Genomic DNA, 110,039 nt, shown 5'->3' with positions numbered 1-110,039 from the left:
AAAATGTTTATATGGTCATGACATATTCAATAAATTAAATTTATAGTTGGTCCTTTTCTCTTTTCATGCCGAATGCACATTTGGCTAGCTCCATTTGCCCTTTGCATATATGGCAATTGACTTGGTCTCCCTTTAACTCTATTCACTATTGATGAACAAGTCTACCAACTAGGGGCTGTAAGCTTCATTGTTCACTAAAATATTGTACCAAAACTTGATGAGAAGACTATATAAAGGGACGTTCTCCATCTTTATGCTCATCAAATTCAACTCATTCTCTTCATACCTCTTATAAATATGGCTTCATTTTTGCCACATCTAATATGGTTTATGGCAATACTTTTGATATCCAAGAATGTAGAAGCAAGTCATAAACCATATGACTATACATGGAGAAAATATTATAGTTACAAATCATTTCCAAAGCCAGCACCAGTATCTGCGCCTTCTAACTCTAATAAGTCACCACGACAACCATCTCCATCACCACAAACACCAACCCAAAAGTATTACGCTTCAGAATGGTCCTCTCCTCAGCCTTCCCCTACTTACAATGACAAGAATACTGTAAGTTCACCAACCATATCACCATTATCGCCATCTCCATACAAGTATAGTTCCCCGCCCTCACCTTCAGGATGGGCTCCATCCCCATATCACTATTCATGGGCATCATCGTCTGTACTTGCGCCTTCACAATGGTTCTCTCCTCAGCCTTCCCCAATACCGTCGCCTTCTTACTATGACAAGACTCAAAGTCCACCCACCCCATCACCACTTCCAAATTACTATTATAAATCGCCACCTCCTCCATATGTTTACAACTCTCCACCACCGCCATCACCATCTCCGCCACCTCCTTATTACTATAAATCTCCTCCCCCACCATCACCTTCTCCACCTCCTCCATATGTTTACAACTCTCCACCACCGCCGTCACCTTCTCCACCTCCTCCATATGTTTACAACTCTCCACCACCGCCGTCCCCTTCGCCACCTCCTCCATATTATTACATGTCACCACCCCCACCATCCCCTTCGCCTCCGCCCGTTTACTATTACAACTACCCTCCACCACCTCCATCTTACTAAAATAAATTTTCACATTATTCTCTGTTCCTAAAACATAGCAGTGTACTATTGCCAATCACCTCCTTTTGAATTTTATTCTATCTACTTTTCACGACAGTTTTCTTTTATTTGTGCAACAGATCATGTATCATTTGCATGTGCTTCTTTTGATCCTTATTTATTTCAATATATGTATTGGCCTCCATTTACTTTTGTTAGTATGAGATGAAAAGTTGTTCTGAAATGATGAACTTGTAGTTCTTCTAATTTCTGAGTTTGCTTAATCACAGCAGTAATAAACAAGAAAATGGGCTGGCATAAAATAATATAATAAACTCAAGAAACCTAACTAAATGGAATTTTATTTAGCAATCACATTATATTTGTCTGGCTACGTAGAAAAGTTTGTTATTAAGGATAAAATGAGAAATTAAAATTGAGTGCTTCTAAATCTAGAAAAATATTATTATTTTTGGAATAGATTAAAAAGAAATGGAAACACCTCGAATCGAGGAATGAAGTAGTATTACTCTTTACTTCCCATATGAAAAAAAGAAAATAAAAGGCTAGAATACAAAATTAAAGGTCAACTGTCACTTGGAAAATGACTGTCGATTCACGTTTAGCCGACATGCAAATTTAAGTACAATCACTAAAATATATATGGTGCAAAATTGTGAAACTTTTAAGACTACAACAACAACAACCACCCAATATAATTATAAATCTGGGGATGATAGGATGTACGTAGCCTTACCCCTACCTTGGAAGGGCAGGAAGACTGTTTCTGATAGACTCTCGGCTAAAGACGGTGAAAGAAGCCTTGATAACAAGACAATAATTAGAAAACTAAATAAAAGATTGCATAGAGAATATGAATGGGGTACCGTGAAAATTTCTATCAAACACATTTTTTAAATTTTATATAGGTTAATATAATATGTATAATTGGTTTTGCAATTTTAGGTTTCAAGAATTCTATGTACGCAATCATGGCCTTCTCTAACTTACAAATTTGGCTGAACTATTTTCAAATCTAGACAAATTAATAAGATACTTGCTTAAGGTATGAAATATTAACGAACTGTTCCTTTTTAACTTCTGAAGCCGTCCTTGGAAGTTCTTCAGAGATATACAGTAAACTACAAGAGGTAAAAAATGGTTTTTTGGTAGCTGACATTTTCAATAAACTAATTTTATACTCCGTCCCAATTTATTGATGCAGTTACTATTTGGAGAATTAAAGATTTTTTTTAATCATGATCTTTATGTCTTTTAAATATTTTAGTTGTTACAAGCTATATTGTGACTTATAGTATTTTCTCTGTAGTTGCTAAATATGTAAATTTATGTTTGAATCAAACAAAAAATTAGATAGTTTAACCCTTGTAACGTATTTATTTATTATTTATTTACTATTTTGTGGCGACTTATATAAAGGGACTTAATTTCCCCCTTTTTCCACCAGGGAGAAATTCAAAAATAGCCAGATTTATAACTGGTAGTTCAAAAATAGTGCAGTTTCAAAAGTAATCGAAATTTAGTCATTTTTCATGTAAAGATAAATCTAAGTAAAAATATTGTTCAAAACCCGGAAAATACGTCAGTATATTATACTGGAGTTCCAGCATAAGTATGCTTGAACTCCAACATATTATAGTGGAGTTCCAAGATAAGTATGCTGGAACTCCAGCATAATATGATGGAGTTCCAGCATAAGTACACTAGAACTCCAGCATAATATACTGGAGTTCCAGCAAGTATAATTGTCCAGTATAATATACTGGAGTTTGGAGCACCGGTGCTCCAGTCTCCAGTATATTATACTGGAGTCAGCAAAGTATATCGGTCCAGCATAATATGCTGGAGTTCATACACAGGTGCACCGAACTCCAGTATATTATGTTGGACCGGTCTTTGTTGTAGCAAAATAGTGGCTATTTTTCATTGACTTCGTAAACGCTGGCTATTTTTGAATGACCAATCCGAAAACTGGCTATACCGTGCTATTTTTACAGATTTTCACTAACAAGCCTTAATACTTATTGTTCATTCATTTGACTAACACATGAAATGTCCTGTCTTTTGGACATTTGCGTGAAAAGCCCCTCAAAAGACACATATGACTAGCACATGAGATGTAACGTTCTTTTTGGTATCAAATAAACCATTAAAATTTTCCCACCTTTATAATTTCAAAATCGAAAAATATAAATTAGTGTATTTTATTGTTAATTATGACAGTTATCCGCGGTAGAACAAAATGTCTACATGTATTTTGTGGGGGCGATTTTGTTGTCTATATAAATTGAAGTGCTATTCATAACTACAAATTATTCAGTCAGTGGCGAAGCTAGAAATTTTCTTAAGGGTATTCAAACTTTAAAAAAGTAAAAAACTTTCCTGACAAAAGGGTGTTCAATATATGTTATATACCTGTAAAACTTAACATTTTACCTATATATGTAATGTAATTTTTTGACAAACGGTGGTCAATTGACTAACCTTACGAGAGTGTAGCTTCGCCCCTGCAATCAGTATGGTCTAACCAGCTTCTTAAATACAAGGTAAGGTTGCATACAATAACTCCAATTCGATCTGACATTTTTCAAGCTCTACGAAAAGCGAGAGGTTAGTATATGGGGCTGTCTTTTTTTTGATATGGTCTAAACAATTATGTTAAGTTAGTATCATTTGCCTAACTTCTTGAGAGGATCACTATATAAATATGTACTATAGTAGAGCATTTTATTCTCAGAATCACTTCAAAAATATGGTCAGCTTTTGCCTTCAACTAGTATTTTCAATAGCAGTAAATCTCAAATTTTTTGTAGCAGCTCGCAATCACCCTACTACTAGCTTGTCTCCATCGTTGCTCCTACCACCCAATACACCACCTCCGCCATCACCATTACCATCACCTCTGCCTCACGTTCGTAAGTTGATGTCTCTGACACCACCATTATTATTATCATCTTCCTCGTCACCACCTCTATATCCATCACCACAACTTCCACAAGTGCCCGAAACTCCATCATCGCGACCATTGATTATTCGTCTACCTTCCTCACATCTCTTGAAACTACCTTCATATGATTTTGAAATTTCTTTGTTGCAATACTTGATGGTAAAGTTGTTTCTTGTCAAAATTTTGTTACTTTTTGTAGCTATAATTGATGTATGTGATGGATTTGAGTAGGATGCTACTTTTTTTCTCTTCATTAAGTTAATTGTAGGATTTTTTGGGGGGAAATGACACTGTGTAGCCGCTCTTAAAATCATAGTCGAAAAATGTATATTTTTTGTATTGTATATTATATAAAAAATATCTAAATTATATGCTTTTGCGGTCACTGGATGTAAATAGTTTCAATAGTGAGCTAAAAGTGATCTTTGCCTTTTTCTTTTTGGTGTTCCCTCAAAAGTGAAGTGCAAGGTTTAATTAAAGGCCCAAACCATGAAATTCCCGTGAAAATAGCACGGGCTAGATAGAGGCGGAGCCAAGATTTGAAGCTTATGGGTTCGAGGTTCTAATCCTTTCAAGTTACTGGGTTCTAAATTAATAATTTGTATATATTCAATAGATTTTTTAAGGCAAATACATGGATTGGACCAAAGCGACTGGGTTCGGTCGAACCCGTACTCAACGGGCTAGCTCCGCCCCTGGGGCTAGATATTTTCGGACTAGTAATCGAAAAATAGTCAGTATTTGCAAAGTCATTGAAAAATAGTCATTGTTCTGCTAAAACATGAAAAGTTCCAGTATAATATGCAAGATTATGGAGCTCCTACGTATAAACTTCCAGCATATTATGTTAGAACTCCAGCACACGGAATGTTCCAACATAATATGTGGGATTATGGAGCTCCTGCATATAGACTTACAACATATTATGTTGGAACTTCAGCACATTATGTTAGAATCTAATATGTAAAAAATTCGAACTCTAGCATATTATGCTGGAATATTTTTGAATTTTTTAGGGTATTTTTGTTGAGAGTTTATTTTTACATGAAAAAAGTGGCTAAATTTCGCTTACTTTTGAAACTATGGTTATTTTTCAATTATCAATTGTGAATCTGCTATTTCTGGTTTTTCCCCAAATTCCTCAAAGTCTACAACCTTTCATGGCACCTCATGCATGAACACTTGCACAGTTCCAGCTATATGTGTAGAATTATTAAAACACATTTAAAATAGGATTAATCATAAAGAAAAGAAGAAATTTTTAACAATTTTCTTCGTACGAAAGCAATATTAAGCACTAGCCATTTGGTTACTGAAAATATGTAAAATTTTATAATATAAAAGTGGTATTCCAGCTCCAGCTAATACTTTTCTGTCAAATACATCTTACAACAATTGTATCAACTTTTCACATACAATGGAACACAAATTAAGATACATTTGGATATTTTTGCAAACTACTAAATTGAACCTAAGCATATTGCTGATATTTTCATAAGCCAAATCTTGAATAACAAATCAAAAGAAAAAAAAAAAATGAGAAAGTTAAAGCCACCAAAGAATCAATGAATCTTGATCTTCAAAAAAAATTCTTGTAAAACCAGCCCTTCTTAGTCCTCTCCTCTAATTTGAATGCTCAAATTTACACCTATTTAAACCATCTTAAATTTCATCATATCATCATGCTGGAAGTAAATTCTCCTCCAATGTATTTCGCGGAGGTACTTTAGGAGCAATAGATTTTTCTGACTTGGAAAAGACAATGAGAATCTGCATCAAGACTAGGACGAAGACCAAGAAAACTGCACAGAATACAACTCCTCCCCAAGAGAATGGACACCACTCGAAAAATTTTATAGCGCTGAAGAAAAGGAAGCATGACCAACAGATAACAACCTGCATATCAACAACATAATGTGGTTGTCAAACAGAAGAACAGAATGGAAGTGACAAGCTGTGGTTATGTTACAAATTAGCTCTTTCCTCACCAATAAGGACTTTTTTGGTCTTCCGATATCTTGACATTCTTGATCACCAAATGTACCCGTAACAAGATGTTGTTCCAACAAAGTATCCTATCGCCAGTGAAAAAGAGCATCAATAGGTATATAATAATTAACATGAGTAAGTGAAAGCTAAGAAGGAAAGCCTTGGCGTAACTGGTAAAGTTGCTGCCATCTGACCAGGAGATCACGGGTTCGAGCCGTAGAAACAGCCTCTTGCAGAAATGCAGGGTAATGTTGCGTACAATAGACCCTTGTGGTCTGGTCCTTCCCCGAAAACCGTGCATAGCGGGAGCTTAGTGCAATGAGCTGCCCTCTTTTAAATGAAAGCTAAGTACTTTTTGACTAATTTACATGCTATACAATTTACAAAGATTAGCTTGACATTGTTTTCTGTAGAAAGTTTATCTTATTTGTATCAGATTCTACAATCAATAAACTAGGCGTCATTGAATCGAATTCTACCTTTACAACAAAAACATCTTTGCACCATTGCGCAATGCCACTCTCATCTTCTGGTAATTCCTGCATCAAACGCCGTTCAACACGCACATGGACCTACAAAGAAACAAGACACATAAAATATCCAAATCTTCATGAGCTCCAGGAACTAAGTCACATATCCACAAACTGCAATTTATAGAAAATTTTGTTATTCTCACAAACAACAGCATAACTGCACCCTCAGTTTTATTCAAGCACCACTTGCCTCAAGTGCGAACAAGAAAAATTGAACATGAAAAGAGGGAATGTTAGTGAAGAGAGACACAGCAAGGTAAGTGGACATATAAACTATTCTAATCAATCTAGGCTAAAAAAATTCTGATGAAAGGAACAATTCCAAACTAATTAGAAAATTCAAACACAACTTGGACAGCTGCCAAATGTGCAAATCGATGCACGTCATGTGCATCTTTGCAGTCTCAAGCATATAGTTTAGAATTTTTTTTTCTCAACATATATAGTGTACAGTAATGTGTATACACCAAAAATATCAGTTTCCGAAAGTAAAGAAGTATGTATGTAGGTATTAGCTTACCACAGACGAACATCCTCTAAGCATTCTTAGCAATGTCGGTCGAGGCTTATCTTTAGGAATTGCAAATGTTATATTATAAATTGCTGGAACAAAAGAACGCAAATGGCTTACTGCTGCAACAAAACCCTGAAGAAGAGAATGCGAGCAGATGAATATCTATGGAAATTTTCTCTTGATCATATATATAAAAAAAGTACATGTAAACAATGTTGTCAGTGTTACGAATCATTCCTCTGAAGTTTCAATCTAGGATGAGAAAATGTTAATGTCACCAAATTAAAACCAGAAAGATGTTACAAAAGATTACATCACCTTGGTTCGAGGAATCAAAACATTCCTTGGGATAGGTAATCCTGCAGAAGTAGCATATTCTTGGGCTGCTAAAAGCTTTGTGTGCGTAAAGCGAGTTCCTTCTACAAAAACAGCCAACCAAAAAGGTTGGTGGAAATCATTTAGCTGTTGGAAGCCTGACTGCAGTGGAAGACCGAAAGAAGAAATAAATGTAACAAACAAAAGTAGAAGATTACAATACGAACTGATAAAGGTTCGATAATAGTACCTTCAAGGTGTTTTCATCCTTGGCCCAGCTTCTCTCGAGACTGATATAACCAGAAAACCACATTGACCATCCCAAAACCTGAAAAGTAAATATTTCCCTTACCATTATATTGAGCTTATGAAGATGGATTAACACATTCTTCAGCCAACTAGCAGCATTTTCCCCCTAATGCTATAGCACAACAGTGTATCAACTAGTGAGGTTATTTACTAGAGATCTGTTAAATTTTTGGCCCAACTATGCATAACACTTCCAACTAAAAATTTGACCGCTGCACTTACTGAAATTAAATGTTCGAAATGGCAAAAAATGGTCTAATATTTCTGTGTCTTTGCAAAGCAATATCTGATGTTGCACTCTTTAACCGAACACTATAAACTTTAAATTACACAAAATATAACTTGCATTCAGTTGCAAAATCCAACTTAACAACAACTAGCACCAGAGAACATAACATAGTGAATAATTCTGAAGGTGTCAATTCTGAAGGTGTCAGAGACTTACAGGAAGATATGATAAAGATTTCTTTGCCAAAGCAATTGTGCTACCGAGGCAACCTACTCTCTGTAAATAACCATAAAGGAAAATATGAAAAAGCATATCTTTCTGCAATTCTGCTTCAATAAGGGAATAAGAATAGGTTGTCTTCCCAAAAGAGCGCATAAGAATAAAATCAAGAGATTATAGTGCTACAATGGTACCAATGCTTAGATCGAAAAACCAATCTCCCAATCTATTAAATTATTATTTGCATATACATCCATCAAAATTCTCCATCTTTACAATTTTGTTTTATTAATTTTTCAACTTTTTATTCTATAGGAACACTATTCTAAAAGATCAATGAATTGCTCTTGAGCAATGACAACAGCATGAGCAATCATCCCACCACATTGTCCGAGAAGCAAGCAAACCAGAAGAACGATATGAATATGATACAATGTTTCCTAATAAGCAATCCTTGCCATATTATCATTTATCTCACACATGTTTCTTTTCCTTCCATGAAATTCCAAATAAAAGATAAAAAGAGAGAGAGAGAGAGAGAAAAGAAAAAAGAACCATTTATTCTTCTCAACAGAAAGTGGTTCTAAGTTATGGTTGTTCACGTGCTTACAGTTCTAAGTTGAGTTCTCAGCCAAATAACTATAGGGATGTTTCAAAGTTTTCTAAGGCAAAGAGAGAAATGACATGTCAAGATTTTCTTAAATTAAGAAATGGATGCTTCTCGAAAGAGAGAGAATTTCGATGCTTCAAGAAAGACAAAAATTTAAGTTAAAGTAGACAAGCACCTGAGCTATAACCCATCCGACAAGCCAGTCAATGTCACTTCTATGATTGGAGATTACTAGTGCATGTTCTTTTCCTGAAATCGGTTATTATCAAAGAATCAATAAAACTTACACATGAAAAAAGAAGATACAGAAAACCTTGTATCTCGCAAAAGAATTCAGGTAACTAAACTGACAGAGTTTTCTTACCCATCAACCCAAAAGTTTCTTGATCTGTGTATAACTCAACCTAGCAGGAAGCACAAAATATGCACATAGTTAGTCTTAAAACACAATAGAAATCAGTATGATGGAATCTTTCTAACCCAACCTTTTCCTTGCCTAATCAAGAAATTATTTTTCAAGAAAACTAACTTAATTTTGTATTCCACATGCATAAATAAAAAGGCACAACGCCTGCTGCCACATGCATGGTCAAAGTCACGGAATAGTACTTAGAGAAATGGGATGAACTTCTTTTCTTCCTACAACAGACCAACATATAGTCCTTTTTATCTAATCGAAAAGATCGTATCACATTTTTCTTGAGCTCTTAAAGAAAGCAGGAGTTTAAAATGCTCAAAATCGATACCTATGGATATGTTATTTCAGATGTGGAAAATGCGTTATCACATTTATGTAGAAGCACAATTAAGTTATCACCAAGAATATTATGATTCTCAATTCCAGTAACTTATTTGGAAAAAGGAAAAGCAGTAACTCAAGTTATGACATCTAGCACAAAATGTAAATAGTTAGAAATGCATATAAGTAAACAATCATATTTAGTACTAATAGTCTTCAAACACCTTAACATTTGCCCACCAGTCGAAAAGCCATATGAGTTCCAACCATAACAATTCTGTAACTTCTTTATTGATTCCTCTGTATATGTTTTTCGAACAGGGTCGAACTAGAATGAAGAGAAGTGCCTGAAAATAAAAACAAGTTGAAGATTGTAATGGATGAAAGATGTATCGTCACCAAATTACATTAACATGCTATAGCCCGCGATATCAAGGATTCTCTTTATAAGTATACGCCTATATTTTTAGTTAACTACATTTGTTGGTTCGCTGATTTTCTGGAAACTACATAAATAGCATAGCAAGCTGCAAAGCCACTTTGCAAACTTAAACAAATTTAAGTAAAACTCTAAGAAACAGGCTGTCAAATAACCAAAGAAAAAGTTATAATTATATATACAGATAGTAACTACTAATATTTGACAAAAATGAGCAACTAATCATAACATTGAACAATGATAACCATAAGGTCTAAAATTCAAATCTGGAACAAAAATCACTAGGTGATTCTTTCCATCTGCCTAAGCCTTGGTGGGCAGAGTTATCCTGTACCAGTGCTGGTGGGAGGTCGCAGGTACATGGTGGATTAGTCGAGGTACGCGCAAGCTGCCCAGGACACCACGGTCATAAAAAAAAATCCATTGAACAATGTGGACATGAAAGGGACAATTCTTTAATTAAATCAAGAATGTTGAAGCCATAACAAACATGCATAAAACAACCCAAAAATGCAATGTGGGATCTAATCTAAAAACTTATTACATCACAAAAGAATATTTTAAAAAATTGTTAGAATAATAAGGATAAAAAATGGGGGTACCTGAATGAAGTTGATAATGAGGCCAGATAAAAGGAAGAGAAGACCAATAGGAAGAATAATGGCGGCTGCGATTGCCATTTCTGAGATATTAACCACATCAACTAAAGAATATTGGATATAGAGATTGAAGAAATGGGAGAGAAGTTGGGGGTGCAGAAATGTGTACAGTTGGCAATCTGACCGTTTGTACGAATGAATGATTAGTTAAATGGGATTAATTCCCAACTGAATATGATTAAAACTGCGACTGGCGCACGTTGCACTGCTAGCTTTTAAGAATTTAAAACTTTAATATATACACTCCTTAACAGAGGCCCGCCACGTAGCAACAACTTAGTGCACCGTGCTCCCTTTTTAATACTATATAACACTCCTACCTGGACCCGTCACATAGCAACATCTTAGTGCACCGTACTCCCTTTTTAATATTATAGACCCGCCACATAGCAACAGACTTAGTGCACTTGCTCCCTTTTTAATACTATATAATACTCCTTGTACTTTGTTTTAGCAAAAATAATATCATGAACTTGGCTCCATTTATTCAATACGCATTTAAATTTTAATTACACTCTAGACTTTGACAATTTAATACTTAAACTCCTCTGGACGTGTCACTTTTTTAACAAAAACTTATTAGTACTTTTTAAATCAATCATTTTTTTTTTTGGGACCAAATGTGTAAGAAATTTGGTCAAAACTATATTATTTTAGTTAAGGTTTATTTTGTTTGACTAAAAATAATGAAGTTTCGTCTAAGGTTCTTACAAGCTTCGCTCGAAAAAAAGAAAAAATATAAAGTTAAAATAAATATATTATTGCATTTAAAGAAGAAATAAAAAGAAACAGATCACTGGAATTCTATAATTTTGGTTAGAACCTTTTTATTTGGCTAAAGAATGAAGTTTCGAGCCAACTTTTTTATAAACTAGTATCTATGAACAAGGGCACATGATGGTTTAAACATTTATTTATACGAAAGAACAATAAAATTTAATTAATGAGAAAAATTTTATGTATAATATTAATACAACAATCATCTAAATGCCGAAAAATATTATTATATTAGCATAATATATGAACTTAAAATAAAAGAACATCATCAAAATTTACACAAAAGACATGTTAGTTAGATAATTATGTATTATAATTTAAAAATACTTAATGTGATGGTATCTTAACAAACACTTCTTTGCGCACAATATTTTTTTATGTATGTTTCCTCATAATTCTTTGGTTGTTCTGCCTTAAGCAAAATTCTTGTTGTCGATCTTGATATACCGCTTGAAAGTGCAACATATAGTTGTTCGTGAAAGAAAATATATTGTGGTAAATATAATCCAATATTTAGGATGTTTGTACTTTTGCTTTATTTATTATATTTACAAAATATAAACATACTAAAATTTATTTTTACTCAAATTTAAAAGGATATTCCTTAGTTTTGGAAGACAATAGTTGAATTCATGGATAAGAATATACTTAAAAGCACATTGACAAGTATTATATTTTTTGCATGTATGACGTTATTGTCAAAACTTCTATATACCATATGTGTGCTATTACATAAGCTATTCGGTATATTTAACTTTTTCAGTAGTATGACGGGTATATATTCCTTAAAAATCAATCTATATATAATGGAAGATCAATTTAACTTAGTCTATTATATATACGGTGAGACTAACATATATAATAAATAATAAACTTGACAACAAATAGATGTGGTAGAAGGCTATTTGGTATTAAAGTATTTAAGTATTTTTCTTGGTAGTAATTATTGGTATAATTTTTTTGCTGAGTCAAAAATCGAAAAATACTTTGTTTTTATTATAAAATTTTGTAATCAACATTTTATTTAGTTTATCTACATATTCATTTATGCTAGCTAAGATATCTTTTTAATTCTATCATGCGATTTTCATAAATTGTGTTTAATCTAACGATAGAAATATTTTTCTTATTAAATGCACTACTATTACCGTTGGAATTGATAACCAAGTGTTCAGGAAGAACCAAATCATTTTTTATTAGATGTTCTTCTTCATTTCTGACACTAAGCAAGAAGACACTGAATACTAGATTTATTCTTACTTTATATTTGTTGTCAGTTGAATCTTTTTCATTTTAAGTCAGAGATAGCTTTGATAAGCTAGCTTTTACAGTCTCTGCTTTAGCCAATTTTGGAACTATTGGTAGTATTTGACATAAATCACCTTCCAAACTATTAATTTTTCACCACGGTTCATTAATATCCAATATATCTCTAGAACTCCGGACAATTATTTCGATCGTTTGACACTTAGCCATAAGTGATTCATCACATATTATCAATTTTGTTTTCCTTATAAATTTAGCACATTTGCTCTGCTTTGATATATTTATGATGGATATTTAAGTTGTTTGAAGAGGTATATCAAATCTAAAGTGAGTAGCCTCACAATAAAATCGTTGTTGGTACACCATTTGCTATTATTACTAACAGTGCCATGCAACTTGATATGATATTTGCAAGTAATGCATGACATAGAAATATTATTTCGATTCTGCCGGAGGCATCTACAAAGAATAATCCAATAGCACAATTTTATAATATAAAGTGTCTTTGGCTAAGCTTATAAGCTGGTCAAACTGGCTTATAAGCACTTTTTGGCTCATCTACGCGTTTGATAAAATTAAAAGTGATTATAAGCTAAAAATAAGCCAAAAGCATAAGTTGGTCTCCCCAACTTATCAAATTTCAGCTTATAAGCACTTTAAGTTTCTCCAAAATATAAAGTATTATTATTATTATTAATAATAATAATAATAATAATAATAATAATAATAATAATAATAATAATAATAATAATAATAAGAAGAAGAAGAAGAAGAAGAAGAAGAAGAAGAAAATAACTATAAAAAAAAGACAAAACAAAACAAATCCAAAAAAAGGAAAAGAAATAGGGGTTTACAACAAAGGGCCAAACCCATATGTAACCAAAAGCACATAAAGAGAAACGAAAGAGAGAAAGGGGGAAATAAGTCTGCTTAGAAAAACGAATAAGGGCTGCTTCAGAGAAACGCAGAAAAAGGGTTTCAAAAGGAAGAGAAGAAGAAGAAAAAGGCTGGAACCAAATCTTGAGAAATCTTAAATATGCGTTGTTCTTTATGGGTAATACTCGAATTTCTCATTTGGGTTCTTTTCTTCTAGTAATTTTTTTTATCTCAGTTCATATATTTGAAGGGTTTCACAAGGTATACGAAATTAAATACCAATAAGAATTATTCTAGGAATATTAAGAGTCAAATATGAAACCTCGAGGGTTGGGTATTCTAAAATAGCTATGAATTAGCCTAAATAAGAAAATTAACATGAGATCGATATTATGTAATTATAGATTGATTGGAGGAATTTGTACGAGTTGCTTGAGGTGAAGCAGTTGGTATTTCGGCACGAGTACTGTGAGTAGTAATCTTACCGCAATTTGTGTTTTCATAACTTGAATGATTTACATATAATTGTTAATATGAATATGTTACCGATTATTTTAAGTTGCATGTGGTACAAGTCTTTTACTCGATATGATACCGAAATAGTTATTTGAGATGAATAGCGTGTTATTAAATATTTTCGTTGTCGCTAGATCTGTTTTACTGTTACTTGAATTTACTGTTATCAAAAAGAAATTATATAATTTGATAAGAACCGAAATGCCCTATATTGTTTTAAAGTATTTTCTACGAGTATATACGGATTACAGAGACAAGTATAAATGAAAGTAGACATTGAAGGATCCCGTAGCTAACGGCGGGTTCGTTAGACCTGGTGCACCTTGTAATTACCGATTACTGTTATAGCCCTCGCTAGTAGGAAGGTAGAACTAGCATACCGTTACTGATTTCCCTCGAGTAGGGACTACCATTATATATGACTTCTTGCAAAGAAGTCCACAGTTTTACCGATTACATGATCCGTTCATTGAAACCTCCCAAAAATGTGAATACTGATATTATACAGTGGTTACCGATCTTATTACTGAATTGTTAATTATATTTTACTACAAGAAAAACGTGATGAGACTGAAAATTTATTTATTGTTTCTGAAAGGGCATTTTTATGTTATTTTCTCTTTGAGATACTAGCATATTTCTGACTTGTCCCCAAATAAAAACGGTTGTGGTTAAGTGTTATTACTCACTGAGCTAGCGACTCATTCCCCGCTAATTTTTTTTACAGAGACAGCAGTTGACGCTGCGAGGATTTCGTTAATTAGAGCGCACAGGTTGAGAATTCTTGGTGAGCTTCGCACTTGTTCGCGTGGGTGGAGATTTTTATAAGTTGTTATGGTGTTTTCTTTGAATTTTTAGAGTCGCTCCATAGTCATTCTTTGGTGTCATGAGTATTATTTTGTTATTAGTCTTATGTCGAGTATCGTTCTTTATTATCAAAGTCGGAGATAAATTAGTATTTTTGGTTGTTAGTGGGTTGATTAGTAATGGTGAAGACTATTTTGGTTAATTGATAAGTTGTCGATTATTTGAATTGCTATTAGGATGTTTGGTTGCTGATTTGAGACAGGGAAAATTTTTGGGATAGTCCAAAAATAGGGAAATCTCTGTCCGATTTTTTGTAAAATTATCGATGAGGCTTACTTAGGAGCACTTGCTCCTAAGCGCCGATCACAATCCTAAATTGGGCCGTGACAAAGTTGGTATCAGAGCTTAGGCTTTAAGTCCCGAGTAATGGAGCAATGTTTAGTAGTCTTATTTATGGGTATGTAGGTGTCACGACCCGGCCCACACTGTGCATATATTGTCCGCTTTGGGCTTCACCCTCACGGTTTTGTTCTCCCCCAATCGAACATGGGGAAAAGGCCTATGCACATGTAGGTCCAAGTCCTACTAATATAGCCCAGGACTCCCCCTCTCTTTTCCGATGTGGGATTCCTGCGAGCTACAGGAGTGCTACAGCACCTGTACTGTACTCACCCCACCAACAAGAACACAACGTCCTCGTTGTGGGTACCCACCCATCGTACTTCCTGAGAGTCGGCTCTGATACCAACTGTCACGACCCGGCCCATACTGTGCATATATTGTCCGTTTTGGGCTTCGCCCTCACGATTTTGTTCTCCCCCAATCAAACAAAGGGAAAAGGCCTATGCACATATAGGTCCAAGTCCTACTAATATAGCCCAGGACTCCCCCTCTCTTTTCCGATATGGGATTCCTGCGAGCTATAGGAGTGCTACAGCACATGTACTGTACTCACCCCACCAACATGTGCATAGGTCTATTCCCCATGTTCAATTGGGGGGGGGGGAACAAAACCATGAGGGCGAAGCCCAAAGCGGACAATATATGGACAGTGTGGGTCGAGTCGTGATAGTTGGTATCAGAGCCGGCTCTCAGGAAGTACGATGGGTGAGTACCCACAACGAGGACGTTGTGTTCCTGTTGGTGGGGTGAGTACAGTACAGGTGCTATAGCACTCCTATAGCTCGCAGGAATCCCACATCGGAAAAGAGAGGGGGAGTCTTGGGCTATATTAGTAGGACTTGGACCTACATGTGCATAGGCCTTTTCCCCATGTTCGATTAGGGGAGAATAAAACCGTAAGGGCGAAGCCTAAAGCGGAAAATATATGCACAGTGTGGGCTGGGTCGTGACAGTGAGTACAGTACAGGTGCTGTAACACTCCTGTAGCTCGCAGGAATCCCACATCGAAAAAGAGAGGGGGAGTCCTAGGCTATATTAGTAGGACTTGGACCTACATGTGCATAGGCCTTTTCCCCATGTTCGATTGGCGGAAAACAAAATCGTGAGGGCAAAGCCCAAAGCAGACAATATATGCACAGTGTGGGCCGGGTCGTGATAGTTGGTATCAGAGCCGACTCTCAGGAAGTATGATGGGTGGGTACCCACAACGAGGACGTTGTGTTCTTGTTGTTGGGGTGAGTACAGTACAGGTGCTGTAGCACTCCTGTAGCTCGCAGGAATCCCACATCAGAAAAGAGAGGGGGAGTCTTAGGCTATATTAGTAGGACTTTGACTTACATGTGCATAGGCCTTTTCCCCATGTTCGATTGGGGGAGAACAAAACCGTGAGGGCGAAGCCCAAAGCGGACAATATATGCACAGTGTGGGCCGGGTCATGACAGTTGGTATCAGAGCCGACTATCAGGAAGTACGATGGGTGGGTACCCACAACGAGGACGTTGTGTTCTTGTTGGTGGGGTGAGTACAGGTCAGGTGTTGTAGCACTCCTGTAGCTCGCAGGAATCCCACATCGAAAAAGAGAGGGGGAGTCCTGGGCTATATTAGTAGGACTTGGACCTACATGTGCATAGGCCTTTTCCCCATGTTCGATTGGGGGAGAACAAAACTGTGAGGGCGAAGCCCAAAGCGGACAATATATGCACAGTGTGGGCCGGGTCATGACAGTTGGTATCAGAGCCGACTCTCAGGAAGTACGATGGGTGGGTACCCACAATGAGGACGTTGTGTTCTTGTTGGTGGCGTGGGTATAGTACAGGTGCTGTAGCACTCCTGTAATCCCACATCGGAAAAGAGAAGGGGAGTCCTGGGCTATATTAGTAGGACTTGGACCTACATGTGCATAGGCCTTTTCCCTATGTTCGATTGGGGGAGAACAAAATCGTGAGGGCGAAGCCCAAAGCGGACAATATATGCACAGTGTGGGCCGGGTCGTGACAGTTGGTATCAGAGCCGACTCTCAGGAAGTACGATGGGTGGGTACCCACAACGAGGACGTTGTGTTCTTGTTGGTGGGGTGAGTACAGTACAGGTGCTGTAGCACTCCTGTAGCTCGCAGGAATCCCACATCGGAAAAGAGAGGGGGAGTCCTGGGCTATATTAGTAGAACTTGGACCTACATGTGCATAGGCCTTTTCCCCATGTTCGATTGGGGGAGAACAAAATCGTGAGGGAGAAGCCCAAAGCGGACAATATATGCACAGTGTGGGCCGGGTCGTGACAGTAGGCGCCCATACTTATGATCTCGAGGCTACTGAACATTTAGGAAAGTTTTCCCTTCTATGATCGTGCGTTGAGATAACTTGATATTGACTTTGGAATATTTCTTTCGCAGATGGCTAGGACACGCACACCTTCATCTGCTGGACGTGGTGCTACCCAGGGTGGCGGTCAAATTGGGGTTCATCAAACTAGAAGACAGACTTCTCCTCAACCTCAAGTTGGGAACATGGGTCAAACCCAAGCTGTTATGCCAGATCAAGTGCAAGAGCAGGGAGTTCAAAACGTTCCACCACCAGTACCAACTGTTGTACCTACTGTTGCCTTACCTGTAGATGCAATGGCAAGGTTATTGAATGTGTTAGAGGTACTGGTGCCTACTCAAGGCGGAAGTTCATCTCCTCAGGCTACTTTGCAGACACAAGCACCTACATAGACTCAGCCTTTCGGGAATAAGGATGTATCCCTACACGAGTTCCTGAAATTGAAATCACCAAAATTCACAGGTTTCGATAATTCAACAGATCCTCAAAGTTTCTTGGATGGGACACTCAAGGCATTACGTGCTTTTGGATGTTCTAGTGAGAGAGTCGTGGAGCTCGCAGCATACAAACTAGAGGATATGGCCAACACATGGTATGAAACTTTATTGCTAGGAATGCCAGCAGGAGCAACACCACTGACATGGGACGAGTTCACTATGTTGTTCAAGAATCATTTTCTTCCAGACAGTCTGATGCAATAATATGCTAGAGACTTTGAGAGATTGGTTCAGACTCCAGATATGGATGTGTCAACATATAACACTAAGTTCTGTAAGCTGGCTATATATGTTTCTCACTTAGTGCCTACCGAAAAAGCTCGAGTTCAGAGGTTTGTTGATGGATTGGTTGGTCGTCTATACACTGTAGTAGCCCCACAGATGAAGACTTTATCCTACTCTGACGTAGTCGACCTTGCTAGAAAGATTGAAAACAAGGGACTTGAGGAGCGTGCAACTAGTGATTTACGTAAGAAGGCCAAGACAGGAGGGGCTTTCAGTGGTGGTTTTAGTGAAAATAGAAGAGCGGGAAATCAGGGACAACAACAACAACAACAACAACAAGGTTCTCAGACAGGGACACACATGTCTTCACAGTCCACATACAGACCACATTACAGACAGGGTAATAGGGGACCATCATCTTCTGGACATTGTAATTCTGGGCAGATATATGCCACTACTCCAGTCTGCCAGACTTGTGGTAGATCACATTTGGGCCAATGTCGTGTTCTAACTAGAGAGTGCTTTCGGTGTGGCCAGTTGGGACATCACTTGAGGTATTTCCCTTAGCCTCCGAGAAATTTTAACCAGGCTTCTATTCAGTCAGCTGTACCGACTTAGGCTACTCGTGATACTTCAGGTGCTACAGGTACAGGAAATAGAGGTCGAGGTGCTGGAGACCGTGCTATTATGAATCAAGGACAAGGCAATGCTGGTAGACGTCAGGCGAGAGTTTTTGCATTTACTAGACAGGATGCTCAGGCCTCGAATACAGTGGTTATATGTATTCTTTTTGTCTGTTCATTTGATGCACTTGCATTGATTGATCCGGGATCTACCCACTCCTATGTGTCCTCGTACTTTTCTTTGAGGTTTAGTAGACAACCCGAGCTACTGAATGATCCTTTTCTAGTTGTTACTCCTGTTGGAGAGTCTTTGTTAGCTGAATACGCGTATCGTGCTTGTCAGATTCGGGTTGAGGGTAGAGATACTCTAGCTGACCTTATTGTACTTGATATGATTGACTTTGACATGCTGATGGGAATGGATTGGTTATCTTCTTGCTATGCTATAGTCGATTGTCATGCAAAGATAGTTAAGTTTGAGATACCAAATGAACCTAGTTTTATTCTAAGAGGGAGTCAGGTTCCAGAGACTTGCAAAACTGTATCTTTTATGAAGTCTCAACGACTTCTGAAGAAAGGTTGCTTGGGTGTCTTAGCTATTGTAAATGATACAAGAAAGGAAACAGTTAGTATAAAAATATACCAGTAGTGACAGAATTTTCTGATGTATTTCCTGAGGATTTACCAGGACTGCCTCCAATACGAGAAATAGACTTTGGTATTGATTTGCTACCTGACACACAACCTATATCAATACCCCCATATCGAATGGCACCAGCAGAGTTGAGGGAGCTAAAGAAACAGTTACAAGATTTGTTAGATAAGAGTTTTATTAGACCTAGTGTATCACCATGGGGTGCACCAGTACTATTCGTAAAGAAGAAAGACGGATCCATGAGAATGTGCATTGACTACAGGCAGTTGAACAAGATAACAATATGCAATAAATATCCTTTGCCTCGTATAGATGACCTGTTTGATCAGTTACAAGGAGTTGTCCACTTTTCAAAGATTGACCTCCATTCTGGTTATCAACTTAGAATCAAAAATGAAGATATTTCTAAGACTGCTTTCAGAACTCGATACGGGCACTATGAGTTTCTTGTGATGCCTTTCGGACTGACAAATACTCCAGCTGCATTCATGGATTTAATGAATAGAGTGTTCAAGCCGTTCTTGGATAGCTTTGTAATAATATTTATTGATGATATCCTAATATATTCTCGTAGCCAAGGAGAACACAAGAATCATCTCAGGACTGTATTGCAGACATTGCGAGAATATCAGCTTTATGCTAAGTTCTCGAAGTCTGAATTCTGGCTAGACTCGGTAGCATTTTTGGGGCATGTTGTATCCAAAGATGGAATTATGGTAGATCCTAAGAAGACTGAAGCTGTGCAGAAATGGCCCAGACCTACTTCTCCTACAGAGATTCGTAGCTTTTTAGGCTTAACAGGCTATTACAGGCGTTTTGTGCAGGATTTCTCTAGAATAGCATCGCCGCTGACCAAGCTAACACAAAAAATGCAAAGTTTCAATGGACGGAGGAATGTGAGCAAAGCTTTTAGAAACTCAAAACGTGTCTGACAACTGCACCAATATTAGCCTTACCATCAGGTCCTGGAGGATTTATGGTATTCTACGATGCCTCGAGGGTGGGATTAGGATGCGTTCTCATGCAAAATGGCCGTGTTATAGCTTATGATTCGAGACAATTGAAAAAGCACGAGCAAAACTATCCTACACATGATTTGGAGATGGCTACAATGGTGTTTGCTCAAAAAATTTGGAGACATTATCTATACGGCGAAACTTGTGAGATTTATACCAACCATAAAAGTCTGAAGTATATCTTTCAGCAGAGAGATCTAAATCTTTGGCAGCGTCGTTGGATGGAAATACTCAAAGACTATGATTGTTTTATTTTGTATCATCTTGGAAAAGCCAATATGGTGGCTGATGTATTGAGTAGAAAATCTATGGGGAGTTTGGCACATATAGCCCCTGCAAAGAGACTATTGGCCAGAGATATTCAGAGACTAGAAGATACATGTATCAGATTTAGTATCAGAAATTCAAAGGCATTGTTGGCTTGTGCTCAGGCTAAGTCTTCATTAGTTAAGCGCATTAAGGCCACCCAATATAAGGATGAACGATTATGCAAATACAGAGATGAGGCATTAGCTGGTAAAAGCAAGGATATGATTGTTGAAAGTGATGGTGTTCTTCGAATGGGTGACAGGCTATGTGTAGCAGATGTAGATGGGTTGAGACATGCTATTCTTAAAGAAGCTCACAACACTAAATACACTATACATCCTGGATCCACAAAAATGTACCATGACCTGAAGCAATTTTATCGGTGGGAAAGTATGAAGAAAGATATTGCTAACTTTGTTTCTAGTTGTTTAACTTGTCAGTAGGTCAAGGCTGAGCATCAGCAACCCGCAGGACTACTACAACAAATTGAGATTCCAGAGTGAAAATGGGAAAGAATTACTATGGATTTTGTCACCGGGCTACCACGAACCCTTAGAGGTTATGACTCGGTATGGGTGATTGTAGATCGACTGACGAAATCAGCACACTTTTTGCTGGTAAAGACTACATATGGTGGAGTCAAGTATGCACAAATATTTATGAACGAAATTGTCCGACTTCACGGAGTTCCAATATCCATCATCTCTGATAGAGGATCATAGTTCACTTCACGCTTTTGGAAATCTTTTCAAGAAGCATTGGGTACACGAGTAGATCTTAGTACTGCATTTCATCCACAGACAGACGGGCAGTCTGAACGTACTATTCAGATCTTGGAGGATATGTTGAGAGCTTGCATTCTTGAGTTTGGAGGTAGTTGGGACACTTATCTACCATTAGCTGAATTTGCTTACAACAATAGCTTCCAATTCAGTATTCAAATGGCACCGTACAAAGCATTGTATAGTAGAAGATGTCGTTCTCCTATCGGATGGTTTGAAGCTGGTGAGACTAACTTATTGGGACCCGACGTAGTACAAGAAGCTATGGACAAGGTCCAGTTGATCAGACAGAGATTGCTTGCAGCTCAAAGTAGACAAAAGTCTTATGCTGATAAGAGAAAAAGAGATTTAGTATTCACAATTGGGGACAAAGTGTTCCTACGAGTCTCCCCTATGAAATGTGTGATGCGGTTTGGGAAAAGAGGCAAGTTGAGCCCTAGGTTTATAGGACCGTATGAGATATTAGACCGAGTGGGAACGGTGGCTTATCGTTTGGCACTTCCTCCTGAGTTGTCCTTTATTCATCCAGTGTTTCACGTTTCAATGCTAAGAAAATGTATATCAGACTCATCTCAGGTGATTGAAGCACCGACTATACCACTCGATGAGAAGTTGTCTTACGAGGAGGAGCCAATGGCTATTGTTGATAGACAAATAAGAAAACTGCGGTCAAGAGAAATCGTGTTCGTGAAAGCCTTATGGAGAAATCATACAGTTGAAGAAGCTACTTGGGAAATAGAAGACACTATGCGAGTCAAGTACCCCCATTTGTTTCAGTCTACAGGTACGTACTTGAGTTAAATTCGGGGACCGAATTTCATAAGGTGGAGAGGATGTAATACCCTATATCTTTAAATAAGGGTGTAATAATAATAATAATAATAATAATAATAATAATAATAATAATAATAATAATAATAATAATAGTAATAATAATAATAATAATAATAATAATAATAATAATAATAATAATAATAAGGCAAAACAAAACAAATCCAAAAAAAAAAAGAGGAAAAGAAATAGGGGTTTACAACAAAGGGCCAAACCCATATGTAACCAAAAGCACATAAAGAGCAACGAAAGAGAGAAAGGGGGGAAATAAGTCTACTTCAGAAAAACGAATAAGGTCTGCTTCAAAAAAACGCAGAAAAGGGGTTTCAAAAGGAAGAGAAGAAGAAAAAAAAAAGGCTGGAACCAAATCTTGAGAAATCTTAAATACGCATTGGTCTTTACGGGTAATACTCGAATTTCTCATCTGGGTTCTTTTCTTCTAGTAATTCTTTTTATCTCAGTTCATATATTTGAAGGGTTTCACAAGGTATATGAAATTAAATACCAATAAGAATTATTCTAGGCAAATTAAGAGTCAAACATGAAACCTTGAGGGTTGGGTATTCTAAAATAGCTATGAATTAGCCTAAATAAGAAAATTAACATGAGATCGATATTATGTAATTATAGATTGATTGGAGAAATTTGTACGAGTTGCTTGAGATGAAGCAGTTGGTATTTCGGCACGAGTACTGTGAGTAGTAATCTTACCGCAATTTGTGTTTTCATAACTTGCATGATTTACATATGATTTTTAATATGAATATGTTACCGATTATTTTAAGTTGCATGTGGGACAAGTCTTTTACTCGATATGATACCGAAATAGTTATTTGAGATGAATAGTGTGGTATTAAATATTTTCGTTGTCGCTAGATCTGTTTTACTGTTACTTGAATTTACTGTTATTGAAAAGAAATTATATGATTTGATAAGAACCGAAATGCCCTATATTGCTTTAAAGTATATTCTACGAGTATATACGGATTACAGAGACAAGTATAAATGGGAGTAGACATTGAAGGATCCCGTAGCTAACGACGGGTTCGTTAGACCTGGTGCACCTTGTAATTACCGATTACTGTTATAGCCCTCGCTAGTGGGAAGGTAGAACTAGCATACCGTTACCGATTTTCCTCGAGTAAGGACTACCGTTATATATGACTTCTTGCAAAGAAGTCCACAGTTATACCGATTACATGATTCGTTCATTGAAACCTCCCAAAAATGTGAATACTGATATTATACAGTGGTTACCGAGCTTATAACTGAATTGTTAATTATATTTTACTACAAGAAAAGCGTGATGAGACTGAAAATTTATTTATTGTTTCTGAAAGGGTATTTTTATGTTATTTTCTCTTTGAGATACTAGCATGTTTCTGACTTGTCCCCAAATAAAAATGGTTGTGGTTAAGTGTTATTATTCACTGAGCTAGGGACTCATTTCCCGCTAATGTTTTTTACAGAGACAATAGTTGACGCAGGCGAGGATTTCGTTAATAGAGCGCACAAGTTGAGAATTCTTGGTGAGCCTCGCACTTGTTCGCGTGGGTGGAGATTTTTATCAATTGTTATGGTCTTTTCTTTGAATTTTTAGAGTCGCTCCATAGTCATTCTTTTGGTGTCATGAGTATTATTTTGCTATTAGTCTTATGTCAAGTATCGTTCTTTATTATCAAAGTCGGAGATAAATTAGTATTTTTGGTTGTTAGTGGGTTGATTAGTAATGGTGAAGACTATTTTGGTTAATTGATAAGTTGTCGATTGTTTGAATTGCTATTAGAATGTTTGGTTGCTGATTTGAGACAGGAAATTTTTTTGGGATAGTCCAAAAACAGGGAAAACTTTGTCCAATTTTCTGTAAAATTACCGATGAGGCTTACTTAGGAGCAGTTGGTCTCCCCCAACTTATCAAATTTCAGCTTATAAGCACTTTAAGTTTGACCAAAATATTTACTATTCTATCCCTAAAATACTTCTTTTTAAAACAAAACTCTTCGTATACCCAGTTCTTCAGCTGCATATTATTAATTTCAGCACTTTTATCCAAACACATAACTGCTTATTTTTTAAATCAGTTTCAACACTTAAAAAGTACTTTTCAACACCTAATGATTATCAGCTACACTAAATCAACTAAGCCAAACGGGCTCATAGTCTTGAAAGCTTATTCTTGTTTAGGATTTTTCTTTGATTGTGCTTTTTCATACACTTGTATAGCATTTTGATTCTTAATAATATACTAACATTTTTACTTTGTGTTCTAACGCTCTTCTTATGGAATAAATTTATGTACCCTTAGATTTGTCCTAACTTGAATAAGAACTTTACTCATATGATGAATTTAAAAAATAATTTGGTTGGATTTTCTTGCTAAATAATTAATTAAAAAAATTAATTATTTGATTTTAACATAAAAAATAATTTATTCTATGTTGATTCAGATCTTGGTATTAGTTCATATCTTATTTTGAATATTTAATCTTAATTATAATTTTATCCAACATAGATTTTATTTTCAAAGAATAAAAGATTGATATGATATTTTACTTTTAGATCTTTATGTTTGTAGAATCATTAGTGGTATTGACTCTTATCATTTTTTTTCTTTCTCACACATTTATATTCTTAAATATTTTCTTGATTCTTATTTAATAATTCAGTTATTTTTAACTTTACACAAAAATTTATAAAAAAAAAAATATTACTTGAGTAGGAAAATAGTTCAAATAAAATATAAAAAGATATTATCGTGGGAGTATATTTTCTCAATTTCAACTCTTTATGCAGTCCATTTAATATTACTTTTATTTTTTCTTGGTATTGGACATTATGGAGTGATAATGTATTGCCAATACGAAGGATTCTTATGAAATTAATTTTATTTCTTACGTATTTTTAATAAGAATTTAATAGATAAAATTTATTAATTTAAAAATCTTAAATATTAAAAGTTAGCATAGAAGGTGTTGTAGTCCAAAAAATAGGTTATTACAGTTATGTCCTTTCCCTATGAATTTTTTCTTTTAATATTTTATAGCTATTTTGTTATATTGATGTTGTATTTACGCTTTTATAAAAATATAGGCTCTCCTTTTTCTAAATGGATTTGGACAATATAATACATACTCAAATTAAATTACTAATTAGACATTACAATACGTTTTCAAATTAAATCAGTAATAAGAATTTTTAAGAAGTATAACCCAAAAGTAATAGGATTACATGACTAAAGATATTTACTTGTTCAATTTTAAATGAATTAGACAACTGAAAGTAATTATACTAATAGGATTCCTAAAGGTAATCATGTAGGATTCCTAATGTGTAGTATTATGCTATAACATTAATAGAATTATAAGCCTAATATCTAGAATTCCGATTATACCTTTTTATTACGAGTTATTATGCTTAATATTATAAGGTTATTTTTATAAACTGACATTTTATTCATGCTTTTATAATAACTAGTTTATATGAACGTGCGTTGCACGTGAATAATTATACCTGAAGTTTTAGTCTATTTTTTATATGAAAGGATACCAAATTTAATTAATTAGAGAAATATAAAATCTCTAACAATCATAAATAACGCTACAATTATTAAAATGACGCAATATGTTATTTTATATATTAGCATAATACGTGAATTCAAGCTGACTGGACATCATCATTTGAACCTGCAAAAATAATTAGTTAGTCATATAAAGTTAGATGATACTATTATGTAATAATTTATAGATATGCAATTTGATGATATCTTACCTAAGACTTCTTCATCGGCGATGTTCCTCGTGTATGTTTCCTTCTGATGATTTGGTTGCTCTGCTATGATAAGAACTTATGTTGTGGATATTGTATTTCTCTTAAAAGTGCAACATGTTGTTATTCATGTGAGAAAATATGTTACGACAAATAGTCCTAACACTTGAAATTGTTTGTCGTTGTGCATTACTTATTATCATTGTTACGATGATATCTATATATTATCTACAAGCTAACAATATGTAGCAGTTGTAAAACAATATCTAATTTTGTTGAATAATTGATATAGTATCTACAAAATATCAAGATGCTCAATATAGCAAAATAATTTATTAACAAGGAAGATAACTTATTAGATATTGTAAAAAAGTGGCTTAATACATGTGTTCTTATATTAAGATAATGAGGTCGTTTGGATTGACTTAAAAAAAGTAATTTTTCAGTAGAAATAGTTTTTAAGTTAAAAAGCAATAAGTTTGGGTTGCCCAGCTTATTGCTTTTGACTTATTTTAAGTAGTTTTTAACTTATTTAAAGCACTTTTTAATTTTGTCAAACACTGAAAAAGCTAAAAAGAGCTTAAAAGCCGATTTGACCAGCTTAAAAGCCAATTCAAACAGTAGAAATGGCGTGGGATAGCCACTTTTTAATATGGTATTTAGTTTTTATCCAGTATTTTAATGCCGGGCAAAATAGCCACTACACTATTAAGATTAATACGAAAAGACGTTTTTACCCTTTCTTCATGAGTGCTATGTAAATATTAAGGACATGGTGTCCTTAACATTTACACCGCACACATGAAGTTAAGGACATGATGTCCTAAAGTTTAACAACGGAAGGTGCAAATACATGACCATTTGTCCTTAATATTTTACACAATATTCATGAAGTTACAGACAACATGTCCTTAATATTTACACAACACTCATAAAGTTAAGGATACTATGTCCTTAACATTTACACTGCACATATGAAGTTAATGACATGAAGTCTTAAAGTTTAACAACAGAAGGTGCAAATACAAGTTAAGGACATGAGGTCTTAAAGTTTAACAACAGAAGGTGCAAATACAAGTTAAGGATATTATGTCCTTAACATTTACACTGCACACATGAAGTTAAGGACGCTATGTCCTTAATATTTACATTGCACATATGAAGTTAAAGACATGGTGTCCTGTAGTTTAACAACGGAAGGTGTAAATACAAGACACTTTCTCCTTAATATTTACACAACATTCATGAAGTTAAGGACACCATGTCCTTAATATTTACACAACACCCATGTCTAGCAGTAAAAGAGTACACCTATATATGACCCTAAAACAAAGTAGATGACGTCTAATTCATGTACATGATCCTAAACCAAAGGATTACTATATTTCGGAGAATGGGAGCGATAAAAAATATGTGACTTCTTTTAGAGGAATAAGTGGCTTATTCTTTTTGTACATATAATAAATCAAAATGGCATACAAATAGCTGAACGAAATTTATTACTATTGTCCAAAAAGAAAAAGGGTACTATATGAAGCATCTGTTATCCAAGATGAAGTAGGCTAAACCATGCATAGGGCGTTAAGGATTCATAGTTAATGTATTTTTTGTGATATTTATGTAATATTTCGAACTTCAGTTACCATCCATGTAATTTCACAATAAATATTTACAGAGGTTTTCTCTCCTAATGTATATTATGTCAAAATTCTTAAACCCCAGCAAAACATACAGAGCCGAAGATGAGTACACAGCAGCCATACCACCAGCCCGCTACTCTAGAAGAAGTGCGTACTCTTTGGATTGGCGATTTGCCTTATTGGGCTGATGAATCTTATCTCCATAGCTGGTTTGCTCAAACTGCTGAGGTCTCTCTCTCTCTCTCTCTCTCCTATTTTTTCCCCTCAAGTTTTTACTTTGTTGGTTCTGTTTTTACCTTTTCCATGTATTATGGTTTTTTTTTCTTTGAATTTGTTTATTTTGGTGTCTTGATTTTAGCTCAAATCGTCGAGATTTTTGTTTGAGAAGCTCAAAAAGACAAGTCTTGGGATTGGATAGTGAATAGTTAATGTAGGTTCCTTTGAATTCTTGAAAAAGCTTAAAGGTTTCTGTGCTGTTGTTTTTTATTATTTATTATGGGTTTTTCCTTTGATTTGTTTATTTGGGTATCTTGATTTTAGCTCAAGTAGTCAAGATTTTTGTTTGAGAAGCTCAAAAAGCCATGTTTTGGGATTGGCTAATGAATAGTTTATGTGGGTTCCTTTGATTTCTTGAAAGCGCTTCAATTTTGCTATGTTGTTGTTTTTCCCCCCCATTTAAAATGGTTTTTTCTTTGAATATGTTTATTTGGGTATATCTTGATTTTAGCTCAAATTGTATGGATTTTAATTTGATAAACTTACGCTTATACAGTTTAATGTGATGTTAATGACCAATTTTGGCCTATGCAGGTGCTCTCAATAAAAGTTATTCGAAACAAAATTACTGGCCAACCCGAGGGTTATGGATTTGTGGAGTTTAATTCACATGCAGTTGCTGAGCGGATTTTGCAGTCGTATAATGGAACTCAAATACCGGGGACAGAGGTAACATTTAGGTTAAATTGGGCATCGTTTGGGATTGGAGAGCGTCGTGATGCTGGACCAGAGCATTCTATATTTGTTGGAGATCTAGCACCTGATGTAACGGATTATCTATTGCAAGAGACTTTTCGTACTCACTATCCTTCGGTTAGAGGAGCCAAGGTTGTTACTGATCCCAATACTGGACGCACAAAAGGATATGGATTTGTTAAATTTGCTGATGAAAATGAACGGAACCGTGCCATGACTGAAATGAATGGGATGTACTGCTCAACTAGGCCGATGCGCATCAGTGCAGCAACACCAAAAAAGACAACCCCTATCCAGCAACAATATGCAGCAGTAGTAAAAGGTAATTCATAACTGTATTTTTAGAGGGTAATAGGGTTTTGTTAATATTCAAATCCAACGATAATTTGTCGGGGGAACCATGAGGTCTCAGGTTCAAATTCTAATGGAGGCAAAAAATACTAGTTGATTTTTTCCCGGCTGCCCAAGCCTTGGTGGACAGAATTACCTGGTACTTATGCTGGTGGGAGGTAGTAGCAGGTACTCGAGGGAATTAGTCGAGGTGCGTAAGCTGGCCTGGAGACACCACCATCATTAAAAAAATTGTGCTGAATGATTACTGAAATAATTTACAATTTTTATAAAAGTAATTACTATTTTGGAGGGGAGGGGGGGGGGGGTTAGTACAGAATGGGATTTGATCCCTCACCAACTGGTGAAGCATGAAGTGCTCACTATGTGTGAGCTAACCTCGAATCCCAATGACTATGCAATATGAGAATACAGTTCATAACTTAAACCTGTAATGTTCAATGGAATTCTATTAGAGTATCAACCTCGTCTACAAGTTTCAGATTACACAACCTATAAAATACTTGCAGGAACAGTTCCCATATCTTTTCTTTTTTCTTGCTAATACACCTTTGATAACTGAAGAGAACAATAATTATCTGAGAAAGAACATTAAATTTCTTGGTGGTCAGTCAAGTCATTGCTTGGAAGATTCGCGTAGCTTATAAATGCAGTAATCTTTTGATTTACTTTCTGTTCCAGTACACTAAACAGTGAATTTTTATTTTGATGCAGCTGTTTATCCGCCTGCTGTTTATCCTCCTACAGTGCAGACTATTCCTGTAGATAATGACTTGACTAATACAACAGTAAGTTAAGAACTTGGAGTGTGTTACCGTATATTTCCACTTCTCTTCTGACAGTCTTTGGTTAACTGCAGGTTTATGTTGGTAATCTGGACCCCAACTTAACTGAGGAGGAACTGAGACAAGTTTTTTTGCAGTTTGGGGAAATTGTTTATGTTAAGATCCCTGCTTCCAAGGGCTGTGGTTTTGTGCAGTTTGCTGCCAGGTATGATGTCTTCATGAATTTTCACTTTTATATCAAACCGTGTGGGGTGGGGTGGGGGTGGGGATACTTATTCCTAGCATTTTTCTCTGTTTTCAAGTTGTCCCTTAATATTCACTATACAGGTCATCTGCTGAAGAAGCAATCCAGAGGATGCAGGGTGCTGTGGTCGGTCAACAAGTTGTTCGTGTTTCATGGGGTAGGAGTCCGACAGCTAAGCAGGTGAAGATTATCCTTGTAGACTTTTATTGTTAGCCACGAACTTTATTCTTTAAGATCTTAGGAAGGTGTCACGAAGAAGTTATTCATGTCATAAAATTGTTGCAGGAGTCCGACAGTTAAGCAGGTGAAAATAATCCTGTAGATTTTTATTTTTAGCCACAAAGTGCAGTCTTTAGGATCTTATGCAAGTGTCATGAAGAGGTTATCCATGTCATAAAATTGTTTAATACTGGTAAGATTCTTCATTAATAAGCCATTTAAAGTCATAAGAGTTTGAAGTAATGACCATCGGGTTAACTGTAGCCAGTGATTGGACCAAATTCGTGTCACGCTCTGGAAAAGTTGTCCATTCAAGATAGGTCAATATTTACCACAAACATAATAAAATCTTCTGTGCTATATATGGATCTATTCATTATCGACATTTATGTGATGTGTATATGCAAAATGCAAACTGTTATTCAGCATGCTGGTATCAACTATAGATCTGAATTGCTTATATTCCACGAGTTATTAATTGTTTAGCATTTGATCAATATGGTGCTATCTTGCAGGACGCTGGTGTTTGGAGTCAGCCTGCTGATCCGAGTCAATGGAACGCTTATTATGGCTATGGACAAGGTTATGATGCCTACGGGTATGGAGCCACCCAGGATCCTTCGCTATATGCATATGGTGCATATGCTGGTTATGCGCAATACCCTCAACAGGCAAGATTTTGGTTATTTTGTCATATTCAGGCCAATTCCTTATTGTGCAATTACTGCTTTTGATGAGAAGCTACTTCATGAACTTATCTGCCAACTTTTTTTGCATTCTGGAACAACTGATTAGATGATCGCAGTCAGTAAAATAGTTGCAACTCTCTTGGTCATAACTTTTAAGCATCATATTAAAATTTTCATAGTCTGTCACTCTTCATAGCTGTGTCTGGGAGTACCGAATATTGCTTCCCTTTTGTCTAGGTTTCCTCATTTTGCTGAACAGATTGCTAGTAATGAGTTGGAAGGAAGCTAACTCAGTTTAAGAGCTCCTTGTTATACACAGACGGATCTTTCAAGGCTGCTCAGCATAGAATCATAAAAATGTGATTTTATTGAGAAATCCATGTCTTATGCCATTTACTTGTAATGCTTTATCTAGAATATTCAAGGATCTGTTCAGCACACAATCAGGGAAAATGTGATTTTATTGAGAAATCCACCTTACGCCATTACTTTAAATGCTTTGTTAAAAAAATTCATAGTTTTACACCTTTTCTGCTCTCTCATCAGCTTCTTAACTTCTGCCGTGGCCTGGTTCTTGATTTATTTTTATTTTTATTTTTTAATATTTTTGCTTGGTGAATGTTAAGGGGTAGAAAGTGCCCTCCATGTATTTCTCCTCTGGGACAATTCTCTTACCTGATGATCGATATCTTTCATTACTGAACATTATGTAGTAGTTGATGATAACTCATTAGTATGAGCAGGCTGTACATGTGATGTCTATGTTATTAACTTTCTTTCCTTTCATAATATCCTGTTTCTGACTATAAATTGTATCTCCTCTTTTAACTGTGTCATATTTTAGTGAAGAATGTGTTTATCTTTTGACATATGTTGTCAATCCTTCTGGTGTAGGCTGAAGGTGCTCAAGATTTGGCTACCATGACTGGTGCTCCTCCAGTTATTGAACTAAGAGAAGAGCAGCATGATCCTTTGGCCGTGCCAGACGTTGACCGGTAAAAATTGCATTTGCAGCTTCTTCTTGTATATTGTAATCTCTGCAGTCGCTTTGTTAGACTAAAAGCACCAGTTGCGCATGAAGAAAAACTAACTTTCTAACCTCCCACCTACTTTTCACACATTCTATGGTTTCACCCTAATGATACTTGTTTCTTGCCACAGGTTAAATAATGCTTACCTTTCTGTCCATGCAAGCTCAATCTTGGGCCGGCCTTTGTGGCAGAGGACATCATCGCTTTCACAAGTATAGACTTCACCATTACAGAGAATAGCGTACCTGTTTGGATTGACATTGAGTTCTGTATCTTTTGGTAACAAAGACTTGGCCAGCCTTCAAACTGCACACCGCAACTTAGTCTAGCATGCTTAATGCTGCTTTCTGCATTTTCCTTTCCCAATTTTTCCATTTTGGCTTCTTCTAATGTTTACTGTAATTATAGCCTTAGTTCTCTCATAGAATTAGGTATCACTCCGTTGTTACTACCGATACATTTTGTACGTCTTCGGGCTACCTTGTCTAAGTACTACTTTTCTCAAGAACGAAGAGATAAACTATCTATATTTCTCCTTGGCTGTGAGACTAAGTATCATACAGGAGAACACAGTATTGTGGGTGTGAAGTTTTCAAATTTCGACCTATGCGTCTGAAATTGGACTATACCAAAGCCTAAGTTCAAACCCGAAGGTCTGAATTTGACAGACCCCAACTAAAGCAGCAGCGGCAGGTTGAGTCTTAAATTTTCCAAAATGGACTAGACTTTAAATAATTTTTGAATATTGGATATGTTTTAAATAGGGGTGTTAGAAGTGGCTACTTGGTGTCATTTCGACAGAATTGCAGCAAGATAGTAAAGCCTCCCCATCCGAAGGAAAATTTAAACTTTTCTTCGTATGTTCACAAATGGTCTCTTTCTGGAACATCATAATGTGATTACCATATAAATGTTTTCACATGTAAAATGATTTGACATTATTACAATATGTCGAACGAGTACCACACATTGAAACTGGTGAACCCAAGATCTGCCATACCGCGAATATATACAACAAAGTTTCTCATATTTCTTGTTTCTTTCTATTCCATCTGTAATGTAGTGACAAACTAACAAAAGTTTGGGAGAATCACATGCAAGTCCTTGAATTTACTTCCTCTCGGCCCTGGCATATGTGCTATCACTAGCAATGGTCAGGTCATAAATCAAGCAACCACTCAACGTGAGTGCCACGCGTAAAGAGTCGATAGTAGTGATCAAACTCAAACGGCAGCCTTGACAGCTCTTCCAGAATGAGCCTCCGAAGTAACAGCTTGATGATCTTGCATAGACGTTTAATTTCTTGAAGACATCGAGAAGATAACTGCATTTGCTCAATAGTACCATAAGTTCATGCTGGAACTGCCAACTTCTTCTCTCTGTCTTTGAAGTTCTCTTGCATCTTTGTTGGACCATCCTTGCCTGAAGGCCAACAGAGTAAAACTGTGTTAGTTGTCCAAGTCATATACAGAATATAGCGTGTTACCATGAAAGCACTAGCCCGATGATTTTCTCTAAACCCATAAAAATAGAAACTAAAACTGGGTAAATAAAAATGTGGAACCGAATATGTTTGTGTAACGAGACCCGATAATGGAATTAATCAACTTTTCATGAGCCATCTCCAGAGACATATCTTATGGCTATTTATGAAATGATCAGAGGAATATATACCATTAGGTTCTAAATGAGGTAAATTTAATATGTGTAAGGATGTGCCTCAACCAATATGATTTAGCAGTGTTAAGATTGAGGACATGGAACTAGACGTCCATTGGCTCAAATACCTGCAACGCAACTGTTTGCACACTCATGGCAAGAATTGTACATGAGTATTTGATGCATAACTTAAATGACTGTAAATAGCACACTCATGTTTTGCGATTAAACAACAAAAGGGAAAAGGAAAAAAGAGAAGAAAAATGCAGATATGTGATGAAAGATGAAAATAAAATTCATTTGTTCATGAAAACGAACCATCACTCTTTTCCATTTTTCTCCTGCTGCGCCACAAAAGCCGAATTGGAGTGCCTGCAAACCCTGCACTCGTCCTCAGTTGCTTTTCCATGTAACGACGGTATGTCTCTGAAAAGAGCTTTGCATCGTTAACAAAGAAGACAAATGTAGGTGGTCGAATAGCTGCCTGTAAAATAAAGGCAGGGCGTGAGTTCAGTACGTTTTAATGAATGTCAACTCAAGTCACTGAAGGGTAATCTTGTAAGACACTTGCATCCCATGCCATTTATGCCAATATAATCTGTTAAACCAACTTTCCATTATAATCGTGTCACAGAACGAGGGGTATCCAGCTAGGAAGTAAACCTCTTACAACAGTTAAAATATCACATTGGAAATAGTTTATGTCCTTCCTGCCTCCTAAGTAACGATACAAAGGGATTACTAGTTTTTCTTGTGTGGAAAATTGTAAATGTAAATGCATCTTTTAAAATGAAATTTACCTGAGTGCTATAATAAACACGTCCTCTCTTCCCACCTCTAGTTCTAGGAGGTGCTTTAAATGCAACAGCTTCCCGCACAACTTGATTCAATATCGCAGTAGTCAATCTTCTTGATCTCTCTTTTTCCACCGCAGCAGCAGCGACAATGATTCTAGAATATAACAATAATATATCAAGATTTTTTATTTTAAACAGAAATAGTATTACACAAAAAGTTTCCTTCTCAAAAAAAGTATTACACAAAAGGTCACCAGTGAGACCAAACAAATGCTTCAGTAGGGAAAAATGCTCTCCATTTACTTCCCTCCCTGTCCTATCCAAGCCCCCAAAAGTAAACAAGAAAAACAAATGTGTACTCGGGATCTGCTGGAGACGCTTCACTGAAATACCTACCCTTCGTGCTCAGCAAACCATGAGCGTACGAGCCAAATGATTTATGCGTTGTAACTAAAGCCAAATGCACCACATAGATATGACAGAAATGTCCTATTATTCTTCCTGTCTGGATTATAGGCAGGTTTCATTTTAACCAGTTTTCCTTATATGTTTCTAACCTGTCATAATCCAACAAAACAGACTATGCCGCCAAACATCTGATGACTCTCCACCTTAACTTTGCATAACAAGTCCCATCTCATCAAGCACAATATCAAGCAGTCCATTTGCACTAAGCATGACATCAATCCATTGCATGACGGCCTAACTCATTCAGGAGCAACCCTGATCAAGTTGCGCCTTTATTTGTGTGCCGAAACCTCCAGGTAAACTAGGGGAATCACCTTGGTAACCAACTGTCTCATCAAACCATCTCTTAGTCCGACGGATGTCACGGAACCGAATTTTGCACCAACATTGGATTCAGTGTATCTAGCAAGCCAAAATCTCTTCCAAAAAATTTAAAAATTTTCTCAAAAAATCATTCTAAATTGTAAAAATGAACCACATGGATAAAACAGAAATGTCCTATTTCTCTTCCTGTATGGAGTATAGACAGGTTCCAGCTTGACTGGTTTTACTTCATATGTTTCTATCCTGTCTTAATCCAGCAAAAGCGAATCAAATTGCCACACCATGATTAGTAAATGAAATTATACAGATCTTTTTCAGGATATACCTCAAACAAATTAATAAATGTTTTAAATCGTTATCAAAAATATGAAAAGCGTTCTGGTTTAAAGATACATTTCCTGAAAATCCCTACATCATAAAAGAACAATGTAATTAATCAGAAGGATCAGTATCAGTTCAATTTACACGTGCCTTCTCATCATCCTCTCCTATGATGTTACTGGAACACAGAGTTGAAGGAAGGAGTTCATTATGCCATTTAAACTGTAGATGGTAAGCAGGAGCAAATTCAGTTGGATATCATCAGATAGAAGCTTTATCATAGCTTCAGAGTTACAAGTCATTTTCTCATTGTTTTGGGTCTCTAATAGTCTACTTTTTATTGACAATACTCAAGTGGGATTACAAAAAAAGGGGGCCTAATTTCTTAAGCTTCTTATTACCTACAAGAGGTGCCACTATGTATCTTTCTTAATACACCTTCAGTTATCCCTTACTGTTTTCGAGCATTAAGCTCAGAAATACAAAGTTTGAGCTGTATAAACAGCCGTGAGAATGACATGATATGCTGTTCTTTTATCCCTTTGGTCTAGTAAGCAAATGCAACTACACATCTAATACTCAATATACATGCCAAGTCAATTGCAACTGATTTGTCTGAACTAAGGCAATAAATTTTGTAAAATGAGAGTCGAAAAGTATAAACTACGAAGATGGATGGAATAAGGAGCATACTTTTCAACACTGTGCCCAGCTATTGCTGTTGAATACACAATAGGTGCCCAACTCAAAGAACGAACCTTCCGTCTAACATCTTCCTCATAAAACACAGTAGTTTCTTGGTTCTTGTTAGGGATCGTGTCCCACTTGTTCACAACAATGAGGCAACCCTTCCCTTCTTTCTCTATCCTTTCTGCAATTTTGCAATCCTAAAAAATTGCAAGGAAACAAGTATAAGTTAACATATCAATATTTACGTAGCCATGTTATGAGCGCAGAGGGAACTACTCTTTTGCCTATTACTAAGGAATGACGTGCGCTTATTGCTGTGCAATACGCCATATTTTACAACAATAGTTTCTCCAAGTCAGCTTAATGTACCTGTTCAGTGATGCAAGCCATAGCCTCAATAACAAGAGCCACAACATCTGACCTACGAATCGCGCGTAATGCTTGATTTACAGATAAAGCCTCTGGTATGCTACCTGATGAAGCCACTGCAGCCTTTCTTCTTATTCCAGCAGTATCAATAAGCCGAAACTTCTGCAGAAAAGGATCATTAAAATGTAAGTTTTCCTCAGCCAACTTCAGGTGATAAACCAGGAAACTCCAATATTAACCCAAGCCATTTTATAAATCTTACATCCAGGATGGGAAGGAAAGTTGACGATGTTACGCATCCAAATTGCTTTTATGAACAATGTTCACTTTTATTTCATTCTTTTTTTGGTTAGATAAGGTAGGTAAATTTCTTTCATTTATATTTCTAGTGTTCTCTACCTGCATTAGGTAGGGGTAAGGTTTGCGTACAGACTATCCTCCCCAGACCCCACATGTTGGGATCAAACTGAGTTTGTTGTTGTTGTTGTTGTTGTTTGTATATTTCTAGTGTAAAGAGAATATACAGTCTTATCTAAATATTTAGCTATACTTTTGGTAGGCTTAACAATTGCTTGACCACATTATGCACTTAGTTAAAGTTGACCCAGTCGTTGTGTTATATCAATAAACACATCTACTCTGTCATACATTAACGGTTCAACTAGAGCAAGTAGAGGTCGAAGTGCAGTCGCCCAACAACAAATGAATACTGCAGAATGAGAAGTACATATGATCCACAAGTTGTTGTATATAGTTGCAACAAATTGTATCACTAACAAAAATGAGAAGGCCAGCATCTCAGAATGTGATCAGGTAGGACAACCTAGTCTTTCTCCCTTGCAAAAGATTCACACTCAGAAAATTCTTTCGTTGATTTACTATTTGAGAAATAGGATGCATTTCCCACTTCAACAAATGCAACTCATTGCGCAAAGAATCACTTATAAGCATGATGCAGGCATAATTCTTTGTTCTGTCAGATGACAATTATGTAAGAAAGAACTCATGCTCCCTTACACAGAAAAGTACCCTGATCAATAAAGAGTCATCCTGCTAAAAGCAAAATCCAAGAAGGAAAAGAACAAGTGCAACCCAGTTACTATTTGCCTGAGTAATACAAAGAGGCATATACAGTCCAATATGATCCAGCAATTTCTGTTCCCAAATGCAGCAATATAACTACACCTCAAGTATATTTAGTGGGGTCAGCTATATGAAACTTTTATACCCATTCTGCTCTACAACAAATCCAGTGTAATCCCACAAATGGGATCTGGGGAGGGTAGTGTGTACGCAGACCTTACCCCTACCTTGTGAAGGTAGAGAGGCTGTTTCTGATAGAACCTCGGCTTATATACCCATTCTGCTCTGTTTGAGCCAATTTCATTCCCAAATTTGTCTTTAAAGACCTCAAAAACCTCTGTCAAGTAGTTGGTAACCCGGATATCTATCTTTTAAAAGCCTCTACGAAAAGTAGGTAGATCTAAACGCAAGCACCCATGTAACTTTAGAAAGATTCCCCTTTCTTTTTAAAGAGGGAGATGAAACTATATGGAGAAATGAAGTGTGAACTGGTATGGAACTAGCATCACCATTCCACTTAAAAAGAATTGAAGAATGAAAAACACTACTATCTTTTTTCTGAGAAATCCATCTGAGGCCAACCTTTAGAACTAACAGCAGCCTTTGAAATTCGGGGATAATGGGCGCACCTCTTGTATGGGTCAAAATCAAACTAGAAAAATTCAACACAGAGACGATTGTCATGAGTGACCTGCAAATCAATATGGACAGTTTGGCGAGGTCGATCAGTGATCAACAACAAGCCACTGAGTGGTTCATCAGGGCCGAGGTCGAGCAGCATAGATAGAAGTAACGGCTAGTTTTGCTTTGGAATCTTCAGAGGTAATATTCTATTGATATTCTCTCTATTTGTACTTTTTAGGGTTCTTTGGGAATATCCCATATAAATAGTATGAGAGATAAGGATATTCGAGATGATAAGAACACTTTTGAAAAGCAACCTCTCTAGATAAATATAAAGAACAACTTTCCAGAGAGATTCGATCCTTTTAGATTATATATTGTCATTTCCATCCGATCCGAGAAAGTGCTCAATATTCTCTCACATTCCTGTCATTCATCATTGTCAGAAGGAAGAATCATTCACTCCATTCAAAATTGGGTGAATCTTCCTCTTTATTTACATTTATTGCCATTTATTGTTAGTTAATACTCGATACTCCATGCATACTATCACACTGGGTACATTTATTGTTATCCATTAATTCCGTTTTTTCTATTGCTCATACTTTTCGTACTGTTAACTTTAGATCTGAAGTTATTAGCTTTCGCTAGGATTAACCCTCCTTAATAACTGATTAATTAGTTTAACCAAAGATTGTCTTTTTTGGCCGAACACCTCTACCCTTCTCTACCTAAATACCAGACTTAATTCGCTTGGCGCAAGGCTCAAACCTGTGACCTAAATCACAAGTCTCTCAACCTTTGCCACTTGAACTAAGCCCTGTGGCGGAAAGAAAAACATTATATAAGCAGATAAATAAGTTAAAGCAACTCCAAGAACAGGCTCGAGCTTCTGAAAACACTTAGGGTACCCTCAGATAAATTACCTGCCCAATCCAATATCCTTAAGTTCTATACAATTCTAAAGGGTGAGAAACACACAAGTTATTCCATCATGAGACCATGTACAATTAACAAACTTGACGCATTTTGTGACAAGATTTGAGAAGGCTATTCCCAAAATACTGTATAACCAACTCTCACTAATTTGTCAGATATACTCTCTCTCTCTCTCTCTCAATGCTTTTGCTGAATGACTATTGATTAGAGATATAAATATTAATTAATTAACTGCAGACACTAGACATATATGAACATATGGACTGCTCTTGACTTATTTACTAACTAAAAATAAAAACCTCATAATCTACTAACTAGTAACCCTGAGGTCAAAGTTCAAAACCGAAACTGGAAGAAAATTTAGAGCCTTCAAACTTCAGGATCAATAGTCAGTACCAGCATAGAAAGGGTGGATGGATTTCAGTTAAAGCCCTTAAAATTATCACCATTCCTTAACCACACAAGGAGTAGAACAATATCTTGAGACTAGTAATTCTAACTTTCTGCACACCAGATAGATTCACATGAAGTTGAGCATTCCAAAAAGTTGTGGTTTATGTTTGACTTTCAAAATTATATCTTTTCAGGTTAATAAAGGAAAGGCCAGACACAGACTCACCTGGCCATCTGATCCAGTGAATTCTGTATCAATAGCATCACGAGTCGTTCCACTAACCGGACTAACAATTGTTCTGTCCTCTCCAACTAAAGCATTCAAAATACTACTTTTACCAACATTTGGACGACCAACAATGGCGATTGCAGGAACGTAATTCTCTTCTTCAAGATATTCTGGCTCCTACAAAATATTTCACAAAGTAAAATATTTCCCTTTTCTTTTTGATTGGTAAAACAATTGTATTAAATGAAAAGGGTTCAAGATGAAGAAGGAGGAATACAAAAATTAATGGGAAAAGGAAAATAAAACAACGGAAAAAGCTATAATAAAATCCAGAAATTTCCTATGCGTTAAGTTACTAAGAGGAAGTCCAAGGCATGTGTTCCCCATTATCTTCCTTGAAAATTTCATTTTCTTGTGAAAAAATTAACTCTCTACTGAAGCCTTCACCTGGAGGAGCTGAAGAGAAGAAGATTTCTTTGGCTGCCATGAGGTTTCCATCTTCTATAGCAGTAACTCATGCCCCCTTCTAACATTGCTCTTTCATCTCAACCCCCGGGATTGATCCCACACAAACTTTAGATTTCTTTTCATAACTTCCTTTTCATAGTTTGATATATAGATGAAGAAATTTAATTTGCTTCATATCTCCAATAGCTGTACAGATTTATCCTATGCATAGTTATTTTCAGATTCTGTACATGTAGCTTTGATTTGGCACCAACTTTTGTGTTGTTGCTTTTATGGTTTACTTAAATTAGCGAATATGTGACTTAACCTATTTCTGTGCATAATTTCTGGAAATAAGGCACAGAAATACTCCTCAGAGGCCTTAGCCACTAAGATAGTATACTAATCTAAGCAAAAGGACACCTAATCTCAGCGCAGACGAAGGGGTACCTCAACTTTCTTTATCCCTGAGCAAAGAAGATCTAGAAGCTCTCCAGTTCCAGTTCCCGATAAAGCAGATACTGGAAGGGGATCAAACCTAATAAATTAAACAAAGGAACATGTTTTATAAGATTAAAGAAAAGGAACATTTAAACAGCAGTCATGAAGTTACAATGTTTATTTATAAAGAATGAATCAAGTTCATTGATGCATATCATATTGAATTTCTGAAAAAGATTAGGGAAAAGAATTCTAGTTTTTGAAAATCTCAAGCACAGAACGCAACAGACTTTCCAATAAACAAAAGAAATAAACAGAACTTATGGTACAAAAATAATGATATATCGCCAGAATAATCAGCTCACCCCAAAGACCAAAACTCTGATGCTTGTGAGATTCCCTTGCGTGGAGATTCACACTTATTTACAGCAAGAATAATACATTTGTCCGAGTAGTGCTTGCGTAGCCAATCTGCTATTTCCACATCAGCAGCATTTAGACCTGCCTGTTTAAAATTTGTTATTCTGTCTTACCATATTAATCTATACACTTTAACCACTAATAAGAATAAGGTAATGTCTAGCAATCAGAATTTGACAATAAAGAAAGTTACGACATCCATATATTAAGCATGTCGGTTCTGCTAACTGCATGACACATGAGAAGCTTAAGACCGTGTGGGGGAAGGCTGTGGCGGAGCCACATGTATTTAAGGGGTGTCGATACTCCTTCTTCAGAAAATTACACTATGCAGCTAGGTAACATATTGACACCCCTTGGCTTCTTCATGAGTTTACTTCTTTATATTTTGATCCATCTTAATGAAAATTCTGGCTCCGCCACTGGGGGATGAGGTAGAGAGAGTGAGGGTGGGTTGAGAAAAAGGGGAACAAAACTCTAATCACGGTTCAAGGAAAATGCTTTCTTCTTGGAAATCATTTTTCCTTAATTTCAGGAAATATTTTCCCAGACAAACGAAAAGTAGGAAAACATTTTCCGAAAATGTATCCTTCATACCAAACACACCCTCTATCTTTTTGGAAATCTCATTACCTAAAAATGAAAGTTCATCACCCCTTATTAATTAATTTTTCAAAATAAAATTAGTCTCCAAGTAATTCGGCTAAAGGATATACCTGGCCATCAACAAGGAATATAATGACAGATGACTCTTCAACAGCCACAGTAGCTTGTTTCTCAATCATTGAAGGCATTCTAGCAACAGCGGCCTCCCTGGTAGCAAGTGGAATGCCCTCCATTCCAATTGTTGTTGAGATAGCAAGTTCTTCCATTAAATCAGCTTGTGATTTCGAAATGGTAAGCACACCTCCTGTATCCACCACCACAAATTCATAGTTTCCCCAAAATGCTCTACCATACAAGCGATCCCTTGTTACCCCGGGTTCATCTACCACAATGGCCTTCTTCCCCTGATGAAGATAAAACAAGTGTCATGAAGAGAAATCCAGAGCAAGAAGAAATCATATAAGAAAACTGGATCATTTATAAAGATTGTCAAGGTTCTATTTCCTGGCAATCAAAAATCAAGACAAGTTTAGAGAAAATACCCCAACAAGACGATTAAATAGTGCTGATTTACCAACGTTCGGTCTTCCAACAATCGCCACCTTAGGAAGAAGATGATCAGGAATCTGCAAATAAACTTTTACTGGTCAAGTCAACCGTATAAACTTAGATCTTCATATAGATCACAGTAAATTAGTAGAATACACATAGAGGACATAGAAGGTAGATCTTCACAAAGCACTCAGAATGTTAGTACAACAACAACAACAACAAACCCAGTGTAATCCCACAAGTGGGTCTGGGAGAGCAGGATAGTGTGTACGCAGCCTTACCCCTACCTTGTGAAGGTAGAGAGGTTGTTTCCAATAGACCCTCGGCTCAGGGAAGCATAGTCACATCACTTGTTGAAAAGAAAACAAAGCACTCAGAATGTTAGTTGCTGAACTGCCTTTGTACATATTTTAGCCGTTTGCTTGATGAAAATCTATGTTGCGCAAGTCTCCAAAAATGCTGCCGGGTGTGCGCAAATCCTCCGAAAGTAATGGTTTTTTGGAGGATCCGACATTGGTGCAGCGGCATTTTGGAGGATCCAAGCAACATGTTGGAAATTGTGTTCCAACCTATCCTTCTTTTTCTGGCTAGACGAGTCAATTCGGCAGCTCAACACAGGAGTCTCTTAGATTCAAAACACATAGCTACTCATGATTCCAAGATACTAGTTGAATAATCACAAAATAGAAAGAGTTGAGTCAAGTAAAAGAAAGGTGTAGTATCTTGTGCTTATCATAATGCGAAAAATGAGGACAAGCAATTACTTAAAATGAGTTATGGTTGCAGTCTCACTTCAGGCTCTTTCTTCAGTTTCATGATTAATAATCAATTTCCAGTTTACACATAGCAGGCTTATATAATAACAAACAAAGGGAAGAATCCTTCAGACAAGAATATCATATCATGATTTATGAACAAATCTCTACTACAGTTCAATTTTATTTTCTCAGTAAGACTCTAAAAGTATGGGAGTATAAGTTCCAACATAGTAGCAGATGAGATACTAACATTTTTTGAGGTATTATTACGTCTCTTCTCCTTGACTTGTGCTTCTTTTGGACTAGATCTCTCCTCTTCTGTAATCAACAAAGGAAGAACATCTTGAGAGTTAAAGGGCTAAAAAGATATAGGCTGCAACAACGGAACAGTTTAGCAAGATCTTATAAAATATATTGCATTTTGGTCTCATCTTCCCTGCAATTCAATGATTAACAGCAAAATCAATTTCCAAAGCTTTAGCAGTTAAAGAGCTGTAACAGGATTATCCACAGAACTCCATCCATTGCAGTATCATTGAACCTCTGTGCTAGAGTTACATGTCGGCAATTTTCTAGTATTTAGGAGGAAACCCTTCAGTTGAAATAACATATGCAGGATGGGAAGGGGGAAATGCAAAGGCCCTATGTTTGTGCAGATAGAGGAGGAAAGATAGCACCCAAGGGTATGGCCTAGTGGTCAATGAAGTGGGTCGAGAACTTGAGTTTTCAGGTTCAAATCCCTGCGGAGACAAAAACACCACGTGATTTCTTCCTATTTGTCCATTCCTTGGTAAATAGAGTTACCTAGTACCGGTTGCGGTGGAGGTAGCATGTATACTGTGGAATTAGTCGAGGTGCGTGAGAGCTGGCCCGGACACCACAATTAGAAAAAAACAAGGAAAAGGGAAGATAGTATTTTGGATTTCCCTGTTTAAAAAGGTTAAAACTTCAGCATCAAGGGGAAAAATAAATCTTATACTTGGAATATTTCAAACTTTCAATTAAGATTCCTTCGCTCTACTGCTATCCCCTTTTGCCGCTTTATGTTCAACTAGAAAGTGTCTAATTTTGAAGCTCAAAGGACAGTCCAAGACTCCGTTTGGTTAACCTTCTGTACAAAGACCAACAACAACAACAACAACAACCAACCCAGTGTAATGGGTCTGGGGAGTTAGTGTGTACAGAGAACAAGGATGGTAAAGAAAAATATGATAACAACAATCTCTCTCACATTTGTAACTTGTTTCAGATTAAACTCAATATACCAAACAATAACTGAAGAAAATCTCAGTTAGAGTATGAGTCATGTTTTCGAATTATTCTATTTTAAAGAGGCAGCATTGCAAGTTTTGGACTTTTACACACACACACACAGAGACACACATTTCAGGATAGAGTAACTCTCTCTATAAATATAACTCGTAAAGTGAAAGTATGGAAATAGAGATAAACCTATAGTCAATTGTCGAGACAAAGAATCTGAAAATTCTCGAACGACAAGTTCAGCTTCACGTTCGAGTGACTCAACATCAATGCTATTGCTATCATCATCTTCAATATACTCTTCTTCTAATTCAGAGTCTTCAATTTCCACCAACTCCGCTTCTTCATCTTCATTTTGTGTACTACTACTGGAGAACGGTACGGCCGGTGGAAGGCAAAAGCTCCGGCTAAGAGTGTAGCGGCGATGGCGGAGGTGGCAACGGCGGGAGAGAGAGACAGGTGGAAGAAATGGAATAGAGGAAGAAGTGGGTGCAATTGGGGAGAGGAGAGAGAGAGTTCGTGATAGAGATATTGCTGCACTTACCTCCATTGATGCTGAGAGAGTGAAGGAGCAAAGAGAGGTTATCCTTTGTCTTCCAGTCCAGAGAGGTTATTATAAACGGAAAGTCTGATGTTTAATATAAGTCGTATTTGGGGAATGCGTTTATAAGCGTTTGTAGATATTTATAAGGCACATTTGTAGGATGCGATTTATAAGGTGCTGCGTTTCTCATGTCATATTGTAAGTCCAATTTTAGAATATTATTTATAAGTCGCATTCATAATGCAACTTATAAGTCGCGTTGATCGTTTATGCATTTATAAGTTGCTTATTTTTTTACATTTCCTTTTCATCTTTGTTGAGCTAAGTATCTTCGGAAACAACATGGTTAGGGATTGTTATTGTTATTGTTTGTCGTTTATAGATTTTGAAATGCTGTGTGGAATCGATTTTTATGTGCTATTTGTTATATGCTGGAGTGCGATGTACTAATCGCATTTTTCCAGTGCATTTTGTAAGCACATTTCTGAAGTATATTTTTAAGTCATATTCTTGAAGTACGATTTACCAATCATATTTTTTTTAAGTGCAATTTATAGGTCGCAATCTAAAATATAATTTATAGTCGCATTTCTAAAATTTTGTAGATTACATTTTTAAAATGCTATTTAAATTCATCTCTCAAACGGACTGTTTTACATATTTCAGCCAAAAATCAAATTTTACATATCTGTTTTGCATATTTTTGGAATTCTGACTATAATTACCCCCAATGTTACGGCCAAAAATTCATATTTTGGGGAAAAAACTACTATAAAGACAAAAAGATAGTCCCAAATGTGGGTAAAGATACATATTTATCTCAAGAAGATTACAATACTGTGTCAGTTCAGGTAAAACGGTCTCAAGATATACAAGGTTTGACTGCAACAGTCAGACTAACAACAAATACAACAACATACTCAGAATATTCTCACAAGTAGATTCTGGGGATAATAGTATGTTCGCAATCCTTATACCTTGTGAAGGTAAATAGGCTATTTTCGAAAAACTCTCGGTTCAATACAACAAAATCACAGCTTTTAGTGAACTACGGCAAATGAAATAGTAAAAACATCCAGAAAAAATAAGCAAACGGTCAGACTATTAAAGAAAAAGGGGTACATACATCTCTTTTAATATCATTGTGTTTTTATCATTGGAAACTAAAAGAAAATTAAAGAAAAAGATATTCTATAAAACAGATAGCAACTGGTCTATCTACTGAGATATAAAGCTGCTTCACTTAACCAATGCCTCCCAACTAAATCTTGGGAAATATTGTATCATTAAAGATAAATGATAGTTCCTATACAACTAAAAATCAACCAACCACCCTCCTCCAATGCCCAGGTGCATATTTCACTAGCTCTCTTGACAATAATAACAACTATTGCGCCTCAATCGCAAGCAAGGGTCGACTTCTCCTGTCCATATAAGCTCTATCTCAGTCGAGCAGTCCGATGCACAAAGTATCAGCATTCACACAGGGTCCGGGGAATGACCGCACCCTTGGGTGTGATGTAGACAACTTACCTTAATGCAAGCATCAATGGCTACTTTCACGGCTCGAGCCCGTGACCATATCTCAGTCCAATATTATATATAACAAACTTAACCCTCCTAATAAATCTTTAACTCATTAGAGTTTACATGTATAGAGCCTAAAACACTTTATCACTGATATTCTTCAAGATATTGCAGCCAATGTAATGCATACCAAACCAGGTGAAATCTAGTTAGTGACAGCAATTCCAGAATTAGCAATTCCAGAATTAGCAATTCCATATAAAGATTTGCCTCATATTTTTTATCAGATTGTAGCAAAACTCTGCTCTGGTTTTACCATTATCTTGACTGGTTTCCCAAGCTTGGATTTATCTTCCATTCGAGCAATTTCAAGAGCCCTCTCACAAATTGGATATCCTTGATCATCCCATGACTCCAGTATTACGCCAGAACCAATACAAGTCCTTCCATTGTAAAAGGCTGCAAATTGTCCAGCTGCCAGACCCTGATCATCTTCAGATATCCGGACAACTGCAACTTCCTGCCCATGTTCATCAACTTCCATGGCCAAGCTGCAGTTGTAAAAACCGGGACCATGACGAACCTAGAAAACCAGTAAAAACTAAGAATTTTGCTTGTATATAAACACCATATTACTCTGAATTTCCAGTGCTACCAAGCTCACATTGCAAAAAATTGGAAAAAACAACAGTACCCACCTAAAATAAAAATAATCAAGCAAAAGAAAAATGAAATCCCAAGAAATTCAACTCTTATCTCCACTAGTCTGCTATGTCACGTATATTATAGCCTTTGTTCTTTACAGCCTAAGTTCATGTTGAACATTCTTAGATACGTATAAAGGTGTCAATGAACTCAAACAATAAACAAGAAGTTTAACGGAGGAAACAATAAAAGGAAGATTTACCTTGCATTGAAGCTGACTGATTTGTCTAGGAGGTAACCCACTGAGCCATTTTAAGGATCCAACACGAAATAACCGTCTTTTCTTGTCAACAGAGAAATAATTTCTCGATACATATACGACATTGTTTTTAATATCCTTCTCCACAACATACCTACAAAGTAAGCAAAATATTTAATAAGCACATTTGAAAACTCATGCAAAAGAACAACATATATTTGGATTGATGATTACTATAATTGCTCATAATTCCTAAACACAATGAAGATCAGGGCCATAAGATGACAATACGCAAGCATTTTGTTCTCTTTGGAGGGTGGATTATGGCAACTGTCATCCGCCATATAACTTGTTAATGATCAAGTAGCCATGTGCAGTAGGCGGTTAATAACACAATAAAAAACAAATGGATATAAGATAATCAAACTGCATAACTACTTGAGACCAGAGCTGGTCACATATATATTAAGAAAGAGCTAGTAGACACATACCAGGGTCCTCCAGGAAGACGTAAACCTTGGCGTTGGCCAATAGTATAGAACCAAAAGCCACGGTGGTTTCCGAGATAATCTCCACTCTCTGCTTCCAATATAACACCTTCTGATTCTCCAATGTGTCTAGCGACAAATTCACTGAATTTTATCTGAAACTCCAAATGGAACTGAGACTAAGATCTCTTGGGGTCAATTGAACTATATGCAACTACAAAAAATTAAGAACAAATCTTAAACTTTTTGGAGAAGTTTGCAATCTAACAGAATTAAGAAAGTGTGTAGCTAAAATAATGAATCTACGGCTAAGAGATTTGTCGTGTAGACCCTCTATGCAGAAGATGAAGTTTTCAAATCTAACTAGTCATGGTTATAGAATATACTTATATTACCCGTACTGGTGGATGGAAAAATGTGAACCTCCACATCCCATTATAATGTGTTGGCAGCTTGATATAAAATGGTTCAGATATAGCAAAAAGATTGTAAGGCCCACTTTGCATTGACAATTTTAGACAATTACCTGTTTGCCGCAATAAATCCGGCAAGCTCATCTATTGTTGTTTAGCAAATAATGCTCATGAGTCATGGTTAAGAGAGCTACTTAACTGGTTACAACTTACCAGCAGGAATAGCTAAACTAGTTAGTAACTAACCTATTTAAGTTACTTCACGAGAATGGCATACGACTGTACCGACATCACCTTATACCAAAAAACAAAAAGTTCATGTTAACTGTCGAATGTGCTGGTAAAACAGACCTTGCCAAGAAAGCATATTCCTTGTGAATCCTTCCTGTCTTGGTTTGGTAGATTAAATGATTTAGCAAGCATGCGAACTTCATCCTGTAGATACGTGATGAAAGATTAAGAGCACTTCAGCCTCAATGAAGAATTGAATTTTTCAAATGATCACATCCCAGTATGAAGGAGGGTAAAGACGGATTCTCTCTCAGCAACATAATATTTGATCATTTTATAGCAACGATATTGTAGAGAAGTGATAAGCATAATTAGAAAAGTCTCACCTCACCTTTGGGATACATCCAAGTGGGAAAATCAGCCGTTTAAGCTGAGCCTGTGAGAGATGCGAAAGGAAGTAGGTTTGGTCCTTGACCTGAAACAACACCACTGCGGACATAAGAAATCAGCTGCATTGACCCAAAAAAGAGAACGAAAAACTTGGGACGAGGACGTGTTTAGAATACTAGGAAAAATCAGACGAAACTACAGAAATATCATGCAGAACTTCCAAAATACATAAAAAGATGAACATAGAAATGGAATTTCAAAGAATTTCACTCATGTGTTGTTTAATGTTACTGTTCACTAGACTAAGGAAGACATGGGATTTCTGAAAAGAAATTAATTATGCCAAGAGTAGGCAGGAGATTTTAAAGAGCCCTTCAATGCAAGTTTTCAGAAAAATGGAGGACAATACTAGCACAACTTGGTACACTCACAAACTAGAGGTATCAAATAGGAATGTCGGGCTAAATTTAGGCCAGTCTAAAAGGGTTGAGTCAATAAATGGCTGATGAACCAACCCGTCCAGAATTTTCTCGAATCAATATGGATTTGGGCATTCGACCAATTCGGGTAGAACGGACTATCGCTAAACCAACCAAACTCAAACATTTTTTCATTTATTTGTTTTTTAACCAAATCGAAAAAAAAAACTTTTCCTTTCTTTATAGAAGAGAAACTCAGTGTGCAAATGTATTTTATCAAACAGTCCATCCTCGTCTGCTGAACACGTATGTCTCTTGCAAACAAAACTGCTTTTGATGGGAGCATAATGCTTAATTCCTGACCATATACATCTGCCTAAGTTTATTCAATTTCTCGTATGTTCATCCTTTTACCTAAAATCAAGAAAGATTCTTTCCCACCATGTCATCTTCAAAATCTCCCCTTCTCAAGTAAATACATCAAACTTTACAAAAGAAAACATGGAAACAGGCTCAAAGAAACATGTATAAGTATGGTAAAAACGTACTGCAAATACAAGTTCAAAACATTATATACACACCATATCCTTTGACAATTCTAAGATAGAAGGTTCATCCAGATGATCAGTAGATGCGTGGACAATCTTTGCATAATGTCCAGAAGCAACAAAGTCAAATTCCATTCCGCTAATGGCATCCATAAAAGCACCTGAAAATTTGTTTTGCCATTTTCAAGCCAACGAAATTAAAAGGCAGCAAAAAATAGTGCATTGATAATGTAAGATGACTGACCAAATTTTATTCTAGTATTACAAAGGACATCTGGATTTGGAGTCCTGCCACATTTGTACTCCTCAATGATATATGATACCTGAACATGTTAAACTTACATATCAAAAAACAAAATTACAACCGAGCTTTCATCAATAGCCTCTAGCTTATCTTTATATTACATCACATGAAGAAACCTTTGTAAACAGAACCCAATAAACACGTAACAAAGTTCCACTCAATGAGACAAAGCTGGTAAAATGAGTAATTAAGCAGCTCAAAAGTAAACAGAAACATACCACATTATTCCAATATTCATCAGTCAAATGGACAACTTCCAATGGTACATCAACCTGAAAAGTTTGAAAACAGATGCTGTGGAAACTTAATTTGGAAATAGCAAACTAACTAATGCAAGAGAATGAACACCTCCTCCCTCCCTCCATAACAGGAACCATCAACCTGAAAAGACCTTGTGGAAACATAACATCAACCTCAAAAGCACTCGCAGAAACATGGTTGGGAATATCAGATTACTAATGCACGGCCAGGTAAAAGAAACAATCACCCACAATATGGATTATGTGCAAAGGTAAAGTGCATCATGCCCGAAAACTCTTGATTTAATCTTATTTCAAACTATTTGGTATTCGGTATGGTTATCCTTTTTCCTTTTTTCTTTTTCTAAAGCCAGGCAGGAAGTTGTATAATCCTGTCCATTAACTTCAGATTTAGCATTTAACAGAAAATTAACCTAAATCAGACAGAGCTATCACTACAGAGATGACTGAAAGAAAGCAGCTGTGTCTACAATGTATCAAAATTCTGTTCCAAACCAATACATAAGAAAATGACCGAGGAAAAAAGACTGACCTGGTCACAAACAGCCTTTGCATATTTTAAGTCATCCTCCCATGGGCATTCAGACCAAAAGTTCTCAAAGTCTTCCTACAAAAGAGAAGGCAATACACTTTAGGAATTGTTTGATAAACCAAATTCACTGCTTGAAACTAAAAAGATTAAGGGGTCGTCAATGTTATCAAAGGCGAAAAGTGCAAAAAACTCAAAGGTTTGTTGCACCTTTAAGCGCAAAATGCAAATAAAGTGTGGGCTTAAATGAAGAAAGGCACATATGGTGGAAAAAATACAAATATGTATGTGTAGTCAAAAACTAATAATTATAAGCATGAATGATAAATATATGGATAAAGAAATTAAAAAAGAAAATTATGTGAAATATCAATTGTTTAGTCTCGCCTCTTCAGGATTACGTTCATTAGCAAGGAAAAATATGCCTTAGAGTCTTAATGACCACACTGAAGCACCCGCTAAGAGAGGCGAAGCCATCAATGTTTTGCACCTCGCTTCAAGGCGTAGTATATAGCTTATTTTAGACCATGGGTTTCACAAAGTTTCTTCATTTCTTAAACTTCGTACCCAATTACGTGGTAATGGTGGGAGGTGGCAGGTATACTACAGAATTAGTCGAGGTGCGCGCAAGCTGGTTATAAAAAAACTTCATGCCCAATCAAACTGGGGAGTACCACTTATTTGATTTATCAAAAGCAAAATAGAAAGAGGAAATAGTAGCAAAAGCAGCTCATATTCTTTAACTCTGTATACCAACTCAAAAGAAGACTAAATAATTATGGGCAAAAGTAGTGAAGTTACATACTTGAAACCAAATCTTGAGATAAAAAGCAGTACAGGAATGTCCAGCAGCATGAAGCAGTCTAAGAGCGACGCTGCTATCAACGCCGCCACTAACCAAAACCGCAACTTTGAGAGGATTTTTATGTGACATGGAGCAAGATAAGTATGTGGGGTCGATTTTCTCATCCACATAAGTCCTAATTGGGGATGAAACTGAAATGGGTTTTATAGAAAACAGTCTTCTTGTAAAAGTTGTGAGCTTTTTTGGTTGATTAAAAGAGTGGATAAGGGGTTTTTGGAAATGGGAAAGGGAGAATAAGTGTTTGAGAGATTGTGAAGATTGAAGGGTAAGAGGTATTGTTGACATGGTTGCCCTTAGCATTTCTGTTCGTTTGGGGAATGAGGTTCGTGAAGTCCTGGCTATGGCGGAAGCATTTGCTTCAAAGTTTTTTTGTTTTTGTTTTTTTCCTTTTAACTAGCTTCAAAGCTTTTTTGATATGGCTACTGAGCTTTAAAAGTGTTGTACAATGTGCATTGATGATTGTAAAGCCACTTTGGAATTATTAATTCACTCTTTAACGAGGTGCTCAGATTAAGGCTGGGCATATATGGGTAAAACGGATAACCCGAAACATTACTTGTTTATTGGACTATCGGTATTGGGTTATCGGGTTAACGGTTCGGTAACAGTTTATAATTTGAAATTTTAACATTCCTTTGCCATATATGAAACCTTATTACCCTCAATGTTTAAGGTCCCCCTACGTTTTCCCTTTTCCCTTCACTCCCCCGTGTTTAACGCCTATTTTCTTCTTTACAGAACAAAAGCTACCCACGTTCTTCATTATTCTCCATTTAAATTCACCAAATATTGAAGTTATCATTCTACAAAATTCGTTCTCATCTTTTGTCAAGTTGAAGTTAAACCATGAAGAACATCAAATCTACCCAAAAAAATACCTAAAAAATCTACAGTATGTGATATCCCCTCTTTCGATTTGGGTGTTTTAACACCAAAATCACCACAAAAAAACAAGTAAAATCTACACATGCAATGGAACCTACTACCCACAGTTCATCTCCGAGACAAATCCGTGCTGAGATGAGAACAAAGCAAATGCACGATGTAGATGTTGGAGGAAGTGCTACAACTGGCGGCAAACAACTCAAAAGAAAGAGGAAAGATGTATGTGTAGATGACGACTTTGTTGAAGATGTCCCTAAAATTCCAACAGTTAAAAACCCCAAGTTGTCTCCTGCTTCCTCAAAACAACCAGTCCAAAAAACTCCCAAAACTGGTTCAGAAAAAAAATTGGTGAAGGTAAACATTTATTATTTTCGTTTCCAGTTTTTTAGTTTTGTTTTGGATGTAAAAATCTCTGTTTTAAGTATTTTGGTAAATTGTAGATTAGTTGTCTTAATTTTGTAGATTATTTGTAGTTGTGATTTTTTACAGTTTATAATTATAGTTATTTTGTAGTCGTTTTGTAGTTATATTGTCGTTAGCTTTTAAATTTTGAAACAGAGTTGTAGTTACTTTTTTCTTCCTACATTTTTGTAGATAATGTTTATATCTGTAGATGTCTTGTAGTGTTTTGTAGTTATATGTGTGGTAGGCTGTATTTTGTTGAAACAGATTTGTATGTATTTTTTCTTCCTGATTTGTTTTTAGCTATTTGTGTAGTGATTGTGTAGTTATATGTAGATAATATGTAGATTAATGCTTCATTTTATGCAGTTTAGTAATGTGAAATAATTTATCATTTTGTGCAGAATGGACATTATTTTGCCCCACATAATGTGGATTATGGGGTACTTAGATTCCACACTTTGTGTGATCCTAGCATTCCTAGCCAGATAAAAGAGTTATTGTCTCCAAATGCTTTAAAGCTTTTTAAAAACACTTGTTTTGGTTACTTACTATCTCTCCCCTCCATTTGCATGCAAAACCAAGCTATTTATCTTCTGATGAAGTATGAACTGTCTAAGTCTAATGAATCATTTTTTTCAGTCCATTTGAAGGGGAAAAAATTGAATTTTTCATTGAGAGAGTTTGGTTTAATTACCAGTTTAAATTGTGTGAATCAGTTTACAGATTATGGATATACTTCTACTTATGTTAGCAAGTTAATGAATAGCTATTTTCCTAACAAAAAAAGAGTAGAGAAGTGGTATTTGAAAAATATAGTAACAAATAGATCTTGGGTAAACGATGAGGATGCAGTCAAGTTGTGCATTCTTTAACTTTTGGAATTTTTTGTTCGCTCTTATGACAAAGACCATGTGTCTTTTATAGACCACTTTAGGTTCTATTTGGTAGAGTCTGGTCAGTTTGAGTCATACCCATGGGGTATTAAATCGTTCAATCAGGTTATGGAATCCGTTAGGCATCGTCTAAATCCCCGTGTACATTCTTATCTCATACGGGGATGCTCATTAGCCTTGCAAGTGTGGCTTTATGAGTGTTGCTCGACCGTCAACACGAAGCTTGCTACGAGGTGTTCTGACTCAATACCTCGCATATTAAGATGGTCAGCTACTAAGGGGCAGATTTGGTTAACTGCCTTTGAAGAGAAGATGATCAAGCCTGAGTGGATTAAGGTATTTTTTTCAGTTTTATATGTTGCTACATTTACCTTCATAATATCTACAATTAGCCTACATTTTCTACCTTAGTGGAACTAACTGTTTTTTTCCATCATTCAGTTCACAAGCGTGACTGAATATGGAGAAGAGGTTGAAGTGCTTACTCTTCCAAACAAGATTGAGTATGAAGATGAACAAGGTGCACAATCATTAGAGGTTCCAAATGCTTATTCTCCAACATTGAAACCCAAACATACAGATTGTCAAGAGGACAAGGAATCTGTGGCTAAGAAGCTCAGGAAGCTAGAAAAGGGAATTGAGTAGGTAATATTATAACTACAATATATTTACATATTTGCTACAATTTATCTACATTTCATAACAATTTATGTAGTATACATTGTAGTTAAATTGTAGTATAATTCTATAGTCATCCCTGTTGGGATTGCACACATTGTAGTTAAATTGTAGTATAACTGTAGCAATTTGTAGACAATTGTGAAAATAATATTGCCTCGTACATAATTAAACTGATTTGTAATTTATTTGAATAAAATTACCAACTAACTATATTTTTAACTTTTAGGTTGATGGAAAGTTAGAGGATTTTAGGAAGGCTGTATTTGAGGAACTACATGACCTTCGAGTGTTTATAGATGATTCTATGAAGAGTGTTTTGAATTTTATAAACAGGAGATATGATGCGGATGAGGCAAAGGTAAAAGTTGACATATATTTATATACCAAAACAAATTATGACATATGAAACAATATACTCAAACTAACATAAAATCTTTAGTTTGCTGGTAGTTCAACCAAAAATAATGACCAACAACAATGAGTGAACAACCAGCAATTTCAATTTAATATTGGTGAGCAAGTGCATGCAAGCACAAGCAACACATGTATCTGCAAATACCTACAAATATATATACTTAGTATAAAACTTTATAGAGCATAGTTTTATTATTCATATTTTATCTACAACTTCCTACATATATCTACAAATTTCAAGGCAGCATTATCTAGTATTATTTACCTTTTTTTCATTATAAATTGAAGCTGCAGTTTGTCCAGAACATGTTCCAGAACATGTTCCAGCACATGTTGACTTATATTCAGAATTTCAAGAAGCAGCTGAGGTAGAACAAGCAGGTATAATATCGTACTGTCATTCAGAATAAATAATTGTTGTTTATACAATTTTACATTCATGTTAAGTAAGTTATGTTTTATGTAACAGATATTGAAGATATCAATGCACAGTCCCCAATTCACGGAGTGACTGTAGCAGCTCAGACAGAACAAGTCATTGAGAAACAGCTAAATAAAGGTGAAAATGCACAGCATGTGGATGAAGTTACTTCTGAAGGATCAGGCATTGATAAGAAGGGTGTGACATTGGATGACTTTGAGTTGCCAGACAACTTAACACAATTGGTTAAGTATGGCGAGCCCATACCAGATGAAGCAACCCCTATTCATCTGGGGAGAACCAGGCAACCGGGGAAACATGCACGATCACCTTTCATACCTCTATATAGTTCTAGGAGGCATCAGCTCTATTGGACCTAAATTTTTCTACCTCAAACACCCCTTCACAACTCTTATAGGTGAAAATGTAGATTCTGATGTGTTAGATAAGTTCAACAAGTGGTTATACCACCGTAGTCACAAAGTATCTAAGAGGTATGAATGCTTAATTTGACACTTTCATTTCAGCATTTTAAAGTTTAAATATGTAATTGATTCTGTGATTTTTTTTATTGGACATTTATTTGTTGTTACAGGAGAAGGCTCCCCTTTCCATAAAGGATAACCAAATCAACCCTTGGTTAGACCTTGGAGTTGAAAAGGTGGATAAAAATCACTGGTTTTATTTCCTTGCTCACCCCGGACAAGTCCTCAATGACTCGGTAAGTATCAAAGAATAAATTCACAAGATATATTTTGTGTGAGGACCCGGCCCGTCTCCTTATGAGTTACCACCCCGTTTTCCCTATTTTCTATTTCTTCATGCTTCGTTATCCGTATCTTGTGTGATCGGAAGTGGTTTTGGAGGTCCGGTATAGAATTTGGCTTGAATTGGCGAAGTTAGTATTTTGGCGATTTCCGGTTGATAGGCGAGATTTTGATCCGGAGTCGGAATGGAATTTAGAAAGTTGTTGTAGCTTCTTTAAGTGATTTGGGATATGTGTGCAAAATTTCAGGTCATTCGGACGTGGTTTGATTGGATATTTTATCGAATGCGTGTTTTGGAAGTTTTAGAAGAACTTAGGCTTGAATTCGATGTAATTTGATGGTTTTGGTGTTAATTGAGGTATTTTGATGATTGGAACAAGTTTGGATGATGTTTTAGGATGTGTTGGTGCTTTTGGTTGAGGTCCCAGTGGCCTCGGGTGAGTTTCGGGTGGTTAAACGGACTATTACATCTTTGGAAAAGTTGCAGATTTTTGTTTAGCTTCAGCTGTGCACCAGAAAATTTCCGGTGCGATGAGTCAAGTTTGGAAGCTCATATCTTGAAATATATAAGGAATCAGAAAAAGTGTAAAACATTAAAGTTGTATACCTTACATTCTAGTTTCCAGAAAGTTAAACCATTCATAATTTGGATATTCTATCAGAAAGTTATGATGAATCGAATATGGCTGGTGGATCAGTTTTGACAGAATTTTCTGATGCATTTTAGAAGCTCATATCTCGGAATATATAAAGAGTTATATGGTGTACAACCTATCAAATGAAATATCTTCGAGTCTAGTTTTTAAATATTTAAACCGTTTGTCATTTGGATATTTTCACAAAGAGTTATAGGCGTTTTAATAGAAGGTGTACAACAGGGAAAATGGTAAGAGGATGTACAACCTGCATAGCGCAAGGTACACCTCGATGAAGCCTTGGCAGAATGTTTTTAAGTCCTCTTGTCCGCGATTTGGGTCTATTTTTCAGCCATATTTTGAGAGATTTTTAAAGGAGATTGATGAGGGATTCAAGGAGAAACGTTTGGAGGTAAGAATTTCGGACCTAAAACTCATTTATATTGTGAAATCCACCTAGAAAATCATTGAATTCTTGCTAAAAATGGAGGAAATATGGCTTGAGATTTTGATTGGGGATTTGGAGGACCATTTGGGGTTAGATTTGAGAACTTTTGGTATGTATGAACTCTGGGAAGATAAGGAACCCGTTGATGTAAAAAAATTTGAATTTCGAGAAGTGGGCCCGGGGCTCGGGTTTTGCCAATTTCGAGAATTTTGATATTTTTTGATTGTTTTCGATTGGGTATTGTTTCTTTAGTATAATGTGACATGTTCGTTGTGATTTTGGTCAGATTCGACGCGCGAGGAGGCCAATTTAAGAGGCAAGGGCATAGCGAGCTAGAGCTTTGGCCAGTTTGAGGTGAGTACTGATTTTAAATGATGTCCTGAGGGTTTGAAACCCAGGATTTTGCACAACATAGTGCTATACTGAGATGAGACACACGCTGCGTGATGAGCGTGGGGTTCATTACTACTGGAGATTGTGACTTGGTCCATCCCAATTGATATTTTCACTACATTTTGACTGAGACTTATGCATTGTCATCCTGACTTGGGCTAGTTGCTATGTTTGGGGCCTTGTGCCGACCTGTAGAACCCTTATGTGATTTTTGACTAGTTTTCCTCACTTATTTGCTAAAAATCATATCCTCAGTCATGTTTTTAATTGTTTAAAAATGATATGAACCGGGTTATGAAATGTTAACCATAAATGAGAGAAATATGTGGGCTGAGATCCCTACCTTATATTATTGTGCCCGAGAGGTTGTGATTATAATGACTGAGAGGGGTTGAGGACCCAATAGTGAGGATATTATATATGATATTGGATCGGGCTGCACGCCGCAGCAAATCCATATATTGGATCGGGCTGCACGCCGCAGTAAATACTTATATGGACCGGGTTGGGCTGCACGCCGCAGCAAATACATATATTGGATCGGGCTGCACACCGCAACAAATACTTATATGGACCGGGCTGCGTGCCGCAACAAATATGCAAATACATATATTGGATCGCCGCATTAATACTTATATGGGTCGGGCTGCACGCCGCAACAATATAGCGCTTGGGTTGTAGGAGCCCCTCCGGAGTCTGCACACCCCCAGTGAGCGCAGTTGACTATTATTATTATGGATCGGGTTGTGCGCCACAACGATATACGGATCGGGATGTACGCCGCAACGGTATATATATATGTTTCGATTTCGGTTATTGTGAGAAGTATATGAATTGAGTATTGAGGGTAAGAAATAAGTAAATGAACAGAAATGCTTGAGGAGCGAATATATACTGGATTAATGCCTGTCAAATTACCTGTTTTCACTATCGACACCCCCTTTTTCTACGGGTCAAAATCGGGTCTACGACATTGGGAGGACAACTCTATTCCCTTTCGAAAATTGGGTCTTAGAAGTTGAAGAGTCGCCACCTAATGATTATAGTGCATTAGTACACTTTTTAGAAGAGTTTGAGATAAAGATACCAGAGATTAGGGTAAGGGCTAGAAATTATCCCGAGGGGAAGGTGTTAGGCACCCCTCAGGATCCACAAGTGTGGTTCCTGGCCATGCTATAATTGTGACTTTAAGAAGACAAGTAGAAAAATAAAGCAAAGGGCTTCACATAGTTTTGCAAACAAGTTTAAGAGTTGAAGAAGTAGAGACTTTAGAAAATTAGTTTTAAAAGAAGACTTAAAAGTTAACAAGTAAAGGGGAAATGGGTCATAGGCTTACCGATAATATGGATCACATCAATGCAATATCCAGGAATCACTCCTCAGAAGAGGGGTCTCACGTGATATTAGCGCACCGGTCATGATATCCATATTCTACCCTTCCCACCCCGTTAAGGTATTAAAGCACGAAAAGTTTCGTTACTTATCGCATGCTAGTACCCGTCCCAATCCTATCAGTCCTGGAGGCATTTAGGACTACTAATCCTAAAGGGAAAGGGATTTGGGGCTTTTTGAGAGTTTCAAAGGACAAAATACTAAGGTGTCAATCAAAACACATAATACAAGTAAAAGTGGAGGCAGATAAGCAAGTAAGGCTCAAGTAAACCTCCTTAAATCAGATAAGCCATAGAGTTTAGCATGTCTTGCATAGTTTGGTCTTTAAAAATTAAAGCGATAAGCGGACCGATTCAACACATACTTTTAGACAAGAAGTCCGCATTAGGCTCACTCGAATGCAGTTGTCAAAGACTGAGCCACTCTAATTAGTCAACTTTACCTTAAGTGTGGGACAAAACTACTGATTGTAAAGGAGTTACATAATAAGATAAGTTTCAGAAAAGATTGCAGACTTAATACAAAGAAAATGGTTTAAAATGAGTTTCAGAAAACATACTTGTTTAAGAAAAATAGTTGTTGAGTTTTAGCAAAAGAACTGAATTACAGACTGATTCAAAAGGTTATCAGATAAGTATAAAGAAGTGAATTCAGATTGATTTGAAAAAATGTTTGTCAAATTATCAGGAAAGCAGTAAGTTTTCAGAAAATATGCACTGATTTGAGAATATTTATCAAGAAGGAAAAAGATGCACTGATTTGGTTGCAAGAAAAGTTTTAAGGGTTCAGAAAACGTGCAGAAAGTCGCTTGTTTTAGCAAAAAGGGTTAGTACTATTTTAGACGAGTGAAACAATTCTGATTTGAAGTTCCTTTAGGCATGATCTCTACGAGTTACTGATTTTAATACCTTTCAAACATTAACAACCTTATAAACATGATATCTATATGCTGATTTATCGTTAAACCTAAAGGTTTGCCTAATGTCATTATAAATGCAGAAATGCAAATCCTTATAGGCATGGTATCTATATGCATAGTTGCAGAAATCAGAAAGTTAGATCCTATAGGCATGGTTTCTATTTGTGAGTTTGCATAGATTAACAGTAAAAGTCCTATAGGCATGGTTTCTACCCTTTTTGTGCATAAAAGTAAATCCCCTCCCCTTTTCTTTAGATCCCCGAGTTTATACAATTATTACATACCAGAAAAATAAGACAGAAATAAAAATACATCAGAAATTACAGCTACATCCGAGCAGCCTAATTCAGACTTAGTATCTAACAATATGAGATTGAACCACTTCCGAGATCCAGATTTCCAAAGCCTTCTCTTATCTAGGGTGTTTCAGAGATCCAAGGAGTTTCAAGAACTCTAGGCAGTGCTTACACCCAAGATATTAATTAGAAAGAGTTATAGTGCAGTGTGGAAGGGCCAGCCCTCAGGTGTCCAAGTTCAGAGGGAGCTTAGGGGGTCCCAAGGCAAGGCTCACAAGAGAGGGGCAGAACTTAGTTTCTAAGAATGAGTGTAAGTGCAAGAGGGGGGTTAGGGAGTGCCATGGCAGGCTGGTGGTCATGCCTAGCCATAGGATAGGCTGGCACACCCCTGACCAGGCCTATTCAGCCAACAAAGAAGAGTACAGACCTATTGAAGGTCAGACTATGGTCTGGACAGTGATTAGGACACTGCCAGACCAAAGTCTCAGGCTCAGAATACACATAAAGGGAAAGGGGAATGGGAATTGAAAGAGTTTAGGACTCAGGGAGTCCAGTCCATATACATGAACAACAATATCAAGTGTTGTCATGTTTTCTGAACCATAACTCAACATACAAAGGGTTTAGTAATGGGGATTCATATAGGAGCAGGAATAAACAAACTTGCAAAAAGCAGTAAAATAAACAAAGAGAAGACTAAAGCATAAACACATAAGAGAGAGGCAGAATTTAAACAAGAAGAGACATACCAGTTGCAGAAAAGTAAGCAGGAAGAAAAGCAGAATACTTGCAGCCAAAGCACAATCAAAGAAGAGGACTCTAGCTTATGAGTTCAGAGAAAGCCTCGAATGTTTTTAAGAAAAACTAAGAGTATTTGAGGGAAGAAGTAGTGACTTATGATGTGTGTGTTCGTGTCTCTGAAAGAGAAGAATATATGTATTTATAGTTTTTGAAAACGAGTAAAGAAACAAGTATAGCTTCAACACAAATATGGGCATGATCACAATCAAAATCAATTAACACAAGACTTCCCTTTAATCAAGGGATTATTGTTCAAACGGATACTAACAGGATCAAAAATAAGGAAAGAAAATCAGTTTGTAAGCAGACTGGTTGTTGTCATAAAAGGAGCAGTAAAATCATACAATAGGTATTTAAATCCAAGTACATGATTGTACTTATTTTTGGAAAGGGTTTAGTAAACCAAGAAAGAGAATCAATTAACCCTTGACAGGCGTGTAAGAGGGAAAAGTTTTGAAATCAGTTATGAGTTTGAAAATCAATCACAGAAAGGACTCAGTATATAAAGGAATGAACAAGTAATAGACATGTGAGGCCAAGCTATGGCAAAAGAAACAACATACAGTAGTAGCATAGAGCAAGCATTCGAAGCATGATAGTCACGTTTCAGTGGTTTAGTAATAGAGAAAAGGATCAGAGGCATGCAAAGAGTCGAGTGAAAATCATAGTTGAGTTTGACAGGTAGCAAGAACTCAGAACCAAAAGAGTCACATAAAGAAAAAAGAGAGTTGAAGTAAAGGAATCACATTGAGCAATTTCAACAGACGAAGAACTTCAGGAACTCAAATAGACTCCCAAAGAACTAGGGTTTTCAAAATCAGTCAGGTGTAGAGGCGATAAACAAGTGAAACAAGCACACAAATTCAGAATCTCGAATAAACCCCAAAAATTAGGGTTTTCAACATGCTAACTCAGATATAAAAACAAGGTAAACGAATGTTAACAAACAGACTAAGAAACTCAAACAAAATCTCAAGAATTAGGGTTTTAAACATGCTAACTCAGATAGAAAACAACACAGGCAAAACACAGTAAAACACGTCGATAATCAGAGAAGAGATTCGAAATACCTTAACATAAAACCCTAATTAAAGAATAAAGAGTTTTGAAAGCAAAAAATTAAAGAAACTTTGAGAAAGATGCTTAGAAAGTTCAAACACATATAGATCCGGGGCAGATCTGAAATAAAATCGAAGGAACCTTAGAGATTAGGATTTCGTAAGAAACTCAGGCGATGAGAAAGGCTTTGAAAACCATCGATCTAAGCAGGAAAGTCGAAGATCGAACTCGAATAGCCATGGCTGGCCTGAACAAAGGTTGAAGACGACCAGAGAACAGTCATCAAGGAAGGGTTGGTCGAAACCCCTTCAAGATCTGGTCATAGGACCTCAAAGACGAGCACGTAGAGGCCATGAGAGGCTGGTATAGGTCTCTGATGAGCCTGGGAAGCCATGGATTAGGGTTTCAGTGAGAGGCGACGACTAGGGTTTGAGCTGGGTTGAGAGAGAGTTGAGAGAAAGAAGGGATTCAAAGGCGGCGTCTCTGGAGGAATGGGGTAGGTTTAGGGGTCGTTTGAAATTAAAAAGGAAAGAATCAATGGTGGCCATTGATCTAAGTGATCAACGGCCGAGATTGAACGGGGTTATGGGCTGGGTCGGTTGAGTAAGTGCTGGGTCGGGTTAAAGGTAATTGGGCTGGGTAGTTTGGGCTCGAATTTGGGGCTGAGTTGGGTTAATTAGGGGTGCCAAATTGGCTGAAATTAAAATACAATTGAGGCTAGATTGTAAATAGCCACTTTTCCTATTTTGTTTTATAAAAAATAGTAATAGCGATTTTAAGAACAAATTAAAAGTACCGGGTAAACAAATATCATATAAATATTGATTAAAAAATGTTGGGGTTAATTTTATAATTATAAGATGCTATCAATTACAAAATAGGCTATAATTGCAATTATATGCAATTTAGCTTTTAAAAATGCCAAACGAATTTGGAAAAATGTGCAAAAATCACCTTAATTATATTTTGGTATAAATATGGGAATAAAATAAATTATTCACCAAAATTGATGATTTTGGGAATAATTATGGATTTTGTACTACTAAAATAGACAATAAATTAATTTTAAAAATCTTTAAGAATTAGAAAAAATACCAAAATCTTGGGGCATGCTTATATATACATGTACATGCTATTTTGAAAGTATTTTGTATAGAAATATATAGGAAAAAATTGGGTATCAACAGCTGCCTCTCTTTATCCGAGGAGGATGAAAGAGTTGTCGGGTAAAGATATAATGACCAATTTTGACCGGAAGTGACGATTTGAAAGGAGTTTTAACTGAGCTCTCGTCTCTGAGCTGCCTACATATCCCTGGTCTTACAGGAATCAGGCCATATGTAGTTCAGGAACCATTGACGGAATATGCCGATGGAGATTTGAAACGGACGAACACGATGTTTAGATTGAGAGAGGTTTCTGAAAATCGATAGGCTGCGGGAACCGGAACGAGATCGCTCCTGATGAGACGGCCATTGCTAGCCGGTTTACCTGCAAATGAGCAATACGAACATATATTGTGTACAAATTTAAACGTGATGCAAATTTCCATTGGACCATGAATGTTGTCTTTGGATGGTTAGGATGACGTCCTTGGACCATGATGTCCCGGGTTATGAAGAGCGTAAATAAAAATTCGTAGGCCATGAAATGATGTTCTCAGGCCTTGTAGATGATGCCTTCGAACTATGATGCCTTTGAATAATGATATGCAAAAGATAAAATGGGGTCCTCAGGCCATGGCATGACGTTCTCGGGCTATGCAAATGGTGCCTCCGAACAATGATGCCTTTGGACAATTTGGCGATCTTTCAGCCCATGAAATGCAGAAGGTGGCGATCTTTCAACCCATGAAATGTAGGATTTGGCGATATTTCAGCCGATGCAAGACGTAAATAAAAGGTGACGATATTTCAGCCATGCGAGAGAGATAAGGTGGCGATCTTTCAACCGATGCAAGAAAATAAAGTGGTGATATTTCAGCCATGCAGGATTGAGACAGAGCTTAGTCTCGGAAGGCAGAAAGGTAGCCTTATGCAATGCAGGAAATGCAGATGGAGGTAGAGCTTAACCTTGGAAGGCAGAAAAGTAGCCTTATGCAAAATGTAGATGGAGACGGGGCTTAGTCTCGAAAGGCAGAAAATTAGCCTTATGCAGATGATGATGGAGGTAGAGCTTAACCTCGGAAGGCAGAAAAGTAGTCTTATGCAAAATGCAGATGGAGACATGGCTTAGTCTCGAAAGGCAGAAAGGTAGCCTTATGCAAATGATGATGGAGGTAGAGATTAACCTCGGAAGGCAGAAAAGTAGCCTTATGTAATGCAAAGATATGCAGATGGAGGTAGAGTTTAACCTCGGAAGGCAGAAAAGTAGCCTTATATAGTACAAGAATGTAAAAGGACGATTAGTAGTAAGATCTCTTAGCTGATAGCCGATTATGACAATATGACTGTTGGGGAGATTGTGTACGGATAGAAATTGTGGGCACATGATGGTTCTGAGAAGTTGCATTCTTGGGAAAGTGTGAGTGCATAAATATATCTAATGATATTGCGAATTGAGTGCCTGCATCCAAAGAAAAATCGTGAGTTCTGTAAGGGGAAAAGATTAGTTCGTCTTCCTCGGGCTCTTGACGTTGTGTGTCATTGGGGTAGCATCGCTAAACAACAGCAATCCGGATAATAGTTATGCATGATTTAGTAAATATAACGTAAGTATATAATCGAAAATAGTTTTCTTTAGATGAACCAACGACTGCGACGTGGTTCCAGACATTGCAACCTCTTTCGCTCCGGAATTTTGAGGGTCCTCCTCAAAATTCTGCCCCAGTTCCAATAGCGGGGGGAAATGGAATTTTTATTAAATTGTGACCGAACCCATAGGGCTGCCTACGTATCCCCTCTTAAACGGGAATCAGGTCAGGCGTAGTTCAAATTACATCATAAAGGGAATCATAAGTGGTTACACATAGTATCGTTTCACTGCATCTGAATTGATTGGCTTTGGCCAGACTTCTCTGTCCATTTCTGCAAGAATAAGGGCTCCTCCAGTTAGAACCCGGTGAACCATGTACGGACCATGCCAATTGGGAGAGAACTTCCCCTTGGCTTCATCTTGATGTGGGAATATTTTCTTCAACACCAGCTTCCCCGGTGTAAACTTCCTTAGCTTAACTCTTTTGTTGAAGGCTCTAGACATTCTGTTCTGATACAACTGACCGTGGCAAACTGCATTCATCCTTTTCCCATCAATAAGGGCTAACTACTCGTAGCGACCTTTTACCCATTCTGCATCATCCAACTCTGCTTCTTGTATAATCCTTAAGGAGGGAATTTCTACCTCGGCGGGGATGACTGCCTCTGTACCATAAACCAGCATGTAGGGAGTTGCTCCGGTTGATGTGGAAACTGTGGTACGGTATCCCAATAAGGCGAATGACATTTTCTCATGCCATTGTTTGTGCCTTTCGACCATCTTCCTTAGTATCTTCTTGATATTCTTGTTGGCTGCCTCCACAACTCCATTCATCTGAGGCCTGTAGGCTGTAGAGTTCTTGTGTTTGATCTTGAATTTTTCACACATTACTTTCATCAAGTCGCTGTTGAGATTGGAACCATTATCGGTGATGATTGATTCCGGAATTCCGAACTGACAAACAATGCGGTCGCGGACGAAATCCACCACAACCTTCTTAGTGACCGCCTTGTATGATGCTGCTTCGACCCATTTGGTAAAATAATCGATTACCACTAAGATGAACCTGTGCCCATTTGATGCCGCAGACTCGATAGGTCCGATAATATCCATTCCCCAAATGGCAAATGGCCATGGTGATCTTGTTGCAGTAAGCTCATTTGGAGGCACCTTTATCATATCTGCATGTATCTGACAGCGATGGCATTTGCGAACATACTAGATACAGTCTGTTTCCATAGTCATCCAAAAATACCCTGCTCAGAGTATCTTCTTTGCTAAGACAAAACCATTCATGTGCGGCCCGCAGGTCCCTATATGCACTTCATCCAATAGCCTGGATGCTTCTTTTGCTTTGATACACCTTAGTAAACCCAAATCCGGAGTCCTCCTGTACAGGATTCCTCCACTATGAAAGAAGTTGCTGGAAAACCTACGAAGTGTGTGCTTCTGAGTAGCGTTGGCAAGTTCTGGATATTCCCCTGTTGTCAGGTACTCCTTGATGTCATGGAACCATGGCTTTCCATCCGCTTCTTCCTCAACGTGGACGCAATAAGCTGGCTGATCATGAATCTTTACTGGGATGAGATCAATGAAATTTGTATCTGGATGCTGGATCATGGATGATAAAGTAGCTAATGCATCAACAAACTCGTTCTGGACTCTGGGGACGTACTGAAATTCTGTCTTTGCGAACCTTTTCCTCAACTCCTGTATGTGATGCAAGTAGGGAAGTATCTTAGAGTTCTTGGTTGCCCACTCTTCTCGAACCTGATGTTTGAGCAAGTCTGAGTCCCCGATCACTAGCAACTCTTGAACGTTCATGTTAATGGCCATTTTGAGCCCCAAAATGCAGGCTTCATATTCGGCCATATTATTGGTGCAAGGGAACCTGAGCTTGGCAGATACCGGTAGTGCTGGCCGGTTTCTGATACTAGGACTGCTCCTATGCCAACTCTTTTGAAATTCGCAACTCCGTCAAAAAACAACCTCCAACCATCATAGGATTCTGCAATATCTTCTCCTATGAAAGATACCTCTTCATCGGGAAAATACGTTTTTAGGGGCTCGTATTCTCCATCCACGGGATTCTCGGCGAGATAATCCGCCAAGGCTTGCCCTTTGATTGCTTTCTGGGTCACGTAAATAATGTCGAATTCACTTAGCAGGATTTGCCACTTGGCGAGCTTGCCAGTGGGCATGGGTTTCTGGAAGATATACTTTAGAGGGTCCATTCTGGATATGAGATAAGTAGTGTAGGCACAGAAGTAATGCCTCAACTTCTGCGCGACCCTAGTCAGAGCACAACAAGTGCATTCTAAAAGAGAATACCGGGCCTCGTATGGTGTGAACTTCTTACTGAGATAGTAGATCGCCTTCTCCTTTCTCCTTGTTTCATTATGTTGTCCCAGAACACAACCGAATGCTCTATCCAATACTGCAAGTTAAAGCAATAGGGGTCTTCCTAGCTCAGGCAGAACCAAGACTGGTGGCATTGACAGGTATTCCTTGATTCTGTCGAAGACTTTCTGACAATCATCAGTCCACTTGGTAGCAGCACCTTTTTCAATATTTTGAAGATAGGTTCACAAATGATAGTGGACTGAGCTATGAACCGGCTGATATAGTTGAGTCTCCCCAGGAAACTCATCATGTCCTTCTTGTTCTTTGGCAGCGACAATTCTTGGATAGCTTTGACCTTTGATGGATCCAATTCTATTCCTCGACGACTCACGATGAAACCCAATAATTTACCAGCAGGAACCCTGAATACACACTTGGCGGGATTTAGTTTCAGATTGTACCTCCTCAGTTTGTTGAAGAACTTTCTTAGGTCTTCCATGTGATCCCTTGATTTCTTGGATTTGATGATGACGTCATCCATATATACCTCGATCTCCTTGTGTATTATGTTATGAAAGATGGTAGTCATGGCTCTCATGTAGGTGGCACCAGCATTCTTCTAACCGAATGACATCATTTTGTAACAGTACATTCCTCATGGCGTGATGAAAGCCATTTTCTCTGCATCTTCCTCATCCATCCATATCTGATGATACCCAACAAAACAATCAACAAAAGAATGTAACTCATGCTTGGCGCAGTTGTCGATAAGAATGTGTATGTTAGGCAAGGGAAAGTCGTCTTTGGGACTGGACCGATTAAGACCCCGGTAGTCAACACAAACTCTAACTTTCCCATATTTTTTTGGTACTGGCACGATGTTGGCTAACTATGTCAGATACTCTACTACCCCTGAGAACCTTGGCTTTGACTTGCTTAGTAACCTCTTCTTTGATTTTCAAACTCATGTCAGGTTTGAATTTCTTGAGCTTCTGCTTTACCGGCGGACATGTTGGATCTGTTGGTAGTTTGTGAGCTACAATGGATGTACTGAGACCAGTCATATCATCATACGACCAGGCGAATATGTCTTCATATTCCGTGTACTCTTTCTTTTCTGATGGTGACAGGTGAACATTGATGCACGTTTCTTTGACATTCTCTGTATCTCCCAGATTAACGACCTCAGTTTCGTCCAAGTTAGACTTAGGCCTATTTTCAAAATTCTCAACCCCTCTGATGACCTCTTCTGGTATATCATCCTCTTCTGACTCCGTATCCGTTTGTTGCGTTGTCTCGTTATAAGTCACAATCGTTGGTTCATCGTTAAGGCAAGTAATAGTAATGTTGTGTAAAATAAAGTGAATGCTTCAATTGAATTCATAATTTTTTTGAATATTAGAGCTCTTTTCAAAATTAAAGACAATGCGGAAATAAAATCAGTTAGTAAAAAGTAAAAATGTGATGCATGGTTCTTTTGTTTAGCCTTGCTACCCCGAAGCTTTCCGGGCCCTGGTGGTTCTGATTGACCAATTGCTAAGGCTCTCTCCTCGGTTCACAACTTGTATAGAAGGGTCTTCCTCCCCTTCCTCCTTGAAAATAACACAGTAGTCCATATCATCGTCTTCCAGAAATAGATTCCTTGTTCCGGATAGGACTCGGAGGAGGAGGAGGTGGAGGGCCCTTGGATCTCGTACTGTATGATGATAGTGCCAGAATGCACGAACTAACCTTTGGGGAGGGGAATAATAAAAGAAAAGAAAAATAAAAAGGTAACAAGTTAGTGCGGATTATGAGGAAAAATGTTGCAATATTTAAACATATTGTGCAAGAATGTAAATCGCATCCTAATTTGGGTGCCTCGTTGTGCCCGAGGTAGGCCTAGCGAAAAGTTAATTTGGAGAACTTATAATGCTAAATGCCTCATTTTATTGATAAAAATAAGACGAATCCCAAAACGACACTAAAATAGCGGAAAGTAAAAATGTCACTAATGGCCATTGGTCTTATTACATTAAAAGCGAAAAGAAAGACTCCTAACTACTTGGTCCCAGAAGGACCTTTGTCGGGTTGAATGTTCTCGTTGATCAAGTCCTCCAGCTCGCGCAGATTTTCTATTAAAAATGCTATCGCCAGACGTTCTCCTTTGCCTTCCTCAGCATTTTGACAGTCGATGACTCTTTTCCTCACTTTCCCTTCCAATTCCAACAAGCTGTACTCTAGGTATTCTAGCTTCTTACTAGCCTTGGTGACTCTCTCTTTCCATTCGTTGATTTGGTTGCTTGATGGGAGGTTTCTCCACTAAGTCTGCAAGAGTGAATGTATGTTTACCACACCGAAGTCAGGAACTTTGTCATTCATTTTCTGCAAAACAAAAGGGTTAAGACCTTACCCCCACCGGACTCGACTATTTAATACCAATAATCAGCATAAAAAGCATTTAGTTCTCCAAATAAATGTACAAAATATGGTGGTGTCCATTTAGGTTTCAAGGAAACCCAGTGGACTTCGGACAAGGCTATCTTAATGAGTCATTATGTGGACAACATAACTGACTCGGCTAGGTTTGACCATGATGCATGCACAGTTAAACAGAGTAAGGTTTCTATTGGGGTATTAGACAGGTACCCTTGAGCGAACAACTCAAGAGGGAAAGGCACGGAACCGTCGACTGCATCGCTGATCGACTGGTTACCACAAATACGCCTTTGCCAAATTTAAAAGGTGATAATATTGGAAGAGCGCAACCACTCATTATAAGTGTCGCTATGGTATTTGTTTGGCACGAGTGGAATATGATGTTGAAGATGCAGTTTACAAGAATGAAACAAATTGACATGTATTTCCACGTTCATAAGATAAATGATTACAGTAATTATAGTAATCACAACAGTATTGAAATAAAGCAGTAAAGGAAAGCAGTTAAAGGAAAGAAAAGACATGAAGAGCCAAGTCAGTTTCGTAGTGAAAGAATAAAAGACAGTAAATAAAGCAATTAATGAGATAATAGAGTCACAAGCAACATACAATGGTAAAAGCCTAAAGAATCCCCAGCAGAGTCGCCATGCTGTCGATGCCCCCTTTTTCTACGGGTCAAAATCGGGTATACGACATTAGGAGGACAACTCTATTCCCGTTCGAGAATTGGGTCTTAGAAGTTGAAGAGTCGTCACCTAATGATTATAGTGCATTAGGACACTTTTTAGAAGAGTTTGAGATGAAAAGACCAGAGATTAGGGTAAGGGCTAGAAATTATCCCGAGGGGAAGGTGTTAGGCACCCCTCAGGATCCACAAGTGTGGTTCCCGGCCATGCTACAATTGTGACTTTAAGAAGACAAGTAGAAAAATAAAGCAAAGGGCTTCACATAGTTTTGCAAACAAGTTTAAGAGTTGAAGAAGTAGAGATTTTAGAAAATTAGTTTTAAAAGAAGACTTAAAAATTAACAAGTAAAGGGGAAAGGGGTCCTGGTTTACTGATAATATGGATCACATCAATGCAATATCCAGCAATCACTCCTCAAAAGAGGGGTCGCACGTGATATTAGCGCACCGGTCATCATATCCATATTCTATCCTTCCCACCTCGTTAAGGTATTAAAGCGCGGAAAGTTTCGTTACTTATTGCATGCTAGTACCCGTCCCAATTCTATGAGTCCCGGAGGCATTTAGGACTACTAATCCTAAAGGGAAAGGGATTTGGGGCCTTTTGAGAGTTTCAAAGGACAAAATACTAAGGCGTCAATCAAAACACATAATACAAGTAAAAGTGGAGGCAGATAAGCAAGTAAGGCTCAAGTAAACCTCTTTAAATCAGATAAGCCATAGAGTTTAGCATGTCTTGCATGTATTGGTTTGGTCTTTAAAAATTAAAGCGATAAGCGGACTGATTCAACACATACTTTTAGACTGGAAGTCCTCATTAGGCTCACTCGAATGCAGTTGTCAAATACTGAGCCACTTTAATTAGTCAACTTTACCTTAAGTGTGAGACAAAACTACTGATTGTAAATGAGTTGCAGAATAAGATAAGTTTCAGAAAAGATTGCAGACTTAATACAAAGAAAATGGTTTAAAATGAGTTTCAGAAAACATATTTGTTTAAGAAAAAAAGTTGTCGAGTTTTAACAAAAGAACTGAATTGCAGACTAATTCAAATGGTTTATCAGATAAGTATAAAGAAGTAAATTCAGATTGATTTGAAAAAATGTTTGTCAAATTATCAGGAAAGCAGTAAGTTTTCAGAAAATATGCACTGATTTGAGAATATTTATCAAGAAGGAAAAAGATGCACTGATTTCGTTGCAAGAAAAGTTTTAAGGGTTCAGAAAACGTGTAGAAAGTCGCTTGTTTTAGCAAAAAAGGTCAGTACTATTTTAGACGAGTGAAACAATTCTGATTTGAAGTTCCTTTAGGCATGATCTCTACGAGTTACTGATTTTAATGCCTTTCAAATGTTAACAGCCTTATAAACATGATATTTATATGCTGATTTATTGTTAAACCTAACGGTTTGCCTAATGTCATTATAAATGCAGAAATGCAAATCCCTATAGGCAACAACAACAACAACAACAACAACAACGACCCAGTATAGTCCCACAAGTGGGGTCTGGGGAGGGTAATATGTACGCAGACCTTACCCCTACCCCGAAGGGTAGAGAGGCTGTTTTCAAGAGACCCCCGGCTCAAAAAAAGCAACAGGAGCCAATATATTAGTACCATAAAAATGCATAATAAAAAAATTATTAGGCTTAGCCCTTATAAAAAATTACCCTTCTAGACAATCTTAGGCTTAGGTCTAATGTTTTTTCACATATTGATCAATCTTACAAATGAAGTATTAGATTGTCATCTTATGTTTGCAATAACTTATAAAAAATTCAAATTGTCGGTAATGTTTCTCATAAGATTTTTAATTTGCTCCAAGTGAATCTTTAGAAATTAAAAAATGGTCATCTCTAGACAACTGTCCCAAAAGGGACAATAATTTCTGAAGTTCTTGCATCCACCACTCCACTTTTCTTTCACTACGTGAACCACTTTCTCTTCATTTTCTTCAAAACCCCAAAATTTCAGAGAGGACACTCTCTTATTCGAGAGGTTAGTTATGTGAGACAAGAACTCTTATAAGAGTGTAAGTTTTTTTTTTTGAAACTCAAGAAAAATCACACCAGGGATGTAAACCGCACTAGGCAGGGCCCTGTAAGACAAGCTTGACCCAGAAAGTATTGAGGAAGGATTGATCCCATATCATATGTATTGTTACGCGGTGTCTTCCTGATGTTCTTTGGAAGGGCAACGTAAGGCTAAGCAACCGATGTCAGTGCGGTTGTTGTCCACCAATTAAATGCAGAAATGCAAATCCCTATAGGCATGGTATCTATATGCATAGTTGCAGAAATCAGAAAGTTAGATCCTATAGGCATGGTTTCTACTTGTGAGATTGCATAGATTAACAGTAAAAGTCTTATAGGCATGGTTTCTACCCTTTTGTGCATAAAAGTAAATCCCCTCCCCTTTTCACTAGATCCCCGAGTTTATACAAATTATTACAGACCAGGAAAATAAGACAGAAATAAAAATACATCAGAAATTACAGCTACATCCGAGCAGCCTAATTCAGACTTAGTATCTAACAATATGAGATTGAACCACTTCCAAGATCCAGATTTCCAAAGCCTTCTCTTATCTAGGGTGTTTCAGAGATCCAAGGAGTTTCAAGAACTCCAGGTAGTGCTTACACCCAAGATATCAATTAGAAAGAATTATAGTGCAGTGTGGAAGGGCCAACCCTCAGGTGTCCAAGTTCAGAGGGAGCTTGGGGGGGTCCCAAGGCAAGGCTCACAAGAGAGGGGCATAACTTAGTTTCTAAGAATGAGTGTAAGTGCAAGAGGGGGGTTAGGGAGTGGCATAGAAGGCTGGTGGTCATGCCTAGCCATAGGATAGGCTGGCACACCCCTGACCAGGCCTGTTCAGCCAACAAAGAAGAGCACAGACCTATTGAAGGTCAGACTATGGTCTGGACAGTGATTAGGACACTGCCAGACCAAAGTCTCAGGCTCAGAATACACATAAAGGGAAAAGGGAATGGGAATTGAAAGAGTTTAGGACTCAGGGAGTCCAGTCCATATACATGAACAACAATATCAAGTGTTGTCATGTTTTCTGAACCATAACTCAGCATACAAAGGGTTTAGTAATGGGGATTCATATAGGAGCAGGAATAAACAAACTTGCAAAAAGCAGTAAAATAAATAAAGAGAAGACTGAAGCATAAACACATAAGAGAGAGGCAGAATTTAAACAAGAAGAGACATACCAGTTGCAGAAAAGTAAGCAGGAAGAAAAGCAGAATACTTGCAGCCAAAGCACAATCAGAGAAGAGGACTCTAGCTTATGAGTTCAGAGAAAAACTCGAATGCTTTTAAGAAAAACTAAGAGTATTTGAGAGAAGAAGTAGTGACTTATGATGTGTGTGTTCGTGTCTTTGAAAGAGAAGAGTATATGTATTTATAGTTTTGAAAACGAGTAAAGAATAAGGTAACAAGTATAGCTTCAACATAAAAATGGGCATGATCACAATCAGAATCAATTAACACAAGACTTCCCTTTAATCAAGGGATTATTGTTCAAACGGATACTAACAGGATCAAAAATAAGGAAACAAAATCAGTCTATAAGCAGATTGGTTGTTGCCATAAAAGGAGCAGTAAAATCATACAATAGGTATTTAAGTCCAAGTACAGGATTGTACTTATTTTTGGAAAGGGTTTAGTAAACCAAGAAAGAGAATCAATTAACCCTTGACAGGCGTGTAAGTGGGAAAATTTTTGAAATCAGTTATGAGTTTGAAAATCAATCACAGAAAGGACTCAGTATATAAAGGAATGCACAAGTAATAGACATGTGAGGCCAAGCTATGGCAAAAAAAACAACATACAGTAGTAGCATAGAGCAAGCATTCGAAGCATGATAGTCAGGTTTCAGTGGTTTAGTAATAGAGAAAAGGATCAGAGGCATGCAAAGAGTCGAGTGAAAATCATAGTCGAGTTTGACAGGTTTAGAGGCGATAAACAAGTGAAACAAGCAAACAAATTCAGAATCTCGAATAAACCCCAAAAATTACGGTTTTCAACATGCTAATTCAGATAGAAAAACAAGGTAAACGAATGTTAACAAATAGACTAAGAAACTCAAACAAAATCTCAAGAATTAGGGTTTTAAACATGCTAACTCAGATAGAAAACAACACAAGCAAAACACAGTAAAACATGTCGAGAATCAGAGAAAAGATTCGAAATACCTTAACATAAAACCCTAATTAAACAATAAAGAGTTTTGAAAGCAAAAAATTAAAGAAACTTTGAGAAAGATGCTTAGAAAGTTCAAACACATATAGATCCGGGGCAAATCTGAAATAAAATCGAAGGAACCTTAGAGATTAGGATTTCGTAAGAAACCCAGGCGATGAGAAAAGTTTTGAAAACCATCGATCTAAGCAGGAAAGTCGAAGATCGAACTCGAATAGCCATGGCTGGCCTGGACAAAGGTTGAAGACGACCGGAGAACAGTCATCAAGCAACTTGGTCAAAACCCCTTCAAGATATGGTCATAGGACCTCAAAGACAAGCACGTAGAGGCTATGAGAGGCTAGTACAGGTCTCCGATGAGCTTGGGAAGCCATGGATTAGGGTTTCAGTGAGAGGCGACGGCTAGGGTTTGAGCTGGGTTGAGAGAGAGTTGAGAGAAAGAAGGGATTCAAAGGGGGCGTCTCTAGAGGAATGGGGTAGGTTTAGGTGTCGTTTGAAATTAAAAAGGAAAGAATCAATGGTGGTCGTTGATCTAAGTGATCAACGGCCGAGATTGAACAGGGTTATGGGCTGGGTCGGTTGAGTAGGTGTTGGGTCGGGTTAAAGGTAATTGGGCTGGGTAGTTTGGGCTCGAATTTGGGGCTGAGTTGGGTTAATTAGGGGTGCCAAATTGGCTGAAATTGAAATACAATTGAGGCTAGATTGTAAATAGCCACTTTTCTCATTTTGTTTTATAAAAAATAGAAATAACGATTTTAAGAACAAATTAAAAGTACCTGGTAAACAAATATCATATAAATATTTATTAAAAAATGTTGGGGTTAATTTTATAATTATGAGATGCTATCAATTACAAAATAGGCTATAATTGCAATTATATGCAATTTAGCTTTTAAAAATGCCAAACGAATTTGTAAAAATGTGCAAAAATCACCTTAATTATATTTTGGTATAAATATAGGAATAAAATAAATTATTCACCAAAATTGATGATTTTGGGAATAATTATGGATTTTGTACTGCTAAAATAGACAATAAATCGATTTTAAAAATCTTTAAGAATTAGGAAAAATACCAAAATTCTTGGGGCATGCTTATATATGTATGTACATGCTGTTTTGAAAGTATTTTGTACAGAAATACATAGGAAAAAATTGGGTATCAACATTCACCTGGTTCAAAGAGTTTCATTCAATTTTCTTTACTATTTGCTCTTTAAATGGTTTTACTGCTTTGATATAGAAGTGCTTAGTGCCTTTACGTGATTTCATACCGTCAACCATTATTTATTGTTATTACTTACTGGGTCGGAGTACTCACATTACTCCATGTACCGTGTGTGCAGGTACAGGTGTCCCTGAGGTGTAGAGCGAGTTTTCCTGCCGTTCAGTTTTTCATCGGAGTTATCGAGGTAGCTGCATGGTGTCTGCAGACCCAATTTCTCCCTCTATCTTTTTTTTTACTATTCCGCATTTTAGACATATTTCTGCATTAGGCTGTTGAAACCTTGTATTAGAGGCTCAGACTTGTAACACCAGATCATTGGGCATTTATAGAGATTTCATTATGGCATTCCACATATTTCAATCTTTTATTTCAGACTTCTACTTATATTAAATTGGTATCTATTTCTGAAAATTGGTAATGAATTCTAATACGAAGGGATTCTGCGTGGTAATTGGTCGGGCTTGCCTAGCATCGTGTTGGGCGCCATCACGATTGGGATTGGGGTCGTGATAAGTTGGTATCAGAGCCTAGGTTACATAGGTCTCACAAGTCATGAGCCGGTTTAGTAGAGTCTCGCAGATCGGTACGGAGATGTCTGTATTTATCCTCGAGAGGCTGCAGAACCTTTAGGAAAAACTTCATATTCTTAAAATTCTTGTCGTGCGACTTTGGTTGATCCGAGAACTAAACTTCTGTTATTCTATTCTCTCGCAGATGGCGAGGACTCGTGCTACTGGACGAGGTGGACGACTACCGGTGCCACCCACTGAGGCCACCAGAGGCCGTAGACGCGGTCGTGGCAGAGGCAGGGTAGCGTGGGCAGCACCTATTGATCCACCAGCTGCCCCAGTTCCAGTCCAGGCACCGACAGTGCCTATTGTGATTCCGGGTCTACAGGAGACCTTGGCTCAGATCCTGACAGTTTGCACTGGCCTAGCTCAGGCAGTTTCAGCTACCACAACATCGGCTACTTCACATGCCTGGGGAGGCAACCAGACCCCCACTGCTCGCACACCTGAGCAGGTGGTACAAGGATTGCAAACCCTGGAGGCACCTCCAACTCATCCGGTTGCACCAGCTCAGGAGTTTGTAGTACCAGTTATGCCAGATGATGAGTAGCGCCGTCTTGAGAGGTTTGGCAGGCTTCAGCCTCCGTCATTCAGTGGTGTTGAGGGCGAGAATGCCTAGGGTTTTCTTGACAAGTGTCCGCGGATGCTCCGTACAGTAGGGATACTTGAGACTAGTGGTGTGGCATTTACTACTTTTCAATTTACTGGGGCTGCCTTCACTTGGTGGGAGGCATATGAGAGGCGTAGGCCGGTTGGTGCAGTGCCCCTTACTTGGCAGGAGTTCTCCACTCTCTTCTTGGAGAGGTATGTACCGCAGTCCCGCAGGGAGGAGCTGCGTAGGCAGTTTGAGTGGCTAAAGCAGGGAGATATGACTGTGTCTCAGTATGAGGCAAGGTTTTTTGAGTTGGCTCATCATGCTAGTTGGATGGTTCCGACCGATCGTGAGCGGATCAGGAGATTTGTTGATGGCCTTAATTACCATCTCCGTATCTTGATGACTAGAGAGAGAGTTTGGGTGTTTTATTTGAAGAGGTGGTTGATATTGCTCGGGAGATTGAGACGGCTCGCTAGCAGGATAGAGAGGAGAGGGAGGCCAAGAGGCCTTGAGGTTCTGGGAGTTTCAGTGGTGCTCCGTCTAGGGGCCAGTTCCAGCATGGTAGAGGCTATTCTTTCAGGCCCACTCAGTCGGCTCGTCCAGAGTATCGCGGGGGATCTTCAGGTCGTGGTTATCATGGTTCTCAGTAGGGTCAGCCTTCACTAAGCGCCCTCCCAGCTCAGAGTTCATCTCGTGCTCCATCAGTACAGGATTCTTCCGTAGCAGGTCATTCTACTGGTCCTTCTAGTTCCAGAAGTTCCCTTCAGCCCCTACCTCTAACACCGGGTAGTTGTTATGAGTGAGGAGAGTTTGGGCATATGAGGAGACAGTGTCCTCGACTTCATGATGTTCAATATCAGCAAAGGGGTCAGCCCTTGACTTCCGCTCCAGTTATTTCACCACCCGCCCAACCAGCTAGGGGTGAAGGTCAGGCAGTCAGGGGTCGCCCCAGAGGGAAAGGTCGATCAGGCGGTGGCCAGGCCCGTTTTTATGCTATTTCAGGCCGGACATATGCCATTGCTTTAGATGCTGTCATCACAAGTATTGTCTTAGTCTGCCACAGAGATGCTACTGTATTATTTGATCCCCGTTTCACCTATTCTTATGTGTCCTCATATTTTGCTCATTATTTGGGTACGCCCTAGGAGTTTCTTTCTTTACCTATTCACGCATCTACCCCGGTAGGCGATACTGTTATTGTGGACCATGTGTACCGGTCATGTGTTGTGACTATTGGGGGTCGGTAGACCCGAGTTGATCTATTGCTATTGAGCATAGTGGACTTTGATGTTATTTTGGGCATGGATTGGTTATCTCTGTGTCATGCTATTCTAGACTGTCATACTAAGACAGTTACTTTGGCTATGCCAAGTGTACCGCGGATCGAGTGGCGTGGTGTGACTGATTATGTTCCTAGCAGAGTGATTTCTTTCTTGAAAGCCCAGCGTATGGTTGGGAAGGGTTGTCTGTCATATCTAGCTTTTGTGCGAGATGTTGGAGCTGAAACTCCTAGTATTGATTTTGTCCCAGTTGTGAGGGATTTTCCCGATGTATTTCCTGCAGACCTGTCGGGCATGCCGCCGGATAGGGATATTGATTTTGGTATTGACCTGGTGCCGGGCACTCAGCCCATTTCCATTCTGCCATATCGTATGACACCAGCAGAATTGAAAGAGTTGAAGGAGCAACTTCAGGAACTCCTAGATAAGGGGTTCATTCGGCCTAGTGTGTCACCTTGGGGTGCGCCAGTTTTATTTGTGAAAAAGAAAGATGGCACAATGAGAATGTGCATTGATTACAGGCAATTGAATAAAGTAACAGTGAAAAACAAGTATCCTTTGCCTCGCATTGATAACTTATTTGATCAACTTCAGGGAGCGAGTGTGTTCTCCAAGATTGATCTCTGTTCGGACTATCACCAATTGAAGATCAGGGATTCAGATATTCCTAAGACTGCTTTCAGGACTAGATATGGTCACTATGAGTTTCTTGTCATGTCTTTTGGGCCGACCAATGCCCCGGCAGTGTTCATGCATTTGATGAAAAGTGTATTTCAGCCTTATTTGGATTCATTCGTTATTGTATTCATTGATGATATTCTGGTGTACTCGCGTAGTCAGGAGGAGCAAGCAGAGCATTTGCGTGTAGTGTTGCAAAGATTAAGGGAGGAGAAGCTTTATGCGAAGCTCTCCAAGTGTGAGTTATGGCTCGGTTCAATGGCATTCTTGGGACATATAGTGTCCAGCGAAGGTATCCAGGTTGATCCAAAGAAGATAGAGGCGGTTCAGAGTTGGCCTAGACCATCCTCAGCCACAAAGATTCGTAGCTTTCTTTGGTTAGTAGGATATTATCGACGGCAAGTTCAGGGATTTTCATCCATTACATCGCCCTTGACCAAGTTGACTCAGAAGGGTGCACCATTTGTATGGTCGGACGAGTGTGAGGAGAGCTTTTAGAAGCTCAAGACAGCTTTGGCCACAGCTCCAGTGTTGGTTTTACCATCAGCTTCAGGTTCATACACCGTATATTGTGATGCTTCGAGAGTTGGGATTGGCTGTGTATTGATGCAGGAGGGTAGAGTGATTGCTTATGCTTCTCGTCAGTTGAAACCCTATGAGAAGAACTACCCTGTTCATGATTTGGAGTTGGCTGCCATAGTTCATGCATTGAAAATTTGGAGGCACTATTTGTATGGCGTATCTTGTGAAGTATTCACGGATCATCACAGTCTTCAGCATTTATTCAAGCAGAAGGATTTTAATTTGAGACAGCGGAGATGGCTAGAGTTGCTTAAGGATTATGATATTACTATTCTGTATCATCCGGGAAAGACCAATGTAGTGGCCGATGCTTTGAGCCGAAAGGCAGTAAATATGGGGAGTTTGGCGTACATTCCAGTTGGGGAGAGACCATTTGCAATTGATGTTCAGGCTTTGGCCAATCGGTTTGTAAGACTAGATATTTCGGAGCCCCGTCGGGTGTTGGCTTGCGTGGTTTCTCGGTCTTCCTTATATGATCGCATCAGAGAGCGCCAGTATGATGATCCGCACTTGCTTGTCCTTAAGGATAAGGTTCAGCATGATGATTCCAGAGATGTGACCATCGGTGATGATGGTGTGTTAAGGATGCAGGGCCGGATTTGTGTGCCCAATGTGGATGGGCTTAGAGAATTGATTCTGGAGGAGGCCCACAACTCGTGGTATTCTATTCATCTGGGTGCCACGAAGATGTATCAAGATTTGAGGCAACACTATTGGTTGAGAAGAATAAAGAAAGATATTGTGAGATTTGTAGCTCGGTGTCTCAATTGTCAGCAGGTGAAATATGAGCATTAGAGACCAGGTGACTTACTTCAACAGATGGTTATTCCCGAGTGGAAGTGGGAGATGATCACTATGGACTTTGTTGTTGGACTTCCACGGGCTTCGAAGAAATTTGATGCTATTTGGGTGATTATGGATCGGCTGACCAAGTCCGCGCACTTCATCCCTGTATGTACTACCTATTCTTTAGAGCGGTTGGCAGGGATTTATATCCGGGAGATTGTTCGATTGCATGGTGTTCCAGTTTCCATCATCTCAGATAGAGGTACTCAATTTACTTCACAGTTTTGGAGAGCCGTTCAGAGAGAGTTGGGTACTCAGGTGGAGTTGAGCACAACGTTTCATCCTTAGACGGACGGACAGTTCGAGCGTACTATTCAGATATTGGAGGACATGTTGTATGCTTGTGTCATCGATTTTGGAGGTTCATGGGATAAGTTTTTGCCGCTTGCAGAGTTTGTCTACAACAACAACTACCAGTCGAGTATTCAGATGGCTCGGTATGAGGCTTTGTATGGGAGGCGGTGTAGATCTCCAGTTGGTTGGTTCGAGCCCGGCGAGGCTAGGCTATTGGGGACAGATTTGGTTCAGGATGCCTTAGAGAAGGTGAAGGTGATTCGGGAAAGGCTTCGTACAACACAGTCGCGCCAGAAGAGTTATGCGGACTAAAAGGTTTGAGATGTATCCTACATGGTTGGTGAGAAGGTCTTGCTGAAGGTTTCACCCATGAAGGGTGTTATGAGATTTGGAAAGAAAGGAAAGTTGAGTCAACGATTCATTGGACCTTTTGAGGTACTTAGGAGGATTGGGGAGGTGGCTTATATGCTTGCTTTGCCACCCAGCTTGTCGAGTGTGCATCCGGTATTTCATGTTTCTATGCTCCAGAAGTATGTTAGGGACCCGTCCTATGTTTTGGATTTCAGCACGGTTCAGTTGGATGATGATTTGACCTTTGATGTGGAGCCAGTGGCTATTTTGGGTCGTAAGGTTCGGAAATTGAGGTCAAAGGATATATCTTCGGTAAAAGTGTAGTGGAGAGGTCGGCCCATGGAGGAAGCTACCTGGGAGACCGAGCGGGAGATGCGGAGCAGATATACTCACCTGTTTGAGGCTTCAGGTATGTTTCTTGACTCGCTCGAGGACGAGCGTTTGTTTAAGTTGGGGAGGATGTGATGACCCGACCCGTTGTCTCATGAGTTACCGCCCTGTTTTCCCCATTTTCTGTTTTTTCATGCTTCGTTATCCGTATCTTGTATGATTGGAAGTGGTTTTGGAGGTCCGGTGTAGAATTTGGCTTGAATTGGCAAAGTTAGTATTTTGGCGATTTCCAGTTGATAGGTGAGATTTTGATCCGGGAGTTGGAATGGAATTCCGAGAGTTGTTGTAGTTTTGTTAGGTGATTTGGGATATATGTGCAAAATTTCAGGTCATTCGGACGTGGTTTGGTTGGGTTTTTGATCAAATGCGTGTTTTGGAAGTTTTAGAAGAACTTAGGCTTGAATTCGATGTAATTTGATGGTTTTGGTGTTAATTGAGGTGTTTTGATGATTGGAACAAGTTTGGATAATGTTTTAGGATGTGTTGGTGCTTTTGGTTGAGGTCCCAGTGGTCTCGGGTGAGTTTCGGGTGGTTAAACGGACTATTTCATCTTTGGAAAAGTTGCAGATTTTTGTTTAGCTTCAGCTGTGCACCAGAAAATTTCTGGTCCGATGAGTCCAGTTTGGAAGCTCATATCTTGAAATATATAAGAAATCAGAAAAAGTTCAAAACATGAAAGTTGTAGCCCTTGCATTCTAGTTTTTAGAAAGTTAAACCATTCATGATTTGGATATTCTATCAGAACGTTATGATGAATCGAATATGGCTGGTAGATCAGTTTTGACAGAATTTTCTGATGCATTTTAAAAGCTCATATCTTGGAATATATAAAGAGTTATATGGTGTACAACCTATCAAATGGAAGATCTTCGAGTTTAGTTTTTAAATATTCAAACCGTTTGTCATTTGAATATTTTTACAAGGAGTTATAGGAGTTTTAACAGAAGGTGTACAACAGGGAAAATGGTAAGAGGATGTACAACCTGCACAACGCAAGGTACACCTCGATGAAGCCTGGGCAGAATGTTTTTAAGTCCTCTTGTCCGCGACTTGGGTCCATTTTTCAGCCATAGTTGATCATTTTGAGAGCTTTTTGAAGGAGATTGAAGAGGGATTCAAGGAGAAACGTTTGGAGGTAAGAATTTCGGACCTAAAACTCATTTATATTGTGAAATCCACCTAGAAAATCATTGAATTCTTGCTAAAAATGGAAGAAATAGGGCTTGAGATTTTGAGATTATGATTGGGGATTTGGAGGACCATTTGGGGTCGGATTTGAGAACTTTTGGTATGTATGAACTCGTGAGCAGATAAGGAACCCGTTGATGTAAAAATTTCTTAATTTCGAGAAGTGGGCTCGGGGCTCGGGTTTTGCCAATTTCGAGAATTTTGATATTTTTCGATTGTTTTCGATTGGGTATTGTTTATTTAGCATAATGTGACATGTTCGTTGTGATTTTGGTCAGATTCGACGCGCGAGAAGGCCAATTTGAGAGGCAAATGCATAACGAGCTAGAGCTTTGGCTAGTTTGAGGTGAGTAATGATTTTAAATGATGTCCTGAGGGTTTGAAACCCCGGATTTTGTACAACATAGTGCTATACTGAGATGAGACACACGCTGTGTGATGAGCGTGGGGTTCATTACTACTGGTGATTGTGACTTGGTCCATCCCAATTGATATTTTCACTACATTTTGACTGAGACTTATGCATTGTCATCCTGACTTGGGCTAGTTGCCATGTTTGGGGCCTTGTGCCGACCTGTAGAACCCTTATGTGATTTTTGACTGATTTTCTTCACTTATTTGCTAAAAATCATATCCTCAGTCATGTTTCTAATTGTTTAAAAATGATATGAACCGGGTTATGAAATGTTAACCATAAATGAGAGAAATATGTGGGTTGAGATCCCTACCTTATATTATTGTGCCCGAGAGGCTGTGATTATAATGACTGAGAGGGGTTGAGGACCCAATAGTGAGGATATTATATATGATATTGGATCGGGCTGCACGCCGCAACAAATACTTATATGGACCGGGCTGCGCGCCGCGACAAATATGTAAATATATATATATGGATCGGGCTATATATATATATATAGATCGGGCTGCACGCCGCAGCAATATAGCGCTTGGGCTGTAGGAGCCCCTCCGGAGTCTGCACATCCCCAGTGAGCATAGTCGACTATCTATATGGATCGACTGCACGTTGTAGCAATGTACGGATCGGGCTGCACGCCGCAGCGGTATATATATATATGTTTCGATTTCGGTTATTGTGAGAAGTATATGAATTGAGTATTGAGGGTAAGAAATAAGTAAATGAACAGAAATGCTCGAGGAGCGAATTTATACTGGATTAATGCCTGTCAAATTACCTGTTTTCACCTAGTTCAAAGAGTTTCATTCAATTTTCTTTACTACTTTCTCTTTAAACGGTTTTACTGCTTTGATATAGAACTGCTTAGTGCCTTTACGTGATTTCATACCGTCAACCATTATTTATTATTATTACTCACTGGGTCGTAGTACTCACATTACTCCTTGCACCGTGTATGCAGGTACAGGTGTCCCTGAGGTGTAGAGCGAGCTTTCCTGCCGTTCAGTTTTTCATCGGAGTTATCGAGGTAGCTACATGACGTCCGCAGACTCGATTTCTCCCTCTATCTTTCTTTACTATTCCGCATTTTAGACATACTTCTGCATTAGGCTGTAGAAACATTGTATTAGAGGCTTAGACTTGTGACACCAGATCGTTGGGCATTTATAGAGATTTCATTATGGCCTTCCACATATTTTAATCTTTTATTTCAGACTTCTACTTATATTAAATTGGTATCTATTTCTGAAAACTGGTAATGAATTCTAATAAGAAGGGATTGTGAGTGGTAATTGGTCGGGCTTGCCTAGCATCGTGTTGGGCGCCATCACGACCGGGATTGGGGTCGGGACATTTTGTGTTCTGTTTTGTAGTATAATTGTAGTTATATTGTAGATATGAAATATATGTGACCATGCCTTTTATTATAAATTGTAGATATAATGTAGACATTTCTTATAAATGTTACTCTTATTATTTATAATGTAATTGTATTTAGATTGGACCTTATGTATCATATTTTATGATGAATTGTATGTAAAAATTGTATATTTGGTAATTTGGACAGAATTGGTATATCTGTATTTCATGATTGTAGTTAATTTGTAGAGCAAGTTGAAGACTTATAATATTAACTGTAGTTTGAATATAGATATTATTGAGACCTCATGGTAGTTGCTGTGTTCTATTTGTTGTTGTGTATAGCAGCTAAAGTGTAGCTATTTGTTAGATTATTTGAATTCTGACTTTGTAGTTTAAAGTGTAGCTGCTTTGTTGATAATTGTAGTTACACTGTAGGTTATAGTAGATTTTATTTTATTTTGCAGCACATTGATGTTATTATGTATTACCTGAGAAAAAGAGGCAAATATGTCCCCAACAACAACAACACTAGGTTTACAACAACCGATTGCTTGTTCAAGTCAAAGATTGAACAAATCTATGAGAAGTTCATAAGTTCTCCACCAGAAAAAAAGTATTCGGTTGTTAAACCCGATGATGATGTTGCAGAATATATTCTTGGGTATACACTTCTTGCTAATGTTGCCTGAAATGAAGTTGACTATGTCATCATGCCCGTGAACATTGTAGAGAATTTCCATTGGTTGTTGGTCGTTTTCGACATAGCGGTATGTGTATGATTCCATGGTGTCTTTACACCATCATAATGCTGTTGAATCATGTGTTGATAAGCTTTCAATCATTATCCCTCTGTATTTGTCTTGCACTGGTTTCTACGAGAAGTGTAAAGACATTGACTTCAAGACCACAAAGGCATACATTGAGAAACCAGTTACAGACCCTCTCAACATACAGTGGATGGTTGCGGAGATTCCACAACAAAAGGAAGGATCACTGTAAAAAAACTATTCTCTCTTTCTAGATGTTTAATTATTTTTTTTTTATAATCATTTGTTAAATAATTAAATTTTTTTGTCTTATGCAGCGATTGTGGTGTATTTGTGGCTGCTTTTGCGGAGTATGTTAGCCTTGGAGATTTGTCAATCCCTTCAGAAGACCTTTCGAATATCGACCAACACCGTAGACGCTATGGAGCTCTCCTATGAGACTATGCTACAAAGAAGCAAGAAGATGGGTCAATCAGTGAAAGTGAAGTTACAGGCAGGCTAGCAAGGAGGAAGGGTGCTCCTGCTTTGAATGAAAAGACTAGAGTTTAGAGAAAGAAGAAATAAAGTCCTGTTTTCCTAGTTTAGTTGATGTCAATTTGTAGTTGAAGGAGAATACACTACTTTATGAACAAAATTTTTATTTTTTTATTTCAGCATACCTTTTTGTTTTGTTATTTTATCCTTCATTATTAGTTGTTCACTTGAATATAAATTGGTTGTTTGCAGCACTATATCTTCATTATATTAAATATGAGTATTTTGATGTTAGAATACAATTTGTCTACAAATAATATAGACAATATTTATATTTTGGAAACATTCAATGTAGTTATTGTATATAATTTTGTATTTGTATATGTTCATAATTTTTACGAAATACCTTTAAGTTCTAGGTAATATCTGTATATAACTGTCCGTTGAAGTTAAATTACACAACAAACAGAAGAAATAAATACTCCAATCCTAGAAATATATTATTCACAATTTATCTACAAATCATCTACAAATTATTACCAAGACTACAATTTAACTACATCTAACCTATATTTTACCTACAATCTGGAAACACTTTACATTAAAGTTACTTATTTTATATAAGTTGTATTGTAGATAATAAATATTAAAATTTAATTACACTATATCAAAGACAAATTTAGATGTCTGACACAATACATAAAAGCATATTAAACACATATAAACAAATTGTAGTCTACTTCATAATGATCCTTAAAAACTTAAACGATTACACAAAAAATCTGCTAACTTTAACTCACTAACAGTTAGTTTGAATAACTATTCTAACTACATGATATTCATTTCTTCTTGGGCGCATTCTTGTAAGATCTTTTGTTATGCCCTTCACCTCCAAAATTTTCACATGACACCTTGTACTTCTTTGACTTTATTTCATCATATGTTTTATACCTTTCCTTTTGAGGTCTCCCTGGCTGCCTTTTATCTCCCATCGGTAGATTTACTACCTCATCCAAAATATGTTGTGGCACATTCCATTTGCTTTCATCAGGAAGATGATTTACTGGTATTTCATACGTACGCAGAAGACTCTCCCTTGTGTAATACGAAGAGCAATAGTTTTCATATGTTTCATTCCTGTGCCTTAATGCTGCCAAAGCATGCACACATGGAAGTTCTTCAAGTTGGAATTGGCCACAGCTACATTTCTTGTTTTCTAGACACACAATGTACCGCTTCACACCATCTAACACAGTATGTATATGATCTGTTGAAGCCCTCACCTACAATTGCAGAACAAACAGAAAAAATATTATCTCAATCATAAAAATAGATTATCTACAACCTATCTACAAATCATCTACAAAGATTCTACACCTTATCTACGACCTACAATTATCTACAATTTGACTATAATTTATCTACAATATGGAAACACTGCATATTAAGTAATTTATTTTTTCTGCACCAAATAAACAGATCTTACCCTAAGCTTCTAAGATAATGTTATGTTATTCTTTAATTCTTTGTTGAATTTGGACCCAAGAAATGTGAAAGTACCCCTCGCCTTCAATAACTTCTCGTTGGTCCAACGTTCTAGTAGTGTCCGCATATACTCTAAAAGGTCAAATATCGACAACTCTCTTGCATCTTTTGTTACAGCGTTCAATGACTCTACAATATTTGATGTCATTGTCCACGTTCTATTCACAGTTGCATGTACTCTTGACCATCTATGATAGCCAATATCATATAGGTAAGATTTCACACGCGGGTCTACCTCTTCAATCTTCGACATCCTTTCATTAAATTCATCTAGAGTGTATGACTGTGTTGTAGCAAAGTACAATTCATGTAATTGTAGATGACCCTTCTTGAATTTTGACCTTATATTTGTCCAAATATGTCACATGCAAGAGTAGTGTGTCATGCCCGGATAGACAATTGATGTTGCCTTCAGTATACTCTCATTCCTATCTGAAACAACACACATTGATGGTCTTTCATCATATGCCTGTTTGAATTGCTCAAAGAACCACTTCCAAGATTCGTCATTTTCAGAATCAACCACAGCATATGCCAAGGACAATATTGTACCTACATTATTAATTCATAAAATATTAATTGTCAGCTTTGAAAATGTATATAAAAATATAAATACATAACAACTACAATATATCTTCATAATATAGATAATTTATCTACATTTCATGTAATATCTACAAAATAACTACAACGTATCTACATTTTATAGATTGCCTACAAAATAACTACAAAAGCTTTACACTTTTTACCTGCTGCATCCATGGTGCATAATCCCCTTGTAGGCTAACTTTAAGAATGTCCAATCAACTACTACTACTGGCCTACAATATTTCCAATCACTTATTGATGTACAAAGAGTAACAAATGCATATAAGAAGCATTCATCTGTTGTCTTCTTCAATTTAACAACCGAACCAGGATAAGTCTCCTCAAGAATATAAAAATATTTGGGTAATTTGCTGTAGGAGTCAGCCGGATTCCCTCTCAAAAACTGTAAAGCCTTTTCCTTTGCTCTCCATGATTGCATGTAGCTTAGGTTCACTCCGTGTTCGGATAACATGTCAGTTTGTATGTCCTTTGATGTGTAAACAGTCTTAGGATCACAATACTTTCGAATGACCATGCTACCAACTACAACTGCAATACGTTTGCGCTGTATGAATGTTTCGTCCATTAAGGAGCATGTGTGTTGTCGGTTGAAACTCCTTATCTTGAACATTGCGGAATCATTAATTGACGTTGCCTTGAAGTGCCATTTACAGTTTTCACCAACGCATACAAGCCAGTAGCTACAAAAACATACAATATTTAATACAGATTATAAATGTAGATGCAACAAAAGGACTGTTTTAACATAAAGTAACATAAAACTACAATTTAACTACAATGTAACTACAATTTATCTACAATGTTTAAAAAACATATATCTTCAGTAAAACACTGCTTGTAACGATATTTTCACCACAAATATCTCTATACCTTCTATGACTAGATCTTTTAACTCTGAACTGGAACTTGTGCATCACAGAAAAGTGCTTCATTGCAGCAACTACGGTTTGCTTGTCCTGATACACTTGTCCTTCTTCAATAACAGTTTGCGTAGATTCTGTTATTATTTCACTTTGATAATCCTCTATAGCTGGAGAGGATGGCATATCAAGTAACTTTAGGGATCCAGACGAACCTGCATCAAAATAAAGATAAACAGTATCATTATAATTTTGTAGAATCTTTGTAGATAATTTGTAGATATAGTCAAAATTTTGTAGTCATCCATTTTAGGATGTCAGACATTGTAGTTAAATTGTACTATAACTATTGCAATTTGTAGGAATTTGTGAAAACAATACTGCTTCGTGCATAATTAAACTGATTTGTATTTTATTTGACTAGATTTTGTTCTAAACATAGATTGTAGTTTTATTTGAAGACAATATTTTGAAATCAACAATTTCTAATCATATATTGTAGTTTATTTTGTCGTATAAATGTAGTAACTTTGTAGATAATTTTTAAAACAACATTGCTTTATTCTTTCATTAAATTGATTTGTAGTTTAATTGTAGATAAATGTAGTAATTTTGTAGATAATACCGTAAAACCATAATTCTATGCAATTTCGAACTATACAAACTTGCACTTGTGTTATCGTTGGTGATTGCTAATTCCATATTGAAATCTCGTACACTTATACATAACGAATATGAACCTAAGTTTTTATTCTCCTTTTTGGTCTCCATATACACACGAACCCCCATATCATTCCTAATCTCCATTAGGGGACAATTGTCGTTCACCATGTATTTGATTTCTACAATTTTTTCTGAAGTATCAATAAATAGTTGTTCTGCAATTGTAGAAATCAGAATACTGTAGCTTGCATTCTCATCTACCACAATGACATCAACTTCAAAATCTCTAAATCTGCCATAGTTATCCCAATTCCCATTCAGTTGTAGCATGATTGCAATTTTGGACATGATTGCGTATTGTTGCTGATGTATTATTCTAAATTTTTTCATTTTTTTGGATTTCTAGATTGAGAAAAAAAAAGATGAAGAACAGATATACGATCGCCAATTTGATTTATGAAAACGACGAAGAATAGAATATTCTACAATTTGAATTCAGTTTGTTGAATCTCGAAGATATGTTCTGCAATTGTTGCGAAATCTTCTTTCCGTTTCAAAACTTGAATTTAATGTAGAATCAATCAATCCCAAGATTCTTTGCTGATTTTTCGCGCGTTATTAGGGGAAGATTCTATCCTATTAATTCCTAATAAACGAATGATACAAAAATTGTAGGAAAAATGTGGACTAGGCGGGTAATTTAGATACTATGCACATATTTGGTAATAAAGTTTCATATATGGTATAGAAAGGAAAAAATCTCTTATAATTTTTTTACTATTAGGATATCGATTCGGGCTTCGGTTTGCCAATTTTGCTAAGGGTTAACCGATAACCCAATAAAAATTAATAAAATTACGACTTTATCCTTAAGTATATATATATATATATATATATATATATATATATGTGTGTGTGTGTGTGTGTGTGTGCGCGCGCGCGCACGCTAGGGCTTTAGTTCATTCTCTCCTATTCTTTCTCAACCGCTCTCTTCAGTTGCTTCATCTTCATTCTTCATAGACATTACTAGTTTCTCCTGGTGTAAGTATTTTATCTTATACTTTAGGCTTTTAATTTCTATAACAAAATTTATTTTCATATAGGGATTACTCTATGGTTTCTTTTTGCAGGTTAGGCATTTGACAAACAACATCCAGTTTATTTTGGTCGACTATTTGAGGGCTTCAACGCTTGTGGAAGTGCATGTATTGTGTGAAATAAAAATTCTAAATCAACTATTATTGTTATCATATCGGAGGAGGCGGCTAATGCCTTGGAAATTTTTGTGGGAATTGTTGCAGTTTGATAAGTATTTATCCACTGATGTTTTGGTGAAGCCTATAAGGATTGTGTAGTTGTTGTCTTGTTATCTTGAATTTGAACTGTTAGTACTATATGTTTGGACTTGTTAATTTTAAGATGAAATTGCTACTACTTTGTATTATTATTAATGTATTTGGACAACTGTTGTTGAAGAATTAATACTATTCCAGTTTGGGCCACTGGACAGAATGCAGAAATGGGTAGTATACTATATGTGAATTCTTCTCTTTTTTTCTTAACTCCAATGAATTGTCTTCTCTTTTTTGCTTAACTATATATTGAGTTATCTTATCGGGTAAACCGATATCTTATCGGTTCGGTTATCGGTTTATCAAATTTGTAAACCGATAACCGATACACTAAACTGATAATATTCATAACCGAACCGAACCGAACCGACCGATGCCCATTCTTAGTGCGCTCTTTTTTTGTTGTTGTGGGGGAGGGGGAGGTAGGATAGAGTTTAGGATGTACTCTCTTTTTTTGGTTTTCGCGGCCGCGTAAGAGCTCATTAGGGAGAAAGCGCTCTCTACCAACTATTTTTCCATACTCAGAACTCGAATCCGAAATCTCTAAACTCTAGTTAAGGGCATCCTTTTACGTTGCACCACATCCTTTGGCATTGTTTAGGATGTACTTTGGTAAACTAGAGATCACAATCAAATTGGTTGAATTGTTGAATTGAGGATTAACTTTAGTTTTTATAGTTATCTTTTACTATATTGTAAACTAAAATTTGAGGAAATAATTATCTTACTCCTTAAATGATAGCCAAGCTTATTTTTCTTCTACAAATATGGTATTAGTAGCAGTTTTTACTATATGTGAGAATAATGTCACATAAATTCGAGTCACTAAAAATAACTAGTCCATAATTATTATCGATGGATTTAATAACTCATAAAACTTTGACATGTAACATGCTATAACATGTAGTTTAGTTGATTTTTTGTAATATTATGCGATTCATAAATAATCTAACATCAGTTTATGAAATTATTTTTAGGTAAGTGTTTAAAAGTTACAACCATATTTTAAAAAGAGAAAAATAATTTTTAGTTGTTTCTAAAATAAAAGTTGATATAATATATATTTTATATATGTATATTATATATCTAAAATATAATATAATTAGTTTCAATGGACCATTTATGCATTTTGCCTATTTTAAAATCCCTCATTTTTTCATAATTTGTGTCCTAATTGGTTTAGGAAAAAAGGGCGCCTTTGTTTCCAAAGGCGTTAATATTTTATTAAGGCTATATATATAGATGGAAAACAAACAAATAACCAGCTACTCTCTCTCTCGATCGATCAATCTCCCGCCTCACTCTTCCCCTGAACTGTGAAACCCTCCGAGCTAGGGCTTCAATTTCATTCCTCCATAGAAATCCATCACTTAAGCTCGAACTCTTTTGCTTTTTGGTCTCACCAATTCAATCGATAGGGTATGTGCAACTTGCTATTTTGATAGATAATGCTGAATTATTAATATGAGTTATTTATATTCTTATTTTTATGTTGTATATTACTGATCAATACCTCGATTACCAACTTGTAAGGGTTTTTGATATAGATGCTCTATATATTCTGCTCTATTTGGTGTATTTGTTGATAATATAAGTTTTATTTTTTTGAAACATTTTATGTTTGTTAGCTAACTTGTAAGTTCGATTTTTCGGGTTTTAACTACTGAATGTGAGCAAATATTAAAGGCAAAGACGTCAATTGGCTTCGGTGTATGTGGAAAGCCTATTATTTGCTAATATGCATTTCGCTATTCACCTTCTAAGGTGTGTAACAGTGTTTGGATTTGCTTTACATGGTATGGTAGCAATGGTTATCAGGACAGTGAGAAAGAGGCGATTCCGGGGAGTAATATTAATACGTTTTTCAGTGTGGAAAAGATTTTGCATATATATGCAATGGTATTTTATATTTTTTGGGCTCTTTTTTTAGAATATAAAAAAGTGTATCTGGATTTGCAAATAGTAGGCAATGTGCACTAGGTTCCACTTTGCTGAGTAACATTCTATTTGGCATGGATTGTTCACTCCTTGTTAACTTCTAACTCTTATCTGTATCACGATGCTACTTTGATGCTAATCAAGTTGATCAATTCATAATTAGTTAGTTAAAGCTGATTTACATTCATTATTGAGTTCTGAAGAAATATTCTTTCTACAGATGCAGGCCAAATTTTATCTGCGTGCTTATTTGCATGTTGCATTTTATCAGTTTTTCAGAGTGATAATCTTTATTTTAATTTTGTGGCAAAGCAGGTCTGAAGGAGCAGGTCCAGCAGCAGCTGACTCAAAAGCCCAACATGATGAGAGATATTACGGATGTGCCTCTTGTTCAGAAGTTAACTAATACTCCTGCTACTTGTTCTGAGACAACCTCTGATCCTCCCGCTCCCAATGCTAATCCACTTCCGAATCCCTTGGCATCAGCTGACCGTAAGCTTCTACCCATTTTATGTTTTCTAACTGTCTTAACAGTAATGCAACTTTTGTTTCGCTGGTTTTGTCTAGTAAAAATGTAAAATATTTCAAAGTTAGCATAATCTTCTCAGAATTTATTAAAAACAATTTTATCTTTATGTCTTAATATTGGAAAATCTAAATACATAGTATTATCAAATGCCGTTGGCTAATCAGAAGCTAACGTCTTATTTATGCAGTGCACTTTCTCATAATGTTATGATTGAAACTTTATTATCTTGCTTTATTTGTGTTGCTATTTCTTGTTACTCTATCGTAAGTGATCGTCTTGTAATTCTAATTGGACATGACCATGTAACTAATGTTCCATTAGGTACTGCTGTCGTTTGTATTCCTGGTTCCTTTTGTTATCTTGCTTTATTTTTATTGCTATTTCTTGTTATCATAAATGATCGTCTTGTAATTGTCATTGGACATGACCGTGTAACTAATGTTCCATTAGGTACTGCTGTCGTTAGTATTCCTGGTTTCGCATGGACGCGTGTGTGTGTGTGTATTCTATGCTAGCAAATATTAATCCTAAGTTTCTTTTCTGTTCTATTTTGTTTCTGCCTTTTCTTGTCAATTTACTGGTGCATTTTGCTTTTGCTTAATATGTTTTCTTTCCTGCTATTTTCAGTATGCAATTCTTTCAAAAAACAATCCAAGGCCAAAAATATCAGAAAGCTTACGCTTGAAGAGGAGGAGAATGAAGATGCATAAGGTGAAAGTTCAGTCATATATATGAAGAAAAAGCCAGCAATTGCAGGTTTTTCTACTGGACCTCCAAAGTGTAACAAGGCCCCGCTTTTTTATTTTGAGTCCCCAAAGGAAATTACAGTTCAAAATGACAGTAGAGCAACAGCATCTTTAGAAACTGAGACTGAGTTCTCTAAAGATGCTCGGGCCATTCGAGAGAGGGTTCTGAAGCTGGGAGAGGAGGCTTTAAAAGGAAAATCTAAGAGCAGTGCTGATGATAAACTCTACAAAGGGATGAATCAATACACTGATTACAAAGCTGGTTTAAGAAGAGAACATACAATTTCCAGTGAGAAAGCTTGTGGCGCACACGGTCCTCTTAGGGCTTCTGCCCACATCAGAGTTTCAACGAGGTTTGACTATCATCCAGATATATGTAAAGATTATAAAGAGACGGGATATTGTGGATACGGGGATGCTTGCAAATTTCTGCATGACTGGGGAGATTATAAAGCTGGGTGGCAGCTTGAAAAAGAGTGGGAGGAAGCTGCAAAAGAGAGGAAAAGAAAATTGGCTATGGGGATGCTCAATGAGGATGACGAGGATGCAGAGAAGAGCGATGAAGATGATGACGACTCCTTACCATTTGCTTGTTTTATCTGCAGACAGCCTTTCGTTGATCCCATCGTGACCAAATGCAAGCATTACTTCTGTGCACATTGTGCATTAAAGGTAATTTTATTGACCTTCTTCTCTTGTTTGCTAGTCATGTCATAGAATCATTGAATGACAAAACTTTTATGTTCGTTTTCTATTTCTCTTGTTTTAAACCTTTTCCTCTTGTTTGAAGTGATAATAAAATTTATTCCCTCCCCAGTCCCCCCAACCCCGACCACCCAGAAAAGAATGCCAACGGGTTGAAAGAGTGAGATGGTTGTAATGGACTTCTTGGTGCCTATTGCCCTTGATATGCCCTTCTCCATTTTTCTTATGCAATGCAACTAGGGACACAAGAAATTTTGTATATCTGATGTGGAGGAGATATTGACACTAGGATACAAAAGTACCAACTATTTAGGCCGGAGTTACTTCTGAAGCCAGTGGAATTTACCTTTTTCCTTAAGTAAAAGCTGCACCTTGTTTTAGTTGGGCTTCTGGCAAACAATATAGACTACTGAAATCAATCTGAGCTACTGTTGAAACAGAAGAAGCTGTTGTCCAAGAAGAAGAAGAAGAAGCATCGCAGCAGATGCTGCGGATGAAGCTCTGTTCTCCCAGAAGAAGAAGAAGCATCGAAGCAGATGCTGATGTTGAAACAAAAGAAGCATCCACACAGACTCCTGCAATCTAACCTTGACCGTTAGATTAAAAGAGTCTCTGACTCATCTGGGCCCTTCATTTGTTAAGTGCCAAGCACATGAGTGAGCATATGCTCACATTTGTATTAGTGCAAATACACTAAAGTGAGTATGGGATCACATAGTAAACAATATACCTTGTCTAGGAATATTATACATACACTTTATATATGTATAGGAGGTAGATGTATATACAAGCCATGGTAGTGAATGTAAAGAGACAGTGAAAATTAATCTACATCAGCTCTTTTTTCATTCTTTCATGGTATCAGAGCAGACCTCTGCTCTATCCTTCAACTTCCTTAATACCATGAAAGAATGAAAAAAGAGCTGATGTAGATTAATTTTCACTGTCTCTTTACATTCACTACCATGGCTTGTATATACATCTACCTCCTATACATATATAAAGTGTATGTATAATATTCCTAGACAAGGTATATTGTTTACTATGTGATCCCATACTCACTTTAGTGTATTTGCACTAATACAAATGTGAGCATGTGCTCACTCATGTGCTTGGCACTTAACAAATGAAGGGCCCAGATGAGTCAGAGACTCTTTTAATCTAACGGTCAAGGTTAGATTGCAGGAGTCTGTGTGGATGCTTCTTTTGTTTCAACATCAGCATCTGCTTCGATGCTTCTTCTTCTTCTGGGAGAACAGAGCTTCATCCGCAGCATCTGCTGCGATGCTTCTTCTTCTTCTTCTTGGACAACAACTTCTTCTGTTTCAACATCCCCCCTCAAGGTGGAGGGGAGAGAATGGACCCCCAGCTTGGATAAAATGCTCCGATGAGAACCCCCAGATAAGGGTTTGGTAAATAGATCGGCGAGCTGAGATTCGGACGGAACAAAAGAGAGAGATATCAAACCGGACAGAAATTGTTGACGAACGAAGTGACAATCCAACTCCACATGTTTGGTTCGTTCATGAAAAACTGGGTTACGAGCTATGTGGATGGCGGCTTGGCTATCCGAGTGAACAGGCACTGGCAAAGTGGGTGAAGCTGATAGATCTGCAAGCAATTGGACTAACCAAGTGATTTCTGCGGTCACCCTTTGCATAGATCTGTATTCCGCCTCTGCGGAGGACATAGAGACGGAGATTTGTTTCTTCGATTTCCAAGAGATTGGAGCTCCACCAAGGGTGATGAAGAAGCCACTAACAGATCGGCGAGAATCTCGACAAGCCGCCCAGTCTGCATCACAAAAGGCGAGTAGATCAAAAGATGGATGTGCATTAAGAAAAATCCCTTGAGAAGGGTCGGTGCGCAAATAGCGAAGAACACGCAAAGCTGCAGAATAGTGGGACATGCAAGGACGTTGCATATACTGGCTCAAACAAAGGACAGCGAAAGAGAGGTCCGGCCTAGTATTTGTTAAGTAGTTGAGCTTTCCAACAAGATGGCGATAGATGGTAGGATCAGGCATAGGCTCTCCCATATCAGCTTGCAATTTAGAGTAAGGGTCGAGAGGTGAAGATACAGCAGGACCTGTGCAGTCAAATTCAGCCAAAAGTTCCAAGGTAAATTGCCTTTGCCCTACTATAAAACCATGCTTTTCTCTGAGAATTTCCATACCCAAGAAATGATGAATGTGCCCAAGATGTTTTACTTTGAATTCTGAGTGTAGAAAATCTGCAAGTTGTGCGATTTCTGTGGTGTCATTACCTGTGAGGAGTATATCGTCCACATATACAATTAATATGGAAATTAAATCACCTGATCGCTTAAAGAACAGTGAATAGTCATTTAAAGAGCTGGAGTAACCTTTGTAATTCAGAGCCCCAGCTAACCTAGCATACCATTGCCTCGACGCTTGCTTTAAACCATAGAGTGATTTCCTTAGTCGACAAACAAGATTAGGTTGAGAAGGAGTCAAGCCTGCTGGGAATTTCATATAGACCTCTTCTTGCAACTCCCCATGCAAGAAAGCATTATTAACATCGAGTTGTGACACATTCCACCCCTTCTTGATAGCCACAGCCAAAAGACACCTGATAGTAGTCATCTTTACCACAGGTGAAAAGGTTTCTGAATAATCTATCCCTTCCCTCTGAATGTCCCCCCTCACCACCAACTTAGCCTTTAGCCTTTCAATTGTACCATCTGAGTTATGCTTAACCTTGTACACCCATTTACAAGGTAAAGCTTTCTTCCCTGGTGGTAAGGATACAACATCCCAAGTGTTATTTATCTCAAGTGCTGAAATTTCAGCATCCATAGCCCTTTTCCAACCTGGATGGGTAGAGGCTTGTAAATAACTGCTAGGTTCTGATGTGGTAGAAATAGATTTAAGGAGATGCTGGTTGTCTATAGAAAGAGCATGGAAGGAAAAGACATTTGGCTTGAGAGGTTTGGATAGACAAGAACTAAGGTCGGATAGATAGATGCTATTGCAAATATAATCATTTAAGTAGGCTGGTTTCTGAGTTACCCTGTCAGACTTTCTGACTGATGGAGGTGGAATTGGAATAGGTGTGCTGATTGATGAAGGAGAAAATGTTCTGGACAGAATGGGTGAGTGAGAAGAACATGGAGTAGAAGCAGAATCTGAAGGGGTCAGGTTGATGTTGGTTGAAGTAGAGGGACCAGGACATGTAGCAGAACTGCTAGGTGAGGAGTGGGTAGAGGAGTGGTTAGATGTCCCAGAAGAGTATTCTGTTGAGTTTTGGGGTAAGGTATCTGGTGGGATTGTGTCTTGAGGAAAGAAAGGGAAATCAGATGTGAGAGGTGAGTGTGAAAAAGGGAATTGATCTTCATGAAACCTAACATCTCTAGATACAAACACCTTCTCAGTGACAAGGTCCAGAACCTTGTAACCTTTCTGATGTTGTGCATATCCCAGGAACACACAACCTTTTGCCCTAGGCTCAAACTTCCCTCTGTTGTTAGACAAAGTTGAGACATAGCACAAACAACCAAAGCTCTTGAGAGATTCATAGCTAGGTTGTGTACCAAGCAATACCTCATAGGGTGTTAATCCATTTAGAACCTTAGAGGGGATTCTATTGATCAGATATGTAGCTGTCAACACACATTCTCCCCAGTATTGGAGAGGCACCTTAGAGTGAAATAAAAGTGCCCTTGCTACTTCCAAAAGATGTCTATGCTTCCTCTCAACTACTCCATTCTGTTGAGGGGTAGAAACACAAGAGGTTTCATGTATAATCCCTTCTGATTCAAGAAAACTTGCTTCTAGTGAACCTTTTCCTAGTTCCATGGCATTATCAGACCTGATCTTCTTAATTTTCAAGTTAAACTGTCTCTCTGTCATGCACATAAATGATTTCAAGACTGAAAAAGCATTCCCCTTAGAACTTAAGAGAAAAGTCCAAGTGGCCCTACTATAGTCATCCACAATAGTCAAGAAATACCTATAACCATTATAAGTCACAGTCTTGAATGGCCCCCATGTGTCAATATGAATCAAATCAAAAATAGCAGAACTCTTAATATGACTCAAGGGGAAAGGCAGTCTGGTTTGCCTAGCTTGAGGGCAGATGTGACACACACAATCAAACTTAGAGGGAAATTTAATAAAATGCAGATTTCTCATTACTGAAAAGGGCAAATGCCCTAGCCTAACATGCCATTGCCTTACAGTAGCAGTAGCAATAGCAGGTAAAGGTACTGAAAAGGAAACAGGGGTAGAAATGACACTGGAATTTCTTCCTTTTGGAATGGAAACTACATTTTTTCTAAGAAGAGAGACAAACTCTTTACTAGCTGGCTGAAAAAGGTACAATCCATCTCTAACTTCACCAAAAGCTTGTCTCTTCCCCACTAAAGGGACCTGCAACATACACCCATTAGAAGTTAGATTCAAAGAACAACTGAATTGAAGACATAACTTATGAACAGATAATAAGTTATACTTGAAAGAAGGTACATGAAGCACTCTATGAAGAACCATATCAGGCTGAATAGACACACTTCCTATATGTGTAACACATAACTGGAATGAATTAGGTAAGCTAATGTGCAAAGGTGCAGGAAGAGGAGTAAGAGATAGGAAAGAGCTAGCATCAAAACACATATGTTCAGAGGCCCCTGAGTCAATTATCCATGTTTTAGTGTTGAAAACAGCAAGACAAGTTCCTGTGTGTTGGAGTATGGTACCAGCTACAGCATTAGCATTGATTTCTGATGTTGTTGCTGCTGCACTTTCAATCTGGACTTGCTTGATTATGTTTACTAATTCTGACACTTGCTCCTTACTGAAAAACTGGTTCTGACTGCTGATGTTTCCTTCGCTACTTGTTTCCTGTGTTGTCACCACTGCATTTCCCTTTATAGTAGGCTGATTTGTTGATTTTGTGAATTGAAAATCATCTGGGAATCCTATTAGTCTGTAGCAATCTTCCCTTACATGCCCTGTTCTCATACAATGACCACAACTCACATTAGGATTGTATTTCGTCTTCCTTTTGAACTTTTGTTGCATGTTCTGAAAGTTCCCCTGTTTCTGAGGAGTTCCCCATGATTTCTGAATATTGTTTCTTTGATTAAACTTCCCTTGAGCTCCTACCATAAAAGATGCACCATCTGTTGGATATTGTGGGCTAACAAACATTTCCCTCTGACTTTCATCTTGCAGGAGGATGGAATAGGCATGATCCATACTTGGAAGAGGGCTTATCATGAAAATATTGCCTCTTGCAGGTGCATACACATCATTCAGTCCCATTAGAAATTGGATGACTCTCTGATCCTCCAGGAACTTGGCTACTTTCTTCTTCCCTTCACACACACAGGTACAAGTGCACCTTAAATGTGAGTTCAGGGAATCTAACTCATCCCATAATTTTTTCAGAGTTGTGAAGTATGCTGCAATATTGCTATTTCCCTGAACTGTCTTAGCAACTTCCTTTTGTAGGTGATAGAGTTTGGCTCCATTGGATTGTCCAAACCTATGCTCAAGACTACTCCAAAGTTCTTTTGCAGATTTGGAATAGATTACACTGTCTCCTATCTCTTTAGTTAGAGAATTTAAAAGCCATGAGGTTACCATGTCATTGCACCTACTCCATTGTGCATGATCCTTTGAATCCAAGGCAGGTTCATCACAAATCCCATTGATGAATGCCAGCTTGTTTTTGGCTGATAATGCAATGAGTATTGACCTTCTCCTATCATCTTTTGTTGTTGTGGTTAACAGCACCATGCGAAGAACAAGAAGTGTTTTGTATGCAACCAGCCAACCCTCGGGATATTCAATACAGCACTTGAAATACGCAAGAGGATGGCGACCCAAGGAAAATGATAGATCTTCTGCTTAGGATAAAATTCAGAGTTTCAAGCACTTCTTGTGGCACTCTGCAACAGCGTGCAGCTTTGCTGTTCTTGATCTGCAACGGTCATTGTCTATTTTGACTTGCGACGTCAATATGCAAAAAAATCCCTGTCAACCCAATAGGCTTCTTGATTCCATAAAAATTTCTAGGAGCTGATAGATTTACTTTAGTTAGCAAATTGTTAACTATTTTGACGTGGTTGTGATATTAGTTTCCAGATTTGGCGTATGATTAGAAAGGATAAATGGTGCCGAACTATATATAATCAATTTTATGTAACTGTCAATAAGTTTTGATTTGTATATATATTGCAATGTAATATTCTTCATCAGTGTTTTAAAAGGTGGCGTGAGGCGCAACGTTCTACTCAGTACAGGGCGGGCCATAAGCCCCATGGAACTTTAAATTCGTAATTTATAAATTAATAAAATAGCTTAATAACACAAAAACTATAGAAAGCACATTAAAATTTTTAAAAAATTAAAAAGGATTGAAGAAACTCATAGAAAATATAATATTCAACATGTTATTACAAGTATAAACAATGCAATATTATTTAAGTTATTATGAAATACAAATCTACTATAATGTCTTCATTGTCAAACAATCAAAAAATATAGTTTCGAAAAAATATATATCAAATTACATATTTTACCTTCTTAATAGTAAATAATCAATAAACGATATCAATTATAATTTAAAACATTACTTCTTCATAAATAAATATAAAATTACTTTCAAATAACAAAATAATAAAAGAATGATAATCTAGAGAGACATAGTACTAAGAAATGAAAAGCAATAGCAAGTGAACATATAAACTTCAGCTATCTATTTTTAAAAATAAAAATTCAATGATAGTCACCCTTCTGCTTTTCTGAATTAATAACTTCAGCTCGTTATTTGAGTTACTCAATCTTCATATTTTTTTAGATAAAAATAGAACATTTATCATTTATTAAAGAATTTTGAGGGTCAACAATACTAATTAGATAATTCGACACATGATTTGCACAAGAATGGTTAGGCGAGCACCGAGCGTTACGCGTTAGGCGTGTTTAATGCGCACACTCGGACGCTTGAAATATAAGCCTTACAAAACTAAGCTCCATGCTTTAACCTTATATATTTAATATGATTTTTCGACGTAGGTGGTTCGGACTATCTAACTCTTTAGCTCCGCCCATGATTGTGGCATAGTAGCTTTTAGAAGGCTGAGATTCTTTTTATGCCCCATGATTTCATACCAATTTAGGAGTATGTACAATCATAGTACATGCTATCATTGCATTTTCAATCTTCTTTTGCAGGTTGTAAGTTGAAAGAGGAATGCAATCTTTATATCCTCAAAAATTGAAAATCAAAGACGCCTACAAATTATACATGACACTTGTCTTTACATAAGCCATTATCACTTCACTGTAGTAAATTAATACACATTCTCACCTCAATTTTATCATTGACTATGGCAAAACACCGCATTTTTGTAATTTTTTTCTCGAAGAAAACACTTTTCAGATTTTGCAAACTTGTAAGATATGAATTCTCCTCACACACACATCCAAAAAGAAAACTCTCTCTAATGCTAGTACAGTCAGACCTCTCTATAATAATATCCATATATAACAATTATTTATTATAAAAGTCAAATTTTCCTCGGAACCAATTTTTATATTATGTTATAATATATTGTTCCCTATAACAACACTTCACTATAGTAATAAAAAAATATCAGAACAAATAAAATTATTATAAAAAGATTTGACCGTATTCTTTACCGCATTGTTACATACATAAAAAGAAAGAAAAGGCAGAAAAGAAAAGCATACAACTTGTTCACATTACATTTTTAAATAGCCTCTATCTTCTTTTTTGCTAGCTAGAGTTATGTAGTATCATGAATGATATTTTGTGAAGATCTTTCTCAATTGGGGTCTATTTGATAGGCAACTTTCTATTGATAGCAAATTCATTCTATTACAAGGTTCCAATAAGTACAAATTGAATATTCTTTGGCCCATTCTAGGCAACTTTAAAGGGAAGGGATTGCTTATTTTGGTGGTATAATCAACATGACCAAATGAGAAAGCTTGGAGAAAACAAATAGTAAAGAGGAAGCATACAAAAAGTTGACATCTTTGAAGTAACTTCAATGTTTTCTCCACCTTTTTTATTTTTTATTTTATTCATCCCTTTTGGGGCTCCTTTTGTAAATATTAAACATTAAAGGTGGCTTTGGAGTTGATATGAAACTTCTACGAGGAAAGGACCAGACCAGAAGGGTCTATTGTTTTTTCACGGTTTGAACCCTTAACCTTCTAGTCACATGGCAATAACTTTACCAATTACGCCAAGGCTCCCCTTCTTCTACGAAACAAGAATATTTTTCTATAGTCACTACTACAAAAATGGATCATGGGTATTGGTGGTTTTGATGCTTCCACATAAAACATAGAAGAATTAACCCAAATAACCGTCCAACCAACACACAACTGGCTAGGAAAAGTAAACAGTGAACTTGGCCGGATACCGTCGAAGCTTATCAAAATATTGAAAAGTAATTTCAGAAAATCTATTTGGACCCCATTTGTATATTGGTTTCCAAGTTTTGGGAGGATTTAGAAGTAGTAATTTGACTACTCTCTAAGGTTTCTGTATAAATTTAACATGTAAAAACTAAAAGATAGCATTTGCATTTCTTATAGTTATATGACATAATATATAAATAACGTTGGAAATAATATATATGACACCAAACCAAAGATCCACCGACAATAATCAATAGATAAGTAAATGTTAGCAGCGAATTAAGAGTTGCAATTCAAGTTTATTCATACTTGGAAAATGTTTAAAATTTAAATGACCAGCATATATAAGATGGAAATTAAGATTATTAGTTTTAAGGAATTTCTTAATAAAATTAATAAATTTGGCTATTTTCGTTCTTCTTAACTTGAAAGTTAAATTTCACCCACTAAATTTAATACTCATAAAGGTGACAAAATATTTGATTTTGAGTTGATCACTTTAGATATTTCAACATGAACATTACACTTTTTTTTCTTTTGCAAAAACAATAAATTAATGGCATTTGAAACACAATATGAAAATTATAAGATGTGCTTAGATTTTGCCGCAGTGCCCCTTGTATGTAACTATCCTTGGCGTGCATGGTTCGACCAGAAATGCTGTGCTTACAAACAAGACTATTCTTCTGCTCGAAGTTTTTCGAAAACTATTTTGGGACGATTGACGACTCTTTATAGGGGTTTACTGCTAAAATCTTTTGTAGAGAAAAAACTTTATACCAACGAATAGGAGATACATTTTTTTTTAATTTTATTCAAACTATATTAATAGTATATATCGTGATCATATTAAAATACTGTGTCATAGCTAAGTGATAGTTCTTATATCCTAGTACAATAGAAAGTTACATGTTACTATATATCTTACGTTTCCCTTCCTCAATATTGGCGGATGGAGAACATAAGTAACCAAACATGTTTAATATAGAACATAAAGTTATATGTGAAAATCGATAAAACTTTAATAAATAATAGATTCTGAATTTATAATTTTAAAATATAATAGTTGAACGACCCGTCAAATTAAAATTTTGAATCTGTCCCTGCCCTTGCGGACCAAAAGTAGTTGATGCCTCACTAGCATCGTCTATGATATGCCTTAATTGGTGCCAAACTTTACCATTTTGAATGCCATCGTTGCCTTAATTAGTGCCAAACTATTTCCATTTTGAATGCCAACATCGATCCGCAACGCTGCCTTGGCTCCTGAACTGAAGGCAATTAACTTATAATATGGATGCCCAAGTGTTCATTGTCTCTTATATCATGCATGGTGCTATGGGCAGATTTTAGAGTGAAAATAGCATGTTTTTTGGACTGGTAATCGAAAAAATATTCAGCTTTTGTAAAGTTATTGAAAACTATTTTATGTGGAGATACAAAAATGCTCTAGCTGAAACACGGAAAGTTCCAACATAATACGCTGGATTATAGAGCTCCTACGTATAAACTTCCAGCATATTATGTTGAAACTCCGGCACATTATAAAATTCCAGCATATCATGCTGGAATTTTCCTTGATTTTTAAGTTAAAGGTGTTTTTTTTCTTCAAATTTTATCTTTACATGAAAAAAGTTAAATTTCGATTACTTCTGAAATTATAGCTATTTTTTAATTACCGGTTATAAATCAGGCTCTTCCCCCCTAGATTTAGAGGGTTGGTTATCGATTTACGTGAACCAAATAGCTTTTATTCAAATATTGTATTTAGGCTAAAAGATCCTCTAAAATATCTATAAAATATTTGACTGTAATTATTAATTTGAGATCACTATAATAACCCCTAAATACACAAGGCCAATGTCAAAGAGTGAAGACCTTGCTACTGTCATACCATACCGGGGGGACTTGTATAGGTGCCTAACATTTTTGTCTTGCTTAGATTTGGGATGAGTGCACCTTAATTATACCCTTAAAAATTAGATTTCAATTGCTCTACCGACGATCACCAATTTTAATTAGTTTTTAAATGTCTTTTTTATTTTATTTTATTTTTCACTCGGTATCTGGTACTCATATTGGGATCCGATTAATTCGGATTCGCACCGAAAAATCCCACAATGGGAGATAAAGTGCTTCCTAATAAAGGCGACTCCATATCCATAGGCTCGAACTCGAGACTTCTAGTTAAAGATGAAGGAGTACTTAGCACTCTACCACAAACCCTTGTTGGTTAGTTTTCAAATGTCGTGTTGGTAAGATAACTAAAGTTCATGTCTTTAGTCTAACATTTTTTTAATAGTATTATGGTCATCTGTTACAAAAATAGAAAGGATATAAGATATTAATCTATTTTTATTTTATTTTGTTATTTTTTTGGTTGTTTCTCGTGATAAAGTACCGATTATGCATGCCTTTATAATACATGCTGATATTCGCATTGTAAAGTTTAACTATTGAATCGACAAAAAATCAAGAACTTGAGGCCATTATTACTAGAAATTCGGGAAAAAACGTCCAAAAAATCCGATCAAAGTAGATCGATAATAGCCAATAACCGTCCAAAATGCAATCATTAACGTGTGGTTGGTATTTTGAAGGTCGGAAAGGCATACCGACCAAAGTTGGTCGGAAATTACCGATCAACTTTGGTCGGTCAATTAAATTCAAAAAAAAATTGCCGAAAAAACCTATCAAAGTGGGTCGGTTTTTTCCGACCAAAGTTGGTCAGTATTTTAATTATGTAATTAAAAAATGCACCATCTGATAATCGAACCGGGGTCTGTACTGTAATAGGACACTATTCTACCACTAGACCATTGGTGCATTTTGTTTTAAGCCTGTCTTTTATTTCATTTATACTCTTTAATTGTATTTTCGCAAGAAAATAGTCGATTTTATTAAAAAAATGAAATTATCGACCGAATTCTGTCGATTTTTTAAAAATAACCGGCCGAATTTACCGACCGATCTCGGTCGGGTTTTTTTAAATATTAATTTTAATTTATTTAAATGAAAAATCGACCAAAGTTGGTTGATTTCTTGAAAAATAAATTATGCGGGACTCAAAAATAGTTTCTCACATTTTTGCGCCAAAGAAAACCGACCAAAGTTGATTGGTTTCGTAAAAAAAATTAAAAAATAAAATATTTTGAAAAACTGACCGACTTTGATCGTGTTTTTGGCCGGTTTGGTTGGTCGATCTTGGTTGATTTTTGCCAAATTTCTAGTAGTGATTTTGAGATGCAAAGATTGTACGGGTAGAGGTGTGACAAAATTTAAAGAATGAGGTGAAATGTGATTGAGGTCTAACTTTGAAGTGGAAAATGCTTTTTAAGACTTTTCGAATCCTATTTTCATGCATGTTATTACGTGGCTGACCTTGGGATGGGAACGAAAAGTGAGAAAAGTAAAAATTCTGTTTATAATTACCTTATGAGAAAGTTTAATTGTGAATGAATATGTAAAACAACAACAATATTAGCTTGACTTCTACATCGTGACTAATTTCCGTTTGAGACTGCAACATAAGAAGAAGAAAAATTCTTTCTTTTAATTTGCAACTTTCTACTCTTTAATATTTTATTTTCCATTTTTACTCGTAAAACCAAAACTAGGAAAATAGGTGTTTTCCATTATTTACTTTATAGTTTTTCCATTTTTCTCCTTCCAACCTCCCAATATGTTATGAAATACAAGAGGAAGCAAACAAAAAGTGAATTAGTGGGGTCTAAACAGTTGATAATTAGTTGGAAAATTTCTTTCTTATTTTCCTCATGAGGTTCTCTCTCTTGTCTTACATAATATTATCACGCTTACGTAAACCACAATTTATCTACTTCTCTTTGATTCTTTTTTTTATGCATAAGCAAAGGAGTTTTTAATTATTATTGTTATTAGTACAACTAATAACGTTATTTTTATTTAACATAATAATCATTGCAACGTGTCGGAAAGCAATAGCAAGCTCAAAGGGCCCATAAATAAAAAGTGAAACACATGAATGATTTTTTAATAGATTTAAAAAAATGAATAGTGATTGCTTTTAAGTTCATTTTTGACCAAAAATACAATAATGCTATATATTTGGATTTTCAAAGAAAGACAAATGACGTTGTGTCAAAACTTTTCGTCTACATTCAAGATTTGGCAAATTGTGAATACAAATCTACAAAAAAGGTCCACTTTCTTTCTTCATTCCTCCTTTTTCCTCTCTTAGAATGAAAAAAATGACTTAAATCTTTTTTTTAATCAATCCCATTTTAGGTTCGATTAATTTGAATTCACACCGAAAAACTTCATTTTGAATGGTAAAACGATCTCTAATAAAGGCGGCTCCACACAAAGGATGATATAGAATTTAAGTTCTATGAGTTCAAACTTATAATATTTTTAAAGTTATGGGTTCATATATATTATTTCTTGCAAATTTAGTTTATTTTTATGCTTAAATTCATACTTCGCATCGAAGTACTTGATTCAGATGAACTTGGTACTTTCAAGTTGCATCCGCCACTTCAAACCCGACTTCTGGTTAAGGAATAAGCAGTACATACTACTCCACCTTCAAACCCGACTTCTGGTTAAGAAATGAGTAGTACATACAACTCCACCACAATATAGATGGTTAAAAAAACTGAAATAAAAATGGTGGGGTTAAAAACTATAGGATAAGGATGTTATTCTATCAAAAAGAAATCATGAAAAGAAAAACTATTGGATGTAAAAATTTGTATTTGAAAATATTAAAAAAAATATCATGCATGCTAAAAATATCATTCTCTTGAAAGATGTTCAAGAAGATACTAAAAATATCAGTCCCTTGAAAGATATTCAAGAAAATGCTAAAAATATCAGTCCCTTGAAAAATAATATTCCATATTTCTTGAGACAATTCTTTGTATTGGTATTTTATTTTAATAAAGTAATAGAGTGTGTCATTTTACAAATGGAAAAATATTGGTGGATGATTAATTTCCATTCAAAGATCATGTATTATATATGATGATTTGAATTCTTGAAAATTTCACCACATTCAAAATCATCATCCTGCTTTTATAAAATAATAATCATATTTTCTCTTATCTTTATGTACACGTGTGGATTTATATTGTGGTTTTTGGAATTTTGGGTTATTGGGTGGGGCTCTGTCGGCAGGGGGTGGGGTAGATTATGTGAAGTGGAAGCAAATATATATCATAATAATATTAGACTTGGTTACAAAACAAACTTTCCCTTTTAATTTCATGCACTTATAGAGTTATATCAAAGATATACCAATATTATTCATAGTGTATATACATATTTTAGTACCCCTTCAACTTTTAATCATTAACTTACTAGTGAAGAAATATACATAGAGGAAAAAGACAAGATATGGAGTCAAAGACAAGAAGACCATCTATCCTTTTCCAAACCGTTTTTACCTAGACTTATCAACCAACACCACCCTACCCCTACCCCTACCCCCACCCCACCCCATATCTGTGTAGATGGTTTTATCTGAACTTAATATTTTTTTATACTGAGTATAATATATATATTTAATAAATAACAAAAAATTCAATAGGTATTAAAGTTCTAATATTATAATTGTAAAATTTGCAATAGATTCAATGGTAAATACATTATGTAATACAAATATTACATTCGTCAAATTTAAATATTGGATCCGCGTCTCATCATCCCACCCCTATGTTTTATCTCTTATACCCTGTCATATCTTGATTCCCCATTTCTAAGCAAAACCCCACAACCATCAATATCATCATGATTATGATTTTCATTCCATGGAAGTTTCACTCTCTCTCTCTAATTTTTTATTTTCTTTTTCTTTTTTTTAAAAGATTTTTGAGGTTGATATATGGTGCTCATCAATATAAAGTTGTGACTTCTTTTTACATCAAATTAAAACAGTTGGGGAGACAGGAAAAAGAGTGTCTGAAAACAAAGCAAAGAATTCATACAATGAGAAAGCCTGAGTTCTCCTCTTCCTCCTCAGGCAAGAACGGAACGAACAGTAACAACAACAATAATAACAACAACAACAACAACGCGAACGTGAAGTTGAGAAAAGGGTTGTGGTCACCAGAGGAAGATGAGAAGCTGATGCATTATATGTTAACAAATGGGCAAGGGTGTTGGAGTGATGTAGCAAGAAATGCTGGATTACAGAGATGTGGGAAGAGTTGTAGGCTAAGGTGGATTAATTATTTGAGACCTGATCTTAAAAGAGGTGCTTTTTCACCTCAAGAAGAAGAACTTATTATCCATTTACATTCTCTTCTTGGTAACAGGTATATATCTCTCTCTTCTTTTTCTCTCTCAATATATTCATGTGATGTACTGGTGCATGTAGGTCACTAGTATTTTCTATCATTTTAGCTTTTATACATTTTAAGTGTCAAACAAATTTTTTTTATAACAATATTTCTATATAACAGATTCACTATAAAAGTTAAGTTTTTTTCGGGATCTATTTTTATGTTATGTTATAATATATGTCCTCTATAACAACACTTAGCAAAAAAATATCGGAACAAAAAAGATTATTACAAAGAAGTTTGATTGTACTACTATTAGACCGCCTAGAATAGAGAAGTATTATATATAGCTAACAGTGAGACTAGTAATCTAAAAAATAAGGTAACTTATTTGCTACTACATGTTCAGAATTTACCGACAGGAGTAGTAAAGATTTTTTATACTATCATTGAATATAAGTTGTAAAAACTTTTCTATAGACAACTTTGATAATTTCATCAGTCTACTAAGCAAGAGAAAGATTATTAACTTATGCATGAGAATGCATCAATTTTTACCTGTATGAATACGAGGGAAACTGCAGTCGTTTTCTCAGAAGTTTTGACACGAGAAAACATACAGGGAATTTAGGATAAA

The 110,039-nt window shown here is 36.8% G+C and overlaps 8 protein-coding genes and 1 long non-coding RNA gene across 10 annotated transcripts in view; 5 read left to right on the top strand and 4 right to left on the bottom strand.

The window, feature by feature from the left end:
- Nucleotides 1–5,047: 5,047 nt before the first annotated feature.
- On the bottom strand, nt 5,048–10,684 carry LOC107762164 (1-acyl-sn-glycerol-3-phosphate acyltransferase PLS1-like). The gene is made up of 11 exons (XM_016580496.2): nt 10,538–10,684; nt 9,721–9,843; nt 9,122–9,161; nt 8,933–9,006; nt 8,145–8,204; nt 7,641–7,718; nt 7,394–7,552; nt 7,082–7,207; nt 6,508–6,600; nt 6,028–6,114; nt 5,048–5,935 (listed from the first exon to the last, which is right to left on the bottom strand). Exons 1-11 carry the CDS (start codon nt 10,613–10,615, stop codon nt 5,720–5,722), a joined length of 1,134 nt encoding a protein of 377 aa, XP_016435982.1. The 5' UTR covers nt 10,616–10,684; the 3' UTR covers nt 5,048–5,719.
- Nucleotides 10,685–13,483: 2,799 nt separating this feature from the next.
- LOC142172847 (uncharacterized) lies at nt 13,484–14,970 on the top strand. The gene is made up of 3 exons (XR_012701811.1): nt 13,484–13,691; nt 13,918–13,981; nt 14,757–14,970. It is a non-coding gene; the product is annotated as an uncharacterized LOC142172847 (long non-coding RNA).
- A 6,855-nt stretch (nt 14,971–21,825) lies between these two features.
- Nucleotides 21,826–22,586, top strand: LOC142172754 (uncharacterized). The gene has a single exon (XM_075236433.1). The coding sequence runs from the start codon at nt 21,826–21,828 to the stop codon at nt 22,465–22,467; it is 642 nt and encodes a 213-aa protein (XP_075092534.1). The 3' UTR covers nt 22,468–22,586.
- Nucleotides 22,587–27,811: 5,225 nt separating this feature from the next.
- LOC107827277 (polyadenylate-binding protein RBP47B') lies at nt 27,812–32,698 on the top strand. The gene is made up of 8 exons (XM_016654373.2): nt 27,812–28,130; nt 28,713–29,196; nt 29,940–30,013; nt 30,085–30,215; nt 30,338–30,434; nt 30,989–31,144; nt 32,057–32,157; nt 32,324–32,698. Exons 1-8 carry the CDS (start codon nt 28,005–28,007, stop codon nt 32,409–32,411), a joined length of 1,257 nt encoding a protein of 418 aa, XP_016509859.1. The 5' UTR covers nt 27,812–28,004; the 3' UTR covers nt 32,412–32,698.
- A 372-nt stretch (nt 32,699–33,070) lies between these two features.
- LOC107827276 (uncharacterized) lies at nt 33,071–45,224 on the bottom strand. The gene is made up of 12 exons (XM_016654372.2): nt 44,766–45,224; nt 43,564–43,631; nt 42,546–42,629; nt 42,114–42,407; nt 41,343–41,482; nt 40,987–41,074; nt 40,087–40,266; nt 36,822–36,983; nt 36,456–36,649; nt 34,653–34,803; nt 34,171–34,336; nt 33,071–33,615 (listed from the first exon to the last, which is right to left on the bottom strand). Exons 1-12 carry the CDS (start codon nt 45,124–45,126, stop codon nt 33,545–33,547), a joined length of 1,959 nt encoding a protein of 652 aa, XP_016509858.1. The 5' UTR covers nt 45,127–45,224; the 3' UTR covers nt 33,071–33,544.
- A 972-nt stretch (nt 45,225–46,196) lies between these two features.
- Nucleotides 46,197–52,386, bottom strand: LOC107827275 (uncharacterized). Its single transcript, XM_016654370.2, has 10 exons — nt 51,939–52,386; nt 51,137–51,211; nt 50,563–50,616; nt 50,285–50,363; nt 50,074–50,201; nt 49,075–49,158; nt 48,804–48,887; nt 48,043–48,194; nt 47,555–47,705; nt 46,197–47,230 (listed from the first exon to the last, which is right to left on the bottom strand). Exons 1-10 carry the CDS (start codon nt 52,296–52,298, stop codon nt 46,931–46,933), a joined length of 1,467 nt encoding a protein of 488 aa, XP_016509856.1. The 5' UTR covers nt 52,299–52,386; the 3' UTR covers nt 46,197–46,930.
- Nucleotides 52,387–86,612: 34,226 nt separating this feature from the next.
- Nucleotides 86,613–89,798, bottom strand: LOC142172753 (uncharacterized). The gene is made up of 6 exons (XM_075236432.1): nt 89,453–89,798; nt 88,798–89,002; nt 88,171–88,607; nt 87,728–87,870; nt 87,434–87,601; nt 86,613–87,056 (listed from the first exon to the last, which is right to left on the bottom strand). Exons 1-6 carry the CDS (start codon nt 89,796–89,798, stop codon nt 86,613–86,615), a joined length of 1,743 nt encoding a protein of 580 aa, XP_075092533.1.
- A 2,248-nt stretch (nt 89,799–92,046) lies between these two features.
- Nucleotides 92,047–100,953, top strand: LOC107774336 (zinc finger CCCH domain-containing protein 1-like). 2 transcript variants are annotated; one of them, XM_075237401.1, is made up of 6 exons: nt 92,047–92,221; nt 93,056–93,232; nt 93,897–94,687; nt 99,915–100,071; nt 100,194–100,371; nt 100,476–100,953. In XM_075237401.1, the coding sequence occupies exons 3-4, from the start codon at nt 94,001–94,003 to the stop codon at nt 100,005–100,007; spliced, it is 780 nt and encodes a 259-aa protein (XP_075093502.1). In that variant the 5' UTR covers nt 92,047–92,221; nt 93,056–93,232; nt 93,897–94,000; the 3' UTR covers nt 100,008–100,071; nt 100,194–100,371; nt 100,476–100,953. The 2 variants fall into 2 exon arrangements, with proteins under 2 accessions (XP_075093502.1, XP_075093503.1); XM_075237402.1 differs by having other exon boundaries at nt 99,915–100,090.
- Nucleotides 100,954–109,019: 8,066 nt separating this feature from the next.
- Nucleotides 109,020–110,039, top strand: part of LOC107774334 (transcription factor MYB46-like) — a 4,132-nt gene continuing 3,112 nt past the window's right edge. Inside the window, exon 1 of the mRNA XM_075237400.1 lies at nt 109,020–109,435. Within this exon, the coding sequence (XP_075093501.1) occupies nt 109,107–109,435 (329 nt within the window). The 5' untranslated portion in view covers nt 109,020–109,106. The remainder of the gene's footprint in view (nt 109,436–110,039) is intronic.

This window comes from Nicotiana tabacum, chromosome 18 (assembly GCF_000715075.1).
Source record: "Nicotiana tabacum cultivar K326 chromosome 18, ASM71507v2, whole genome shotgun sequence".
Taxonomy (NCBI): Eukaryota; Viridiplantae; Streptophyta; class Magnoliopsida; order Solanales; family Solanaceae; genus Nicotiana; species Nicotiana tabacum.
This window is presented reverse-complemented; position numbering and strand designations above follow the sequence as displayed.

Coding starts and splice junctions, on each gene's coding strand:
- LOC107762164 (XM_016580496.2), bottom strand. CDS start 10,615: ATGGCAATCGCAGCCGCCATTATTCTTCCTATTGGTCTTCTCTTCCTT. Junction 9,844..10,537: donor TCATTATCAACTTCATTCAG/GTACCCCCATTT, acceptor TTTTATTTTCAG/GCACTTCTCTTCATTCTAGT. Junction 5,936..6,027: donor GACCAAAAAAGTCCTTATTG/GTGAGGAAAGAG, acceptor GTTGATATGCAG/GTTGTTATCTGTTGGTCATG.
- LOC142172754 (XM_075236433.1), top strand. CDS start 21,826: ATGGCACCGTACAAAGCATTGTATAGTAGAAGATGTCGTTCTCCTATC.
- LOC107827277 (XM_016654373.2), top strand. CDS start 28,005: ATGAGTACACAGCAGCCATACCACCAGCCCGCTACTCTAGAAGAAGTG. Junction 29,197..29,939: donor ATATGCAGCAGTAGTAAAAG/GTAATTCATAAC, acceptor ATTTTGATGCAG/CTGTTTATCCGCCTGCTGTT. Junction 32,158..32,323: donor GCCGTGCCAGACGTTGACCG/GTAAAAATTGCA, acceptor TTCTTGCCACAG/GTTAAATAATGCTTACCTTT.
- LOC107827276 (XM_016654372.2), bottom strand. CDS start 45,126: ATGGAGGTAAGTGCAGCAATATCTCTATCACGAACTCTCTCTCTCCTC. Junction 42,408..42,545: donor TATTTAATCGTCTTGTTGGG/GTATTTTCTCTA, acceptor TATCTTCATCAG/GGGAAGAAGGCCATTGTGGT. Junction 40,267..40,986: donor CAGGGATAAAGAAAGTTGAG/GTACCCCTTCGT, acceptor AATATTTTGTAG/GAGCCAGAATATCTTGAAGA.
- LOC107827275 (XM_016654370.2), bottom strand. CDS start 52,298: ATGCTAAGGGCAACCATGTCAACAATACCTCTTACCCTTCAATCTTCA. Junction 50,617..51,136: donor CAAAGGCTGTTTGTGACCAG/GTCAGTCTTTTT, acceptor CAAACTTTTCAG/GTTGATGTACCATTGGAAGT. Junction 48,195..48,803: donor GAATATGCTTTCTTGGCAAG/GTCTGTTTTACC, acceptor TTGGAGTTTCAG/ATAAAATTCAGTGAATTTGT.
- LOC142172753 (XM_075236432.1), bottom strand. CDS start 89,798: ATGTCCAAAATTGCAATCATGCTACAACTGAATGGGAATTGGGATAAC. Junction 89,003..89,452: donor CAACGATAACACAAGTGCAA/GTTTGTATAGTT, acceptor ATTTTGATGCAG/GTTCGTCTGGATCCCTAAAG. Junction 87,871..88,170: donor ATATGCATTTGTTACTCTTT/GTACATCAATAA, acceptor TTAATAATGTAG/GTACAATATTGTCCTTGGCA.
- LOC107774336 (XM_075237401.1), top strand. CDS start 94,001: ATGAAGAAAAAGCCAGCAATTGCAGGTTTTTCTACTGGACCTCCAAAG. Junction 94,688..99,914: donor GTGCACATTGTGCATTAAAG/GTAATTTTATTG, acceptor TTCATCTTGCAG/GAGGATGGAATAGGCATGAT.